Source organism: Nicotiana sylvestris, chromosome 10, assembly GCF_000393655.2.
Source record: "Nicotiana sylvestris chromosome 10, ASM39365v2, whole genome shotgun sequence".
NCBI classification, from domain to species: Eukaryota; Viridiplantae; Streptophyta; class Magnoliopsida; order Solanales; family Solanaceae; genus Nicotiana; species Nicotiana sylvestris.
In genome coordinates, this window is record NC_091066.1 from 157,861,665 (window position 1) to 158,005,843 (window position 144,179).

The window sequence follows — 144,179 nt, forward strand, 5'->3', positions numbered from 1 at the left end:
TTACAGGAAAACAAAAATTACAAAATAGGTTCATTAATGTTTTGTAGTCATTTTTAATCTTAGAAAGTATATATAAAATAGTATCGCATTTTTATTTTAATATGATATTTGAAAATAACAAAAATAGATTTGTTTTAATGGTTAGTTTTATTTTAACAATTATTTTGAATAGTAGGATTAATTAATAAATGGGACCGTATTTTTAATCTCGTTCGCAGGGAAAGAATAGAACTTGGGCTCAAGCAACCCATTTTTGGGCCTAATTTTGGACCTAGCCCATAATTTCCAAGCCCATAAATTCTAGGCCCATACCCCTTACCCTAAAAACCGTACAACTATCTAGACCTAGATTCTACAATATAAAAAGAGGCCTAAGACTAATAAAGAAAGGGAAGGAACACTAAAAAGAACGCAGATACTCCGCAAAAAGCAAAAGCTGCGGCAAAAGGGAAACGACCCCCCACCCCCCGACTCTGTCTTCTCCAAACGACCCCTCCCTCATGAGATTTCATCACCTTCAAAACCAAAAAACCTAAACTCCATCTCAACGTCGGCTGCAGTTCATGCCACCAGACGACCACCCTGTAGCCTAGCGCCGTTATTCGCCTCCAAAACGACCTCATCTCCACTAGCTACTCAACCAAAAATCACCGGAAATCACCACACCCCGCGCTTGACCTCACGCCGATCACCCAGATGAGACCCTCTGCATCCTCCCATCAACCAAGTTTGTCGGAATCAAAAACTCCCGTCGTCGGTGTTTCTTCTTCTTCGCACGGAACAGACATGAACGACGCACCTTAGAATGACCATCTCCACCCTAGAAGAAATTGGTTTCTTCGTTCATGATCCAGTTTCGAGTGAAAATCAGAAAACCAGATTGAAAAGAAAAAGTTTTAGGGTCGTTGTTCTAGTAACGTCCATAGCTTTGACCATCTGTTGATTCGAATTTTGTTCGAAGCTTCGTTGATTGTTTGGTTTCAGTTGATGTTTTCTCAAAGAGATTCAAGATTCAGATTTCCTCTTTCATGCCTGATTTTTCTAAAATGAGTGTTGTTTGAGGTTCAACTTTGATTTCTGGGCAGATTCTAGGTCGCCGGAAGTGTCGAGGTTCTGTCCGTTGGTTTTCCGGTTCGAGGTTCATCATTAGCCCGCTTTGCTTGGTTGCATAGGAGGTTTCTTTCGTTGTATGTGTTTAAGAATACGCAGTAATAAATGTCCATCTATTTTCCCTACCCATTGTTCCTTTTGATCTCCCAAGTTTAACTGAAATTGGTTTGTGTATATCCAGGCTTGCATATTGTTTACATTGTGCTTATAACTGTCAAAGCTCTTAATTTGTATGTTGGAAGAGGATTGTGATGTTAAAGAGAATTCTCTGCAGTACTATATATATGTGATACTAAATTCACTGGTGTTGCTTTGTTTAGAGGTGTTGCTTGCGTTTATGGCTAATTTGTTTGTACCATTGAACATGTATTTCACCTTGGCAGAAAGACCACCAGGAAATCTAGTTTCACAACATTTAATATTCAATATTTGTCTTGGAAAATTTGTGCTTCTAGTCACAGATTTCGATTTTGATCCTTGTGATTTAGCATTCACATAATTGAACTTGTGCACATGTGATTCCTATTGAATCTTCATAAATTCAATGCACATAAATTCATTGTATTTTAGTTTTTGTTGTCCTTATAGTTAGCCTTTCATGTAGCCAGATGTGGTTTAAATCATTACAAAATGCCATTGAATTGTATAGGTGAGCTGTACAAAATAAGATAAATAGTTTATGGCCTTCCAAATGTAATTTGAACTCCCTTTTTAAATTAAAATCGAGGCGTGCCATCCCAAATAAAATCTTTAATCGCATGGCCCTCGTTTAATTGATTTTTTTGTTTTTTCCTTAGAAACCGAGGCGTGCCATTTAGCGAATTTTCCGTGGCCCTCGCAAAGTTGCAAATGTGTAGTTGCCTTAGGCGCGTTATTTAATAATTTACCTTCCTAAACTCGGGTGCGCATTTATGTGACCCAAATCCAAATCTTAACAATGTTAGATAAAATATGTCGAGAGCCGCAGGTGCATTTATGTGACATGGTTCGAAGTGTATTTTAAATGACATTGCAATTTTTTTTAAGAATGAATAGAAGCGGTTAAAACTAAATTTGCACATAGGTTCATAATTATTTAAATTAGATAATAAGCCAATTATAACAGTTGAACGACCGTGCTAGAATCATGGAATCCGGGAATGCCTAACACTTTCTCCCGGGTTAACAGAATTCCTTACCTAGATTTCTATGTTCGCGGACTGTAATACAGAGTCAATCTTTTCCTCGATTCGGGATTTGAACCGATGACTTGAACACCATATAATTATCCCAAGTGGCGACTCTGAATTTTTAATAAAATAATCCCGCATCGATTGTCACTTAAATTGGAAAAAACTCCTTTATACCCTCTCTTCCGGGGGAGCAGGAAAAATGAGGTGTGACAGGAAGTATTATAAGTGCATGCCAAGACAACTCAGAGAATCTTGCCTCATAGTCGGTCACTAACATCTTACCATGCTGGAGTTGTTCGAACTGAAATCTCAACTCTTCCCTCTGAGAGGGTGGAATATACCTATCAATAAAGATACGTGTAAATTGGTCCCAACTCAAGTAAGGAGAACCTACTGGTTCGCCGAGTAGATACGATTGCCACCACCTACGGGCCCTACCCTCCAATTAGAAAGTAGTAAAGTCCACCCCGTAGGACTCAAATATCCTCATATTGGGCAGTCTGTCCCTACACCGATCAATAAAGCCCTGGGTATCTTCATGTCTCTCACCTCCAAAGACAGGAGGGTGTATCCTGTTCCATCTATCCAATAGATTCTGTGGCTCGTCGACCACAACTGGTCTAGGCTCAGGTATGGCTGCTGCCACTGGTTGGGATCTGTAATCGAGGCCAACCCTGTACTTCTACAAAGTAGCAAGAGTGGTTGAATAAACTTTTACCCAAGAAGGTCGGGATCGATTTTCACAGGGAGCTAGAGATTGGAGTTGAGATTCTATCTAAATTGGAGTTGCGTAATTGTTCCTAATTACACTTCTATTCATAACTGGTTTTGATATTACTTCTAATTTTATACTACTAAGATGCTAAATTAGGCTATGTAAAGCTAGGAGTAAACTATTGAAGGTTGTCTAAATTAGTAAAAGGCACTAGGGAAGTGACTTTCTCCTAGGTGGGTGATTGACTGATTCTAGAGTCTAAGGCTAGATTGTCATATTTGGGGAGTATGATATAACCATTGCACGATTCTACTCACTCTATACCTCTCGATAGTTTGAGTGATTTTGCCCTGATTGACTTTTTCAAGACCAATTGGGTATGATAATTTGTGCAAGCAATAGAGGTTCAAGTTGGGTATTACTATCTCTAGGTTTAACCGTTTAATTGGGGCTATCAATCTCTTGAATACACCCCAATTCCTTGTTGGACCAATTTTATGGACTTAAGTTCTCTTTCTTAAGAAGAGCCAAAATCAGCTCATCTCTCAATTATCGGACCATCGAAACGGAGCACCCTTCTGGTCAATCTAGTCAGAGGTGCTACAATAGATGAGAAGCCCTCCACAATTCGGTGATATTAACCTGCTAACCCCAAGAAGCTCCTGATCTCAATCGTCGTGGTAGGACGAGGCCAACTCTGAACTGCCTCGACCTTCTTGGGACCTACCTTAATACCCTCACCTGATACAACATGCCCCAAGAATGTCACAAAATCTAACCAGAACTCACACTTGGAGAACTTAGCTTATAGCTTTTTTTCTACAAGGTCTGATGCACCACTCTCAAATGCTTTTCCCGCTCCTCCATGATGCATGAGTAGATCAAAATATCATCAATAAAGACAACGAAAAACAAATCAATATATGGCCTGAACACTACGTTCATCAAATCCATAAAAACTACCAGGGCATTAGTCAAATCAAAGGACATCACTAGAAACTCATAGTGGCCATATCTAGTTCGAAAAGCCATCTTCGAAACATCTGAATCTCGAATCTTCAACTAATGGTACCCCGATCTCAAGTAAATCTTAGAGAACACCCTGGCACCTTGAAATTGGCCAAACAAATCATCAATGCGCGGCAATGGGCTCTTAATGGTAACTTTGTTCAACTAGTAGTAATCAATGAACATCCGCATAGTCCCATCTTTCTTCTTCACAAAAAACACCGGTGCACCCCAAGGCGATAAGCTCGGTATGACAAACCCCTTTTCTAGAAACTCCTCAAGTTGTTCCTTCAACTATTTCGGAGCCATACGGTACGGTAGAATAGAGATAGGCTGAGTACCTGGATCCAAATCGATACAGAAATCGATATCACGATCTGGTGGCATGCCTGGAAGATTAGAAGGAAACACATCGGAGAACTCCCGGACTATGGGAACTGAAGCAATCTCCAGGGTCTCTATAGTAGTATCCCGAACATAAGCTAGGTAAGACAAGAAACCCTTCTCGACTATGTGTCGAGCCTTCAGAAAATAGATAACCTGAGTAGATGCACTAACAGAACAACCCTTCCACTCCAATCTAGGCAACTCTAGCATCAGCAAGGAAATTACTTGGCATGGTAATAAAGGATGGCGTGATATGGAGACAGCCAATCCATGCCTAGGATGACCTCAAAGCGACCATATCAAGCAATAGAAGATTCTCCCTAGACTTATAACCATAGAAAGTCACGGTATAGGACGGCCCCTGCCCAGCTGCCCTCCGCCTCTGGACGACCAAATGGCTGGTGTGGCAGCTTGCGCTGTAATCATGGATTGAGAACCCTGATGTACTGTATTGCCCCGAAGCTTGGGGCAAAACCTCTTCATATGGCTAAGATCTTTGCACTCATAACAACTACTCGGAACGGAGGATTTTGACTTGAAATTTGACCGTGATGGTCTAAATACCCACTGGAGGAACCCTAAATAGGTGGTGGACGATAGAACTCTATGGCATGGCGCTGAAATAGGCCGCACTGGAGCACTCAAAGAAGGCGGAGGTGCTGGATAGCCGGGCCTGCTAGGCTGACTTCTCCCAAACTGACCTCTTCCCTAGACGGAGCACCACTGAACCCTCCAGAATAACAGAACCGCTTCTCCCGCGGTATCTACTCTCGGATCCACTGACGAATTCGCTCAATCCTCCAAGCTATCTCTACAACTAGCTCGTAAGAAGTCCCCATCTTGACCTCACGGGCCATAGCAGCCTAGATACTCGAGTGCAAACTAGTAACAAACCTCCACACTTCTCTGCATTAGTAGGAAGTATCATAAGTGCATGCCAAGACAACTCAGAGAATCTCGCCTCATAGTCGGTCACTGACATCTTACCCTACTGGAGTTATTCGAACTGAAAGCGCAACTCTTCCCTCTGAGAGGGTGGAATATACCTATCAAGAAAGATACGTGTGAACTGGTCTCAAGTCAAGTAAGGAGAACCTACTAGCCCGCCGAGTAGATACGACTGCCACTACCTACGGGCCCTGACCTCCAATTGGAAAGTAGTAAAATCCACCCCGTGGGACTCAAATATCCTCATGTTGGGCAGTCTGTCCCTGCACCGATCAATAAAGCCCTAGGTATCTTCATGTCGCTCACCTCCAAAGATAGGAGGGTGTATCCTGTTCCATCTGTCCAATATATTTTGTGGCTTGTCGGCCACAACTGGTCTGGGATCACGTATGACTGCTGCCACTGGTTGGGATCCGTGATCGAGGCCAACCCTATACTACTACAAAGTAGTAAGAGTGGTTGAAGCAGCTTTTATCCGAGAAGGTCGAGATCGATTTCCACATGGAGCTAGATATTAGAGTTGAGTTTCTATCTAAATTGGAGTTGCGTAATTGTTCCTAATTACACTTCTATTCATAATTGGTTTTGATATTACTTCTAATTTTATACTACTAAGATGCTAAATTAGGCTAAATGAAGCTAAGAGTAAACTATTGAAGGTTGTCTAAATTGGTAAAAGGCACTAGGGAAGTGACTTTCTCCTAGGTGGTTGACTGACAGATTCTCAAGTCTAAGGCTAGATTGTCATATTGATAAACCACTCCTTGATAGTAAAATTAATACAACTATATTATAATTTAAATCTTTCAAAGCACTTGTCATTACCCAATTTCTCCTATAGGCCATGATGGCGCCCAACGTTATCGCTAGGCAAGCCAACCGTAAACTAACCATATAATTGTCCCTTTTACAAATTTAGAAATAGTTGATTTTTAATTATTAGGCAAGTAAGAAGTGAGAAATTTAATAAAATAAAGAGTAAACAATTATAGGAACAAATGTGACGAGATAGATGCCTAAAAGTTATCAAGTGTCTACTAGTAAGATTCTAAGTCCTGGTATCACAAGTGTATGAGCAACTAGTAGAATATACAAAACTCTAACTACTGTGTGAAATAAAAATAGACAGAAACTAAATGCAAAAGGGAAGCTCTAGGTGCTGCAGAACGGCTTAGCGTGAGTATGTAAACAACATGTACCCAGTAAGTATCCAGTCTAACCTCAAAGAAGTAGTAACGAGGGGTTGACATCGACACTTACTATGGGCCAACAAATAAAATACATAAGTGCTAAATAAGCATGGATCATGTAAACAATAATAATAACTCAATAACAAACAGTGAATAAATAATTCTTCAACTAAAAGTAACTTTCAAATTAATTTCTATAATTAAATAATTATAACTTCTCAAGCCATAACCTAATATCAAGTGGACTTAGCTCTGAATATTATCATGCACGATCTATGCTGAGGTCGTACGGCCCGATTCCAAAAATATATTGTGTGCACTGCCGAGGTTCAAACGGCACGAACCAAATATGTATCTATTAACCTGCCGAGGCGAATGGACCGCTCCCATGAGAATAGAGGAATTTACCTCGCTTGCGAGAATACTTGCGACATGAGTGGACATGGATTTCTCAAAGTCATTATATAATTCTTCAATTCTTTCCAAAAATAAAAAATCTAAACTGGAGACTTTAAGTCTTAATATCCTTAATCTCAGCTCTAGTTATTCTGGTTGGCCAAGTTGAGAGAGAGTATGGCTCGGGATTTGGACCAAGTGAGATGCATCAAGGACGAAGATGGTAGGATACTGATGGAAGATGCCCATAATAAGAGGAGATGGCAGACTTACTTCCATAAACTTCTGAATGAAAAAGGGGATCGTGATATTATGCTAGGAAAATTGGAGCATTCTGAGAGTCTCCGTGACTTTGGGCACTGCAGGCGTATCGAGGTTGAGGAGGTTGTGGGGGCTATGCGTAAGATGAGTATGGGCAGAGCAACCGGGCCAGATGAGATTCTGGTGGAATTTTGGAAGTGTGTAGGGAGAGCAGGTTTGGAGTGGTTGACTGGGTTGTTTAATGTTATTTTTAAGGCGAAGAGGATGCCAGATGAGTGGAGGTGGAGTACTGTGGTTCCATTGTATAAGAACAAAGGTGATATCTAAAGTTGTAACAATTATAGGGGTATTTAATTACTGAGTCATACCAAGAAAGTATGGGAGAGGGTCATTGAAGTGAGGGTGGGGATGACAGTGTCTGTATCCGACAACTAGTTCGGGTTCATACCGGGTCGTTCTACCACACAAGCTATACACCTTGTTAGGAGGTTGGTGGAATAGTACATAGAGAGAAAGAAGGATCTGCACATGGTGTTTATTGACCTAGAGAAAGCGTATGACAAGGTCCCTAGAGAAGTTCTCTAAAGATGCTTGGAGACAAAAGGTGTATCGATTCCCTATATTATGGCGATTAGAGACATGTACTATAAGGCTAAGACTCGGGTTAGGATAGTAGGAGGCGACTCTGAGCATTTTTCGGTTGAAATGGGGTTACACCAAGGCTCTGTGCTTAGTCCGTTCTTATTTGCCCTAGTTATGGATGCATTAACAAACCATATTCAAGGGGAGGTGCCATGGTGCATGCTATTTGCCGATGACATAGTTCTGATTGATGAGTCACGAGCTGGTGTTAACGAGAGACTAGAAGTTTGTAGATAGACTTTTGAGTCTAAAGGTTTCAAGTTGAGTAGAACAAAGACAGAATACCTGGAGTGTAAGCTCAGCACTGAGCCGGGGGAAGTGGGCATGGATGTGAGGCTTGAATTACATGTTATCCCAAGTATAGGCAACTTCAAGTACCTTGGTTCGGTTATCCACGGGGAGGGAGATCGATGAGGATGTCGCACACCGTATTGGGGTAGGATGGATGAAGTGGAGGTTAGCATCCGGAGTTTTGTGTGACAAGATATTACCAACGATAATCAAAGGTAAGTTCTATAAAGCGGTGGTTAGACCGGCCATGATGTATGGGGCTGAGTGTTGGCATGTTAAGAACTCACATATCCAAAAGATGAAAGTAGTAGAAATGAAGAAGTTCAGGTAGATATGGGGGCACACTAAGATAGACAAGATTAGAAATGATGATATTCAGGAGAAGGTGCATGATCATAGGCTAAAACTTGTGTTTTAGTTGTTGTAATAACACTTTAATTATTGCATTTTACAAAGGTTTGAGCTTAAATAATAATGAATTGTACTAAATTCATGCTTTATACCTTGCAGGAAGCTAATCCGACTTAAGAATTAAATTTGGGATGAATTTGATTAATTTGGGGCTTTGAAGTCTGAATAAAAGCTAAATAAATCAAATCGGCATCGTGTTCGGGGGTCGCAAAGCAAGCCCGGATAGCAAAACAAATGGAAAAAAACAAAGCAACGCAAAAAATTGCACTGCCGCGCCGCGTGGGGCACCACGTGGGGTGCCGCGACAATGCAAAATTTAGCGATGCATTGATCTTCTCCGTTAAAATGTATTCTGCCTCTGTCCAATCCATGTACGCGGCGCACGGGGTGTCGCAGACGTGTAAAAATCGCAAAACTACTCTATTTCGGTCTAAAAAGGGTATAATTGTCAAAACTCCTTCCTACACGATTAAAAGGGGTAAATCATCCATTATTGATGGGGCAGACCTGTTTTGAGAGATAAAAGGAGGAGGAGATCCATCTTGGAGGATCAAAATCAAGAGAAGACGACACTTTGGAGCAAGGATTAAAAAAGTTTTTCTAAACCTTCTTCTAGTGTCTGTTTATTTGATGTTTAAGACTTATATTGTTGATGTTTGTATAATTATGAGTATCTAAAAACCCAAATATTCTGGGGTTATGGGTGTTAGATGATTATGTTGTTTGAAGCTTAAATTGATGATCTTGAATTTATCGTTAAGGGTTGTTTATTTGATTTTGGTGTTAATTATTTTACTTCGTAGCTAACAGTGAAATACTATTTACGAATCTTGAGTTAAACTTAAAAAAGGAAATTCTTGATTGCATATAGAATCAAATAGAACAAGATCTGGATCTTGGGCATCGGGTGAAAGATTCGCGATTAAGATAGAACTATACTTAATTGCCTTGTTTTGTTGAAAAATAGGAATTGTAAATGCATTTGAGTTAATATTAATGCCATAGAAATATAGGTATTAATTTAACTTGAATAGGTGCATAAGAATTCGACAAATTCTTATGGATATTATCAACCCTATAATCAATAACCCAGATAATTCAATAAATTATTTTAAACTAAAAGCGTAGCACGATCTCTAGCAAGCCCATAACCCTGGAATATTTCTCTTATTAATTGTTAAAAGAAAATTTTATAAGTGGCGTAGTACATTTGCGTTGTATTATTGTTTGTCTACTAGTTAAATTGTAAATTGGTTATTTATGTATTCTGTGATGAATTAGCTTGAATCGATAATTGTTTGAGTTTGCATCAGTTGATAAGTTTATCATAAGTCCTCATGGGAACGATACTTTACTTATTACTATATTACTTGAAGATCGCGTATAGTTGCGTGAGTGTTTTGGTCACAACAAGTTTTTGGCGCCGTTGCCGAGGACTTAGAAATTAGCTACTTGACTGAGTTAAGATTTTATCAGCTATTGGTTTAAGCATTAATTTTCAGTTCACTTTGTTTGTGTCACACAGGCTCTTCTCTTGAATGCGGAGGAGTAAAAGCACAAGCAATCTCTTCCCTCTTGATCCTGAAATTGAAAGAATATTTCATAGGGCAAGGAAGGAGTTGGAAGCTAGATACAAAACAGAAAGAGAGTTGGACATTTTAGTTCAACCACAACCAACAGTGATGCCAGGTAATGGAGGGCGTCCGGTAATAGAAGCTGCAAGGCCAAATCTTGCTAATATGACTTAGGCTATTGTGAAGCCTGATATTACTAGTCACTTTGAGCTTAAACAGTACATGGTACAGCTGATTCAGTCCACTGGGCAATATGTAGGTCTATCTCATGAAGACCCACAGAGGCACATTCAGAATTTTTTGGAAATCACGGATACTTACAACTATCCAAATGTTTCCAAAGACTATGTCAGGCTGACCTTGTTTCCGTTTTCATTGTTGGGGGAAGCTAAAGAATGGTTGCAGAAGGAGCCTGCTAATTCAATCCATACTTGGGATGATTTAGCAAAGAAATTCTTAATCAAGTTTTTCCCCACTAAAAAGACAAAGTCTTTGTGGAGCCATATTCTTGGGTTTCAACAACGGGATGGTGAGACTCTTCGACAAGCTTGGGAAAGATACAAGAAACTACTCCGAGACTGTCCACATCATTGTCAAACTGATGAGGTATTGGGCCATACTTTTGTTGATGGATTAGATGAGACTTCAAAGATGAATCTTGATTCAGCTTGTGGAGGTGGTTGCATGGCAAGACCATATAGTGAAATACAACTCTTGCTAAACAACTTCACTGCTAATGATCATAATTGGCAAGATGAGAGAGAACCAAGAAGAGCAATGAAACAGAAAGCATCAGGGGTACTTGAACTTGATGACTTTTTCGCTATGAGAGCAGATATAGCAAAATTAGCAAATCAAATGAATAGAATGACAATGAACCAGACACAACAAATGCAACATGTTCAACAAATGTCGATTTGTTGTGAAATGTGTGGTGACAATCACACGAGTGACATGTGTCCAACGAATCGTGAATCTATTTATTATGTGAGACAATAAAGCAGAGGTCCGATGAACCAACATGCACAATATGGGAACATTTACAATGCAAATTGGAGGAATCATCCTAATTTCTCTTGGGGTGGAATCAATCAAATCAGAATCAATATAGACCCCAAGGAAATTTTAATCAACCTCAAAGGCCATCCCAGCAGGTAGAAGAAAGTACAAATGATTTGTTGAAGAAATTATTGCATGACAATCAACAACTCAGAACTGACTTCAGAAATCTTGAAAGGAAAATGGGACAGCTAGCTGCAAATCAAAATACTAGGCATGCAGGTGTTCTTCCAAGTGATACAGAGAAAAATCCACAAGTTAGTGAAATTACACTTAGAACGGGAAGGGAATTAGAAGAAGTTCCAAAGAAGAGAATAGACAAGCTTATACCCGAGAGTGAATTGATTCCCAAAGCAACACAGGAAGCAAAGAAAGATGATACAGTTTCAGTGCCCGTGAATGTTCCAAGGCCACCACCACCTTTTCCACAAAGATTGCAGAAAAAGAATGATGATCGCATGTTCAACAAATTTCTCTCTATGCTGAGTCAGATTCAATTGAATATTCCGTTGGTAGATGTGATTCGTGAAATTCCAAAGTATGCCAAGTACATAAAAGATATTGTGGCTAACAAGAAGAGATTAACGGAATTTGAAACAGTTGCGCTTACTGAGGAGTGCACTTCAAGGGTCCAAAATAAGCTTCCTCAAAAGCTTAAGGATCCTGGCAGCTTCACTATCCCTGTGAGAATAGGTAATATTGATGTAGGCCATGCACTTTGTGATTTGTGAGCAAGCATAAATTTTATTCCATTGTCCTTGTACAAAAATTTGAGTTTGGGGGCTCCAAAACCCACCACGGTGATGTTGCAACTAGCATACAGGTCCATAGCTTAGCCGGAAGGGGTGATTGAAGATGTGCTGCTGAAAATTGGGAAATTTATTTTCCCGGCTGATTTCATTATCTTGGATTTTGAAGTAGATGAAAAAGTTCCTATTATAATGGGATGACTTCTCTTGGCTACAGGTGATGCTATAATTTAAGTAAGAGAAGGAAAAATGATCATGAGAGTTGACAATGAGGAAGCTGTTTTTAATGTATACAAAGCAATTCAACTTCCTCGCCATTATGAAGAATTGTCTATGATATCTGTTATCGAGATGGATGAGCAACTTATTGCCCCAAATGTATATTTGAAGGATTCTTTAGAGAAAGCAATCATGTTGTTTGAGAGTTTGGAGATTAATGATGAGGTTGAAGAGATGAAGCATATTTTGAATGCATCATGTGAATATATGAAAGGTTTAAATCCCTTTGAACCTTTGAACATGCCAAATGGTCCTCCTCCGAAGCCATCAATTGAAGAAGCTCCAAAATTGGAACTAAAGCCTTTACCTTCTCACCTTCATTATGCTTATTTGGGTAGTTCTGATACATTGCCTGTTATTATTTCTTCTGAATTGTCTAAATTGCAGGAGGAAAAATTGTCGAGAGTTCTACGTGAGAATAAAAGAGCAATTGGGTGGACAATGTCTGACATAAGAGGTATTAGTCCATCTTTTTGCATGCATAAAATTCTCATGGAGGAAGGACACAAGCCGAGCATAGAACAACAATGCCGCCTAAATCCCAACATGAAAGAGGTGGTACGAAAAGAAGTGATTAAATGGCTTGATACAGGTATTGTATTTCTAATCTCTGATAGCAAATGGGTATGTCCAGTCCAATGTGTTCCAAAGAAAGGGGGAATGACTGTAGTGACAAATGAAAACAATGATCTGATTCCCATTCGAACTGTTACTGGGCGGAGGATTTGCATAGATTATAGAAAATTGAATAATGCTACCCGAAAAGACCATTTTCCTCTCCCCTTTATTGACCAAATGCTTGATAGATTAGCTGGACAGGAATACTACTGTTTTTGGATGGCTACTCGGGATATAATCAGATTGTTATAGCCCCAGATGACCAAGAGAAGATCACATTTACATGTTCCTATGGGACATATGCATTTAAAAGAATGTCATTTGGTCTCTGTAATGCACTTGGACTTTTCAAAGGTGTATGATGGCTATTTTTACTGATATGGTTGAAAGATTTGTGGAAGTATTTATGGATGATTTTTCTGTATTTGGATGTTCTTTTGATGAATGTTTAATGAATCTTGACAAGGTACTTGCTAGGTGTGAAGAAACAAATTTGGTACTGAATTGGGAAAGATGCCATTTGATGGTAAGAGAAGGTATAGTCCTAGGACACAAAGTGTCCAAGAATGGATTGTAGGTAGATAAAGCAAAGGTGAAGCAATTGAAAAATTACCTCCACCGACATCAGTTAGAGGCATTCGGAGTTTTTTGGGCCATGCAAGTTTTTATCGTCGTTTCATTTAAGATTTTTCAAAAATTTCATCTTCTTTGTACAGGCTTCTTGAGAAAGATACATCCTTCAAGTATGATGATGCGTTTCTAAAACCATCTGATGAGATGAAAAGAAGATTAGTTACTGCACCAATTATCATTGCTCCAGATTGGAAACTTTTGTTTGAGTTGATGTGTGATGCAAGTGATATAGCTATTGGAGTTGTTTTGGGGCAGCGAAAGGAGAAAATCTTTTACTCCATTCATTATGCGAGCAGAACTCTTAATCCAGCACAAATGAATTACACTATTACTGAAAAAGAGTTGCTTGCAGTAGTATGGGCATTTGATAAGTTCAGGTCCTATCTAGTGGGAACCAAAGTCATAGTTTACACAAATCACTCAGCTATCAGGTATTTATTTGCAAAGAAAGATGCCAAACCAAGGTTAATCCGATGGGTTCTTCTTTTGCAGGAATCTGATTTAGAGATTTGAGATCAAAAAGGAGCAGAGAATCAAGTTGCAGATCACTTGTCCAGGTTGGAAAATCGAGGCCATGTCACTGAAGGAGAATCAATCAAAGAAACATTTCCTGATGAACATTTACTAGCCATCACTTCGGATGAAACCCCGTGGTATGTTGATTATGTGAATTTTATTGCAAGTGGGGTGACTCCACTAGAATTCACAACTAATCATAGAAGAAGATTTTTACATGACATGAGATTCTACATGTGGGACGAGCCTTTTCTATACAAGCAATGCGCAGATCAATTGGTAAGAAGGTGTATCCCTGAGGAGGAGATGAATGCAATATTGCATGGCTGTCATGCTTCTCTTTATGGAGGTCATCATGGTGGAGACAGAACTGCACAAAAGGTTTTGAAATCAGGTTTTTACTGGCCAAATTGTTTAAAGATGCACATGCTTTTGTTAAAAATTGTGACAGGTGTCAAAGAACAGGTATAATCACAAAGAGGAACGAGATGCCTTTGCAAAATACTTTGGCAGTAGAGCTCTTTGATGTCTGGGGAATTGATTTCATGGGACCATTTCCATACTCTAATGGGCACAGATACATTTTGGTTGCAGTCGATTATGTGTCTAAGTGGGTTGAGGCCATTGCTCTACCTACTAATGATGCAAAGGTATTGGTAAGTTTCGTAAAGAAGCACATTTTCACATGCTTTGGAACTCCAAGGGTGTTGATAAGTGATGGAGGAACACACTTTTGTAACAAATTGTTGAAAAATATTCTAGCAAAATATGGGGTAAGATACAAGGTTGCTACTGCATACCACCCTCAAACGAGTGGTCTAGTTGAAGTGTCAAATAGAGAGGTAAAACAGATTTTGGAGAAAACAGTGAGTGCAAATAGAAAAGATTGGTCCGGTAAGTTAGAAGATGCATTGTTTACTTACCGAACTGCATACAAGACTCCAATAGGTACTTCTCCATATAGGTTGGTTTATGGAAAGTCATGTCATTTACCCGTCGAGCTAGAACACAAAGCTTATTGGTCAATCAAAAAGCTAAATATGGATATGGACATAGCCGGTGAAAAAAGACTGCTACAACTCAATAAACTTGATGAGTTTCGGTTGCATGATTATGAAAATGCCAAGTTGTATAAAGAAAAGACCAAAAGGTGGCATGAGAAGCACATCCAACATCGCGAGTTTGAGCCGGGTCAAGAAGTTCTCTTGTTTAATTCAAGGCTAAAGTTTTTCCTGGAAAGCTTAAGTCCCGTTGGGCAGGCCCTTTTGTTGTGGTAAGTATGACTCCTCATGGAACAGTTGAATTGCGGGACATAAATTCAAGTGGTACATTCTTGGTGAATGGGCAGCGAGTAAAACACTATTGGGGTGGTGATATTAAACGTCACAAGACCTCGGTAGATTTGGTTGATGTGTGATGAAGTGTTGAGTCATGCCGCAACGTTAAATTAGGCACTTGTTGGGAGGCAACCCAATGACTAACATCACTAACTTTTAATTGTAGTTTAGAAATATAAGATTTTAGATGTTATAATGTTTTTAGTCAGGTGCAGACATTTTGAATTTGGGCATAAAATCAGTGTAAAAAGATGTAGGGATGTAAATTGTGAGCTAAAAATTAAAAATTAGGCTAACTCTGTGAAAAATTGGCTTACCGCATCGCATGGGGCATCGTGCCACACATCGCGCCAGGCAAAATTGCACAGACGAGGCAGAATGCAAAATTTTTGAAGCAGCAGGGATTTTTGGCCTACCGCGTCGCGGGGAGGGACGTGGTAGGCATAAATTTTTTAAAAAAAAAGATTTTTTTTTTAAAATCCCTTAAATCTGAACCCCGTTCCCCTTATTTCTTTTGCCCTCTCCCAAACTCTCTTCTCTCTAAGACTAAACCCAAAAAGGTAAAGTAATAAATTCACTCAACAAATCTTTCCCAAAATCCTTTCTTCTTCTTACAAGGTAAGTATTCTCTTCTCTCTTTTCTTTCAATCTAGTAGTATTTTATTTTGTATTTCTTTCTTATTTTCAATTATATTTGTATAACCCCTAGCAAGAATTGTGTTCTTAATTTTTTTTAGTTTCTTTTGTTAATATTGTTAAAAATAGTATTAGAAGCTTAGAATGTATATTCTTTTTGTGATTATGGAGGATTTTAGGGTGTGTTGAGGTAAAATGGGTTGAGTTTCTTGTTGAAGATTGTGACGACCCAAGGGGTCATCACCGTAATTCTTCCTTGTTCCGTGCTCCCGAGGCCTTGAAAACCTCGCTTTTAGTTGCCTCGATTGGCGTGCGCAGTTCGGGCGCATAGCCGGAAAGTTTTTATGTTAGAATATGTGAATTATGTGAAACATTTGATGAATTTTGGTATTAATATGCATAATGTTGACTTCGGTCAACATTTTGGGTAAACGGACCCGGACCTGTGATTCGACGGTCCCGGAGGGTTCGTAGAAAAATATGGGACTTGGGCGTGTGCCCGGAATCAAATTCTGAGGTCCCAAGCCCGAGAAATAAATTTTTGAAAGAAATTGTTTTTTTGAAATTTGATAAGAAAATTTGAATTGAAAAGGAGTTAGAAAATATAGGTATCGGGCTCGTATTTTGGTTACGATGCCCGGTACAAGCCTTAAATATGTGTTAAGCACTATCTGTAAAGTTTGGCTAAAAACGGACATCATATGACGTGTTTCAGACTAAAAATGGAGAGTTTAAGTTATGAAAGTTGAAGAAAGAAAATCATGTGTTTGAGGCTTGATCCTATGTATATGATGTTATTTTGGCAATTTGATCGCACGACTAAGTCCGTAAGATGTTTTTTAGGATGTGTGCATGTTTGGTTTGGAGCCCCGAGGGCTCGGGTGAGTTTTGAATGGGGCCCGGGAGGTCTTGGACTTAAGAAAATACAGGTTCAGGTGTTGCAGACACCAGCGCGGCCGCGGTCATTTCCGCGTGGTCCGCGCTGGAGCCGCACGGCCGCGATGCATTTTTGTGCGATCCGTGTGGCTGAGTCTGAGGGCTAGGGTTTCAGGTTAGCCAGCGCGGCCGCGCACCAAAACAGTGCGGTCCGCGCTGGAAGGGTTTAGAGAAGCCCCACTTTTCTCCCACTCGGCGCGGCCGCAACACATTTTTGTGCGGTCCGCGCCAGGTCCTCAGAAAGGTATACAAGTTCGGAAAATCTCAGTCATTTTTCACTTTTCAAAAACCCAAAACCTAAGAGGCGATTTTCCAAACAACTTTTTTTCTCCAAAACGATTGGTAAGTGATTTCTAACTTAATTTCTTTATTCCTTAACATCTTTTAACATAATTTCAACTTCAAATCAAAGATTTTCATGGGGAAAATTGGGTGTTTTGGGTAGAACCTAGGTTTTCTACAAATTGAGAAGTTGGACCTCAATTTGGGGTCCGATTTAAAAACAAATCATCTATTGGGATTCATGGGGGAATGGGTAACCGGGTTTTGGTCCGAACCTCGAGTTTCGACCACGTGGGTCCGGGGGTATTTTTGACCTTTTTGGGAAAAACCTTGAAAAATCTATTTTCATGCATTGGGGATGATTCATTTAGTAATTATTAATGTGATTAAGTAACTTATGACTAGATCCGAGCGGATTGGTGGTGGAATCAAGAGGTAAAGCTATACTAGAAGCGTGAGTTGAGTTTGGAGCATTCGAGGTAAGTGTTTGTTCTAACTTTGGCTTGAGGGAATAGGATTAGGATGATATTTGCTACTTGCTAATGTGGAGTACGGTGTATAGGCATGGTGACGGTTATCTATGCACCGGAGTCTAGCATGACCGTGAGTCTTGATTGCTTTTAATTCGAATAATGTGACACAAGCTCCTTGTTTATTTGATAAGTTTCATATAATGTGAACGGTTGAGGAAGAATGATTTAAAAGGAGAATGTGTTGTGAATACTCCTTTGCCGGGATGTGTAGACTGATATATATATTCTCCCTTGTCCGGATATTTTGGGCTGTTAGCTGTACCGTTGTCGGGTTAAAGGTATTGAGTTGTTAATCTCCCCTGAAGGGGTCTACTATATGAAGTCAGATATTATGAACTATAATATGGGATCGTGTGGCACGCCGTCCACTTATATATGATATTATGGGATCGTGTGGCACGCCGTCCACTTATATATGATATTATGGGATCGTGTGGCACGCCGTCCACTTATATATGATATTATGGGATCGTGTGGCATGCCGTCCACTTATATATGATATTATGGGATCGTGTGGCACGCCGTCCACTTATATATGATATTATGGGATCGTGTGGCACGCCGTCCACTTATATATGATATTATGGGATCGTGTGGCATGCCGTCCACTTATATATGTTATTATGGGATCGTGTGGCACGCCGTCCACTTATATATGATATTATGGGATCGTGTGGCGCGCCGTCCACTTGGTTATTGGCCTCCGTTGCCGGTGACATATTGTGCACTGTGATAAAGATGAAATGGGAACGGGTGGTACGCCTACCACGTGGTATATGGAAATAGGGATCGTGTGGCACGCCGTCCACCTATATATTGTTAAAAGGGATTGTGTGGCACGCCGTCCACCTATATATTGTTAAAAAGGGATCGTGTGGCACGCCATCCACTTATATACTATACTATGGGATCGTGTGGCACGCCGTCCACTTATATATATATATATATATATATATATATCATGGAAACTAGAGTTTCTTCTGTTTATTTCCGATATTTCATTTTTATCTGTTACTCCCCGATAGCATGTCCCCTCCCAGTTTTACTTTGTATTATCTTGTTATTGTTTTCTTGCACTTGTTGTATATATATCTGTACAGGTTAATTGTGGTAGCTACTGTCTAGCCTTGTCACTACTTCGCCGGGGTTAGGCCAGGCACTTACCAGCACATGGGGTCGGTTGTGCTGATGCTACACTCTGTTCATTTTTGGTGCACATATCAGGGAGCAGCTTACGGACCGCAGCAGTAGGACTTCTGAGAGCTATCTTCAGTCCAGGGACTCTCGAGGTAGCCTAGCTGGCGTTCGCAGGCCGAAGTCCCTTTCCATGTTTTTTTTCCGTTTGTTCATCTTGTATCAGACAAACATGATGTATTTCCTTTTCAGACATTGTTTGTAGTATTCTATAGTAGTCCGCGAGCTAGTGACACCAGACCTTGGGTAGTGATGTGTATTAAACTTCCGCACTTTTGGTTTTCAGTTGCTTTAGATTTGAAGTCTTCCGCTTAGATTTTGTCTCGTTTATTATATTGTTTGAAAGAAAGCAGGAAAGGTGTTTTAAATATTTGGCTTCCCTAGCTCCGATAGTAGGCGCCATCACGACACCCGATGGTGGGAAATCCGGGTCGTGACAAGTTGGTATCAGAGCTCTAGGTTACTTAGGTCTCACAACTCACGGACAAGCTCAGTAGAGTCTGAGGGATCGGTACGGAGACGTCTGTATTTATCCCGTAGAGGCTACCGAGATAGGAAAACTTCACCTTGTTCATTCTTGTCGTGCGATTCTATTTCTCAAGTACTGATTGTCTTTCCACTCTGTTCTTTCGCAGATGGCGAGGAACGTGCTTCCTCTTCTACCGCGCAACAGCCTGATCCCCCAGCAGCAGCCCCTATTAGGGGCAGAGGGCGAGGCCGAGGCCATGCCATAGGCCGAGGCCGGGGCAGGGCTCAACCCCGAGCAGCATTCCCAGAGACGGAGCCTCAGGTCGATTTTGAGGAGGAGGTTCCGGCCCCAGCTGTTCCAGTGGGCCCAGCTCAGGTCCCAGAGGGTTTCATAGCCACTCCAGTGCTTCAGGGACGCTTTGGTCCGACTGGTAGGCTTTATGGAGGGCATTTCTAGAGCGGGTTTGCTTCCCGCAGCTCCAGCCACATCTCAGGCTGGGGGAGGAGTTCAGACTCCCGATACTCGTACTCCAGAGCCGGTAGCTCTTCAGGCTCAGGTTCCAGCAGTTCAGCCAGCTGTGGCAGCCCAGCCAGGTATTGCGGCTCAGTCCAGTGATGGTGCGGCTATGTCCGCGGATGCTTTGTGGAGGCTTGATCGTTTCACCAAGCTCTTCACTAGTACATATAGTGGCACCCCCTCAGAGGATGCTCAGGATTTCATATTCAGCTGTCATGAGGTTCTACGGACTATGGGCATTGTAGAGACCAATGGGGTCGACTTCGCCACTTTTCGCCTGGCAGGATCCGCCAAGACTTGGTGGAGGGATTTCTGTTTAGCCAGGCCAGCAGGCCGCCATCATTGACCTGGGATCAGTTTTTAGAGTTATTTCTGGGGAAGTTTCTCCCAGTTACTCAGCGAGATGCTCTTCGCAGGCAGTTTGAGCGTCTCCAGCAGGGTCCTATGACGGTCACCCAGTATGAGACCCAGTTCATTGATCTTGCTCGTCATGCCATTGTGATACTCCCCACCGATAGGGAGAGGGTGCGGAGGTTTATTGATGGGTTGGCCCAGCCGATCCGTGTTCAGATGGCCATGAGTGCCGGTAGTGAGATTTCATTTCAGGAGGTGGCAGATGGTGCCCACCGGATAGAGATGGCACTTGCTTAGGGAGGTGATCATGGGTCTGATAAGAGGCCCCGTCATTCTGGTAGATTCAGTGGTACCTTGTCTGGAGGTAGGGACTCTTATGGTAGAGGCCATCCTTCGAGGCCCTTTCAGTCAGCTCTCCAGGCTTCTCATGGTACACCAGGTGGTCGTGGTTCTCAGACGCAGTATTCTGACCAGCAGCTCTTCAGTTCACCATCAGCACCTATCAGTGCACTACCACTTCGTTATTCTCAGTAGCTGAGGGCTTGTTATACTTGCGGCGATGTGAGTCACATTGCCAGATATCGCCCTCGAGTTTCCAGCAGCTCACAGCAGCAGGGTTCTCGCCCGATGATCCAGGCACCAGTTGCCCCACAGCCTGCCCAGCCAGCTAGAGGCAGGGGTAGAGGACATAGAGGTGGAGGTAGAGGTTTTAGAGGTGAAGCTCAGACCGCTAGAGGTAGGGGTCACCAGCAGCAGATCGTCCCAGGGATATGATTCAGGGAGGTGGGGCCCAGCCCCGTTGTTATGCTTTGCCAGCCAGGCCAGAGGCTGAGTCATCAGATGCTGTGATTACAGGTACTATTCTGGTCTGTGATAGGAATGCTTCTGTTCTATTTGATCCCGGATCTACGTATTCATATGTGTCTTCCTATTTTGCACCCTATTTGGTTATGCCTAGTGACTCGTTGAGTATTCCTGTTTATGTGTCAACACCGGTGGGTGATTCTATTATGGTCGACCAAGTTCATCGTTCTTGTATCGTAGTGTTTGGGGGTCTTGAGACCCGTGTTGATTTGTTGCTTTTGGACATGGTCGACTTTGATGTTATATTGGGGATGGATTGGTTATCCCCATACCATGCTATCTTGGATTGCCATGCCAAGATCGTGTCCTTAGCCTTACCGGATTTACCTCGTTTAGAGTGGAGAGGGACTTCTGGTCATTGTACCCGCAGTGTTATCTCGTATGTGAAAGCTCGGCGTATGGTCGAGAAGGGATGTTTGGCCTACTTGGCGTATGCTCGCGATTCTAGCGCGGAGGCCCCTTCTATTGATTCTGTACCCATTGTTCGGGAGTTTCCTGAGGTTTTCCCTTCAGACTTGCTAGGTATGCCTCCCGATAGGGATATCGACTTTTGTATGATTTGGCCCCGGGCACTCAGCCCATTTCTATCCCGCCATATCGTATGGCCCTGCCGGAGTTGAAATAGTTAAAGGAACAACTGCAGGACTTGCTTAAGAAAGGTTTCATTAGACCTAGTGTTTCGCCTTGGGTGCACCGGTGTTGTTTGTTAAGAAAAAGGATGGTTCGATGAGAATGTGCATCGATTACCAGCAATTGAAGAAGGTTACAATTAAGAATAAGTATCCACTGCCGAGGATCGACGATTTATTCGACCAGCTTCAGGGTGCGAGGGTGTTTTCAAAGATAGACTTGAGATCTGGCTACCACCAACTGAGGATTAGGGCGTCTGATGTCCCTAAGACAGCATTTCGCACTCGGTATGGGCACTATGAGTTTTTGGTCATGTCATTTGGATTGACTAATGCCCCAGCAGCGTTCATGGAGTTGATGAACCGAGTGTTCAGACCTTATTTGGACTTGTTCGTGATAGTCTTCATTGACGATATTCTTATATACTCCCGCAGTCAGGAGGAGCATGAGCAGCACCTCAGAGTGGTCCTTCAGACCCTAAAGGATAGTCAGTTGTATGCTAAGTTCTCAAAGTGCGAGTTTTGGTTGAGTTCGGTCGCATTCCTGGGTCATGTCGTATCAGCAGCAGGTATTCAGGTAGACCCGAAGAAGATAGAGGCAGTCAAGAACTGGCCTCGACCAGCTTCAGCTACGAATATTCGGAGTTTCCTGGGGTTAGCAGGTTACTACCGTCGGTTCGTGGAGGGGTTTCATCCATTGCAGCCCCTATGACCAGATTGACCCAGAAGGGTATCCAGTTCAGGTGGTCGGACGAGTGTGAGGCGAGCTTTCAGAAGCTCAAGATGGCTCTGACTACGGCACCAGTATTGGTTTTGCCCACAAGTTCAGGGCCATATACGGTCTATTGTGATGCGTCTCGTATTGGGCTTGGTGCATTGTTGATGCAGGAAGGCAACGTCATTGCTTATGCTTCGAGGCAGTTGAAGATCAATGAGAAGAATTATCCGGTTCATGATCTCGAGTTGGCAGCCATTGTTCATGCCTTGAAGATCTGGAGGCATTACTTATATGGCGTGACGTGTGAGATTTACACTGATCACAAGAGTCTTCAGTATCTGTTCAAGCAGAAAGAGTTGAATTTGAGGCAGAGGAGGTGGTTAGAGTTGCTAAAGGATTATGATGTTACTATCTTATACCACCCGGGGAAGGCCAATGTGGTGGCCGATGCATTGAGCAGGAAGTCCGCCAGCATGGGTAGTCTTGCTTATATTCCAGTCAGCCAGAGATCGCTTGCTTTGGATGTTCAGGCCTTGGCCAATCGTCTTGTGAGGTTGGATATTTCTGAGCCTAGCAGAGTGTTAGCTTGCACGGTTGCTCGTTCCTCACTATTAGAGCGTATCCGCGAGCGGCAGTTTGGAGGTGCCAAGAAAGTAACCTTAGATGATGATGGTGTATTTAGATTGCAGGGGCGAGTTTGTGTGCCCAATGTTGATGGGATTCAAGAGTTGATCTTAGCGGAGGCCCACAGTTCTCGGTATTCTATTCACCCAGGCACCGCGAAGATGTATCAGGATCTGAGGCAGCACTATTGGTGGCGTAAGATGAAGAAAGACATCGTTGCGCACGTGGCTCGATGTTTGAATTGTCAGCAGGTTAAGTACGAGCATCAAAGACCTGGTGGTCTATCTCAGAGGATTGCACTTCCCGAGTGGAAGTGGGAGAGGATTACGATGGATTTCGTTACTGGACTTCCGATAACTCGAAAAAAGTTTGATGCAGTTTGGGTCATTGTTGATCGGCTGACCAAGTCAGTACATTTTGTTCCTGTTGCAGCCACCTATTCATCCGAAAGGTTAGCCGAGATTTATATGAGGGAGATTGTTCGCCTTCATGGGGTGCCGATATCTATCATTTCGGATCGGGGTACGCAGTTTACCTCGCATTTCTGGAGAGCAGTTCAGCGAGAGTTGGGCACCCAGGTTGAGTTGAGTACAACATTCCATCCCCAGACGGACGGTCAGTCCGAGAGGACTATTCAGGTTCTTGAGGACATGCTCCGAGCCTGTGTCATTGATTTTGGAGGCTCGTGGGACCAGTTTTTGCCTTTAGCAGAGTTTGCCTACAACAACAGCTACCAGTCCAGCATTCAGATGGCTCCGTACGAGGCGTTGTATGGTAGGCGATGTCGGTCTCCAGTTGGATGGTTTGAGCCGGGAGAGGCTCGATTATTGGGTACGGATCTGGTTCAGGAAGCCTTGGACAAGGTCAGGATTATTCAGGATAAACTTCGTACAGCTCAGTCCAGACAGAAGAGTTACGCAGACCGCAAGGTCAGAGATGTTGCCTTCATGGTTGGTGAGCGGGTATTGCTCCGTGTATCGCCTATGAAGGGCGTGATGAGATTTGGGAAGAAGGGCAAGCTCAGCCCTAGGTTCATCGGTCCATTTGAGATTCTTGATCGTGTGGGAGAGGTGGCTTATAGACTTGCCTTGCCACCTAGCTTGTCAGTTGTGCATCCCGTGTTTCATGTGTCTATGCTCCGGAAGTATCGCGGAGATCCATCGCACGTGTTAGATTTCAGCACTGTCCAATTGGACAAGGATCTGTCATATGAGGAGGAGCCGGTGGCTATTCTAGACCGGCAGGTTCGACAGTTGAGGTCGAAGAGTTTTCCTTCGGTGCGTGTTCAGTGGAGAGGTCATCCTCCTGAGGCATCGACCTGGGAGTCCGATTCCCATATGCGGAGCCGTTATCCTTATTTATTTCCCGACACAGGTACTTCTTTCTTTTGTCCGTTCGAGGACGAACGGTTGTTTTAGAGGTGGAGAATGTGACGACCCAAGGGGTCATCACCTTCTTCCTTGTTTTGTGCTCCCGAGGCCTTGAAAACCTTGCTTTTAGTTGCCTCGATTGGCGTGTGCAGTTCGGGCGCGTAGCCGGAAAGTTTTTATGTTAGAATATGTGAATTATGTGAAACATTTGATGAATTTTGGTATTAATATGCATGATGTTGACTTCAGTCAACATTTTGGGTAAACGGACCCGGACCTGTGATTCGACGGTCCCGAAGGGTTGGTAGAAAAATATGGGACTTGGGCGTGTGCCCGGAATCAAATTCTGAGGTCCCAAGCCCGAGAAATGAATTTTTGAAAGAAATTGTTTTTCTGAAATTTGATAAGAAAATTTGAATTGAAAAGGAGTTAGAAAATATAGGTATCGGGCTCGTATTTTGGTTACGACGCCCGGTACAAGTCTTAAATATGTGTTAAGCACTATCTGTAAAGTTTGGCTAAAAACGGACGTCATATGACGTGTTTCAGACTAAAAATGGAGAGTTTGAGTTATGAAAGTTGAAGAAAGAAAATCATGTGTTTGAGGCTTGATCCTATGTATATGATGTTATTTTGGCGATTTGATCGCACGAGTAAGTCCGTAAGATATTTTTTAGGATGTGTGCATGTTTGGTTTGGAGCCCCGAGGGCTCGGGTGAGTTTTGAATAGGGCCCGGAAGGTCTTGGACTTAAGAAAATGCAGGTTCAGGTGTTGCAGACACCAGCGCGGCCGCGGTCATTTCCGCGCAGTCCGCGCTGGAGCCGCGCGGCCGCGATGCATTTTTGTGCGGTCCGCGTGGCTGAGTCTGAGGGCTAGGGTTTCAGGTTAGCCAGCGCGGCTGCGCACCAAAACAGTGCGGTCCACGCTGGAAGGGTTCAGAGAAGCCCCACTTTTCTCCCACTCGGCGCGGCCGCAACACATTTTTGTGCGGTCCGCGCCAGGTCCTCAGAAAGGTATACAAGTTCGGAAAATCTCAGTCATTTTTCACTTTTCAAAAACCCGCGATTTTCCAAACAACCTTTTTTCTCCAAAACGATTGGTAAGTGATTTCTAACTTAATTTCTTTATTCCTTAACATCTTTTAACATAATTTCAACTTCAAATCAAAGATTTTCATGGGGAAAATTGGGTGTTTTGGGTAGAACCTAGGTTTTCTACAAATTGAGAAGTTGGACCTCAATTTGGGGTCCGATTTAAAAACAAATCATCTATTGGGATTCATGGGGGAATGGGTAACCGGGTTTTGGTCCGAACCTCGAGTTTCGACCACGTGGGTCCGGGGGTATTTTTGACCTTTTTGGGAAAAACCTTGAAAAATCTATTTTCATGCATTGGGGATGATTCATTTAGTAATTATTAATGTGATTAAGTAACTTATGACTAGATCCGAGCGGATTGGTGGTGGAATCAAGAGGTAAAGCTATACTAGAAGCGTGAGTTGAGTTTGGAGCATTCGAGGTAAGTGTTTGTTCTAACTTTGGCTTGAGGGAATAGGATTAGGATGATATTTGCTACTTGCTAATGTGGAGTACGGTGTATAGGCATGGTGACGGTTATCTATGCACCGGAGTCTAGCATGACCGTGAGTCTTGATTGCTTTTAATTCGAATAATGTGACACAAGCTCCTTGTTTATTTGATAAGTTTCATATAATGTGAACGGTTGAGGAAGAATGATTTAAAAGGAGAATGTGTTGTGAATACTCCCTTGCCGGGATGTGTAGACTGATATATATATTCTCCCTTGTCGGGATATTTTGGGCTGTTAGCTGTACCCTTGCCGGGTTAAAGGTATTGAGTTGTTATTCTCCCCTGAAGGGGTCTACTATATGAAGTCAGATATTATGAACTATATTATGGGATCGTGTGGCACGCCGTCCACTTATACACTATACTATGGGATCGTGTGGCACGCTGTCCACTTATATATATATATATATATATATAATGGAAACTGGAGTTTCTTCTGTTTATTTCCGATGTTTCAATTTTATCTGTTACTCCCCGATAGCATGTCCCCTCCCAGTTTTACTTTGTATTATTTTGTTATTGTTTTCTTGCACTTGTTGTATATATATCTGTACAGGTTAATTGTGGTAGGTACTGTCTAGCCTCGTCACTACTTCGCCGGGGTTAGGCCAGGCACTTACCAGCACATGGGGTCGGTTGTGCTGATGCTACACTCTGTGCATTTTTGGTGCACAGATCAGGGAGCAGCTTACGGACCGCAGCAGTAGGACTTCTGGGAGCTATCTTCAGTCCAGGGACTCTCGAGGTAGCCTAGCTGGCGTTCGCATGCCGAAGTCCCTTTCCATGTTTTTTTTCCGTTTGTTCATCTTGTATCAGACAAACATGATGTATTTCCTTTTCAGACATTGATTGTAGTATTCTGTAGTAGTCCGTGAGCTAGTGACACCAGACTCTGGGTAGCATTTTGGTTCAAACTTCCGCACTTTTGGTTTTCAGTTGCTTTAGATTTAAAGTCTTCCGCTTAGATTTTGTCTCGTTTATTATATTGTTTGAAAGAAAGCAGGAAAGGTGTTTTAAATATTTGGCTTGCCTAGCTCCGATAGTAGGCGCCATCACGACACCCTATGGTGGGAAATCCGGGTCGTGACAAAGATTGTTAAGGGGTATACTGTTTCGAAAATACATATAAGAAAGTGAAAAATTGTGCATTGAATATTATTGTGAAGATGTGGTTATGTTATAGTTGTGGTGAGGCATATTTGTGTTGTTGATATGGTGATTATGCCTCATTTCAAGTTGAAATTTTAAGAATACAAGACATGCTTACAATGTGTTTGTTAAATGTCCAAGTGACATGAAATTGAGTAATGTTGCAAAATAAGAAAAAAATTTCATTGTGAGATGCTATTATTGGTAACAACTATAACATTAGGCTAAACCATGATTTTTCGCTTGCTTTATGTAAAAATGAGATGTAAGATTCATGCTAATGTGCCTATGTAGTATATTTTGTATAATAATTTTGAATTTTGTAAAATAGACTAATTTCTTTTTATGTTTATATCTAATATTTTCTAGCCTAGTTTTTTATTTTTATTTTATTTTTAATTGTTATAATTCTCTCTAATGATTCGATAGGCCGATAAGCATTATATCATTTTAATTGAAGAACAGGGTAGTCTGAATCCCTGTTATACATGCTAAGTGTCACCATGATAATAACATAAGTATGGGGTATTTCCTCCACTTGCTCTTAAAATGATTTGTGTTTTTTTTAGCTAATATATCATGTTGTGTAGGTATAATGTCTCGGCGCCCAAGCAAAAGATCAAACGATGGCCTATCTGAGGCTGCATCTACTAGCTGACGTGGAAGTAGAAGGACACCACCTCTGGCACCAGTTGAGGAGGAAGAGGAATACTTTGACCCTAATGCAGATAAGGTGCCAGAGTGCAAATATGGCATCAGGGCTATTCCATCACATACAATACAATGGTTCTAATCCTTCGTTCCTGTTGTGCCACCAACACCTGAAGTTGCCATAGATGAAACAAAGCTCTCTCGTAAGTATAATGCAATATATACTAACATTCGAGCATTGGGTTTTGAAGGGTTGTTTCGCCAAGGTGATAGTGTGAATATCAACTTGGTAAAAGAATTTTATGCCAATTGGCAACCAGGAGGCGATTTAGATGCAAGTTATCAAGTCAGGGTCAGAAACAGAGTGATTTCATTTTCTTCAAAGGTCATAAATCAAATAATGGGTTTCACTGAGCATTCACATAAGCTATTTCACGGGTTCCTTCGTAGACCAGATTACCTAGGCATTCGCAGGCAGCTATGTGGTGCAGATTCCTTTGCTTTGTGGACTAGAGATTCAAATGAGTTTCACAAGGAGATGAAAAAAGGAACATTCTAGCGTCCTGCACGAGTTATTTTAAGGATAATAAATGCCAAAATCATGCCGACACAAAGTGATACAGGCGTATCAAAACTAAAGATTTGTTTGATTTATGCATTTTTAACAGGAATACAGGTTGATCTTGGGAAAATTATGCTGGAACACATGTAAAAGGTGAGACCTTTCGGGGGACGCCGCCTACACTATCCGAGTATGATCACTCGGCTATTGCGGACGCACTACATTGAAGAAGAGTATCACTATGATCGGAAGATAGAAGTAACATATCCTATCAGGGCGCTTGATGTCACGACTGTGATAGATCCGTCTGCAGCTGCACTTAATGCCGAAGGTTTGTCCGGGTGGAAGAAACTTTGCAGATATTATTTGCTGACCTGCGCTTTCGCGCTTCTAGAGGGAAAGTGAACTTGGAAGAGTTATAACAAAATTACCCTTTATCTCCTTTCACTCAACAGTGGTTAGGAATGGCTCAGCAAGGACAATTTCCACCAGATGAAGATATGAACTCTATTCCCTCAGATGACGAGGAATATTTGCGCACCTTTGAGGATGAAGATGCTTAGGCCAATGGCCTTAAGGAGTCTCTTTTCTGATATATTTTTGATCTTTTGCATTAGGGACAATGCAAGTTTTTAAGTGTGGGGTGACTTGCCCCTATTGTAATGTACTTACTTTTGTATTTTTCGTATTTTTAGTTGTTTGATTTTGTTTAGACTATTAAACTTTTTGGTTTGGTAGATTATAGTGTTTGTAGGTAGTAAGTGGTACTAATTTCGATTTTGTTTCCCCGACGATGGAGTTTCTTGAGGGAATGAAGTCGAAATTCAAAAAAAAATATTTGCCTTTTATTTCAGTTTAGTGTATGCTAGTTTTGGTTTAATTTAAAAAAATTTCCTTGGTTTTTCTTTATGCCACGGTTCTTTTCCAAGGGTGTATTTGAACCGGGTATAGTGTAATTGTTTTTAGTTCAATTGATAAAAAGTTCCTAACTTACAGAGTTAATCTCCTCAAATGCACATCTTTAGAAGTGGTATGTACCTTATTTGTGATGCTCAACCTCAGTTCTTAATTCTAAAGTAAGTGCCTTAAATTGTGTATTTATGACTATGCTTAACTGCTTTGACTAGAGAGTCGAGAAAGATCCAAGCTTGAGTGAGTTGTGTGCCAATGTGTGAGTGAGGTTGTTGAAATATTCTGTGCATAACAGTTGATATCTAGAACTTGCCCTCAAGTGTTTTGCAAAGAGAAATAGTAGCATTATTTAGTTTAGGAGATGATATAGGCATTTCTTTGTCAAACCAGTTTTATAATTGTTCCCACCAAGTTGTATATATCTTAGTCAAACCTTTTGAGCTATTAATCCTATTTCTTTGACATCCATATTACAAACCTTACCAATTTATGCAAATATATCAGTTGTTTGAACCTCTATTTCTCATGAGCACTTAGTGTTGTTTAAATGTTGTTAAAGTTGAGAAGAGATTTGCTGGTTTATATAAAAAAAATTGAAAAACAAATACATATATATGTATATATACATACATATATATACATATATATATATATACATACATATATATACATACATACATACATACATATACATACATACATACATACATACATACATACATACATACATACATATATATATATACATACATACATACATACATACATACATACATACATACATACATACATACATACATACATATATATACATACATAGGGGATGAATTTTCATTAGTAACATTCCCTAACTTATGGTGATTAAAGATAAAAAAAATAAATATATGTGTGTGTGTGTGTGTGTGTGTGTGTATAGGATATGAATTTTTATTGGTAACATTCCCTAACTTATGGTGATTGAAGAGAATGGGATTTGTTGTTAGTATGTAAAACCTCAAAAAGGTTGGAGATGGTTTAACAATAAGAGTGATGCTGAAATTGTAAAATGAAATGGTGTGTGTATGGAAGTGCTCAAAGAGGTGTAGCTACTATATTCTATATTTATCACACCCTCCTCAGCCTGCATTACAACCAATTAAAGTCCTATTTGATCCTTGAGTGAATAAGCTCAATTAGTAGAGTATTACACTATGGGCAAGTATATGGTATGTCATCTATTGCACATGAATTTCAATTCTAAGTATGAGCTAATTCTTCCTATTTTGAGTTCCTAAATATTCTTGAATATTATTTTGAGAGGAACTAGTCTATATTAATTGTGGGAGGGCACATGATTTGTAAAATCAAGAAAACGTTTTGACCTTTGTGTTAGAGTAAGTAAGCAAGTTATGAAAATGTGTGGCACTTGTGAGTCATGTCTTGAGGTTGAAATATTATGAATTGGTACTTAAGTGTCGGCATGTGTTGTTAAAGAAATTGTTTGATAAAAAGGTCGTCCTTATGTGAAGTGTATGTTAATTGCTCGAGGACGAGCAATGGTTTAAGTGTGGGGTGTTGATCATAGTCTAAAAATTTGTGTTTTAGTTGTTGTAACAACACTTTAATTATTGCATTTTACAAAGGTTTGAGCTTAAATAATAATTAATTGTACTAAATTCATGCTTTATGCCTTGCAGGAAGCTAATCCGACTTAAGAATTAAATTTGGGATGAATTTGATTAATTTGGGGCTTTAAAGTCTGAGTAAAAGCTAAATAAATCAAGTCGGGATCGTGTTCGGGGGTCGCAAAGCAAGCCCAGATAGCAAAACAAATGAAAAAATGAAACAGCGCAAAAAATTGCACTGCCGCGCCGCGTGGGGCGCCGCGGCTGTGCAAAATTTTGTGCTGCATTGTTCTGCTCTATTAAAATGTATTCTGCCTCTGTCCAATCCATGTACGCGGTGCACGGGGCGTCGTGGATGTGTAAAAATCACAGAACTACTCTATTTCGGTCAAAAAAGGGTATAATTGTCAAAACCCCTTCCTACACGATTAAAAAGGGTAAAGGATCCATTATTGACGGGGTAGACATGTTTTGAGAGAGAAAAGGAGGAGGAGATCCATCTTGGAGGATCAAAATCAAGAGGAGACAACACTTTGGAGCAAGGATTAAAAGAGTTTTCCTAAACCTTCTTCTAGTGTCTGTTTATTTGATGTTTAAGACTTATATTGTTGACATTTGTATAACTATGAGTAGCTAAAAACCTAAATATTCTGGGGTTATGGGTGTTAGATGATTATTTTGTTTGAATCTTAAATTGATGATCTTGAATTTATCGTTAAGGGTTGTTTATTTGATTCTGATGTTAATTATTTTACTGCGTAGCTAACAGTGAAATACTATTTACGAATCTTGAGTTAAACTTGAAAAAGGAAATTCTTGATTGCATATAGAATCAAATAGAACAAGATTTGGATCCTGGGCATCGGGTGAAAGATTCGCGATTAAGATAGAACTATACTTAATTGCCTTGTTTGGTTGAAAAATAGGAATTGTAAATGCATTTGAGTTAATATTAATGCCATAGAAATATAGGTATTAATTTAACTTGAATAGGTGCATAAGAATTCGATAAATTCTTATGGATATTATCAACCCTATAATCAATAACCCACATAATTTAATAAATTATTTTTAAACTAAAAGCGTAGCACGATCTCTAGCAAGCCCATAACCCTGGAATATTTCTCTTATTAATTGTTAAAAGAAAATTTCATAAGTAGTGTAGTACATTTGCGTTGTATTATTGTTTGTCTACTAGTTAAATTGTAAATTGGTTATTTATGTATTCTCTGATGAATTAGCTTGAATTGATAATTGTTTGAGTTTGCATCAGTTGATAAGTTGATCATAAGTCCTCGTGGGAACGATACTTTACTTATTACTATATTACTTGAAGATCGCATACACTTGCGTGAGTGTTTTGGTCGCAACAATGCACGTGGCTCCCATTGATGACAAGATGCGGGAAGCGAGGTTCAGATGGTTCGGACATGTACAGAGGAGAAGCCTAGATACTCCAGTAAGGAGGTTTGAGTGATTGGTTGTGGAGGGCACAAGAAGAGGTAGAGGGTGGCCTAAGAAGTATTGTGGAGAAGTGACCAGGCAGGATATGGCGAGGCTTCAGATTTTTTAGGAAATGACACTTGATAGGAAGTTATGGAGGTCGAGTATTACGGTTGTAGGCTAGGAGGTAGTTGAGTCTTGCATTACCTTGTACTGTTGTGATCCTAGTCTGGTAGGATTTTTGTCTGAAATAGCTAGGGGCATTGTCGTGACTTACTATTTTCTCTTTTTGGTGCATGACCTAATTACTAGCCATCATTTTTGTTTTGCATTTTTCCTTCTGCATTTTATGTTCCTATTTTTCCTATGATCTTTGTGGTGAAACTAATATTCTCTCCTTTTTGTTTTTCTAATTATCTTGAGCTGGGGGTCTTTCGGAAATAGCCTCTCTACTCCTTCGGGGTAGGGGTAAGGTCTGCGTACATACTACCTTCTCCAGGCCCCACTTGTGGGATTTTATTGGGCTGTTGTTGTTGTATTTAAGACAATTAATGTGTATAATCAACATAACAGTACAAACAAAGCATGATGTAAATCTAAAACTACCCGGACGCCACATGAAATATAGCTATGTACGGACTCTCATCACCTAGTACGTACGTAGCTCCCCCCCCCTCCCCTTAAGTAATTCACAACAAAATACACCTAAGGGGATGAGTTCCCACTTATAAGGTTAGACAAGATACTTACCTCGTTCTCAAGCTCACTTTCGGTCCACAAATACGCTTTAAATCCTCAACTCGGTGCCAAACCACCCGAAACTAACCAAATATTGTATAATTAAGTCATTATATATTCAAAAGTTCATAATTTAACTATTAGATTTATTACACAACCCAAATTAGAAGATTCCTAAAATTCACCTCGGGCCCACGTGCCTAGATTCCGAAAATATTTGAAGATAAATGTACCTCATAATGTCACAAACTCAAATATATAATTTTCACTCAATTTCATAATCAATTTTGTGGTTAAAATCCCATTTTTATCAAAACCTAGTTTTTTCAACTAAACCCATAATTTCCACAATTCTACATGTTAAAATCTACCCATAATCTACGTATTAAACTTATATAGGGTAGGAATTTCTTACCTTCAATAGCTAGGTAAAAATCCCTCTCCAAGAAACTCCTAAATTAGCCAAGGGAATGAAAAATGAGAGGAAATAGCCCAAGTCCCGTTTTTAAAACAAATCACTACCCAGCTATGCCTTCTTCGCGATCGCGAAGGCAAACAGCCCAGGCCCAGAAAATTTGGCCATCGCGAACGCAACCAGGGCCTCGCGAATGCGGAGACTTACCTAGTCTACCCTACACGAACGTGAGGCCTCCTTCGTGAACACAAAGACCAACAATTCCACCCCCACCCGGCTCGCCTTACCCTTCGTGAATGCGGGCCCTATCACGCGAATGCAAAGGTCAATGAACTAGAGATTTACGATCACGAGTTCTTTTATGTGAACGCGTAGCACAAATATTCCCCATCCCTATTCCTTTATCACGAATGCGAGGCCTTCTCCGCGTTCGCGAAGAAAGAAACCAGAGCAGCAGATATCAGACTTTTGAAATAAACTCTGGGTGGTCCGAAACTCACCTAAGCCACCCGGGATCCCATCCAACTACACCAACAAGTCCATAAATAAAATATGGACCTTCTTGAACTATCGAATCGTGTAAATCAACATCAAAACTAAGAATCGCACCCCAAAATCAAATTGAATCAAGTTATGAACTTCAAATTTCCAATTTGCTCTGAACGCGCCGAATCATACTTAGACTACCCGGAACTATACCAAATTTTGCGTGCAGGTCTTAAATTACCATACGGAACTATTCCTAGTCTTGAAATCCCAAACGGACCTCAATAAGTCCAAAACCTACTCCAAATCAAATTTAAAGAACTTTAAAACCGTCAATGCGCCAACTTTCAACTTTATGCGCCGAAATGCTCTTGGGTCATCCAAAACATGATCTGAACATACATCCAAGTCCAAAATCATCATACAAACCTATTGGAATTGTTAAATCCCGATTCTGAGGTCGTTTACTAGAAACGTTGACCCAATTCAAACTTAGCCCTTTAATGCCAGTACTAAGGAACTAAGTATTTCGATTTCAACCCGAACCCTTTCAAACCCGAGCTAACCATCCCCACAAGTCATAAAACTATAAAAGAACATGTGGGGAGTCTTATTTAGGGGAACGGGGATCTAAAATGCAAAATGACTGATCGGGTCATTACATTCTCCACCTCTTAAATAAATGTTCGTCCTCGAACGGGTCTAGAATCATACCTGGAGTGCCGAATAAGTGTGGGTATATTCTCCGCATGTCCTCCTTGGTCTCCCAAGTAACCTCTTCGACTAGTTGACCCCTCCACTATACAGAACTCTTCTTAGACCAAAACATGCGAACCTGTCTGTCAACAATGGAAACTGGCTCCTCTTCATTGCCCAAGCTCTCATCTAACTGAACCGTGATGTATTCTAACATATACTACCTGTCGGCATGTTTACTCCTGAGCATTGACATGTGGAAAACCGAATGAACTCCCAATAGACTGGGAGGCAAATCAAGCTCATAAGCAACTTCCCCAACTCACCTCAACGCCTAAAATTGACCTAACCTTGGGCTCAACTTGACCTTCCTCTCGAACCTCATGATTCCCTTCATTAGTGAGACTTTTAAGAGAACTTTCTCACACACCATAAATGATAAATCACGCACCATATGATCCGCATAACTCTTCTGTATGGACTGTACTGTGCGAAGTCGCTCCTGAATCAACTTTACCTTTTTCAAGGCATCCTTCACCAAATCATTACCATATAACTTAGCCTCGCAGGGTTCAAACCATTTGATGGGCGAATGACATCACCGACTATATAAAGCCTCAAATGGAGCCATCTCAATGCTGGACCAATAACTGTTGTTGTAAGAAAACTCGGCTAAAGGCAAGAATAGATCCCACTGCCCTCCGAAATCAATCACACATGCTCGGAGCATATCCTCCAAAATTTGAATTGTCTGCTCCGACAGCCATCGGTTTGCGGATGAAAAGTTATTATAAGCTCTACCTAGGTCCCCAACTCACTCTGTACTGCTCTTCATAAATGCGAAGTAAACAGAGGGCATCTATCTGATATGATGGAAACAGGACCACCATGCAATCGAACAATCTCCTGAATGTTAATCTGGGCCAATTCTCTGAAGAATACGTGGTCACAACCGGAATGAAGTGTGCCGACTTGGTCAACTTGTTGATAATGACCCAAACTGCATCAAACTTCCACAAGGTCCACGGCAACCTAACTACGAAGTCCATAGTAATGCGCTACCAATTCCACTCAGGTATAGTCATCTGTTGGAGTAGACCACCTGGCCTCTAGTGCTCATACTTAACCTGCTAGAAATTTAGACCTCTCGCCACATACTCGACTATGCCCTTCTTCATCCGCTGCCACTAATAATGCTGCCTTAGGTCGCGATACATCTTCGTAGCACCCATATGAATAGAATACCGAGAACTGTGTGCCTTCTCTAGAATCTTTTCCCTTAATCTGTCAATATTAAGGACACATAGACGACCGTAGAGTCGTAGAACTCCATCCTCACCAATAGTAACCTCCTTGGTACTACCCTATAGTACTGTCTCTCTAAGAACCAACAAGTGCGGATAATTAAATTGACGAGCCTCGATCTGCTCAAGTAGTAAAGACTGGGTGATGACGTATGCAAGAACTCGGCTGGGCTCTGAAATATCCAACCTCACAAGTCTGTTAGCTAAGGACTGAATGTCCAAATCTAGGGGCATATCCTCTACTAAAATGAATTTCAAACAACCCATGCCCTTCACCTTTATGCTCAAGGCATCCGCAACTACATTCGCCTTGCTCGGATGATAAAGGATTGTAATATCATAATCTTTTAGTAACTCAAGCCACCTGCGCTGCCTCAAATTGAAATCCCTCTGGTTGAAAAAATGCTGCAAGCTGTGATGATCGATGTAAACCTCATAGATCACCCCCATAAAGATAATGCCTCTAGAAATGCGATGATCGATGAAAAGTTGTGCTAAGCTCTATCGGGGTCCCCGACTCATTTTGTACTCCTTTCCAGAAATGCGAAGTAAACTGAGGGCATCTATTTGATATGATGGAAACAGACATACCATGCAACCGAACAATCTCCTGAATGTTAATCTAGGCCAATTCTGTGAAAAATATGTGGTCACAACTGGAATGAAGTGTGCCGATTTGGTCAACTTGTTGATAATGACACAAACTACATCAAACTTCTGCAAGGTCCGCGGCAACCCAACTACAAAGTCCATAGTAATGTGCTCCCACTTTCACTCAGGTATAATCATCAGCTGGAGTAGGCCACCTATCCTTTGGTAGTCATACTTAACCTACTAGCAATTTAGACATCTCGCCACATACTCGACTATGTCTTTCTTCATCTGCCGCCACCAATAATGTTGCCTCAGGTGGCGATACATCTTCGTAGAACCTGGATGAATAGAATACCAAAAACTGTGTGCCTCTGATAGAATCCTTTCCCTTAATCCGTCAACATTAGGGACACATAGACGACCTTGGAGTCGCAGAACTCCATCCTCACCGATAGTCGCGGATCATCAAACTAACGAGCCTTGATCTACTCAAGTAGTAAACGCTAGGTAACGATGCATGCAAGAACTCGGCTGGGCTCCTAAATATCCAACCTCACAAATCTGTTAGCCAAGGACTGAATCGCCAAAGCAAGCGGCCTCTCCTCTACTTAAATGAATGCCAAACAAAACATACTCTACGCCTTTATGCTCAAGGCATATGCAACTACATTTGCCTTGCCCGGATGATAAAGGATGATATATCATAATCTTTTATTAAGTAAAGCCACTTGCGCTGCCTCAAATTGAGATCCCTCTAGTTGAACAAATGCTACAAGATGCGATGATCGGTGTAAACCTCATAGGACACCCCAAAACGATAATGCCTCCAGATCTTTAGAGCATGAACAATCGCGGCCAACTCCAAATCATGTATAGGGTAATTCTCTCGTGGAGCTTCAGTCTACGTGAAGCATATGCAATAACTCGCCCCTCCTGCATTAACACACAACCCAAACCAATGTGTGAAGCATCGCAATACACATTATACATCCTTGAACCAGAGGAAATACTAATACCAGTGTTGAAGTCAAGCAGGTCTTGAGCTTTTGAAAGCTCACCTCACAATCATTGGACCATCGAAATGGAGCACCCTTCTGGTCAATCTAGTCAGAGGTGCTACAATAGATGAGAAGACCTCCACAAATCGGCGATAATAACATGTGAACCCCATGAAGCTCCTGATCTTAGTCATCGTTGTAGGACGAGGCCAACTATGAACTACCTCGACCTTCTTGGGATCTACCTTAATATTCTCGCTTGATACAAAATTCCCCAAGAATTCCACAGAATATAACCAGAACTCACACTTGAAGAACTTAGCTTATAGCTTCTATTTCCGCAAGGTTTGATGCACCACTCTCAAATGCTACTCGTGCTCCTCCATGCTGCGCGAGTTGATCAAAATGTCATCAATGAAGACAATGAAAAAAGAATCAATATATGGATTGAACACCATGTTCATCAAATCCATAAACACCGCCAGGGCATTAGTCAAATCGAAGAGCATCACTAGAAACTCATAGTGGCCATATCTAGTCCGAAAAGCCGTTTTGAAATATCTGAATCCCGGATTTTAACTGATGGTACCCCGATCTCAAGTCAATCTTAGAGAACACCCTAGGACCCTACATTGGCCAAACAAATCATCAATGCATGGCAATGGGTACTTGTTCATAATGGTACCTTTGTTCAGCTGGCAGTAATCAATGCACATCTGCATAGTCCCATCTTTCTTCTTCATGAACAATACCAGTGTACCCCAAGGTGATACACTCGTTCTGATGAACCCCTTTTCTAGCAACTCCTCAATCGCTAGGGTCCCTGTAGTAGTATCCCGAACATAAGCTAGATAAGCCAAGAAACCCTTCTCGACTATGTGTCGAACCTTTAGAAAAGAGATAATCTGAGTAGATGCACTGACAGACGAACCCTTCCACTCCAATCTAGGAAACTCTGGCATCACCAAGGTAATAGTCTTGGCATGGTAATTAAGGATGATGTGATATGGAGACAACCAGTCCATGCCCAGGATGACCTCAAAGTCAGTCATATCAAGTAACAGAAGATCCGCTCTAGTCTCATAACCATAGATAGTCACCATATAGGACCGATAGATCCAATCCACAACAATAGAATCACCCACTGGTGTGGACACATATATAGGAGTACCCAAGGACTCGCAAGGAACACCTAGGAAATGAGAAAACAAAGATGGCACAATGAATAAATAGACCCTGGATCAAATAGTACTGAAGCATCCCTACCGTAGACATCAATAATACTTGTGATCATGACATCTGAGGCCACTACATCTGGCCTGGCTGGAAAGTATAGAACATAGTTGGAGTGTCGACTGGCTGGCCTCCACCTGACTGGCATGTACCTGGCTGGCCTCCGCCTGTTTGGCCTCCACCTCTAGGATGGCCCCTACCCTCCTACACTATGCCTTTAGGCGGCCGAACAGCTAGTGCAGCAGTTGGCACTGTAATTATGGGTTGAGAACCCTGCTGTATGGCCTTACCCCGAAGCCTGGGGCAAACCTCTTCATGTGGCCAAGAACTGTGTGTCTCCTCTAGAATTCTTTCCCTCAATCCGTCAACATTAGGGACACATAGAAAACCCTGGAGTCGCAGAACTCAATCCTGACTGATAGTGACCTCCTTGGCACTACCCTGCAGTAACATCTCTCTGAGAACCAATAAGGGTGCATCATCAAACTAACGACCTCGATCTGCTCAAGTAGTAAAGACTGGGCGACGAGGCATGCAAGAACGCTACTGGCCTTTGAAATATCCAACCTCACAAGTCTATTAGCCAAGGATTGAATGTGCAAAGTTAGGGACCTCGCCTCTGCTGAAATGAATGCCAAACAACCCATACTCTCCACCTTTATGCTCAAGGCATTCACAACTACATTCTCCTTGCCCGGATGATAAAGGATGGCAATATCATAATCTTTTAGTAACTCAAGCCACCTGTGTTGCCTCAAATTGAGATCCCTCTATCTGAACAAATGCTACAAGCTGCGATGATCGGTGTAAACCTCACAGGACACCCCATTAAGATAATGCCTCATGATCTTTAGAGCATGAACAATCGCGGACAACACCAAATCATGTACAGGATAATTCTCTCGTGGGGCTTCAGCCTATGTGAAGCATATGTAATAATTTTCCCCTCCTGCATCAATACACAACCCAAACCAATGCGTGAAGTGTCGCAATACACATTATACATCCTTGAACTAGAGGTAACACTAACACCGGTGTTGAAGTCGAGCAGGTCTTGTGCTTCTGAAAACTCACCTCACAATCATCGGACCATCAGAACGGAGCACCCTTATGGTCAATCTAGTGAGAGGTGATACAATATATGAGAAGCCCTCCATAAATTGGCTATAATAACCTGTTAACCCCAATAAGCTCCTGATCTCAATCGTCGTGGTAGGACGAGGCCAACTCTGAACTGTCTCGACCTTCTTGGGATCTACCTTAATACCCTTGCCCGATATAACATGCCCCATGAATTCCACAGAATCTAAACAGAACTCACACTTGGAGAACTTAGCTTATAGCTTTTTTTTCCGCAAGGTCTGATGCACCACTCTCAAATGTTGCACGTGCTCCTCCGTGCTGCGCGAGTAGATCAAAATGTCATCAATGAAGACAATGAAAAACGAATCAATATATGGACTGAACACCATGTTCATCAAATACATAAACACTGTCAGGGCATTAGTCAAATCAGAGGACATCACTAAAAACTCATAGTGTCCATATCTAGTCCGAAAAGCTGTCTTCAAAACATCTGAATCCCGAATCTTCAACTGATGGTACCCCGATCTCAAGTAAATCTTAGAGAACACCCTGGCACCCTGAAACTAGCCAAACAAATCATCAATGCGTGGCAATGGGTTCTTAATGGTAACTTTGTTCAACTAGCAGTAATCAATGCACATCTGCATAGTCCCATCTTTCTTCTTCGCGAAAAACACCGGTGCACCCCAAGGCAATATACTCGGTCTGACAAACCCCTTTTCTAGCAACTCCTCAAGTTGTTCCTTCAACTATTTCAGAGTCATGTGGTAGGGTGGAATAGATATAGGCTAAGTACCTAAAGCCAAATCGATACATAAATCGATATCACAATCTGGTGGAATGCCTAGAAGATTAGAAGGAAACACATCGAAGAACTCCCGGACTACGGGCACTAAATCAATCGCCGGGGTCTCTATAGTAGTATCCCGAACATAAGCTAGATAAGACAAGCAAACCTTCTCGACTATGTGTCGAGCCTTTAAAAAAGAGATAACTCGAGTAGATGCACTAACAGACAAACCATTCCACTCCAATCTAGGCAACTCTAGCATCGCCAAGGTAATAGTCTTGTTATGGTAATAAAGGATGGTATGATATGAAGACAACCAATCCATGCCCAGGATGACCTCAAAGCGGTCATATCAAGCAATAGAAGATTTGCTCTAGTCTCATAACCACAGAAAGTCACGGTATATGACCGATAGATTCGATCCAGAACAACAAAATCGCCCACTGGTGTGGACACATATACAAGAGTACCCAAGGATGCGCGAGGAATACCCAGGAAATGTGCAAATAGAGATGACACATATGAATACATAGATCGTGGATCAAATAGTACCGAAGCATCCCTATCGTAGATAGAAATAATACATGTGATCTCGGCATTTGAGGCCACTACATCTAGCCTAGCTGGAAAGCATGGAACCGAGCTAGAGCGCCGACTGACTGGCCTGTACCTGGATGGCCTCCGCCTGTCTGGCCTCCACCTCTAGGACGGCCCCTGCCCACCTGTTCTCCGCCTCTGGGTGGCCAGACGGCTGGTGTGGCAGCTTGCGCTGTAATCATGGGTTGAGAACCCTGTTGTATTGCCTTGCCCCGAAGCCTGGGGCAAAACTTCTTCTTGTGGCTAAGATCCCCGCACTTGTAACAACCCCTCAGAATGGAGGACTGCTGAATTTAAATTTGACCGTGATGGTCTGAATACCCACTGCAGGAACCCTGAATAGCTGGTGGGCGGTAGAACTCTCTAGCATGGTGCTGAAATAGGGCCGCACTGGAGCACTCACAGAAGGCGGCGGTCTGGGCATGCTAGGCTGACTTCTCCCAAACTGACTTTTGCCCCCAGACGGAGCACCATTGAACCCTACAGAATAATAGAACCACTTATCCCGTGGTATCTGCTCTCTGATCCACTGACGAACACCCTTGATCCTCTAAGTTATCTCTACAACTTGCTCGTAAGATGTCCCCATGTCGACCTCTTGGGCGATAGTAGCCTATATACCCGAGTGTAAACCAACAACAAACCTCCACACTTCTCTACATTAGTAGGAAGTATCATAAGTGCATGCCAAGACAACTTAGAGAATCTCGCCTCATAGTCGGTCACTGACATCTTACCCTGCTGGAGTTGTTCGAACTGAAAACACAACTCTTCCTTGTGAGAGGGTGGAATATACCTATCAAGAAAGATACATGTGAACTGGTCCCAAGTCAAGTGAGGAGAACCTGTTGATCAGCCGAGTAGATACGACTGCTACCACCTACGGTCCCTACCCTCCAGTTGAAAAGTAGTAAAGTCCACCCCGTGGGACTCAAATATCCTCATATTGTGTAGTTTGTCCCTGCACTGATCAATAAAGCCCTGGGTATCTTCATGTCGCTCACCTCCAAATATAGGAGGGTGTATCTTGTTCCATCTGTCAAATAGATTCTGTGGCTCGTCGCCGCAACTGGTCTAGGCTCAGGTATGGCTGCTGCCACTGGTTGGGATCCGTCCATGGTTCTGATCTACACCAGCTGCATGCCTAGGGGCCTAAGCTATAAGGGTCTGTGCTCCCCCTCTCGCCTAAGATATGGCTGGGACCGCTGGAAATAAACCAGCCTGAGTCATAGTATCCATGAACCGTAGCATACGGCCCATAACCTTCTGATATCCCGGTGTGGACATGAAATCCACCGAGGCTGGCTTTGCTGCAAACACCTCTCCCTGCTCCTCAATAATAGGATCCTCTATTGGATCTACTGGTGGTGTAACCGGAAAACCTCTAGGACGTCCTCGTCCTCTACCACAAGTTGGAGCCCTCCCCCGGCCTCTACCTCGGCCTCTAGCAACAGGAGGAGTAGTTCCTCCATGGTCTAGAACATCTGCTGCGCGCATTCTCTCAATCTGTGAGAGAATAAGAGAAGATACCTAGTAAATCATCAACTGCTCGATAGTAGATGAAGAATGAGTAGTTTCCTAACACCCTATAGCCTCTCGAAGATGAGTACGAACGTCTTTGCACCGATCCACAAAACTCTATTAGGCATGCTCATAACTTGTGAGACCTACATGAACCTAGTGCTCTAATACCATGTTATCACGACCCAATTTCTCTTATAGGCCATGACGGCGCCCAATATTACCGCTAGGCAAGCCAGTAGTAAACTAACCATATGATTGTCCCTTTTAAAAATTTAGAAATAGTTGGTTTTTAATTAGGCAGAATAGCCTAAATGACACCTATACTTGTTCCACTTTGTCATGTCGGTCCACAAAGTTAATAATTTGCCAATTGAACACGTACACTCCTTCAAACCGTATATAATAAATGCTTATGACCATTAACCAACCTTATGTGGCATTGAATCAGCTGAGTTGGACAAAATATGTGAAATACACGCATGTAAAGCGAGTGTAAACAATGAATTTGATTTAACACTGATCTGGGATTTAAATAAAATTCCTTAATCCTAAGTGCAAATCATTGATGTAATTCCCACAACTAACATCCAACAGGACCAACATATCATTTTGGTCACTAAAAATAACTTACAAGAAACCACTTAGGAAGCCCAGTTCTTGCCTCGACCCATTTGATCTTTTTTATTGTTTTTTTTTCTTAGAGCAATTATGAGCATAAAATTAGAAAAAGGAATGAAGAATTTTGTATGCAAAGAAACAAATAAAGAGGAAAAGGGAAGAAGAAGAGGAGGAGATGTGGCAGAAGATGAAGAAAAGAGGGGAAGGTGAGAGAAAGGCTAAGGTATGGAATGGTATAGCTCCCTTCTCTCTGTAATATTAGATCAAAATTCGATTTTATTTCTCTTTGTATATATATAACACAGATTTGGATAATCACTCATTAAATTTCACTACTCGAATTCCCCAAACCCCAATTTCTAGTTTTTGTTCCCTATGTAATTGTAATCAAAATTCTATTTTGTTACTCTCTTTGTAATCAATTTCTAGATTGGGGCATACACAGGTGAGATAAGGCATAGGGTAATAGGAGATGAGAAAGAACTCACCGGCGAGAATTCCCAGTGGTCGGAGGAAACGGGAAAAGCATGATGATTTTTATGTTTGAATTTTATTTTTATTTTTTATTTTAATTATTTTTAATCTATCATGTGACATGGCATCTACACATTATTATTTTCTGACGTGGCAGCCAACGTGGAGGAGATTATATTACACGCACTGACAGTCTCCTGTCATAAGCGTTTATTATATACGGTTTGAAGGAGTGTAAGTGTTCAATTGGAAAATTGTTAAGTTTGGGGACTGGCATGACAAAATGGCACACGTATAGGTGCCATTTAGGCCATTCTACCTTTTAATTATTAGGTAAGTAAGATGTAAGAAATTTAATAAAATAAAGATTAAAAAATTATAAGAACAAATGGGACGAGATAGATGCCCAAAAGTCATCAAGTGTCTACTAGTAAGACTCCAAGACCTGGTGTCACTAGTGTATGAGCAACTAGTAGAATATACAAAACTCTAACTAATGTCTGAAATAAAAATAGATAGAAACTAAATGCAAAAGAGAAGCTTTAGGTGTTGCAGAACGGCTTAGGATAGCAGCTCACCAGTAGGCCTCGGAATATTGGTGGTACGCGTTGGAGTGGCTACCAAATGCACCTGCCTCAGATCCTGCACGATTAGTGCAGAAGTGTAGCGTGAGTACGTAAACAATATGTACCCAGTATGTATCCAGTCTAACCTCGAAGAAGTAGTGACGTGGGGTCGACATCGACACTTACTATGAACAACCAAATAAAATACAGAAATGCTAAATAAGCATGGATCATGTAAACAATAATAATAACTCAATAACAAGCAGTGAATAAATAATTCTTCAACTAAAAGTAACTTCCAAATTAATTTCTGCAATTAAATAATTATAACTTCTCAAGCCATAACATAATATCAAGTGGACTTAAGCTCCGAATATTATCACGCACGATTTATGTTGAGGTCGTACGGCCCGATCCCAATAATATACTGTGTGCACTATCGAGGTTCGAATGGCATGAACCATAGATGCATCTATTAACCTGCCGAGGCGAACGGCCCGCTCCCATGAGAGTAGAGGAATTTACCTCACTCACGAGAATACTTGCGACATGAGTGGACATGGATTTCTCAAAGTCATTATATAATTCTTCAATTCTTTCCAAAAATAAGAAATCGAAACTAGAGACTTCAAATCTTAATATCCTTAATCTCAGCTCTATTTAAGACAATTAATGTGTATAATCAACATAACAGTGCAAACAAAGCATAATGTAAATCTAAAACTACCCGGACGTCACATGAAATATAGCTACGCACGGACTCTCGTGACCTAGCACGTACATAGCTCCCCCCACCCCACCCCACCACCACCCACAAGTAATTCACAACAAAATACACCTTAGGGGATGAGTTCCCTCTTACAAGGTTATATAAGAGACTTACCTTGTTCTGAAGCTCACTTCCGGTCCACAAACACGCTTTAAATCCTCAACTTGGTGCTAAACCACCCAAAACTAACCAAATATTGTATAATTAAGTCATTATATATTCAAAAGTTCATAATTTAACTATTAGAGTAATTACCCAACCCAAATTGAAAGATTCCTACAATTCACCCCGGGCCCACATGCTTGGATTCTAGAAATATTTGAAGATAAATGTTACCCATAACCTCACGAACTCAAATATATAGTTTTCACTCAATTCCATAATCAATTTCATGCTTAAAATCTCATTTTTATCAAAACCAAGGTTTTTCAACTAAACTCATAATTTCCATAATTTTACATGTTAAAATCTATCTATAATCTATGTATTAAACTTACATAGGGTAGGAATTACTTACCTTCAATAGCTAGGTAAAAATCCCTCTCCAAGAAGCTCCAAAACCGGCCCAGTGAATGAAAATTAGAGGAAATAGCTTAAGTACCGTTTTTTAAAACAAGTAACTGCCCAGGTACGCCTTCTTCACAATCGCGAAGGCAAGCGGCCTAGGCCCAAAAACTTTTGCCATCATTAACACAACTAGGGCCTCGAAAACGCCGAGACTTACCTGGCGTGCCCCACGCGAATGCGAGGGCTCCTTCACGAATGCGAAGACCAACAATTCCACCCCCACCCAGCTCGCCTTACCCTTCGTGAACGTGGGCCCCATCGCGCGAACACGAAGGTTAGTGACCTAGAGCTTCGCGCTCGTGAGCTCTTTTCTGCGAACGCATAGCAAAAAAAATTCCCCAGCCCAATTCCTTCATCACTAATGCGAGGCCTTCTCCGCGTTCGCAAAGAAGGAAACCAAAGCAGCAAATATCAGATTTTTTAACTCAACTCCGGGTGGTTTGAAACTCACCCGAGCCACCCGGGACCCCGTCTAATTGCACCAATAAGTCCATAAATATAATATGGGCCTACTCGAACTCTCGAATCGCGTAAATCAACATCAAAACTAAGAATCGCACCCCAATGTCAAATTGAATCAAGTTATGAACTTCAAGTTTCCAATTCACTGCAAACGCGCCGAATCATACTTAGACTACTCAGATTGACACCAAATTTTGCATGCAGGTCTTAAATCACCAAACAAAACTATTCCTGATCTCGAAATCCCAAACGGACCTCGATAACTTAAAAACATACTCCAAACCAAATTTAAAGAACTTAAAAACCTTCAATGAGCCAACTTTCAACTTTATGCGCTGAAATGCTCTTGGGTCATCCAAAACCCGATCCGAACATATGCCCAAGTACAAAATCATCATACGAACCTAATGGAACCGTCAATCCTGGTTCCAAGGCCATTTACTAGAAATGTTGACCCAAGTCAAACTTAGTCGTTTAAAGCCAATACTAAGGAACTAAGTATTCCGATTTCAACCCGGACACTTCCAAACCCGAACTAACCATCCCCGAAAGTCATAAAATAGTAAAAGCACATACAGGGAGTCTTATTTAGGGGAACGGGGATCTAGAAAGCAAAATGACCAATCGGGTCATTATATTCTCTACCTCTTAAACAAATGTTCGTCCTCGAACGGGTCTAGAATCATTCCTGGAGTGTCGAATAAGTGTGGGTATCTGCTCCGCATGTCCTCCTTGGTCTCCCAAGTGGCCTCCTTGACTGGTTGACCCCTCCACTGATTCTTTACTGTAGAAATCTTCTTGGACCTCAACATGTGAACCTCTCTGTCAACAATGGCAACCGGCTCCTCTTCAGTGCCCAAGCTCTCATCTAACTGAACAGTGATGTATTCTAACATATGCGACCTGTCGGCATGGTACCTCCGGAGCATGGACACGTGGAAAATCGGATAAACTCCCAATATACTGGGAAGCAAAGCAAGCTCATAAAGCAACCTCCCCAACTTACCTCAACACCTCAAATGGACCTATAAACCTTGGGATCAACTTAACCTTCCTCTCGAACCTCATGATTCCCTTTATTGGTGAGACTTTCAAGAGAACCTTCTCACCAACCATAAATGATAAATCACGCGCCTTCTGATCTGTGTAACTCTTCTATTTAGATTGTGCTATGCGAAGTCTCTCCTGAATCAACTTTACCTTTTCCAAGGCATCCTTCACCAAATCATTACCATATAATTTAGCCTCGCCAGGCTCAAACCATCTGATGGTGGAACGGCATCGCCGACCATATAAAGCCTCAAATGGAACCATCTCGATGTTGGACTGCTAACTGTTGTTGTAAGCAAACTCGTCCAAAGGCAAGAATTGATCCCACTGCCCTCCGAAATCAATCACACATACTCTGAGCATATCCTCCAAAATCTGAATTGTCCGCTCCGACAGCTGTCGGTTTGCGGATGAAAAGTTATGCTAAGCTCTACCCGGGTCCCCAACGCACTCTGTACTGCTCTCCAGAAATGCGAAGCAAACTGCGGGCATCTATCTGATATGAAGGAAACAGGACCACCATGCAACCGAACAATCTCCTCAATGTTAATCTAGGCCAATTCTCTGAAGAATACGTGGTCACAACCGGAATGAAGTGTGTCGACTTGGTCAACTTGTTGATAATGATCTAAACTGCATCAAACTTCCGCAAGGTCTGTGGCAACCCAACTACGAAGTCCATAGTAATGCGCTCCCAATTCCACTCAGGTATAGTCATTTACTGGAGTAGACCACCTGGCCTCTAGTGCTCATACTTAACCTGCTAGAAATTTAAACATCTCGCCACATACTCGACTATGACCTTCTTCATCTGCTGCCATTAATAATGCTGCCTTAGGTCACAATACATCTTTGTAGCACCTAGATGAATAGAATACCGAGAACTGTGTGCCTCCTCTAGAATCCTTTCCCTTAATCCGTCAATATTAAGGACACATAGATGACCCTAGAGTCGCAGAACTCTATCCTTCCCAATAGTAACCTCCTTGGCACTACCCTATGGTACCTTCTCTCTGAGAACCAACAAGTGCGGATAATCAAATTGACGAGCCTCGATCTACTAAAGTAGTAAAGACTGGGCGATGACGCATGCAAGAACTCGGCTGGGCTCTAAAATATCCAACCTCACAAGTCTGTTAGCCAAGGACTGAATATCTAAATCTAGAGGCATATCCTCTGCTGAAATAAATGCCAAACAATCCATACTATCCACCTTTATGCTCAAGGCATCCGCAACTACATTCGCCTTGTCCGGATGATAAAGGATGGTAATATCATAATCTTTTAGTAACTCAAGACACCTGCGCTACCTCAAATTGAGATCCCTCTAGTTGAACAAATGCTGCAAGCTGCGATGCTCGGTGTAAACCTCATAGGGCACCCCATAAAGATAATGCCTCCAGATCATTAGAGCATGAACAATCGCGGCCAAATCCAAATCATGTATAGGGTAATTCTTCTCGTAAGGCTTCAGTCTACTTGAAACATATGCAATAACTCGCCTCTCCTGCATCAATACACAACCCAAACCAATTCGTGAAGCATCGCAATACACAGTATACATCCCTGAACCAGAAGGAAACACTAACACCGGTGCTGAAGTCAAGGCGGTCATGAGCTTCTGAAAGCTCACCTCATAATTATCGGACCATCGGAACGGAGCACCCTTCTAGGTCAATCTAGTCAGAGGTGCTACAATTGATGAGAATCCCTCCACAAATTGGTGATAATAAACTACTAACGCAAAGAAGCTCGTCATCTCAGTTGTCGTGGTAGGACGAGGCCAATTCTAAACTGCCTCGACCTTCTTGTGATCTACCTTAATACCCTCGCCTGATACAACATGCCCCAATAATGCCATAGAATCTAACCAAAACTCATAGTTGGAGAACTTAGCATATAGATTCTGTTTCTGCAAGGTCTGAAGCACCAACTCTCAAATGTTGCTCGTGCTCCTCCATGCAGCGCCAGTAGATCAAAATGTCATCAATGAAGACAATGACAAATGAATCAATAAATGGCCTGAACACCCTATTCATCTAATCCATAAACGTCGCCAAGGCTTTAATCAAACCAAAGGACATCACTAGAAACTCATAGTGGCCATATCTAGTCCAGAAAGTCATCTTCAGAACATCCAAATCCCGAATCTTCAACTGATGGTACCCCGATATCAAGTCCTTAGAGAACACCCTATCACCCTGCAACTGGTCAAATAAATCATCAATGCGCAACAACAAGTGCTTGTTCTTAATTGTAACTTATTCTTAATTGTAACTTTGTTCAGCTGGTGGTAATCAATGCATATTCGCATAGTCCCATCTTTCTTCTTCACGAACAATACCTGTGCACCCCAAGGCGATACACTTGGTCTGACGAAGCCCTTTCTTAGAAAATCCTCAAGTTGTTCCTTCAACTATTTTAGAGCCATATGGTACAGTGGAATAGAGATAGGCTGAGTACTTGGAGCCAAATCGATACAGAAATTGATATCACGGGCACTGAATCAATCGACAGGGTCTCTTTAGTAGTATCCCAAACATAAGATAGATAAGCCAAGAAACCCTTCTCGACTATGTGTCGAGCCTTCAGAAAAGAGATAACCCGAGTAGATGCATTGACAGACGAACCCTTCCACTCTTATCTAGGAAATTCTGGCATCGCCAAGGTAACAGTCTTGGCATGATAATCAAGAATGGAGTGATATGGAGACAACCAATACATGCCGAGGATGAACTCAAAGTCGGTCATATCAAGCAATAGAAGATCCGCTCTAGACTCATAACCACAGAAAGTCACGATATACGATCGATAGATCCAATCCACAACAACATAATTGCCCACTAGTATGGACACATATACAGGAGTACCCAAGGACTCGCGAGGAACACCCAAGAAATGAGCAAACAGAGATGACACATATAAATACATAGACCCTAGATCAAATAGTACCGAAGCATCCCTACCACAGACAGAAATAATACTTGTGATTATGGTATCTGAGGCCACTACATCTGGCCTGGCTGGGAAAGCATAGAACTTAGCTGAAGCGTCGACTGGCTGGCCTGCACCTGACTGGCCTATACCTGGATGGCCTCCACCTTTCTGTCCTCCACCTCTAGGACGGCCCCTACCTACTTGCCCTCTGCCTCTGGGTAGACAGACTGCTGGTGCAGTAGCTGGCGCTGTAATCATGGGTTGAGAACCCTAATGTACTACCTTGCCCCGAAACCTGGGGGAAAACCTCTTCATGTGGCCAAGATCCCTGCAGTTGTAACAACCCCTCAAAATGGAGGATTGCTGACTTGAAGTCTAACCTTGATGGCCTGATTACCCACTTGAGGAACCCTGAATAGCTGGTGGGAGGTAGAACCCTCTGGCATGGCACTTAAATAGGGCCGCACTAGAGTACCCAGAGAAGGCGGTAGTGGTGGATACGTGGGCCTTCTAGGCTAGCCTCTCCCAAAATGACCTCTTTCCCTAGACGGAGCACTACTAAACCCTCCAGAATAACGGAACCGCTTATCTCGCGGTATCTGCTCTCGGTTCCACTGACGAACACCCTCGATCCTCTGAGCTATCTCTACAACTAGCTCGTAAGAAGTCCTCATCTCGGCCTCTCGGGCCATATGGCCTGGATACCCGAGTGCAAATGGACAACAAACGTCTATACTTCTCTGCATCAGTAAGAAGTATCATAAGTGCATGGCGAGACAACTCAGAGAATCTCGCCTCATAGTCGGTCGTTGACATATGACCCTGCTGGAGCTGCTCGAACTGAAACCGCAACTCTTTCCTCTGAGAGGGTGGAATATAACTATCCAGAAAGATATATGTGAACTGATCCCAAGTCAAGGGAAGATAACCTGCTGGTCTGCCGAGTAGATATGACTGCCACCACCTACGGGCCCTGCCCTCCAATTGGAAAGTAGTAAAGTTCACCCCATAGGACTCCAATATCCTCATGTTGTGCAGTTTGTCCCTGCACCGATCAATAAAGTCCAGGGATCCTCATGTCGCTCACCTTCAAAGACAGGAGGGTGTAGCCTGGTCCATCTGTCCAATAGCTTCTGTGGCTCACCGACAGCAACTTGTCTGTGCTCAGGTATGGTTGTTGCCACTGGCTGGGATCTGCCCATGGGTAGTGCGTCCAGAGTCTGATATACGGCAGTTGCATGCCTAGGGGCCTGAGCTATAGGGGTCTTTGCTCCCCCTCCTACCTGAGATATGGCTGGGTCTACTGGAAATAAACCAACCTTAGCCATAGTATCCATGAGTTGTAGCATACGGTCCATAACCTCCTTGAATCCCGATGCGGACACGAAATCCACCGGGACTGGCTCTGCTGCAGGCGCCTCACCTTACTCCTCAATAATAGGATCCTCTACTAGATCCACTAGTGGTGTAACTGGAACAACTCTAGGATGTCCTCGTCCTCTACCACAAGCTGGAGCACTCCCCCGGCCTCTGCCTCGGCCTCTAACAACAGGGAGAGCAGCTCCTCCATGGTCTGGAACATCCGATGCGTGTGTTCTCACCATCTGGGAGAGAATAAGAGAAGATACTTAGTACAACATCAATTGCACGATAGGACATAAAGAAAGAGTATTTTCCTAACACCCTATAACCTCTTGAAGATAAGTACGGACGTCTGCGCACCGATCCTCAAGACTCTATTAGGCCTGCTCATAAATTGTGAGACCTACGTGAACCTAGTGCTCTAATACCATGTTGTCACGGCCTAATTTCTCCTATATGCCGTGATGGCCCCCAACGTTACCGCTAGGCAAGCCAACAGTGAATTAACCATATAATTGTCCCTATTAAAAATTTAAAAATAGTTGGTTTTTAATTATTAGATAATTAAGAAGTGAGAAATTTAATAAAATAAAGAGTAAAAAATTATAAGAACAAATGTGACGAGATAGATGCCCAAAAGTCATCAAGTGTCTACTAGTAAGATTCCAAGACCTGGTGTCACAAGTGTATAAGTAACTAGTAGAATATACAAAACTCTAACAACTATTTGAAATAAAAATAGACAGAAACTAAATGCAAAAGAGAAGCTCTGGGTGCTGTAGAACGGCTCAGGATAGTAGCTCGCCACTAGGCCTCGGGATATCGGTGGTACGCGTCGGGGTGACTATAAGATGCACCTACCTTAGATCCTGCACGATTAGTACAGAAGTGTAGCATGAGTACATAAACAATATCTACCCAGTAAGTATCCTGTATAACCATGAAGAAGTAGTGACAAGTGGTCTACATCGACACTTACTATGGGCCAACAAATAAAATACAGAAGTGCTAAATAAGCAGGGATCATGTAAACAATAATAATAACTCAATAACAAGGAGTGAATAAATAATTATTCAGCTAAAAGTAACTTCCAAATTAATTTCTACAATTAAATAATTATAACTTCTCAAGCCATAACATAATATCAAGTGGACTTAAGCTCCGAATATTATCACACACGATTTATGTCGAGGTTGTACGGTTCGATCCTAATAATATATTGTGCGTACTACCGAGGGTCAAACGGCACGAACCATAGATGCATATATTAACCTACTGAGGCGAATGGCCCGCTCCCATGAGAGTAGAGGAATTTACCTCGCTCGTGAGAATACTTGCGATGCGAGTGGACATGGACTTCTCAAATTCATTATATAATTCTTCAATTCTTTCAAAAAATAAGAAATCTAAACTGGAGACTTTAAATCTTAATATCCTTAATCTTAGCTCTACTTAAGACAATTAATGTGCATAATCAATATAACAGTGAAAACAAAGAATGATGTAAATCTAAAACTATCTGGACGTCACATGAAATATAGCTACGCATGGACTCTTGTCCCCTAGTGCGTACATAACTCCCCACACAAGTAATTCACAATAAAATATACCTAAGGGGATGAGTTGCTTCTTACAAGGTTAGGCAAGAGATTTACCCCATTCTTAAGCTCACTTCCGGTCCACAAATATGCTTTAAATCCTTAACTCGGTGCCAAACCACCCGAAACTAACCAAACATTGTAATAATTGAGTCAATATATATTCAACAGTTCATAATTTAACTATTAATATAATTACCCAACCCAAATTGGAAGATTTCTAAAATTCACTCCGGGCCCACGTGCCCGGATTCCAGAAATTTTTGAAGATAAATGTTACCCATAATCTCACGAACTTAATTATATAATTTTCACCCAATGTCATAATCAATTTCGTGGTTAATATCTCATTTTTATCAGAACCTAGGTTTTTCAACTAAACCCATAATTTTCATAATTTTGCATGTTAAAATCTACCCATAATCTATGTATTAAACTTACATAGGGTAGGAATTACTTACCCTCAATAGCTAGGTGAAAATCCCTCTCCAAGAAGCTCCAAAATCGGCCAAGGGAATGAAAAATGAGAGGAAATGGCCTAAGTCTCGTTCTTAAAACAAGTCACTGCCCAGGTATGCCTTCTTGTGATCGCGGAAAAGGCCTTGCGATCGCGATCGCGATCGCAAACAGCCCAGGCCCAAAAAATTTGGCCATCACCAAATGCGACTAGGGCCTCACGAACGCGGATACTTACCTGGCCTGCCCTACGTGAATGCGAGGGCTCCTTCGCGAACGTGAAGACCAACAGTTCCACCCCCACCCAGCTCGCCTTACCCTTCGCGAATGCAGGCCCCATCACTCGAATGCAAAGGTCAGTGACCCAGAGCTTTGCGATCGCGAGCTCTTTTCTGTGAACGCGTAGCACAAAAATTTCCAACGCAATTCCTTCATCGCGAACGCAAGGCCTTCTCCGTGTTCGCGAAGAAGGAAACCAGAATAGCAGATATCAAATTTTTGAACTCAACTCCGAGTGGTCTGAAACTCACCCTAGCCACGTGGGACCCCGTCCAACTGTACCAACAAGTTCATAAACATAATATGAACCTGCTCGAACTCTTTAATCGTGTAAACCAACATCAAAACTAAGAATCGCACGCCAAAATCAAATTGAATCAAGTTATGAACTTCAAGTTTCCAATTCGCTCCGTACGTGCTGAATCATACTTAGACTACTCGGAATGGCACCAAATTGTGCGTGCAGGTCTTAACACACAGAATTTTTTCGGATCTTGAAATCCCAAACGGACCTCGATAACTCCAAACCAAATTTAAAGAACTTTAAAACCTTTAATGTGCCAACCTTTAACTTTATGCGCTGAAATGCTCACGGTTCATCCAAAATCCGATCCGAACATACGTCCAAGTCCAAAATTATCATACGAACCTATTGGAACCGTCAAATCCCAATTTCGAGGTCATTTACTAGGAATGTTGACTCAAGTCAAACTTAGCCCTTTAAAGCTAATACTAAGGAACTAAGTATTTCGATTTCAACTCGAACTAACCATCTCTGCAAGTTATATAACAGTAAAAGCATATGCGGAGAATCTTATTTAGGGGAACGAAGATACAAAAAGTAAAATGGTTGGTCGGATCGTTATAGCACTAGGGCCAGATGGTTTACATCCATTTTTCTTTCAAAAATACTGCCATATTATAGGTAAGTCAGTACGTACCCTTTGTCACAGTGTCTTCAAAAATCACTATATCCCCCCGGACATTAATGTCACTTATTTGTGTCTAATCCCCAAGATTCCTAATGCTAACTTTCTAAGAAACTTCAGACCTATAGGTCTATGTAATACAATATACAAGATCATCACCAAAATTATCGCAAATAGAATCAAGCCTTTTCTGGACAAATTAATTATTCCATACCAATCGAGCTTTATGAAAAATAGAAGAGCTAGTGATAATGTTATTGTTATTCAGGAAATTATCTCAAGTTTCAAAAAAGATAAGTGGTAAAATTGTAAGTATGTTACTCAAAATTGACCTGAAAAAAGCCTTTGATAAGCTTGAATGGTCCTTGATCTATAGAATGCTTCTTTTTTTTAAGTTCCTGCCAAATATCTCCAAACGTATCATGTCATATGTTACTACTACCATTGTTGTACTAGTTAATGGCTCAAAAATAAACTTTTTTAACCCCAGTAAAAATATTAGATAAGGAGATCTCATGTACCCATATATATGAAAATGATTTCCAAATATATTAATCACTAAGTTGATAACAAGCAATTGATCCCTATTAGAATATGCTCCAAGGGTCCTGCCCTATCCCATCTATTCTTCATTGATGGCCTTATGTTAATGGGAAAAATAAATAACACAACGTGCTCCACAATCCATAATGGTCTTAATTTATTTTGTGACCTGTCTGGTCAGAATATCAACTATGCAAAATCAAAAATTATTCGAAAGATTGCATCAGTAACACCTCCACCTAATTTGGCATTACGAGTAGCAATTCCTTTGGTAATTACTTAGGATTTCCCATCCTACAGGGTCATCCCGAACCAAAAGATTTCCAGTACATTATTGATAACATGCGCAACAAACTCTCTGGTTGGAAAACAAATTGCATGAACATAGCGGAAAGAGCCACCCTAGCCTCATCCACCCTTGCTAGTTTACCTGCCCATTGCATGCAAAATACCCTACTCCCCACCAAAACCCTTAAAGACTATTGATAAAATTCATAGAGATTTTCTATGGGGAACAACTGAGTCTAAGAAGAAAATGCATGTACTTAGTTGGAATATTGTTACAAACAATAAAGAAAATGGAGACTAGGCTTAAAGAAAGCTAAATCAAAAAATTTAATAGTCCTCGCAAGCCTAGCTTGGCGACTCATAAATAATCCTCATGCCCTTTGGGCGGACCTACTCATCAAGAAGTATTTAAACAGCTCAATCTCTAATCTCTCTTTTTGCTGGAAAAGCATTCTCAAATGTTGGGCTATTTGTGATAAGGGTATTGCATAGTCCATACACCAAAGTCCTCTTTAAATATTTGGGACTGTAAATGGATCCCAAATTGCAAAAAACTTAGGGATTATGTCACCGGCCCTCTCAACAAATTTGAATCTTTCTTAACCATTAGGGATATAAGATATAACAATGCTTGGGACCTAGATACTATCTCCTTTAGACTCCCTGGAGATCTAACTGAAAAATCCGCTCTATTATTTTTCCCATTGACACTTTCTCAGACGTCCCAATGTGGACTATTAACAATAATGGTACTTTCACTACTAAGTCTTGCTATAAATTAATTGATAAAGAATAGACTTCTAGGATTAATTGCACGTGGATTTGGAAACTACATTGCCCTAACAAAATTAAGTTCTTTCTTTGGTTATGCTACCATGATAGGATACCATGTAGGCACTACCTCCATCATATTTATATGAATATTGATGAGTTGTTCACAGTTTGTAGGAAAGAACCTGAAAACATAACACATATCTTTTCAAACTGCACTATAGCAAGGGAGTTATGGATTATCATTGGTATTAATGCAAGCTCGAGATTCAATATTGATCGGGCACTGGCTTGATAATATTAGATACCTAAACCCCAGCATACCTTCTAAACTTATCCACTGGAGTACTATTTTTCTTTTCCCGTTCATCATTTGGAACCTCTGGATTACGAGGAATAACTATAATATAGTAACACAACTAACGTTGTGTCTCTAAATTTTGTATTAAATCAAGCTATAGAATACAAATTAGTGACAGAGCGAGAGAGCAACCTTACTAAACACATCCCCATCCAAATTTACTGGATAAAGCCACCAAGGCGATGCTATAAACTCAACATAGATGAAGCATTCAAAGATGGTGATACACATGGTGGAATTGGGGGCATATTCAGAAATAACAATGCCGGCTGGGTAATGGGATTTCAGATGAAGGCCCATTCAAAATCATCCATCCACACAGAATTACAGTCCCTCTTCCATGGATCAACTTGCGTGAGAACAAAAGCTTTATCCACTAGAAGAGGAAATAGATGAAACTCAGGTAATTAACTACATCAACCATGGCTACGCCACTTATAACTCTCTTATAAAAAATTGTGGGTGGCTGGTATCCAGAATGGATATGCTAGTGATCAGACATAACTTCCGTCAAGGGAACGAAGTAGCACATCTTTTGGCCAAAGAAGCATCAAGGCATCCAAATATCAATAAACTTAGTCGCCTAGCTATCACACCACCTTATGTCACGACCGGAATGCTGGCGGACAAAGCTGGTAAAGTTTGTGCTAAGTTTGTGTTTGTTAATGTGTGTAGACAATTAGCTAAGATTGGTAACCTTAATGCCATGCATGGCCGATTGTCAGTATGTAATGATCCAATGGATCAAATGACTGTTGTTACTTAGTATCTAATGAATAAATATTTCCAGTTCCTCAAAAAAAAATCATATAGCCTGTAAAGATTAAAGAATTTTATTTATTCTTTTTATTTAAAAAAAGCTATTTTCAAATTCATTATTTTTCTCCCGTTGTTTTAAGATCTCTAACTGACACAAACATGATCTATTAAGAAGATAATTTTTTCTTTCTAGCAAAATATAAATTATTCTATATCTTTAATCAATAGAAAATACTATATAAATTTCTCCGATAAATTAAAAAAGAATAAATTACTTTTGCAAGAGTAGAATCCAATAACTACATGTTGAACCATACAAAAATTTTAGTTGATTTCAAAATATTAAATATTAAAAAATAATAAAATGACAACTTTATTTAATGTGCAATCAATTAAAATTTTAATTATTAAATATTTTCTTATTTTAAACCATGTAGGAAGTCTTAGTATTAAAAACTTTAAAATCGATAAATATTTCACCTTATGTAACCTCTTCCTTAGAAATACCTTTCAAATCCTGACTCTACGTAATGATATATGGAATATTAAAAATTTGTCTTAAATTTAGGAGTTATAAATCAATTAAGATGTTGTCTATATTATTCCATGTTGGATAAACAAATTACCTAATATAACACTTTATTCTTTCCTTATTGCATTGAACTCCTTTCCAGATTTCCATACCATATTTGATCATAAAACTTTTGTAGTGTATATTTAAAGCTATTTGTTTGACGGCGAGGATTTCTCTATAAAAAATTTTGCCTAAATATCAAATGTTAATCCCAACTTTGTACCATAAAATTTTGAATATTGAGAATTTTGCCTTAAATTTAGGAGTTACAAATTAAGAATTTATATTAACAATATAATTAAATATTAAATAAATAATAAAACAAATATTCCTAAATATTAGAGAAGTAACTACCGTCAAACCTCTCTATAACAGTCTCGTTTGTTCCGAATATTTTTAGATGTTATAGCGAAGTGCTAGCTATTATAGAGAACATATATTATAACATAACATGAAAATTAGTTCCGGAAAAACTTGGCTTTTATAGTAAAGTGTTTTTATATAGGGAAGAGGTCTGACTGTTAATGACTATTTTTAAATATTCAAAAATTAATTAAATGACCGCCAAAAAATTAATTAAATGACTTAAGAAATGGTTAATGACTGTCTCTAATAATTAATATTTAGGGAATTTGCATCTTAACCATTTTGGCTCTTATTATAAGTACTAGTCTTATGGTACGCGCGTTGCGCGTGTACCTTGTGGTGCTGAGTAAAAGATTTTAAAAACCAATAAAAATATTATTAGGAAATGTGTTTTGAGTTACAAAATAGAATTTAAAGAAAATAGTGTAAATTCCTAAAAATGATGAATGTTAATTCTATTTTGCTAACTCAATAACGGAAGAAACATGTTTCAAACAAGTCCTCATAGACTTAACTCAAATTATTTATTCATTTATTATTTGAAGGAACATTTTATTTATTCCAAGAGAACCACTTGGAATTAAAATTGGAATTCTATTCCAATCATTCATCTATGAAGTATTATTATTCAGGGATTTGTATTTAAAATTTCTATTTGTATTAATTAACTTTAAAAAAATCCATACAAGTTTGGACTTTAATGCTTGCCTTTTCAGTTTATTAATCATTCTTAATAGTAGTAAACTCTACTTCAAATGTATTATCACACTTAATTTACTAATGATGTTGATATATGGTCTTTCTTATCATTTTGATGGCTTTGTCACAAGAACAATCTTATTATTACGACTCATACTTGTCACTAATTTTATATTTATATCATAATCAAAGAAAATAATTAAATAAGGTAAAATGTAAGGTAATTTAAAGTTTTAAATAGTAGGATTTGTACATAGTTCAAGTAAGGAAAGCTTCTAATAAATAAAATATTGTTCATTTAAAAGTCCTACTATTTAAAATTTTAAAATAAAAAAACTATTCCATTTATATAAATATGTTTCTTATTTAGACCATATAACATAACTATAATTCCTTTCATGTTCCTTTCTAATATTGATGAAAAAGTTTAAAATAATTAAGAATTTGATTATTTTCAGTTAAATAATCCAAGAGAAATTAGTCATTTGATGAAGAAAATGTAACCGATTTGAGAAGTATTGATTGATGAAAATGTCTACTTTAGCAATTCTATTCACTAGTGTACATACAGTGATACTATTATCTAGAGACGAAGAATTTAACCACGTGCTCATTCAAGTTGATTCAAATCTTCTTGTGTCATTGGAAATGTTTTCCAATGTATTTACCTACATTTGTAATTTTGATTTGTTACGTACCCAAAAAATTTTAAAATATTTTATGTTGCGGAAGAAAATTCATAAACGCCTACAAAGAAGATCTAAAATATAAAGACGGAAGTATTATATTCGTCTGATATTTAATTTGAGTATGATTCAACAAAGTATTGTCAACATAATGGAAAGAAATATTATATTTATGCGACATAGTTCAAATAAGAACATATTTTCTATTAATTAATTTTAAAATTCTATATATTATTATTTGATACATAATTCTAATAAGGAAAAAATTATTAATTAAAATCCAGTTGATTTCAAAGTCTTAATTATTAGAAAATTATTTTACTTGATTTCATTCCAAATCGTTAGTAAGTATTCAAATGAAGAGATTATCTAACATTGTTCAGTAATAATCTCAAATAGTACTTTTTAAGACTTTAAAATCAATTAAAATTTGATTGCTTGAAATACTCAATAGCTATGTTTTAAAAGGCAGAATTGGGACTCGTCTGGGGCTCGCCCTGGGGCGGAGCACTCTTAAAACGCCCCTTAACTTATTTGTGGGGCTTAGTTCCGTGAGACTTACGCCTCGTCTGTCGGGGCTTACGCCCCGGACACGCCCAACGCCCAGCATACTGGGTTCGCCTAATAGAATATTATGCAATTGTGTGTAACTAACCTTGTAAATCCTCAAATTTTCTTAATAAATTACTGACTATTCAAAATTACTTTTTTCTTAGTTATAAATCATTAAGTTGAGAGTATTTTATGTCATAATTAAAATAAAAATTATTGCACGTTATCCACTAAGACCACTATGATAGTGAATTTTAAATAAATCTTTCATTTAAAAGTATTTATTTATTAACTTTTGTTATGTCTTTATTATATTAGTCCATAATTTTTTTAATAATTATTTTCCTAAATATTATTTTTTCACGTGTACGAGATACAATACCTATTAATTTAATAGCTCAGTATTAGCTAGTAACAGATAACCAAACCCCACTTGTGGGATTATACTGGGTATGTTGTTGTTGTTGTTGTTGTAGTAGTATTAGCTAGTAACTATTTACATATAATTAGTTATCATGATATAGTATGATGAATTTTGTGTCACTTTATTAACTTATTGAAACTTAAAAATAAATGATGTTATAGAGATTCATATTTAAATTGTAAATTATATTTTTATATAAATTCTCTTTCAAATAGAAAGCATATTAAATAAAAGGAGTATTTTAAAAAAGAATATACCAAATTATAATATCAAAATTCTTTCAGGATTCATTACTCCGTAAGAGATACATATAAGATTTCGCATCGAATACATTACTTTTGATGTTTGAGTTGTAACGAGTTGCAGCTAATTTGCATATTATGATATATGTCATACTTTTTGTATTATTCATAGTTGAATTATAATTTATAAATATTTGTAAACTGATTATTTGTTATAATTTTGTGATTTTAATGTAATTTTTATAATATTTTATTTTATACTTTCTTAAAATTCTTGAAATTAGTTAAATTTAAAGATCTGTGGGACTTACGCCCCATGTCTCAAGGCTTACGTCTCACCTCATCAGAGGTAAAACGCCTCGCCTCAGGCCCCTGCCTTTTAAAACATTGCTCAATAGAGCTCTTGATGCTTGCCACGTACATAAATAAAATTTAAAGACTAGAGCATTTCACTAAAGCTTTCATTTAATTTTTTTCTCAATTTTTTCTTGGATTTTTCTACATCACGATATCGATTATAAATATTTTAATAATTAGATTTGCTTGTTCAAAATACATAATATATATACAAATTCAAAAATCATAATTTAAAGGCATAAGGAGTAAAATCGATTTATACGATATGCAAGTTTCTATAATATTCTATTGTAAAATAATTTTCTAAAAGACTTGTGTGATTTTATTAAATTAAAAAAAAAACACAGAAAAATTAAATTTGCTCCATAATCAAGAAGCGGAGGATTTCCATACTTCTTTTCTTAAAGTTATGTTACTTAATTATGGAAAGGATTTATAGATTTTAAATTCCTAATCGATTTTAAAGTCCTAAATATAAGACTTTAGTTTAAATAAGGAAATACCAAATTTTGATTTATTTTAAAGTCTTAACTATTAGGAAAATAACAAATGACTATTTTGTCCAGAATAAACTCTACTTTTAAAGGGTGAAAAAGGCGAACGATATTTCGCTTAGGGCCTTCGTGCTTTATATATAGACTAGTTTTAGTGTACGCGCGTTGCGCGTGTTCCCTATCTTAGTAAGTAATTTTTAGTAAGAAAATTAAATATATATTTTTAAATTATAAAATAAAGTGTAAGCTTCCATAGTTAATTAAATACTAATCCTATATAACTAACTCAATAAAGAAAATATTTTGTTCATAGAAGTTCTCAATCATTATTAATATATTCACTTTAAATTATGTTCTATTTTTTTTAGTTTTATCAGTTCAATTTTACCAGTTATTATACTTCCTTTTTAGTTTCAGTAAAAACACATAGCCTTGAAGATTTAAAACTTTTTCTACAAATATTATTCAAAAGCTATTCTTAAGTTCATGCGAGAAGATATAAATATGTTTAATTAGCACTTTTATTACGATTCTTTAAAAAAAATCATATAACATAAATTTAAAAATTAAATCTTATGTCTCAATTTATCTCCTTTCAAAGGTTTCAATATTACCTAAGTAGTAAGGTTTTAGTTGCTGAGATGAAAAAAATATCATAATTTACATAACTTTGTCGAAACGTGCGTAGCAAAGAAAGCATTACTAAAACATAAAAATCTAATAGGATGCACAAATACTATAAAACATTATTGAAATTTAATGCGTGTGCATGTACATATTAATTTAAACATTTTATTTTTAATATATAATCTATTTTAAAGTTCTAAATATTTATACTTCCTATATAGTTTAAATAAAAAAAGATTCAATAAGTAAAAATTTAATTGATTTAAAGTCGGAAATATTAGAAAAATATTTAAATTATATTAGTATTCAATGTGAAATTTATTTTTAAAGAATAAAAAGTCAATCATCATTTTCTGTAGAGGTTTCGTGCTTTTATAATATAGATTAGCTTTTACGGTTTAGTATGATTAAAATATGCATCAAATAATTATTTTGGTTGCTTAATTGAATATGGATTAATTATATTATATGACTAAAATAAGAATATTTAAAGTGCACATTTAATTGTTCCATGTTAAAACAATTTTAATGTGGATGCTATTGTATTAAAAAACATTAACTTAATATGCGATTTCATGTCCTCATATTTCAATTAAATTAGAATTCAATTCAAAGCACCGTATAAATGTTCTCATCTATTTTCAATTAGTATAATATATATATAAGGTAAAATATATATGTATTTTCTTCTTACCTAATTTAATAAGGAAAGATAAGTTTTAATTGATTTTAATATCCTAAATATTAGGAAAGCACTTGAGTTACAATTTTATCCATTATGAAAGGTATTTTAGAAGGATAAAAAAGCGAACGATATTTCGCTAAGGGTCTTCGTGCTTTTAATATAGTTTAGATAAGTGACTACCGTATTTTATCATTCTTGCATCTTTGTTTTGTGCAATTGTCCTTTTGGGGATTTGATGTTGCCATTACGCCATAGATTTAAATTTTTTCATTCTCGATAAATGTTTAATACTTCAAGTTAATTCCCACAAGATTTATATCCTTCATAATAATTAAATTAAATTAGAGTAATTTTAAGTGTTAGTAACTACTAAAACCTGAATAGAACAAAACAACTTAGGGAATATTATCGAATAATACAAGTTAGGCAATATGGGCCAGCATACTAGAATCGTAAGGTAAAACTCAAAAATAGCTAGATTTACAAGTGGTAGTTAAAAAATAACTACAGATTCAAAGGTAATTGAAATTTAGCTATTTTTCATTTAAAGATAAATTTGAATAAAAACATTGGTCAAAATTCGGAAAATATTCCAGCATAATATGTTGGAGTGAGAATTTTTTACATGTGAACTTCGAGCATAACATACTGAAATTTCATAATGTGCTGGAGTTTCAACATAATATGCTGGAAGTTCATACACAGGTGCTCCAATCTCCGGTATATTAAGCTGGACCTTTCCATGTGCTGGATTTCTAGCATAATATGCTGGAAGTTCATACACAGATGCTCCAATCTCCAGTATATTATGGTGGAACTTTCAGTGTTGCAGCAAAATAGTGGCTATTTTCAATTACCAGTCTGAAAATTGAGTAACCCGTGCTATTTTAAAAGAATCGTATTGTTATCTCATCTTTGTCTAGATTATTAAGATAGTTGAGGTTTCTGGTTATTTTAGTATCTATTTGTACCACTTTGTTTCTAATTAACTGATAATAGGCTTGTAATGTTTTATTACTAATTTGCTTAATGCCGAGAGTTCGAGAACCTCTGTAGTATTTTTCCTTCTTTTTTTTCAGCTTAACGTCTTTCTTTCTTTTCTTACTTCTATTATGTTATTCCCTTTTGCCTGAGTTCGAGGGCAGTGGCGGTAAAATTATTATATATTTATGTATAAATTTTTTTAAACTAGGTTAAATATTTGATTCCGCCACCCCCCAGTTGCAGACTAAACAAAGGTGTCATGACAGGTGGACCTTTTGGAAAGTTTTTCTCGTGTGTAAAATTCGAGTTCAAATTTATCTTGAACCTTATCTGACTTTCCCTTTTCGTGTGCTTTTTATTTCCTTTGTCCCAATCATTTTTCTTGTTGGCTGCCTCTTAATTTCCTATTTTTCGTTCTTTTTTTTTTCTCCCTATATTTTATTATTTTATCTGTGATCTTTAACAAGAACACTCAAAAAAGAGCCTCCAAAAATTAAAATTTCATAAAATAAGCATTTCTCTTAATCTCAAATCATTTAATCTTTTCTTTTCAAAATAAAAAAAAACTTGGGTCTTGATTGGAATTTTGGATTGAGATCAAATTTAATTTTTATAAATTTTTTAATTATAACATAAAATTTTGTGTTATTCTATAATTGTTAAATACAACTTAAATCTCTTTACTATTAAATTATGATGAATATTTTGCAAGTATTGCCTAGAAAAATATGAGATTTATCATTTTAATTTTTGGTATCTTGTAGTTTATCTAATTCTGCATCTATTGGAGAGATATTTTTTTTTATTTTTCTTATTCTGATTGGTGAAATTCCCTTTTGAAGATGTTATTTTACTTGTTCAAATTTATTTTTGGCATACAAAAAGATATAGTTCCCTAGTAAAAATATTTAATTTTACTTGTATTGTTAATAATAAATGTGTGATTTCTTTTTTAAAATGCTAATCACATTTGCTTCTTGATGTCCGATGTAATTTCATATAACAACAAAATATCATGTGAAATCTCACAAGTAGCGTAGGAGATAGAGATATAATTTTCATATTTAAAAAGTTCCTATTAAATTGCCCGAATAAAATAAAAAAAATGAACCGAACAAGTGTTCCGAACAAGCTCTATATTAATTATTACAAAGCCTACATTAAAGAAAATTATGATGGCACCCGCCACCTTCAAATCCTAGATCCGCCTCTGTCTGAAGGTCTATTGAAAACGGCCACTCTACCTCCACAAAGATAAGGGTAAGGTCTGCGTACACACTACCCTTCCCAGACTTCTCTTCACTATGTGGGATTATACTGGGTATGTCATTGTATTATGTTATTCCCTTTTCAAGGAGTCAAAAATATATACCCGATAGTGTAAATTACTTTGTCAGATCACCCAAAACATATCTACAAGTAAAAGTGAAATTTATAATCTTGAAATTAAGTAACGATACTCGTTACAAGTAGAGGTGACCTGATTGTGTAAAAAAATTACACTATTAAGTATTAGTTTAACTCTTTGAAAATATGTGTATTGTATTCAACATCAGATATCAAGGTGCAATTTTTATATGCACATACAGGAAGTACAATAAGGCCCAAAAAAATGCCTCCCCAGGAGCATTAGCAAAATGGCATGTTGATCTTATACCATAGTTTCAACTTCTATCAAACTTCTAGAATATCTATTGGAAAGAATATTTAATCAAAGCAACCCCATAAGTATAACAAAACTTGCCAACAGTCATCCCCCTTCTTTAAACAAAACTCAATGGGAAATAGAAAGAATTAATCTGCCTTTCTTGCCCCAAAACACAGATCAGTCTGATCCATGAACACTAGTCCATTCCGATCGAAGGGTACCATAAGCAAAATACTAGCATGGGGCTTATGAACTAAAAATTGTCTATAGGAGCAATGATGCATAGTTTTACATTGGGAAGAAGAATCAGTTTCTGTTTTGTAGGCTCTTAAACAAAAAGAATCCCAATCCACCAACTGCTAAGGTCACAATCAGAGGTACTCTAATCGAATCAATATCGGTAATATCTCTTCTCTTGCTTTTTCTTGCTTGCCGTGATTGTTCTCCTAGCCTGTCGCGAAGAAGATTGCTAAGATTGTCCAACTGATGAATAATTTGACGTTGTCCACGTGCAACATTAGATAGCTATGCATCACAAAGAGAATGTAAGAAATCCTCGCATACTTCAGGAACAATAATTTAGTTATCTAATAAAAGACTATCCGCATAACAGGACCTAAGTGCACCGACCCTGCCTTTTAAGTAACAAAAGACAGAGCAAATTGACCACTTTGACAAGTCAAATTGCAACATTCACATGTTCATTAGAGTAAAAGAAGATGATTAACCATAGTTTGCATGGAAAAAGCCTAGTGAAAAATGTACCTCTTCCATCAGTGTGGACTCCTTTGGAATTAGCAAAGAAGATGATGAGGAATTTGGCATAATGGATCCTGTCAAGGAACCATTTTCTAAACCAGAAATGAAGTAAGAAGTTGGGCCGGATCCATTACAAGCTTCAGTTTGCAAAGCCAGATTTTGAGTGCTCGGAGAAGCTCTTTTGCTGCTTAACTTGGAATTAAGTTCTTCCATTCTAGATGTAAAGTCATCCATCCGATCATTCAAGGTAGAAATTTGTTCCGATAAATGTGTAACAGCTCCCTTATGAAACAAGGACAATACAGGAAGGGTAAATCTCTAGAAGTGTCACGAAAGAAGTGATGCACGCCAAGAAAGCAATAGTAGTATAGTGAAAAGAACGTGAAAATATTTCATTGTTGCTAAATGCAAAACCTGGTTTGCTAATGTTGTTGCTGAATCAGTGTTTCTGTCATCAAACCTTCGACTATCAGTATCTATCTTCAATAGATTTTTCTCCCTGTGATTTGCGTATGAATGTGACAATCCACTGCAAAATAAATAAGTAAATAACCAGATCAATGACAAATGAACTTGACATCAAAACTTTTCGTCATCGACGGGTTTCATTCCAATAAGGATGGAGATCCATGCAAGTTTCTGAAACGCTTCACATTTAAGACTAATGCTCTTAAATTCCTATCTTGGACATACACACCCAACCATGCCAAGGTCTAAAACAGTTCAGGATTGAACAGACACCAACAAGCAAACGAGAACAACACTTTAATATTTCCATGTTTCACAACTCAACCATTCATAGCATTCAGCAGTATGCCCTTGCATCGTTTACCTCAACTTTAACATATTTCACAATGCAAATAGCTTTTGTGGATATCATACAGCTTATATTTTGAAGTTGTTAACTGTGCTCTAACAGGGAAATTATCTGAGTCACAAAAATGCATAAATGCGTAGAAGCAAACTTGAACGTGCAAGGGCAGGATAAGGCGCCTAGATCAGCAACAGCAGAATATAGCCACTTTCATATAACCAACCATTGAGGATTTTGTAGGATGTCATAAGAGATACAGGGTGCATGAGAAGTCCTGGCGACAAATCATTAAAACACGCAGAACAATGATACCGCTATGGTGGCATGCAAATTGCTAATGACTAAGAAAACACTGAATCTGCTCAGCTGTTCACTAGAAGGATTTCGTTTCTCGGCAGGACACCTAGCCAAGTCACAGCATTTCCTAGAATATAGAATGCATAGAATGACTTGCTTATGTACAAACCGATAAGGAGTTGAAGACCTAATCAAGCGAATTAATATCTGCGAGCGATCTATTCAACCTACACATCAAACAGAATGACACATAGGCACATAACACGTAAGCTCATGACTATCAGAACATGCATGAATATGAATATGGTGAGACTTTATCTTCTTTCTTTAGCTCTCTCATCCAGTAACTCCTGCAGCCACATTAGTAGGTCCAAACCACAGGTTGCAAATCTTCCAGATGATTGGTAAAGTGTGCAAATTAGAGCTGAAGAAGCTCCTCTCAGTATTTACCTACAAAACTCTCTCTTCCACCAATCGCGCTGCCACACCCTCCCTCTCCTTTTCCCTCTTTTATTAGGAGAGGACAGTTGTCATCTATTTGCTGGAAGAAGTTAAAAGGGTTGCTTAACCAAAGCAGCCTTCTATTAACGGTATTGAGCCACAAGCAATTACTGGGATGGTGAGACATTATTCAGCTTATTGATGAAATCCGCTGTTTTTCACACTTTTTTTATTCTTTTGTAATAAGCGATTAGCCATTATCTAATGCAATGTAGTCGATAAGGAAATATGGGATAGATGTGTACCCTCTGAAATTCTTATTTCTCCATGCTACTCTCTCTGCTGAGGCTCGAGAGAGAGCTTCTTTAGGGCTGGAGACAAGATCTTCATCTAAGCTAAGCTTTGTTTTCAAATCATCTGGTAGTGCCTGCGATATTATATCTGTGCTAATAAAGTGACAGAAAGCCGTAAAAGCACATTAAGAAAAGATATAGGAAGCTAAGCATACCATAACTTCATTCACAAGCTTCTCTAGCTGTATTTGCTCAATATATGTTCGTGGAGTGTATGAACCCTCCAGTCCCAGTTGATCAGCAACAGATTTTACAATAACACGATCTCTTCCTTGCACCTTTGCAAAGTTGAGAAAATATCTAGCATATTAGAAGATTTTAGCATTGTATATTAGCAAGGAGGAGAGAATAGAACAAGTCTACTACCTGAACATAATGGCGGTTCAGTTGTTCTAGCCAATCAATTTTCACGCAGACCTTTTCATCAGAAAATACGTGACTGCTTCTTTTGAGTATTGCCGCAATTGTGTATCCCAAAGCCATCAATCCACCAAGAAGCTTCACACTGACCTCAAAACTGATTCTTGGGGATATAACAAATGGAGAATCGGTGACCCACTCCTACAATTCAAAATCAGTTAAAGTTGCAACCATCAAATCGCCAGTAGACCAGCTTTTCACAAGTATAAATAATTCTTGGCAAATTTAGTTGGTCAAGAAAAGCTGATATACCCAAGCACCACCAAGTAATCATAAAGTAAATATAACCATGGAGTAGAAATTACTACAATTAACCAATACATCCTCGAGTCTCTCAATAAAGGATATAATCCAAAGAATGAATAAGGAAGGCTATAGCATAAAATGTATTGTTGGACAATTGTGCCAATCAATCCCATGGTATTGCATTCTATATTGGCATACAACAGTTGCAACATAAAATGAGCAAGGAAGTCTTTGACACTATTTTTCTTCTTAAGTTATTTGACGAAATAACTCTAAAGCGCTAGGTCATTGACATCAGCTACAGGAAACAGAGGGTTAAGAATGCAAAAAGTAACTTGGAATTTTCTTAGCCCCTGATACTATCTCAAAATAGAGAATGCAGGTAAAAGGACAGGAAAATGTTGTTTCCCAAAAGCTTGTACATTATTCAAGTGTTTCAGGAAAGTGAATAGTACTACACACACGACTATCGAAAATTAATTAGGAGAATAACAGATTGTCATCAGTAGCCTACATAGTAAAGCCAAAAGGGCCTAGCAAACAAAAGTACTTTGTAGCAATTGGTCAGTATTTTGTCAAAAGCACTGATCACTATAACAAAAGAGACAAACCTCAAACATGAGACTGTATTTTCCATCTTTATTTCGCATCCTCAGATATGATTGGCAAGTCTCTGGATCTTCACCAGGTGGCAGAAGGTATATGTCGTAAGTTTCCTCCGTACTTTCAGTGTGTTCTTCAGATAGGGCAGACTTGATTTGATCTACATTCACATTCCTAGAAGACTAAAGGTACAAGAGATTAGATAAGCCCTTTTATGTCTTTATAATTTTAATTACGTCATGCGTTTCTTTTTGTTGAGAAAGGTAACAAATAGCCATTTATTTCTGATCGCTATAGTTTTCCATGTCAGGAAATCAGAAGTGCTTTTTACTTTTAATATCCTTACCTTTAGAATGTACGTAGGACTCTGAAATCCAGTAAACGGATTAAATTTGTTGATAATTTTTATATGTGCAGTCTTGAGATCAGGTTCAATAAAAGCCTTGTACATTGGATAAACCTGCACCAGACATTATGGCCCAGAGGGTGAGGACAGAAAGTTTCAAGCCCTTTTTTGACCAAAAATCATAGATGAAACAGACCGTTTCAGATATTTGATGGATTATCTCTGACGGCTCCTGCCCGGCACGTTGTATATCACGTAAAACCCTTTTTACAAGATCAAAGTGAACTCCACCTGTCACAGATACGCGAAGGTCCAACAAAGGACGCAACTTTTCACTCAAGGCATAGATACCCTCAATAATCAAAATGCGGGAGCTAGGTACTTCAAGAGTCCTGCAGTACAGCTAATGGCATAAGTTCCAATCATACTATATGTAACAGATAAACCTTGGATACTTAAAAGAAAACAAAAAAGGTGTGTTCCCAACTTTGAACAAGAAAGGCTTATTATTCAATAGACATATGACAAGAAAAACCAACCACAGTAAAGAACTTGTCAGAGAGGATAAATCAGCCAAGAGAAGGGGGTCAAAGACAAACGTAAACTAAAGCCTTGACCAAGAAAAGAAGAGTAATGTGGGGCCTCATTTCAAAGAATAAAGATAACTATGTAATGACTGAACTCCAACTATGTTATGAAAAATCAGCAACCCTGATGCCAATTAAGTAGCATTCACGAGTCAAGGAACAAGCACCTTCTGAGTAGACCACAGAGACAAAAAACAAGCAAAACTAAACTAGTTGATAGCATAAAACACCACAAAGATGAACAATGGACTTAGTTGTATAAAATTTGGGTTGTCAATCTATAGTTAATTTTCTGTTTGAATCAGGTCAATGAAGAGTCTAGGTACCATAGTTCCAAAGATGTCATTATTGTTTTAGCCATGTAATATAACCCACCCAAAAAAATCATATATGGATCTGCAAACAGCCGAAAGCTTGGAGGTACACTTCCCTTTTAAGCATTCAAACATAATATTTTCGCAGACTAAGAACAGGTAAACACAATTTTAATAGTCGCTTGAATGCATAATGACATCATGCAGATAAAAAGCATAGCATACTACATGAATTAGAAGTAAGGAGCTGAACCTGTAGCCTACACGAGAGCTAGATTTGAAATCATATATTGGAACCTCAGCCGGCTTCCCAGCCTTTAGATCATTGATGTTTTTAAGCAGCGTATCGTAGTCCGTTAGTCGTGGATCTGTTTCAGAAACATATTTAGACCTGGTAAAGTACAAATGATCTAGTCTTAAGTTAATCTAGAAGTCTAGTGACACCGATATCAGGGAAAAACAATAGAGAGAAATCAGCTGAAGAGGAGATTAGATCTAAAGCCCAGACTCTTTCACTGAATGTTATCGTCTATTAAACATATATGTTTCCCTACTAGAATTTTTTTTTTTTTTAAAAAAAAAAAGAGAATACATTCTTACCATCAAAGTTGCCATCAACTATTCGACTAGCGTCATTGTAGTTATCCATAGAGATAACTGCAACACTTGGCATGAAGCTGAGTATTTTCTCAGTAAATACAGTCTTTCCAGCTCCGGAGGGACCAGCTACTCCAATTATTATCAATCCTTCATTCTTTTGAACCAACAATTGGCATGCACGGATTACAACAAAGAATCCTTTCTCAAATGACAAATTATCAGGTATCGAGACAATCTCATATCGATCACAATTCTTTCTCTTAACTAGTCGAACCTGGTCCTTTAAGAGACCAGCTCTTCGATGATTTGATTCAGCATTGCCATTATCTTTAGCCATTTTAACTCAAAACAACACAGAATTATCCTCTGAAATTACAAAACAACCCATATAAAGATCAGAATGAAAATTTAAAGATCAAGTATAAAAATATAAGCCAAAATGATGCAGTTAGTAATCATAGACCTGTTAAAATTTCTTATCTAATAGTAATTAACGTGCTGAAGATAAAGCACTGGAAGCATTATGCTGTAGCACATAATCACTGTTAACCCTATTACCCTACAGAATCTCTTGCAATAAAAGCTGACCTGATTTTTCAAATTCTTATGGTTTGCTTAAATGATAAGTCAAGCATAATTCTCTCATTAACTACATATTGGAATCACAAAAAAATAGTCATCACGTTCTTATAACCACAGCAACTTCAGTCATGACTTGTATAAATTTATCTGGTAGGATCTCCGACAACTTAGTTGCATCACAGAGACTGCATAGGCAGAGAAGAGAAACTATAGTGTATGTGTATAGCTGCGATAGCAGAAATCAACCTCGCCTTTGCAGTAGAGTATCGGGAAAAATGATTAAAGGACCATCATTGCGAACGAACATTTAAGTACAAAGATTGTTATCAATTATCATCCATGATTGAAAATACAGCCCATTATCCTATGACCCAAAAACATATCCCTGGGACTGAGGTCAACTGTTACTAAAATCGGGAGGCTTCGCAGAACATTCACTTCCTAACTAACAGATATCTATTATGAATACATCAATTGTTGGCTTTAATGCAGACAGCATCAGCTTTTTGCATGTATATGAACAGGGGCGGAGCTAGTTCTTTGGCTACGGGTTCTGTAGAACAAAATAGCTTTGGTCCAAACCCTGTATTTGTCTTAAAAAATCTATTGAATAGTACAAATTATTAATTTAGAACCCAGTAACTAAAAAAAACTAGAATCCCAAAACCATAAGCATCAAATCATAGCTCTACCTCTGTATATGATGGCATATACCATAAAGGTTAAATTTCCATCTGCATATGCTACTAAAAGTGTTTACAAGGATAAGGGGCAAAGTCAAGGGTAAGGTTCTCATCAATTTGGACTCAAATTATGATGATGTCTTGCTCCATTACTACTAAGGCAACCACGTTACTGATTTGCTCGAATGCAATTAACAGGAAACATGTACATGCATTTCCTGTAAACATTGGTACCAACCAAGCTAGGTGTTTTTCAATAAAGACAAACCTTTTAAACAAACACTACTGAAACACGGACATCACAAAATCCAAAAGAGGATCAGTTTGATTTTTCAAAAGATTTCACTTTCTTGGAAGTTATCTGAATGTCCTATAACCTTTAGCCATAACCTAATAAACATAGCAACAAGCGTGTCGTCACGAACAAATGTGGCGGCCATAAAAGCTCATTAAAATATTCATAAAAGAGGCATCTTTTTTTCTACTTTTTTGGGTATAACCATCTTGTATCGGAAACCCAATTTGCCCGACTAATCCAGATTCGTGAGGCACGTACCGGAGCTCAAACCCGAGACCTATAGTTAAGAATGACGAGATTCCATCCATCCCACCACACCCTTCGTGGTAAAAGAGGTATGTTTAAACTAAACAAAATTCACAAACAACTGATAATTCAGAGGCGACTGCTTATATTCAAAGAGAAAAAGTGCAGCAGCAAACTATAACAGTCATCAAATTACACACCCCCTTTCTTTTTCTCTTTGCAATTAACACATTGCAACTAAGAAAACACAATAAATACCCAAAAAAGGGTAAGTTCAAGAACCTTTGGGATTTAATACCAAAAAATGGAAGAAAACGAGAAGAACCCACTTCAACACTAAAGCATTCAAGCAAACACAAGTAACAACCCAGAAAAAACAATGGAGGCAAAAAAAAATGAAATAAAAAAATATTTAATCACGAATATCAGATTAAGTTCAATGTAGAAGTTGTAAGAGCAAAAAAAACACTGACCTATGAATATATGCTACAGTGGTGTTACTGCAAGAAAAGCGTAGAAGCTTTTTTTGGCCCTTATTTCTACTTAAGGGCTCAATTTATATATGTTTGTTTCCTCTCTTTTTTTATTGTTTTTGCTTTTTCCTTTTTTTTTTTTTTTTTGGTTTATAATTATCGAGGTATGTGAGATATTTTTGCTGGAATGAAGGAAGGTGATTATTTTTCCAGAATATTTGGGGAAGTGGGAATTCAGGAGATTTTGCCACGAAATTGAATTGCAAAGAAATCTTTAAGGCTGCAAATAGGGCAGAGTCAAGAGCATTTATTATTGGCATCCTAAAAGAGAGTAGTATTATTACTCCCTCCATCGAATTTATATGTGGTATTTTTAGCTTTTAAAAGTTAAATTATAGAAATTTTAATTAATATTTTAAATATATATTCATTTAATTAATATGAGAAGAATTATAACATATAATATTTTGTATTTTTTAAATATGTAACTTGAATTAAACTAATATAATTTAGCTACAAAGAAAGTTAAATTAACACTCGAAAAAGTATCACATAAATTAGGATGAAAAGAGCATTATTATTATTATTATTATTTCATTGTAAGTGAAGAATGTAACAATGATTAGGATTTAGGGTTACTAAATTAGGAAGAAAAGAGTAATATTATTACTATAATAATGATAATAATAATAATAATAATATTTAAAAAATATATACATCGTTATAAGTGCCCGGAAGAAAGTAACAATGATTAGAGTTAATTTAAGAGTTTTGAGCTTCTTTTGTGATGACATTGTTCGGACAGATTTTGACTATTTTATCAAATACGTGCTATCTCTTATTCTCCAAATCACCAATTATTATTATTATTATTATTATAGTAATAAAGTAGTGGCGATAGTAATAATAGTAATAATAATAATAATAATAATAATAATAATAATAATAATAGTAATAATAATAATAAACTATAATTATTAGTAAAATAATATGATTTTTTTGGTTGGATTTACTCATCCTGTTTCGGTACCTGCATTGCAGCTGATTATATCCGTATTCGCCCCCGTATAAGGTTCATTTAAGAGGGGAGCGTTCCCTAACACGATTTTTTCCATACATAAGGTTCGAAGTTGAGACTTTTAGTTAAGGGTGAAAAGATTATATCTATCACATCATAAACTATGTTGGGTATGAGTTATTGTTACGGAAAAGGAACTAAAGTATCAAAATAAGAAGAAAAAAAGGGTTGTTGTAACAAATAAGGAATTAATGTATCAAAATAAAAATAAAATAAAATAATCACTACTATTATCATTAGTTATTCTTACTAATCATTTAGTCGGTATTCTAAGCAAAACTTAGGCATTAGTAGAAAAAATGACTGAAATTAAAAATATTGGTAACAGCAATCATTAATGGGAGGCGGAATTCCGTAATGTACACGTAGTAGTATCATGACATACTGACATAATGAGTGGTGTGAATTTCTTCTTGAAATAAAATAAAAGTATAGGACAATTCGGTGTATAAAGTATTCTGTAAATGTACGAAGGATCTGGCGAAGGACCGCACTTTTAAAGGTGTGATATAAATATAAATAACTATCTAATACAAGTATTAGTGACTGCTTCTACGACTCGTGATATATTGGTTGCACAAAGATAACTTCACCTGTCAAAAAAGTATTTTCTAATAGAGAAAAATAATATTAAGAAGAGAATGACATTATGGTTAATCATGGAAAGTGGATTGTTTTTCTTATTTCAAATTGTAAATTCTACTTTCTAAGTGGTTGTGATATATGTTGACTTTGACACAATTACCTTATTTGTACATGGATCATTTCCATTAAAAAAAACAACTTAGAATGAGGGGAAAAAATAAGAACAATGATCTGCTAGTTTATGTTTGTTTTTTTACTTGTACTTTCTCGTGTATATTTTATTATTCAATGTGAAATGCATTTGAACAGGTGACAAATTGTTTTACACTAAGGGGTCGTTTGGTAGGGTGCATAAGAATAATGCTGAATAGGGTGTATTAGCAATGTTAGTATTAGTTATGCTTGCATTAGTTATGCTGGTATTAGTTATGTTGATATATTTCTTATCTATTGTTTGGTTTGATGTATTAAAGCATTGTACAATTTCTAAAAGAATTGTTTGTTTACAAAAATGCCCTCAAAACTAGTCCACACTCTAACTTTTTAAAAGAAACATATGTTGAGAAATGTTTTTATATGAAAAAGTTTTTTAAAAAATTATTTTATTTGTCTACCTATATTGTAAAATAAAATTAATTTATTTATAAAAAAGAAAATATGCTAAGTATTTATTTATTTAGTAGGGATATAAATTTATTTCTCACTATTTGGATTATTTTGAACTTGCATTAATATACTAACTAGCATATTTTAATCAAGCATAAATTTTGAAGGATAATTTTGTCTTTAACTAAGCTAATGCATGCATTAAAACTCATTGCATTGCTAATACCATTGTTTTCTATGCATTAGTTATGCATAGGATAATACCAAATAGGATATATAACTAATGCTTGCATAACTAATGCATAGGTTCAAAATGTCTACCAAACAATGTATTATTAATACACAAAGTTAATGCATGCATTAGATTATCTAATGCATCCTACCAAATGATCCTTAACAGTATAAAATATTTATACACAGCATTCATATATCACAATCATTTAGTGTAAACTAAGTTTTTCTCAGAACCAATTTTTTAAGTTATAATTTACCTCGCTATAACAATTTTTTACCTAATGCTCTTTGTAAAATTACGCCTCTATAACAGCCATATTAAGATTACTAACAATAATTCTGTTTACCGTAAAAATGGTAATAACAAGTAAATTTGATTTTGTGGCTCTAAAAATACGTGATCTATTTTTATGCTAGTTGTTAAGCAATGAATTCTAAGTAAAAGATTAGAAAGCAAGATTAAAGCTTAGAGACAATGTGATAATCGAACCGAACGGGCCTCGAGCTACCGTATATGAGGCCTTGAGATCGAGTCTGGAGGACGGCTTAAGGCAATCGAGGGAGGACTAACAGTTATGATAGCTAAAATAATGGCTCTTTATGATCAATGATAAGCAATAAAGGATGAACAATAAATAGAAACAATAAATGTGAGCAATAAATGGGAGTAATGAGATCAAGAGAATATGTTAGAGAGCAGAGAGAATGTTCTTGTGTATTGAATATTGAGCATGAGATGTCTATAAAATGACAAGGATCCCCTTTATATACGAGGGAGAGTCCCAACATGGTACAAATACATCTATTACAAAGATATAGAGATGGTACAACTAGTTAATGTCATGATGCAGGCTTAGAATAGCCTGACAGACTTTGTCGGCTCTAGTCATATGCCTTGGGAACCTCACACTGATCCACCATCGTCACTGATTTACCCCTCCTCGAGGCCGACCGTTGCTTGCGCTACCTCGAAGTAGATTGCCGAGAACCCTCGAGGCCAGGGCCCGAGCTAAGCTTCGATCCTTCAGGGGAGGTAGTTCTTTCGAGGCGCCTTGGTGACCGTAAAATCGTACCGCCGATTTTCGTCGTATACAGATAGTCCCCGCGTTTCCTAGAATAAAATAATAGGAAATGGTTTTGAACTCCTACTCCTTAGGCACTATCATTATGACGTTAGCCTATCAGAGCATTAAATGTCATAACCCAAAAGCCGCGCAAGGGTCACCGTCAGCATGACTATCGAGAAGCCCACGAACCATTTTTTGGTTTGATTTCTCCGCTGCCCATACGACTCCTATAAAGACCCCAATTGTTTAATGAACTACACTTTTGTGATTCCTTCAAACTTCCAGAGCCAAATCCATCTTCCTCTACGCCCCCCTTTCTTCTGTTCTTGGTTTCCAACTTTACTTCTCAAAAAAGTAAATTTTCGGTTGCCATGGCCAGGACCTCCAAAACAGTTCCTCGAAAAGATGAGGTCGCCTCTTCATCCCGGACATCCAAGAATAAATCCAAGGGTAAGCCCAAAGTGGCTCCTACCGTCGAACAATGTACACCCACCAGGTTAAATAACATAAAGGATTTTTCTATCGAGAGACCTTCATCTACGCCGGGTCGATGCGAACACGTATCACGGTTTATCAGCGTTGTGAAAGATATAGGCAAAGTGCGGGCGGACTGCCAATGGGATAAAAAGGCACTGGTCGAGATTCCTAGCCCTAAAGAGAGCATAACGGACTATAAGGCCGGCTTTCTTCATGTGTACACATACCCGTTTACCTTGGGGCTTGTCGACTCCTCGGACTCTTCTTCTCCGGCTATAGACCCGATCATTCTCGACTTCTGTTGTAAGTACCGGGTGACACTTGGCCAGATTTATGCCTCTTTCTGGAGGATAGTTTACATGCTTCACTACATTTCCATCAAAGCCAAGAGTACGACTTTTACTCTTTATCATCTGATAAGGCTATACAGCCCCGTCTTTTTCGGGGCTTGATTATGCTTCACCCTCGATCTTTGAAATCTTTTTTCTTAAGTATCGACGAACATAAGGATTGGGGGTGGATGAGCCATTTTGTCCGAGTAAGGACCTCGGACATTATTCCGGCCAAGTGGATGTCGTTCCCTGAGGAATAGAACATGAAGAGTAAGTGTATCTTCTTTGAGTATACTTTATTGTCTTCTTACTTTTTTCTCAAAAGCCAACTTTCCCTTTGCTCACGCAGCCACCCTTTGGTATCCCGAATCTGTTCTGGACCTGTTAGGGTGGATTAAGGGATTAAATTCCCCGTTCCCCTATCCCGAGCATTCTTGGCCTGAGTTGGCTAAAACGCGGTGGGTGGCCAAGAATCATGGTAAACTCCTTCTCGCCGCCTCTATCATGTTTTATATTTCTCCCTCATATCCTCCGTGCTGAAAAACTTTGGTTACTATATTTGCGCAGGCCTTGGCGATGGAGTGCAGATGAGACCGCCTCCTGCCGACGAGGGAAGGTCCTTTGAGCCCGATGAGGATAAGAAGAGGAAAAAGGCATCGGCTGCCGATTCCCCCGTATCAAAGAAACCCAAGTCTCGTAGGCCTCGAGTTGAGGCCGAGGTCTCGTCTTCAGCTTTTGGAGCGGGTTCCGATGACGAGAATGAGGATGACGATGACGACGATAACCCTTTGGTGCAAAGGAAGAGGTCGGGCATGGATGCCCCCAAGTGTCTGTGCCAAGGGCCACTGAGTCGGTAACGGCTAATTTAGCTCGAGCCCACACTTCGGAGGACCTCGGAGAGGGCGCGAACACGGTCCTTGACCCCCTGGCTAAACGTGGTGCAGCCCCTGCCGAGGAGACCGTTGCTGCTAGTTCTAAAGGGCCCAGGACCGGAGCTTTTCCTAGACAGAATTTACCTCTTGGCAATATCGATGCCCTGGGTATCCTTAATTTGGGTCCTCGGTTCTCGCCCGGGGAAATTAGGGATGCTCGGGACCCAAAGGTTATGAACGTGGAAGGCCCTCTCGAAGGGGGAGATGAGCTTGACAAATTCCTTGATGGTGTTGATAATGTTAGTGAGGACATTGATCTCGACGCTCCCAGTGCTATCGAGGAAGCGGAAAAGTTCCAGCAGAAGGTGACAGCTTCTTATGTATACTTTTCTAGTCTCCAGTACCTTTCCGCATTTTTCTGACTCTTCTATTTTGTTGTAGGCCAAGAAGATGTATGATCAAACCTTCTCTAGGCTCCAAAATGAGCTTTCATGCCATGGAAAGGAGCTCGAGAATCTTACCTCAGGACTGCAGGAGTCGGAGGCCTCCTCTGCCTGAAAGGAAGAGGAGTTAAGCGAGCTTCGGGCGAGTTTGAAGGGAGCGCTCCAAGAAAAGGCTGGCCTTGCTGAGGAGGTAACTTGTTATTCATAAATTTGCTCGCCATTCCCATAATTCGATGTTTACTGACTCATCTATTCCTTTGTAGATCAGGTAGAAGGATGTGGAGATCCTCGAGCAGAGGAGGAGAAACGAGGTTGTGACCTCGGAGTTGGCATCGACCCAGGGTCTTCTCAAAAATGCTCGAGAAGAGGTTGTTGCGCTATCTTCGGCCAAGTCCGAGGTTAAAGAAAATGTTGCTACATATCTGAGGGTCGAAGAAAATGCTGCCCGAGAGATATCAGAGGAGGCCAAGCAAAAGCTGACTTGGACTATTTGCTTACGCCTGTGCAAAGGCAATGAGGCAAGCCATATAGGAAGCCAGTGCTAAAGGTGCCGCTCTCTCGGCTGAGATCGAGGAAGCCCGAGATTCGGAGGAAGAATTGGCGCTCTTGGTCACTTTGTATGAGCGTCAGGGAGATTGTTCAGAGGGTAGTGGAGATGAAGAGTAGTCTTATGTCGCCTTTCCTTCTCTTTTTTCTTTTTGTGTATGCATTTTCGGGGAAACAGGTCTTGTAAGGGTGCCCTTTATGAACATATTTTTGGCAATGTAAAGAATTTTTGTTTCCAGCCTTGCATTCTTTATTTTCCAGCGATCATGTGGATTTTAATTTTTGAATTTTGATGTCGACTCTTAGGAGTCCATGCTTGGGGGAATTTGGGACCCTTGAGATCGGGCATCATCCCGAGATTAGGTCGATAGCCTCTTTGGAGTCGACGCTTATAATAGTAGTAATCTTCGAGGTCTCAATATTTCCCGAGCACCGTGTGATAGCATTGTTTATGCGATATGGTTGCGGGGCGACTGGGGTGGTCCCACCAGTACATTTCCCAAAAGGGTGGTACTGACATGGTCAGACTCAATTGGTCTTCAGGATAGGCGAACAGTCGCCGCTCACCTCTATATATGCATTCACTCATTTCTTAACTGGGGTTTCCGTTACTCTGGGTAACTATCCCCCTCATAGAACTTCCGTTCCTTGTGCTAGTTCTCTCATCATTTAAACCCAAAGCCTTCGCCCAAATTTTCATCCTCCTCTTCCGATTTTGTTGTAACCATGGCTGCTACATCAAAATCCGTTCATCAAGGAGAGGAGAGTTCAGCCTCTGTTCCGCGTTCGGTCGGTGGTACATCGCTGGTATCCGATGAGATGACCTCGAGGTGCTTTGTCTCAAGGCGAGACTTTATGTTGGAGAGACCTCCCAATGTTCAAGGGCATCGGGAGCATGCATCGAGGTTCATCTCCTCGATAGGGGAGGAACATCTCGAGATGATTAGAAAAGATTGCGGATGGGGAGACGAAGTGGTGTTGCAGATACCTTCCCCGGAGGAGAGCATCAAGACCCATGTAAAGGGGTTTTTGAACATGTATACACATCCCTTTACGTTGGGTTCCCCTGACAAGGTCGTGCTTGAATTCTGTAGGAAGTATCAGGTGACCCTGGCGCAGGCTCACCTATCCCTTTGGAAGATAGTGTTGATGATAAGGTACTTTGCGGATAAAGCCAGGCTCGAATTCACCCTTACCCACCTCATTAGGTTATATCGGCCCCTGCATTACCGAGGCTTGATTACTCTAAGACGTCGATCCACCCGGTCCCCTGCCATTAATGACAAAGAGGACGAGGACCGAGGATAGATGAGCCAATTTGTTCGAGCAAGGACAATTGATATTATCCCTGGAGAGTTTTTGCCATTTCCTGATAAATGGAATTTCACACGTAAGTGGTACACTTGTATTTTTATCACTTTCTCCATATTGGAGGCGGGCTCCATAAAGATATATATTTTTTATTTCATTCTCTTTAGCGATTCCATGGCTGCCGGACGAGGTTCCTGACCTGGCTGAATGGTCTCGTAAGTTGGCAGCTTGCTCGACCTATGGTAAGCGCAAATGATGAGACCTGTCCAAGGGGATATGGGAGGTAAAGCATCATGGTAGGTGTTTAGTGGCGTGTTTCCTCAGAAAGGTACTTTATTTTTAGCGCACTAACTCTGCCACCGCAAATGTTGGAGGTTTTTTTGAGATGAGGTTGTGTCCCTTGGGGGAGGAGGAGAGATTGTCGACCTTGAGGTTGAGGATCAACAATAAAAGGAAAGAGTCTTCGAGGTGTGAGGATGCTCGCGGAGGGGTGAGTCCTTCTCTGCGGTTCAAAAGAGACAAATCGGCCGATCTTCCGGCTTCGGAGGCCTCTGTTTTTGAAAAAACATTTCACGTTCCTGTCGAAGGTACTTCGAGGGACAAGGGTCATCCGGCGCCTTCCTCTTCTTCTCCTACCGAAGGCACTTCGAGGAGAACTAAGCCATCGAATGTATGCTCGACCTTTGGTGAGGCTCAGCGGCTTAGCTCCATGGTAAGTTTTGGTAGCTAGTATAGGTTTTTTTTTTTCAGTTTTGTGTCTTTCTTATTTGACCTTTCTTTTGCAGGCCTTTAATAAGCTTAAGTCCGAGCTGCTTCACCGTGAGGCCAGGCTGTGGAAAGCTTTGGATGGGGAAAAATCCCTTAGGCTTCTTTGCACGAAAAAGGAAAACGAGTTGTACACCTGCGGTTTGAGGCGAATTGAAGTCGGAACTACGAAAGCCATCTCGAAAGACAAGTAACCTACACTCTGTGTCGATGTATTCTCCCCTTCTGCTTTTGGAGATTAATATTCCGATATTTCAGTTGAAGAACAAAATGAAGGAGCTGGAATAACTCTGAGGCAAAGTTGGCCGAGTTAAACGTGAGTGTAACGAGCTGAAGGCTCAGGCAGATGCCCAAGTTGTGACCAAGTAGGATGTTTTGGCTAAGGCTTCCGCCCTCGAGGTGAAACTCTGGAATGCTCGCGCAAACAATTATGTCTGAGTGAATATGATTACAAGGCTCGAGTCTGAGCTTTTGAAGGTGAAGACCGAAGTTGTGGATGCCCGAGCCGAAGTCGTAATGAGCCGCACAAATGCTGACAAGAAAGTGGCGATTTATTTGAAGGGCGTTGCCGATGCTCGAGTTGAGATGAGGAGGTATCTTGACCGTGAGAGTAGAGGCAAGGAATATGCTTGGTGCAAATCTTGATGGGAAACCCTCGAAGAGATCCATGCTAGAGGGTTTGATCTCTCGGAAGAGGTGAAGCAGGCAAAGGCGGATGAACACAATGCGAGGTCTTCTATCTGATGCCGAAGGTAGAGAGAAAGAGGCTGATGGGCCATAGTCCCCGAGCGGGACGTAGATTAGGCCTTCCTTTTCTGTGTATAGTGCTTTCAGAGAACATTTGTAAATGGAGCTTGTATTTTTTCACATACATGTATAAAAGGAAGCCTTGCGGTTTTATTTTTCATGCATTTCTCTTTGCTTTGATTTTAGCCAGATGAACTGGTCTTTCAGTTAAAAGGAATCCTCAGATCCATGGTATGGCCTGGGGCTTATTGGGCTTACCCGTAGGCTCTTATGTGCTTGGTTGGTACGACCTTTTAGTGTAATCCAGCGTTTGAGCTCTTATGCTTTTACTCTTAGGCGTATTTAGTTAACTGTTTTGGGTTCAGTCTCTGAGTCGGGTATCTCGAGCTCATTCGACCCTTAAGTTTTTGAATTTAAGACTGGACCTTAGGCTCTTACGTGTTGGGTCGATACGACCTTTTATATGGGCTGGCGATAGTGGCTCTTATGCATTGGGTCGGTACGACCTTTTGTATGGGCTGGCGACAGTGGCACTTATGCATTGGATCGGTACGACCTTTTATATAGGCTTTATTTTTCCCTCGTTAAGGACCTTTTGGAATTGTGTTTGCCTTGCTCTTCGACGGTTAGATAAAAACCCCAATTGTGAGTCGTTATATGGCGATGATCGAGCACCTCGGGAGGTTTGGCTCGGCAGCTGAGTATCTCGAAGCCTTATAGTTTGGAGCTGAAATGGTCGAAGCTCTTTTATCTATGTCGAGGGTAGCCTATTTAACCGGTTCTTTTTGAAGTATTTTTGAAGTAATTGAAGGCCTGTGATTTTATAGTGACGGTTGGGCGTCACTGAGTTGCGTTAGTTTGGCTGGTACAGCCTTGTGACCGCAGTCATTTGTGTTTGGCCGGAGCCTTTCAGTCACCGAGTGAAGTAGTTTCGGCATCTATATCGAGGGTATGCCTTTTTAGGGGTCTTACAAGTTTGATATATAGCCTTAACTTTAAGATTGGGTTTATGCCTTTAGTAAGGTCTTACAAGTTTTACATGCATTTGAGATCTTACAGTTTTGGCTACTTGGTACAAGTAGGGTTCATGCCTTGCTTGAGGTCTTACAGATGGGGGTGGCGATTGGCGACAATCCCCGAGTCATCGAGGGTTTCTTGGATCGGGAGCCATTACTTGTAAACTTGGTATTGCCTCATTGAGGCCTTACGATTTTGGAGTTTCCAACCCAGAGGTCATGTGACCTTAAGTTTTCGATGCCAGTCCCCGAGTGTTAGGGACGTTTTTGGCTCTGGAGTTGTTTTGTGATCTTGTTGTCGCCTCATTGAGGGCTTACGCGTTCGAAGCTCCAACCCGGGGGTCGCATTGTTTTGAGTTGTTGATGCCAGTCCTCGAATGTTCGGGACATTTTTTATAGAGAAGCCGTTTTTGCAAAAATACCGAGCTTTTTTGAAACTCAAAATGCTTTTGGAAAGTATTCTTTGATTACTTGGTACAAGTATACATGCCTTTTGCTGTTAAGGGCTCAGTTATTCTATACAGACATGGTTCATTCGACTGTTTGGCCCGGTACATTATTTTCCTATCGAGACCCCATTTAGCGCATCTTGGCTTCTCTGAGTATGTGACCTTCCGGGGGGATGCCCCTCAGTATTCGAGGTTGATTGAAGAAGGAGCCTCGAATACTTATTGAATTTTCCTTAGGTAGAATATAGATGTTGCCTCGTTAAAAACCTTGCCGGTAAAACCCTTTTCGGGATAAAACCCGGTCGAAGGAAAAAAGTGCAACGTATGCTTTGAAACTTTAAGGTCTTAGAGCTGGATAGCGCTTCGGCTGTCTCAGTCGGACACCTGCATAAAGATTAGTGTGAAGTGTAAATTAAAAGGGAGATGTATATACCTTAGTGGTGATGGCGCTTTGAGCCTCGTTAGGCATTCAGTATTTGCTCTAAGGACATGGTACGGTCCTTTATTTGTTCATTCGGGTATAGCTGAGAATGTGTCTCGTGGTTGCTATTTCACTATTTGTTTATCCTTCAGCTCCTTTGATGGTGGAGATATTAGTGTTTTGGGTTGTGCCGGCCAAATTGATTGGTAGGGTAGTTTCCCCTTTTGCTGTTTTGCTCGCCGTATTAAACCCGTTGAGGACTCGTGAGGCGGGCATAATTTGGCCGAGCTACCTGGATCCACAAACACATATTTAATTTGAATTGTATTTACGAGAAAAGAGGTTGCCAATGCGTTGTTATAGGGCTGAGATAGAGCCCCGAGTTCGTTTTCCCTGGTGAGGGATGTTTTTATTCTCCTGACCGCGGGTTCCTACAGGTCACGACATCTCAAAAGATCGTATGGATAATATGTTGCGGCTCATCTGCTTTATTTTTTTTGGTCACCTCTTTTTTCCGGAACTGATTTTTGGCTCGGTCCTTGGGGAATTCCCGGAGGTGACCTTTGCCGATTAATCGGGCCACTTCTTCCCGGAGTTATCGGCAATCCTCGGTCTCGTGACCGTGTGTGTCGTGAAATTCACATGTTAAGTTATGGTTCCTTTGCGAAGGATTTGACTGTACAGGCCTCGGCCACCTGGCGTCTCTAATCTTACTGATGGCGAACACAATATCTGAAATATCGACGTTGAAGTTGTATTCTGACAAGCGGGGTGCCTCCGCCGGCCCTGCGTGACTATTGAACCCAGTTCTATTGACGAGTCCCCGAGGGTTCTGCCCTCTGTCCGTTCTTCGATCATTCTGGGGTATGTTACGCCTCAGGGCGTTTCTCTTGTCTTCGGTGTATGGCTGGTACCTTTCTTTGTTTGGCTTGAGCTCCTTTGCCAGAAGCCTGCTTGGGTATGCCGAGCCCGATGGGGCTCCTAATTGGTCGTCCTCGCCCTGATTTTCGATTGATATCGGTTGTGAACGTCCGACCAGGTCACGACGGGGTATTTAATCAGATTCTGTTTTAGCTATTTCGAAGCTATCGAGCTTTGTTCATTCAAACCTTGAGTGAACGTATGTACTTCCCAGTCGTCGGAGACTAGTGGTAGTTCCATTCATTCCATTTGAAATCTAGACATGAACTCTCGCATCATCTTATTCTCCCTCTGTTTGATCTTGAAGACGTCCGATTTCCTTATTGCTACTTTGATGGCACCAACATGTGCCTTTATGAAAGAATCTGCCAGCATGGCAAATGAATCTATCGAGTTAGGAACTAGGTTGTGGTACGACATCATGGCCCTTTTCGAGAGTGTTTCCCCGAACTTCTTTAGCAGGACGAACTCGATCTCATCGTCCCTTACGTCGTTGCCCTTCACTGCACAAGTGTAGGAAGTGATGTGCTCGTTGGGGTCCGAGGTTCCGTTGTACTTTGGAAGCTCGGGCATTCTGAACTTCTTTGGAATGGGTTTTGGGGCGGCTTTCTGTGGGAACGGATTTTGCACGAACTTCTTCTAATCTACACCTTTCAGAATCGGGGGTGCGCCCGAAATTTGATCAACCCTGGAATTGTAGGTCTCTACCTTCTTGTCGTTGGCTTCTATCTTCTTCTCGCCTGACTCGACCCTCTTTGTGAGGTCCTAGAGCATCTTTACGATGGCGGGGTCGGCTGTTGACCTGTTGTTGCTTGATCTCTCTAGTACCTGCTCGGCTGGGGGAGCCGTCCTCGGTGCTACCGTGTTGGGAGTTTTCTAATGACTTTGCAGCTGAGCAATAGCCAGTTGTTGTGCCTGTAACATTTCAAAAATAACGTGAAGACTAACCTCCCATTCTTTCCTAATCGGGATTTTCTAAGCTTCTTGTTGGTCTCCTTGGTGCACGCTCCTATTAGTATGGGAGCCTATTTCGACGTGTTGGGCATCGCGTGAGACCGCATCCACGGGAATTGGTTCTGGTGCGTTCTTTGGGTTTGGTGGTACACCAACACCTGGAACATCTATATCATTCTCTCCATGGTCCTCAAGATTGTTGTTTACTGAGTTAGACATTTTAACCTGAAATCAAAGATCTTGGACAAGAAAAAGTATGAAAGGTAACTTGCATTATGTGGTAAAACCAACAAGAAAATAATCACTATTATTTTTAGCTCCACGTTGGGCGCCAAACTGTTTACTGTGAAAATGATAATAATAATTAAATTTGATTTTTTGGCTCTAAAAATACGTGATCTATTTTTATGCTAGTTGTTAAGCAATGAATGCTACGTAAAAGATTATAAAGCGAGATTAAAGCTTAGAGACAATGTGATAATCGAACCGAACGGCTGGAGGTCGGGGCCTCGAGCTACCATATATGAGGCCTCGAGATTGAGTCTGGAGGCCGACTTAAGGCAATCGAGAGGGGACTAACAGTTATGAGAAAATGATGCCTCTTTATGATCAATGATAAGCAATAAAGGATGAACAATAAATAGAAACAATAAGTGTGAGCAATAAATGGGAGTAATGAGATCAAGAGAGTATGTTAGAGAGCAGTGAGAATGTTCTTGTGTATTGAATATTGAGCATCAAATGTCTATAAAATGACAAGGGTCCTCTTTATATATGAGGGGGAATCCCAACATGGTACAAATACATTTATTACAAAGATATGGAGATGGTACAGCTAGTTAATGCCATGATGCGGGCTTAGACTAGCCTGACAGACTTTGTCGGCTCTGGTCATATGCCTTGGGAACCTCACACCGATCCACCGTCGTCACTGATTTACCCTGCCTCGAGGCCGACCGCTGCTTGCTCTACATCGAAGTAGATTGCCGAGAACCTTCGAGGCCAGGGTCCGAGCTAAGCTTCGATCCTTCAGGGGAGGTAGTTCCTTCGAGGCGGCTTCGTGACCGTAAAATCGAACTACCGATTTTTGCCGTATACAAATTCTAGAAATACGCACAAAATCTTTTAATTTAACAAAGTTTCTATCTTGCACAAGATATAAGATTTGAAGATTAGCACATGATGTATTTTATATTGGATATTTTTTTGCTGAAAATTTGGACACAAATCTTCGCAAATTCAAGTGTTATATTGGTAAGAGAATGAAAACTACGAAACAACTATAATTAAAATATTCTTCCATCAATCTTGAAAGATTTTATTTTCCTAGTAGCTTTAAAATGTGTGCTTTAAAGTTTAAATCTTTGTACGTTTAGTTATGAATTTATTAACAACATATTAGTTTTCTTCAATATTTACCTAGTGAAATATGCATATTTTTTGAGATTTTAAATTTTAATAATTTTCTTATCTTTTATATATAATACAAAAAAAAATTGATTGATTTTTAGATATGTTTTTATTTATAACAGTCAAAAAATATTTAAACGTTAAATATTGTTATAAGTATATAACAGTCATTCACTATAAAAACCAAAATATCGAAACAAACAAGACTATTATGGAGAGGTTTGACCGTACATAATTTGTTATAGCAAGTCAAGTTACATTGAACATGTAAAAGGTGGTGAATTAGCTGTTAGATCAAGTCAAATTACAAGTCTTTAATTTCTCTTCTCATTGAAGTTTCCTTTCCTTTTTTTCTTACGTTATAGTCTTATTGATTTTAAAATGAGAAAAAAAAAATGTTTAAGTCAAATCAAATGCATGTGAAGAGTGGAAATATACATGGTATTTGGAACTTTTTCTCCAAACGCTTAATTAGTATGTACTTATTTCCCTATCCTTAGCCAATGTGAAGTCTTTAGTCTTCCTCTCTGACAATGGCTACGTGGAGTGTACCGTGTGAAAAATATGATAATCATCTTAGTATTCAAATTTGGGTCTCGAGTTCAAGAAATATGAAAATTTCTAGAAGGAAGTTCTCAGGGGCGTTGGGCGAACTTGGTAATCTAAAGTCAAAATATATTAAAAGGCCCTAAAATTTTTATGAAATCCATATTATATCATATAAAAAATGAGTGAACTCGATACTTAAATACGAGATATATATGCTTCTCATTTCAAATATATGCTTCTCACAAATCAAGTTATTTGCTTCTCATAAAGTTGGAAAGTCAAAATGAACTTATTATGTGAAACGATTTAAATATTTTGTCTTAACACGTGTAATTATCGGTCTTTCACGTAAACAAAAAGAGTGAGAAAATTGATTACTAATAATATAACACGTGTAGTTGTCAGTTCTCCACATAAATATAAAGAGGAACGGAATTGATAAACTGTTACTGATTTTATAATAACACGTGTAATTGTCGATTTTTCCCAGAGAAAAAAAGAGCGAAAACACAAACACTTGTTGATCATAATAACATGTGTAATTGTCGATCCTCCCAATAATTTTATGAAAAGACACGTTTGGAAAAGCTTTCAAAGTTTTTCACGAAACTCTTTAGATCTCTTCAAAGAGAGAAAGAGTTGGTAGTCTACAAAATTGCAACTATCTTCTTTCTTATGATGCTAAAGATTAACATTTAAAATGCGGGAGTGATAGTCTACAAAATTATAACTCTCTTTTTTCTTAGGCAGAATACGTAAAATTTCTCTAAATTTGGCACGGATTATTGGTTACAGCCTAAATAATTTGTGGTGTTAATTACCTCCCTCAACTTGGCCTTTTGAGAGTCATTACCCCCTGGATGCCGATGTGGCAAAAAGTGTGGATGTACTCTCTTTTAAGCGTATGAAAGTGAAGAAAAATTTAAAAATCAGCTTCCAAATAGATTATTTTTTAACTTTTAATTGCCATATAATCATATATAATGATTTATTTGTTACAACTATATATTTCTTCTTGCTTCATCTTAACATACAATGTGGACTTTAGTCTAACTTTTATTATATTTAATTTCTTCTAAGATATGATGTCTATTTGTTCTAATTGCATATTTCTTTTTGGCGAAATGGCCTAGTGGCCACTTAGACTTGTACCGAATTTTAAAGCAAATATACAAACTTAAATTATTCTCATTTGAACACTCAAACTCACATATCCGGTAACTAATAAACCTATTTAACCGTTAACCATGCACATGTGATAGTGACATAGATGATGTGGACAAAGTATATGCAAGTCACGAATATTACGCGCGTGACTACAATAATTTTGGTTTAAAAAAATCTGGAACCAAAAAAAAATACAAATTAAAAAGAAAGAAAATAAACCTGGCCCACTTTCCCAGCAAAATTCCCTTCACCCCCTGTGTTCTTTTCCCCATTATCGTCCTCACCCACCTCCCCTTCTTTTCTTTCTCCCCCTCTAATCTACCCTTCCTCCTCTTTTTGTTCCAAATTCAGGCAGAAATAGTGAAAAACAAAGAATAGAAATAGATTTTCTCAAAAACTTTATGTCAATCATTTCTCTTACATTAATCCCTCTCCCCTTTTTATATCCAATCTCAGACCAGAAAACAGAATATTAGCGAAAAATTATCGAGTTTTGGGTAGAAAGAGGCCGACTTCTTCCCTCTTTCCGATTTCACCATTTATGTCCTTCTTTGACATAGTCTAGCTGGTTCACCATAGTATTGGGCGGCCTCCATTGTTTCAGAATCATGGATTCCTATTGATTTTTTCTGATATTCTAAAATTAATTTTTTTTTCTAGTCTAACCAGGAGCATAGTGGTGTTGTGAATTTGATTTAGAAATAAGAGAGAGAAAGAACACTGAAGAAAAGGGAAAAAAGAAGAAAAAATAAGAGGAAAGAAATGGAGGTGGGTGAACGGAGAAGAAGGGAGAGGTGGGTGAAAAGAGAGAAGTGTTAGGTCCTTTTCTCTCTTTCTTTTTTCTTTTTTTAATTTTTAACTTCTTTTCTGCTTATTTAGTATTTAAGAATAGGACCCACAAATAACACATGTCAAGTAATAAATAGTCTAGTATATGACGTGTTGTACATGTCAGCGCAATTGATATACACGCACTATTGAATGTATTTATTTGTACTCATTCTGTCAAGTTCGAGTGCTTAAATAGGAAAATTGAAAGTTCATGTATCGGCTTTAAAATCCAGTACAAGTCTAAGTGACCAGGAAGCCATTACGCCTTTCTTTTTTTGTTTTTGGTGGAATTTGCTAAATGTTTGGTAGGAACTCCATAATTTTAACCAAATAAAAAACTTTTAGCAAAAATAATGGAGTACCAGTTGTGTATATTTTCTTTATTTTTCTTTATATATAATATTTATTTATTTTAATTGTGTATTTTTATTTTCGAGTCAAATCAATAAAAAAAATTGGCCATAGCTCCATTACTTTTTACCAAATAAAAAAAGTATAGCCAAAATAATGAACTTGCAATTGCACACTCATTTTATTTCTTCTTTTGATGCAATGACTATTTATTTTAACTGTGTATTTTTATTTTTTTAGGTAAAATCTATAAATACACACACACACACACACACACACACACACACACACACACATATATATATATATAATAAATTTCAAACTATGTATTTTTTATAACTTTTTAGATGTCTTGACATTTCAATTGTATAAATCTTTGTTTTCAGGTCAAATTAAAAAAAACGAATAACTAAAACTTTGTTATTTTTAGCCAAATAAGAAAATTAGCCTAAATAATGTAAATCTATCCGAGTTTTATTATAGATTTTATTTGAAAAAAATTATTTAAAAAAGTAACAGACTTAAAAAGGTAAAAGTATATTTTATTTTTCAAAAAACAAAATGCCACATAGACAAAAAAATTCACGTGACAGGCGAGTGCACGTCACTTTCGTGGGATGAGATCGTCTAAGGGGTAATAGCTATCGAATAACCAAGTATAGGGGTGTAATTAAGATCATAGATAGTTCAAGGATGTAACCAATAATGCGTGCTAAGTTTGGGGGGTTTTAAGGTGTTTTGCCTTTTTTCTTATACAGTAAAGATTAACATTAAAATTATGTAGGGGTAATTTTGTATGTTTTTTTTTTGGCTGAATACATATGGATACACTTAAAGTTGGTACCAAATTTCACTTAGACACCTCAACCCAGGCTTGTTCCTATTGATTACTGGAACTCCATATAAAATATGCCTATTAAACACAATTTTGATAATTCCAAACTAACACTAATACGTGAAATCTCACTCTTTTTTAAAATGGGCTGAATACATACTAAGACACTTAAAGTTGATACGATTTTTCATTTAGACACCCAAACTTAGGGGTGTTCCTCGCAAGCACGTACATTAGATGAACTTTGTTCCAATTAAGCACTTCTTGCTGAGTTGGCATATAAAGTATATTTTACCCGATATAGGCGCGTGAAAAGCTAATCTTGTATATTGGTCACCGACAAATGCATAGTTTTTGGCCAAAAGTAATCTCTGGCAGTTACCTTTTTCTAAACAATTTTCAACCTATTTTCTTCTTCTCTGGCCATCTCCACCACTTACTTTCTTTCTTCAGATCTGGCTGGCGACCAACTTAATCACCGGCTCTTCTTGCTCCTTTAGATTCGACCATTGCCACCACCATCATCACCTCCTTCTCCTTCAAATCCGACCACCAACATCACAACTATCTTTTTCGTCTTCAGATTCGACGTTGCTACTACATCATCACCACCACCGCCTCCTCCTTCTTCAAGTCGGATAACTACCATCACTGCCTTTTTCTTTATCAAACCTGACCATTATCACTGCTATTTCCTCCCCTTTATCAGATCTAGGCGCCCACCACCACAACCACATTTTAATCTACGTAAAAGTTTTTTTTTGGAAGAGGAATCAAAGAAAATGAAGGATTAATAGACAAGTTAATGACAACCTGCCATGGGTTGTCATTCATCAAGATTTGAATGCAAAAAAGCTTTCAATTTAGATGTGTTGAAGCTAAAGTTGGTTGATAGCTGATTCTGCCGGTGACGGTATTCTCGGCCATCAGCTCTATTTTTCTCTTTCTATTTTGGGTCAGATTATTTTTAATATTGCCTAGTTTAATTTTGCTGACATGTAATTTTTTTATTGCTTTGGTTTTCCATTTTAAAAGAGAGTGAGACTAACGTATTATTGTTGGTTTGGAATTATCAAAATTGTGTTTAATATGCATATTTTATATAGAGTTCCAGTGGTCAATAGGAAAAAGCCCGGGTTGAGGTGTCTAAGTGAAATTTGGTGCCAACTTTAAGTGTCTCCATATGTATTCAGCCTTTAAAATGGAAGACCAAACCAATAAAAAAATTACATGTCAGCAAAATTAAAATAGGCAATAATAAAAATAATCTGACCCAAAATAGAAAGAGAAAAACATAGCTGATGGCCGAGAATACCGTCACCGGCAGAATCAACTATCAACCAACTTTAGCTTCAACTAATGTTGTATTCTGGGCCAGAGTCGGGCCTAAATGGGCCAAACGGGCCGTGCTTAACGGGTCTGGTCTTAGCGGGTCTGGGCTCTGGCGGTCCCGGGCCTCACGGTCCCGGGCTTCGTGGGCTCAACGGGTGGAACCAGACTGTGACGGGCCTAAGCCCATATGGTCCTGGGCTAAACGGGTCGGGCTCGTGGGTTTAGCGGGCCTAACGGGCTTTTTTATTTCCGTGCTTTTTTTTTAATTTTTTTTGTTTAAGGCAATTTCTTTTAAACCATATCATGGCTATATAAAAAATATATATGTAATATATATTTAGAAATCTAATTATTAAAGTGCTTGACGAAAAAGTAAAATAACAAAACAATAGTAAAACTAAATTGCCATGCATAATAAATTAATAAGAAAGTACAACATGAAGCATAAATACGTCTAATAATTTTAAAATAACACAAATTGTTGAAAAATCTTAAAGACGAATTTGCGGATAAATACCATCAACACAATACGTTATATGCCTCCTTAAAATGCCTGTGGTACACCCTGAACGAAAATTTAAGACTCTTCCACAGTTCTTGCATTTTAATATTTGGCCTTCTTCATTTTCTTCAAGCACTTCATAGTAGTGCGAAACAAATAAGCGCACTCTTTCCGAACGAGGCATGATGTAACTTGAAAATTAAGATTGAGACTTGAAGTCTTGAAAATTGGAGATTGAGAGAAATTTAGATTGAGGAATGAGTATTGAGTATTGAAATGAAGAAGAGGGAGGGGGGGATGTATAGTGTTAGAGAAGGTTAGTTTTGTAAATTGAAAAAAAAACGGCTATTTGTGCAATATGGCCGTTGGTGGTCATTGGGGGTGGGGCCCTCATTTTGAATTTTGAAAAATCTTGTTTTGTAGTATATATAGTATACTAGTATAGTATATATATAGTATGTTATGTATATATATTTCCAAATATAATTTCTTATAATGTTTTGTAGTATATTATAATGTTTTGTAGTATATATATATAGATTTTCTTGTAGTATATATTGTATGTTATGTATATATATTACCTTATATATTTTCTTGTAGTATATATTGTATGTTATGTATATATATTCCCTTATATATTTTCTTGTAGTATATATTGTATGTTATGTATATATATTACCTTATATATTTTCTTGTAGCATATATTGTATGTTATGTATATATATTTCCTTATATATTTTCTTGTAATATATATTGTATGTTATGTATATATATTATAGCTTATAAATAATTGCAAGTTAAAGACAAAAAAAATTTGCAAAAAGATATTCAAGGGCATGTCATATAATTTTTATTACCAAAAATGACATATCTTTCTTAGTCTTCCTCCCCTCAATGGAATGAGCACAACAAGGTACTAATACCACCATTAAAAGGGAAAAAAACTAAAAGAAGATATGTCAAAGTACAAGTTACACCATAATCTACATTGTATCTCTAACAAATTTCATAAATCCTTCAAGGTTCGGAGGAGGTTGCGTTAGTGGTGGTGGAAAAGAAGCTTGTTCATCACCACTTCCGGGCGAAGCAGCATCCTCCGCAAGTTCCTCCATCATTTCTTCATAAGCTTCATCTATCGCCGGTTGTGATTCCACAATTCCAAAATTTCTTCTTTCCGAGCGGATCCAATCTCTGAACAATACAGATTTTTCCAAGCTCTCCCTCATTGACGCTCTATTATCACCTATTTGAAGTCTTGTTTGACTGAAAGTGCTCTCTGATGCAACAGTTGAAGCTTGAATAGATAAAATATCCCGAGCCATTCTTGCAAGAACCGGAAAATATTTTTCCCTTGCCTTCCACCGTTCCAAAAGATCAAAAGTGCTGTCTGGATTCTCCTTTTCAAGTCCCTGCGACAAATAAACTTGAAGCTCATTTAGATGTGAAGTTTCATTATAATTATCACCTTGAGAAACCCCTGAACTCCATCCAAGATTTAAGTGTTTTTAAGCCCGCAGCTCTTTTAGACGATTGTGAGCTAGACGAAGTAGGGGTTGGAACATTTGGCCTAGCATGCTCTAAGGCAAGTTGATAATCATTATAAATTGTTTGAGCATTGATTTTAATTGAGACTTTTGCATCTGCAAGTGTAGCAAATTCCTCATTTGAAAGATCTAAAGCCTTATAAATATTTGAGTACCAAAAATGAGGACCTCCTAATTTCATTGTAGGATTTAACATTGCAGCAACACCATAAATATGAGGGATAGGGAAAAAATATTTTTTAAACTTTTCTTTCATTTCATTTATAGCAAGTTGATAAATTTCCCCACCCTCCGAAAATTCAACAAACAAATCACATAGTGCTGCAATATAAACTAAACAGTTTGAAATAGTAGGATAATATTGCCCAGAAAATGCATTTGTAGCAATTTGAAAATGTTCTAAAAAATCTATAAGAATTTTAACATTCGTCCAATCTTGAGTAGTAAGCATTTCATCATCATCCTCACCACCTACCCGAGCATTAAACGTTGCATTAATTGGGTTTCTTATATTCATATGCAACTACTAAACTTTCGTACATACAATTCCATCTAGTCGGGCAAGCTTTAGGAACCTTTCTTTCTCTAAGGCCATATTCATCACATTTTTTAAAATATTCTCTAAGTCTACTTCTACGGTTTGAATAAAAAAGCCAATTAAGAGTCATTCTAACCTTTTCAATTTCTAAATTTAAAATTCGCATACCATCACCGACAATTAAATGATAAATATGACAAATACATCTAACATGGAATATATTCCTAAATGCAGGATTTAGTGTTGTTGTAAGTATGCCTATAGCACTAGTGTTACTAACAGCATTATCCATAGAAATTGCCATTATTTTATCTCTAAAGCAAAAATATCTACAAATTGTGCAACAGTGTTAGCTATAAACTTACCTGTGTGACATGAATTAATTATTCTATACGCAATAATGCGTTTTTGCATTGTCCACTCCTCATCTATCCAATGACTTGTAACAGTTAGATAATCACAATCATTACCACTTCTACCAATATCAGTAGTAATAGAAATTCGATTAGTTATATGAGTAAATAAATACCGCAAATATTGTTCATATTCATGTTTATATTTATAAATATCGCTCTTAACTGTTGCGCGAGGCCAACCTTTATAAGTAGGATTAAAAACTCTTCTAATATAATGCACCCAATTAGGATTAGAAGGAAAAGAATAGGGTAAGCACATAACGGTAACCATCTTTGCTAATTCTTCACGATCTCTATTTGGATCGTAATATAAAATACCTCCGGTCACAGTGTTAATTCCTAGTTGAACTAGATTTGAACCTGTACTAGGGTTAACATCAGAATTTATATGTGTTCCCTCTAGTTGCGCTTTCATTTGTAAATATCTAACTTTATCTCTAGGGTGTATTTTTATGTGCCTAGTCAAACTACCCGTGCCGCTACGGTCTCCAGTATATTTATGCGCCCGTAATTTCCCACATGTTTTACACTTAGCCTTATTTTGTTCTCTTACTTGAGTAAACAAATTCCAAACTAATGATGTTTCTAGGCGTTTAGGAGGTTGTCTATTAAAACTAGAGGTTTCTACAGGTGGGTCGGGCGATACATCAGTTGGGTTATTAACAAGACTAGTAGGTGTATCATCTAAATCCGGTTGGGTTTCATCTTCATCCTCATTTTCCTCATCATTTTCAAAGATAGTTTGATTAGGATAAAGAGCATTCATAGTTTCATCATCTAAATTTTGACCTGGTGCAACATTAAGGCAAAATTGACTATCGGAAAATTGAAAACAGGGGTTATCACTATCAAGAATAATAGGAGCAGCAGGACATCTACCAGGTCTGGGTCGGGGAGCCGGGGGAAGGGTAGTAGGTTGGCCACTACTTTCACCAGTTTTAGCTTTACCCTTACCACCAAAAATATTTTTCAAAAAAAATGTCATATTAATTATAATTATACTAAATAAAACTAATAAAACTATAATATTAAAACTTAAGAGTTGGAACGCGTTTACCGAATTGCCGAACAACTTCTTGCAAATTGAAAATCGTTGAAGACTTGAATAGTTCAATTCACCAACTTCACAAATTTTCACGAAATTTCAACAATAAAATAATCAATTATAGTAGAGAGATTGAGAGAGATTGATGAATTGGTGAGTAAAAATGAAAGAATGAGGGGGTATTTATAGTTGAGAATTGGAAAAAAGTGTAATTATATAAAGTTTGGGGGCCAAATGACTATTAAATAATAGCCGTTAGGCCCGTTAGGACCGGCCCAGGACCGCCAGCCGGTCCCGGGCTTAGCGGTCCCGGGCTCGTGGGCTATTTTATCATACCCCCCCTTTTTGCACCATTAAGGACCGGCCAACCAGGACCGGCCCGCCAGGCCCGTTTAGCCCGTTAGGACCGCTGGCCCGGTCCGGTCCCAGCCCGACCCACCATACAACACTAGCTTCAACACATCTAAAGTGAAAGCTTTTTTGCATTCAAATCTTGATGAATGACATCCCATGGCAGGTTGTCATTAACTTGTCTGTTAATCCTTCATTTGCTTCGATTCCTCTTCCAAAAAAAAAACTTTACCTAGATTAAAATGTGGTTATGGTGGTGGGCGCCTAGATCTGATAAAGGGGAGGAAATAACAGTGATAATGGTCAGGTTTGATAAAGAAAAAGATAGTGATGGTAGTTATCCGACTTGAAGAAGAGGCGGTGGTGGTGATGATGTGGTAGCAACGCCGAATCTGAAGACGAAAAAAGATAGTTGTGATGTTGGTGGTCGGATTTGAAGGAGAAGGAGGTGATGATGATGGTGGCAATGGTCGAATCTAAAGGAGCAAGAAGAGCTGGTGATTAAGGTGGTCGCCGGCCAAATCTGTAAAAAGAAAGTAAGTGATGGAGATGGCTAGAGAAGAAGAAAATAGGTTGAAAATTGTTTAGAAAAAGGTAACGGCCGGAGATTACTTTTCCGGCCAAAAACTATGCATTTGTCGGTGAACAATATACAAGATTAGCTTTTCAGGTGTCTATATTGGTGAAATTTACTTTATGTGTCAACTCAGCAAGAAGTGCTTAATTGGAACAAAGTTCATCTAATGTACATGCTCATGAGGAACACCCCTAAGTTTAGGTGTTTAAATGAAAAATCGTGCCAACTTTAAGTATCTCCGTATGTATTCAGCCTTTTTTTTTTTTTTCTGTTTAATTATTTTGAAGATGGTATCATTATCATCCAAGCAGTGACAAGAAGGTAATTTGGCAAAGGCGTTTGGAGAGGAATATATATATATATATATATATATATATATATATATATATATAGTGGGTGTATAACTACTCAAATTTTGGACTAGCAATAGTAGTCCTCATTGTTTCCACAACAAATAAACATAAAACAATCTGAGATCCATAATAAAGGAAAATCAAAATTACAGAAAATAACCTTTCGCGTCAATTTTATTAAAAGGTCAATGACAATAGTACCCAAATTTCAAAAGTAAAGAACTGATTCACGTTTAGGTACATATTCGTATTATATCTCTTTTTGCTTATGTGCTTCAAATTTGACCTTATATTGTTACCCAAATTCCAATAAAAAAAATTATTCTTCTTATCATATTGTGCACCATCCTTTGTGAAGCACAACGACCGGACATAAATTAATGCTATACGTAGACAATAAAATTGCGTCGAGAAAATAAAATCAAGACCGAAAAATATTACAATAATCGTAGTATTTTATTTCAAATATTTGAGTGTAACAATCTCTATGATTCCTCTGATTCTACTTTCCAATATAAATTCAAGGGCCTTTGAGCTCGATCTTGAATTTTAATTTGATTTATCCGTGGCGAACACTTTGATTGTTGCCACGAATTGTATCGCGAACAAGTAGTCTTGATCTTTAACGCCTTGTATTTAATTTGACTTCGTTCTTGATCTTGAACTTGATTGCTTGAAGCTTGAAACTTGTATAGAAATTTGCGGCGTTTGATCCACGAGCTCTCTCTTGCTTCTTGTTATAACTTTTGGTCTCTTTTCTGAGTTATGAAGACCGCTATTTATAGTTGTGGGAGGGAAGAGTTATGATAAGAACAAAGTCTTTTCGACCAATCAAATTGAAGTGTGACAAGGCCGCATGTCACTTGCATACGTGGCGCAATTTCTTTGGCATTTTAATGTGACCTGGCATGCTTTGCCATTTTGACACGTGGCAAGATCCTATTGGTTCTTCCTCTTGATTTGGCGTGCCACGTCATTTGACACGTGACATCAAACTGGGCCTCTAAAAAGATGACATCTTGGGCTTAATGAAGTGGGCTCATCACTTTAACCCAATTAAATGAGCTAGCCCAATAGATTAAGACTTATTTATTTGATCCATATATATTGGACATATATAATTAATTCAATTATATTATCCCATAGTATTTATTTAGACCAATATATCTTGAATTTAAAATATAATCCAAATTATTTTATGGATTTAATTTTAACAAAATTTATATGCTTACACTATAGTTCACCTATCTTTAATGTCAACCTCACAAATGTGAGGGAATTTTTTATATTATTATTATTATTATTATTATTATTATTATTATTATTATTATTATTATTATTATATTAACTGTATATATATTGATTGGCATATTAAGATTCAAATCTTAGATAGCTGCATACAATTTGATATTTAGCGCGCTACGCTGAAGGGGGACATTGGAGCAACGATAAAGTTGTTTCTGTGTGACCTATAGGTCACGAGTTCGAGCCGTAGAAGCAGCCACTAATGTGTGCAATAGGGTAGGTTGTCTACATCATACCCCTAGGGGTGCGTCCCTTCCCGGACCCTGCGTAAATGCAAGATACTTTATGCACTGAATTGCCCTTTTTCTTAATACGTTGCGCTCTATATGGGTTACTCAAATTTTTATTTGATAATAGCGCCTCCACTATTTTCAAATTCTGACCCAGCCTCTGCCTAGTGTTGTATACAAAGATCAACCGAAAGGAACTCTTGAAGATATATATAGCCATAGGATAAGGTATGCCAAAGGAGGAAATACAAGAAAATATCTTCCTTTTATAATTTACATTTCCCAACCTTATGTACCAAAAGAAACATGTATGTACATCTTCAAATTAAACATCTACAAAAAAGAGCCAATAGAATTTTCTTTTTCTTTTCTTTTTTTTCCCCTCTTGCTCCCTCATATAAAATACGATTGGACTACTATACATATGATTGGACAAGGAAATTTCATGGAAATTTCTTATGACAGATCCACGATTTAATTAACAGTGAAAGAGTTAAAATATTTACAGTTAATTATATTTATCCGTATTTTTTTCCTTAAATGCTTTTCACTATTGATTATTTTCAAACAAAATGCACTATTATAGCTAGTAAAGGTAACATTTCTTGTTTATTACACATTATTTCTTCAGGCCCTTTTAAGACACTAGTAACTCATATTATTATCAATTACCTGAAAAGTAATTTCGCAAAAATCATGCATCAAACAGTATATCACTTTAATTACAAGGATTTAAGGTATCCATTTTGACAGTATAAAGATCTTTTATGTTATTAGTGATATAGCTAAACAAGTAATTATTACATGTTAGCTACTATTTTTACTAAATTATTTATAAATATTTACTTGTATACCTTTAAGTAAATTTACTTGTATACCTTTAAGTAAAAATTTTCTTGTATACCTTTAAGTAAATTTACTTGTATACCTTTAAGTAAAAATTTACTTGTATACCTTTAAGTACTATTTTAAAAATTATTTTAAAATCATGCACGAGCATGCCCATCATTTGAGAGTTATGTTGCAGCAGTGGAGGGAGGAGAAACTTTATGCCAAGTTCTCCAAGTGTAAGTTTTGACTCAAGTCAATGGCATTCTTGGGGCACGTGGTGTCTAGTGCGGGTATTCAGGTGGATTCGAAGAAGATAGAGGCGGTTCAGAGTTAGCCAAAACCGTCCTCAACTACTGAGATTCAGAGCTTTCTAGGGTTGGCTGGTTATTACCATCGCTTTGTGCAGGGTTTCTCGTCTATTGCCTCACCTTTGACCAAATTGAACCAAAAGGGTGCTCCTTTCGGGTGGTCGGATGAGTGTGAGGAGAGCTTTCAGAAGCTGAAGACCGCCTTGACCACAACTCCAGTTCTAGTTCTACCATCAGCTTCTAGTTCTTATACAGTGTATTGTGATGCAACTCGGATCTGTATTGGGTGTGTTTTGATGTAGAGGATAGAGAGATTGCTTATGCTTTGCGCCAGTTGAAGCCTCATGAGAAGAACTATCTTGTTCATGATTTGGAGTTGGCTTTCATTGTTCATGCTTTGAAGATTTGGAGGCACTATCTCTATGGTATGGTTTGTGAGGTATTTACTGATCAGCATAGCCTCCAGCACTTGTTCAAACAGAATGATCTAAATTTTAGGCAGCCCAGATGGTTGGAGCTGCTAAAGGACTATGATATTACTATTCTATATCATCTAGGAAAGGGCAATATGGTGGCCAATGCCTTGAGTAGGAAGGCAATGAGTATGGGTAGTCTTGCATTCATTCCTGTTGGTGAGAGACCTCTTGCAGTTGATGTTCAGGCCTTGGCCAACCAGTTCGTGAGATTAGATATTTCGGAGCCCTATCGGGTTCTAGCCTGTGTGGTATCTCGGTCTTTCTTGTTTGATCGTATCAAAGAGCGCTAGTATGATGATACGCACTTGCTTGTCCTCAAGGTCAAGGTTCGGCACGGTGAGGCCAGAGATGTAACTATTGGAGACGATGGGGTGTTGAGGATGTATGGCCGGATATGTGTGCCCAATTTAGATGGATTATGAGAATTGATTCTTGAGGAGGCCCACAACTTATTGTATTCCATCCATACAGGTGCCGTGAAGATGTACCAGAATCTGAGACAACACTATTGGTGAAAGAGAATGAAGAAGGATATAGTTGGGTTTGTAGCTCGGTGTCTCAACTGTAAGCAGGTAAAATATGAGCGTCCGAGACCAGGTTGATTGCTTCAGAGGATAGATATTCCAGAGTGAAAGTTGGATCGGATCACCATGGATTTCGTAGTTGGGCTCCCATGGAATTTGAGGAAGTTCGATGCTATTTGGGTGATAGTGGATCGACCGACCAAGTCCGTGCACTTCATTCCAGTGGGTACTGCTTATTCTTCAGAGCGATTGGCTGATATTTACATCTGGGAGATTGTTCGTCCTCACGGTGTGCCGGTTTCCATCATTTTAGATAGAGGCACGCAATTTACATTACAGTTTTGGAGAGCCGTGCAGCGAGAGTTGGGCACTTAGGTTGAGTTGAGCACACATTTCACCCTCAGACGGATGAACAGTCCGAGCACACTATTTAGATATTGGAGGACATGCTACGCGCTTGTGTCATTGACTTCAGGGGTTCATAGGACTAGTTTCTGCTGCTCGTGGAGTTTGCTTACAACAACATCTATCAGTCGAACATTCAGATGGCTCCATGTGAGGCTATATATGGGAAGCGATATAGATCTCTAGTGGGTTGGTTTGAGCCGGGTGAAGCTAGGCTATTGGGTACTAACTTAGTTCAGGATGTATTGGACAAGGTGAAATTGATTTAGGAGCGGCTTCGCACGGTGCAGTCTAAACAGAAGAGTTATGCCGATAGGAAGGTATGTGGTGTGTCTTACATGGTTGGGGAGAAGTTTCTGTTGAAGGCTTCACCCATGAAGGGTTTTATGATGTCCGGAAAGAAGGGCAAGTTGAGCCCTCGGTTCATTGGGCCTTTTGAGGTACTTTAGAGGATTTGGGAGGTGGCTTACAAGATTTCCTTGCCACCTAGCTTGTCGAGTGTTCATCCAGTATTTCATGTTTCTATGCTCCAGAAGTACACCAGCGATCCGTCTCATATTTTGGATTTTAGCATGGTTCAGTTGGATGGTGCTTTGACTTATGATATGGAGCCGGTGACCAATTTGGATTGGCAGGTTCGAAAGTTTAGGTCAAAGGATATAACTTAAGTGAAGGTGTAACAGAGAGTTCCTCCCGTGGAGGAGGCTACTTGAGATATCGAGCGGGAGATGCAGAGCAGATATCCACGCCTATTCGTGACTCCAGGTATGTTTCTAGATCCGTTTGAGGACGAACGTTTGTTTAAGAGGGGGAGGATGTAATGACCCGGCCGGTTGTTTTGAGGGTTGTAGCCCCGTTACCGTTTTTTTGCTTCTTTTGTATTCTACAACTGTTATGTGACTTACCGAGTTAGTAAGTTCGAGTCCGGAGAAATTTCAGAATGAATTGAGACACTTAGTCTCTTAATTGAAAACTTAAGTTGGAAAAGTTAACCGAATGTTGACTTATGTGTAAACGACATCGAATTTGAATTTTGATGGTTCCGTTAGCTCTGTAAAGTAATTCTAGACTTAGGAGCGCGTCCAGATTTTGATTTGGAGGTTCGTAGTTGAATTAGGCTTGAAATGACGAAAGTTGAAATTTTGAAAAGTTTGACCAGGAGATGACATTTTGATATCGGGGTAGGATTGGTTTTTCGTAGGTTGGAGTAGGTTCGTGGTGTCATAGATGAATTGTGTGCAAAATTTGAGGTCAATCAGACGTGATTTGATAGGTTTCGACATTTTTTTTGTAGAATTTGGAATTTTCAAAGTTTATTAGGCTTGAATCCGTGTGCAATTCATGTTTTTGATGTTGTTTAGGTGATTTGATGGTTTGACTAAGTTTGTGTGATTTTTTGGGACTTGATGGTGTGTTTGGTTGAGGTCCCGGGGGCCTCGAGTGAGTTTGGGGTGGTTAACGGATCATTTTTTGACTTAGCTTGATAGTTGAAGACTTCCTCTTAAGCGTTCGCGAGAGGGTCTCGCGTTTGCGAAGGGTGTCTATGAGCTAAGGAATTTTTTTCTTCGCATGCGTGAAGAAGAGGACACGAATGTGAAGGTTTGGACTTAGAAAGCATCACGAATGCGGGAGTGGTGACACGTTCACGAAGAGATGTTGAGGCAGTTGGGGACGCCCAAGCTCTTGGTCTACGCGTTCGCGAAGAGTGGTGTTGGCAAAGCTTTGCATTTGCGAAGCTGGCGTCACGTTCGCGAAGAGTCAGTCTGAGGAGCAGTCAAAAAGGTCTATGCGAACACGAGACGAAGGTCGCGTTCGCGGTGAATGTATACCTGGGCCGAATTATAAGATTCAAAACGAGGGTTTTGAGTTCATATCATAAAATTGAAGTGGGAGCTTGGTAGATGGCGATTTTGGAGAGATTCTTGCGTGGGTGTTTGGGGTAAGTGTTACGCCTCGCAGTATTACGTCGATGTTATGCTCTGCAGTAATATATAACAATGATGTTACCCCCAACAGTATTACATTACGGTGATTTCACACTTCGCAGTATTACGTTACGACGATGTTGCACCCTAAAGTATTGTACGTTAAATTTGTCGTAAGGTAATTGACATCAGTCCAAGTAAAACATTATTTGAAGATTATAAAGATTATGTTATTTCACAAGCGATTGGTAAATTCATGAAGGTGAAAGGGGGAGAAAGTCAAAGAAAATGAATTTTGTCCAAGTTTGATATTTTGGGGTAAAATACGGTCCGAGCTAAAATCCTCGATATTTATGGACTAGTTTCATACAAGGTACCACATGACCATAATAGTAAGGTGTATAAGGTATGTGAAAAGTGAGTAATATTTTAAGTAAGTGGAAATAATTCTCAAGTTTGCGGGTAATTGATTAATTACCGACTAACAAAATATTACCTAATTAATTGGGGATATAATTGGATAAGATTAAACCCCACGTGGCAGCAGATGAAGGAACACTTAAGTGACTTGTCTTTAGACAAGCCAACTAGTGGGCACATGGACAACAAATCTTAAGGAATTTTACACGTAAGAAGTGATTATCTTAGCCATCTTTATCTCGTCTTTCAAGACTATTCAATTCATTTTATAACAAGGAAATATAATGAATGAAATAACAAGGAACAAAGTGAGGGAATTCATGAAGTTAATCTAAGACTTTTCGTTACATTCTGACGGCAATTCTTGAATTTACAACGAAATTCATACGAGACTTCTCAGCATAGTAGCAAAGTAAAATTTTGCGGTTCTAAAGGAGTACGGTGCAATCTTCTCCAAGAATATAATACGGAGTTTTCCCTACTTCAGGTATGTTAAGGCTATCCCTTCTTTCTTTTGGCATGATCCATACGATACTAACGAAACGTGCAAATGCACAAATTCCATAAATGACTCTATTCATAGAAGTATTAGAGATATCTATGTTCTTGAATTTCCATGTGTCATAATATTTTATCATATGTTCACGGGTCTCAGAAAAATACGAAAGTTGAAAAGAGTTTACTTTATGATATTATTCAAAGGCAAAATGGTCCTATGACATTCCGAAAGATTTTATTAACATACTTTTCATGCATTTCACTCATTTATACATGTGCATTGACCCATGACCAGATGGCGTTATATACGCGTATATATGTAAATATATATATATATATATATATATATGGGATATGGGAAATGGTTACGATGTTATATACGCACCACCACCTGATCAACTATTATACGTTGATGATTTTGCCCACAATGGCCGATATGATATGATGGGATGCCCTCAGAGGCTGATGATTTTATGAAACATTTACCTATGCACGACAAGACGTTCATACGCATACTAAAAATAATTTATGATTTACAGAGTTATCCAGACTTACAGGTTGAGTCAATTACTCTATATTTCTTCCATGTCTGTTATGTACTTATTTATGTGCCTTACATACTTGGTACATTTTTCGTACTGACATCTTTTTTGCCTGGGGACACTGCGTTTCATGCCTGCAGGTCCCGATAGACAGTTCGAGAGCCCTCCAAGTAGGCTATCAGCTCAGCGGAAGATGTTGGTGTACTCCATTTGTTTCGGAGTTGCTTGTTTGTACAACCTTGTCGGCCTATGTTTTAAGTTTATAAATGATTATGTTGGCCTATTAGGCCCGTATTTCACGTGTATATGATGATGTAATAAGAAAGATACATTACGTTAGTACTCGGTTGAGTAAGGTATCGGGTGCCCGTCGCGGCCTATCGGTTTGGATCGTGACAAAAGTGGTATCAGAGCAGTTCTGTCCTAGAGAGTCTACAAGCCGTGTCTAGTAGAGTCTTGTTTATGGGTGTGTCGTGTACCACACTTATAAGAAGGAGGCTACAGGGCATTTATGATTGTCACTCTTTCTTCTTACTCTAGATTGTGTGGTAGAGCTCACTTATAAGAATTCAAGCCCCAAACTTCTATTCGTAATAAGACAATGCCTACATTCAGAAAGACGATCGATAAGAGATATAGCTATGGAATTGTTGATTTAGAGGAACTCGATTTTGCATATTGCTTGTGATAAGTAAAGGTGAGGTCTTTAGCAAATCATGGGTGTACTGAAAGGTGTAAGCCTCTTGATAAGGAACCTTAAGGCAAGAATATTTATCCACCTTTATGGTAAAAGACAGTGCTTTCAAGAAGTTAAATGAAGCAAGGTGAAGAAGGGTACGAACCGCCTAGTTAATGAAGATTATCAGTATTACAGTTCCGATAGAAAAATATAAGTATTAAGAGTTACCCTCAACAGTAACAGAGATATATACAATTGGTCTTACCCATCTCAGTTATGCCCTAAGGGGGCTAACAGGTGTAGTTTAAGAAAAGGATAGAACATCAGGACCTGGCTGGGGTTAGAGTAAACCAAAATGGTGAGTGGATTGTTTGTGTTGTGGAAATTTCTGAAGGATATTGCAAATGCGCTAATAGATCTCCTCGTGAGATACCTAGATGGTGCACCATAAAATATTAACGCTAGATATGAGCACTGGAAGCCTTGAAGGAATAAATATTATCTTAGTGTGGCTCCCGCCCCCAGTAAAGAAAGAATGTTAGGCAATTGGAAGAGCCAAGAGATGGAGCAAGGGGAGCCAAAAGCAAAAGAATGTTTTGTCGAGTTTTCAGAGTAAAGTAGTAGACATAGATAATTAGCGGGAGATAAGAAGAGAGTTAATAAAGTATTATGAGTAAGAGGTGATACACGGATGAAAACGGTAGGTCAAAAAAATGATGACAATATTACAGAGATTACAGTCAAGTGAAGTAAAAGACAAAAGATGACAGGCCTTGAGACAATAAAAGGATATAGGCCATAAAGTCATATCCTCATTTCGAGAAATAAGTTCGCAACTCTAACGTGATTAACAAAAGGAAAAATTAGACACCAGATTAATAAAAATTAATATGCACTGGTGAACAAGATAAACTAAATATGAATTAAGGACTGAGTGATTTGCTAATGGTCCACATCATCAGAATTTCACATTGCGTTCCGGTGATAATAGGACGGACAACAGAAGCAGATCATGAGAAATTCGGAGAATGGTCATTCAGGAAGACGCTTCCCTAAAGCAAGCAATGTTAGCAAAGTTAAGCTTAAGGGACTGCATGTACCAGTTACATTAAGTGTCACCCTCGCGAGTAAGGGAATTTGTCATCCTTGGTACCAAAGGATTGCCACAAGGCGAGTAAGGATCATTCATGTTGTGAAACAACGCCAAAGATGAAGAGGTAAAACATCTATGGGTAGATCCTCGTGCCTTCAACTCTTAGTACACCCCTAAAGGGGGGAATATGGAGTGATGTGGCATTAAGTCAGAATTAAGTGGTTCTAGTGACTATGGAATGGTAAAGGAAGAATGCGATAAATGAAAAAAAAATGAGATGGAACTTATCCAAATATTATAGATATGCTACGATTCTAGAATATTGTGCAAGCATGACATCAAGGAGAGGAAGTAAAGGTTCCTCCCCGAGCTGTTATTAATAAATAAGGAGCCAGTACGAGACGTAAGTTAAGATAAAGGAAATGACCCAAGAAAGATTACGAGGAATATTGATATGAGAATGGGCCAACGTGTAGTTAGTAATTGGTCAAGAAGATTCCAGTTATGGCTAAACAAGAGGTTACAGATGAGTCATCAGATCGTGTAAGATAAACATAGTAGAACCCAAAATGGAGAATTCATCCTCGAAGGATATCATTATAATACTTGAGATATATTCAAACAAGAGTCGGGGTAGTTAGAGGTACTGTATGAGTGTTATGGAGATAAAAGAAAGTGCCACTGGGAAGGCAGTCAAAATATCAGTTCAGAAGCAACTATACAAGCACAAGGGAATGGAGGTAAGCAACTACAGATGATTATAGGCAAGTAAGGACATCAAAAAGGTCCGTAATAAGCTCACAGCTTTACGAGAGTCAAGGGTCTCCCTTAGTACTACAACAAAAGACTAGCTGAGGAGATAAGAAAGAAGGCTTCAACCTAAGCACAACGACCTAAAGAGGAAATGGTCGTGTAACAACAATCTCACAACAAAAATTGTATGCCCTCCAAAAGAAAGTGGAACCTACCGTGGCTAATGAACTGGTAGAAAGATCGAAGGTAATATTCGAGACTATATGAGTTGCACAAAAATTCTGGCATGCGTGGGAACTAGGATGAGTTTAGTATGCACGCAACAAGGGGCAGAAAGACCAGGAAAAGTAATTGCACACATTTAAAGAAAGCTGAGATGGAATGAAAGGAATTATTAGATCAATGATCCAGAGTTAGTACGTTATGGATATACTCAAGATTTTGGAGCATTATCCATGCAACATATTTGTCGACAATCATACAGACATAAAAGACTCTAGTATAAGTTAAAAGAAAGAATTGATCCTAGGGCATAGACAAAGGATTGAATTGTTAGGAGATTGTATCATGGATATTCCATAACGCCCATAAAAGACTAAGGTAATAACTAATACCATGAGCCACAGATCAGAAGATAGCTTAAGACTACATAAAGGCTGATCAGAAGGAAGAGGAAACTAAAGAATTGCATCACCCAAGTAAATTAGGAGTCTGATTATTGGACCTAGAGAAATTATAGAAGTTGTGTTTGAGAATATGATAGAATCACTCTTAATATCAGATGTTTAAAAGAAATAACACAAAAACCATAATCTATAATGGATCTACAAGGCCAGCTAGAAGAAGTACCAACCTCATAAGAAGTCAGTACGAAGCTTCCACCAGATTGTGTATGTACCAGAGATGCGAGATTTTAAGGTAAGTAAGTAAAGGTGAACAACGTACGAGATACTCAAAGTTAGAAGATCATGAATAGTCCATACTTCGGATAGAAGGCTATAAGCACGGGGATCCAATAACCGAGAATGATAGCAGCATCGTCGGTGGCATGTCTTCCAGCCTATGGTTTCTAAGTACTGAGATATCTAGTTAAAGAGAGTAGAGAAAAGTTGGAGACGATGTGATCTCTCACTTGACGTCCCAGAATAACATAATGAAATCTATGGTGCAAGAAATTTTAAGGAAAGTTGCGAGTAGTATAAATGGATATGTATAGGTCGCAAGCTAAAATATGGTAGAGCGACAAAGTTTTAAGGAAACATGAGTAAGGATGATAAAAGGAAAGTGAAAAGGTGACGAGAATGGATTGGTCCTCACGATTAGGCCCATGAAAACAAGGGAGCTGATGGCTTCTCTATGTTATAGTAAGCTCAGTATAGCCTGAATGGACTCAAAGGAGTTACTCTTGATAAGTAGCATTTAGAAGAGATGGAATGCTGCCCTAATAATAGAATAAAGGTATAATTGTGATAGATAAAGGATGACGTTTGGGCCTTCGATTGAGTAATGATTTAAAAGAAAAAAAAAGAAAAAAAAAGAAAGGGATTCATGAATTGTACTGGATTAAAATGCCCACGTAAGAGAATCACCTTGGGATGCTATAGAATACGGTTATTGAAGTACAGTATCGCCGCTTGTGGATCAGGAAAATTACTTCGAATATTCCTTGATGTAACGTAAGCCCTAGTGGCAAAGTATTACGTAAGAAGTTTCAAGTTATCAGTGGTATATTGTAGATCAATATTGAGGTGAATCAACAATGGATGGAAAAAAGTCACAAAGTATGAGATGAGATTAGGCCGTCATTCTAAAGATGAGGAGTAATGAGGAAGCATTAAATGACTTAAATTTATACTTATAGAATAAGCAACGAGAGTAAGCTGAGATTTTGTAGCAGACCTCAGCAACGATAAATTAAAGTAAGAGTTATGGCAGTAAATTCATAGGATGGCTAAATGAACCTATGTGATGAGATAAATATTCGTGAATTCAACAAAGTACCAAGAAAAAAACTTCAGTATGCTCATAGATGCCCAAAGGGATATCTTATCAAGCTCTACATATGAAGCCTAGAGATTGGACACACTTACAAGGTCAAAATTGTACAGGCTGCATGACGAAAGGTAGAAACAGTTACGAGATTGGAAGGATTCAGACTACAAGTTGTGGTGTGAGAAGGAGTCCTAGGGGGGGAGGGGAATGCCCTGGACTTTTGACTCATTCAAAGAATTGTCGTCTAGATGGCAAGGGAAGTTCTAAAGTAGTCGGAAGATATAAGTTATGAAAATAATAAGTGCATTAGTCAACATTCGAGGACGAATGTTCCAAAGGGGGGAATAATGTTACGCCCCGCAGTATTACGTCGATGTTATGCTCTGCAGTAATATATTACGATGATGTTACCCCCACCAGTATTATATTACGGTGATGTCACGCTTCGCAGTATTAAGTTACGACAATATTGCACCCTGAAGTATTGTACATTAAATTTGTCGTAAGGTAATTGACATCAGTCCAAGTAAAAGATTATTTAGAGATTATAAGGATTATGCTATTTCACAAGCGATTGGTAAATTCATGAAGGTGAAAAGGGGACCAAGTCAAAGAAAATAAATTTTGTCCAAGTTTGGCATTTTGGGGTAAAATACGGCCCGAGCTAAAATACCCGATATTCATGGACTAGTGTCATACGAGGTACCACATGACCATAATAGTAAGGTGTATAACGTATGTGAAAAGTGAGTAATATTTTAAGTAAGTGAAAATAAATCTCAAGTTTACGGGTAATTGATTACCGGGTAACGGAACATTACCTAATTAATTGGGAATATATTTGGATAAGATTAAACCCCACGTGGCAGTAGATGAAGGAACACTTAAGTGACTTGTCTTTAGACAAGCCAACTAGTGGGCACATGGACAACAAATCTTAAGGAATTTTACACGTATGAAGTGATTATCTTAGCCATCTTTATCTTGTCTTTCAAGACTATTCAATTCATTTTATAACAAGGAAATATAGTGAAAGGAACAACAAAGAATAAAGTGAGGGAATTCATGAAGTTAATCTAAGACTTTTCGTTACATTTCTGACGAACAATTCTTGAATTTACAATGAAATTCATACGAGACTTCTCAGCATAGTAGCAATGTAAAATTTTGCGGTTCTAAAGGAGTACGGTGCAATCTTCTTCAAGAATATAATACGGAGTTTTCCCTACTCCAGGTATGTTAAGGCTATCCCTTCTTTCTTTTGGCATGATTCAGACGATACGAACGAAACGTGCAAATGCGCAAATTTCATAAATGACTCTATTCATAGAAGTATTAGAGATATCTATGTTCTTGAATTTCCATGTGTCATAATATTTTATCATATGTTCACGGATTTCAGAAAAATACGAAAGTTGAAAAGAGTTTACTTTATGATATTACTCAATGGCAAAATGGTCTTATGATATTCCGAAAGATTTTATTAACGTACTTTTCATGCATTTCACTCATTTATACATGTGCATTGACCCATGACCAGATGACATTATATACGCATATATATATGTAAATATATGTGTATGGGATATGGGAAATGGTTACGACATTATATACACATGACCACCTGATCAACTGGTATACATTGATGATTTTGGCCACAGAGGCCGATATGATATGATGGGATACCCTCAGAGGCTTATGATGTTATGAAACATGTACCTATGCACGACATGACATTCATACGCATATGCATGACTCTAAAAGTAATTTATGATTTACAGAGTTATCCAGACTTACAGGTTGAGTCAATTACTCTATATTTCTTCCATGTCTGTTATGTACTTATTTATGTGCCTTACATACTCGGTACATTTTTCGTATTAACATCCCTTTTGCCTAGGGACACTGCGTTTCATGCCCGCAAGTCTCGATAGACAGGTCGAGAGCCTTCCAAGTAGGCTATCAGCTCAACGGAATATATTGGTGCGCTCCATTTGCTTCGGAGTTATTTGTTTGGTTAGTATGATTTAGACGTGTATTGTTTCTTATAGCGGGACTCTGTCACGACCTTTATGACATTTATGTACTCTTAGAGTCTTCTAGACATACGTCGTGTACGTGAAAGATTGTACGGCCTTGTCAGCCTATGTTTTGAGTTTATAAATGATGATGCTGGCCTATTAGGCCCGTATGTCACGTGTATATGATGATGTAATAAGAAAGATACGTTACGTTGGTACTCGGTTGAGTAAGGTACCGGGTGCCCGTCATGGCCCATCGGTTTGGGCTGTGACAGTAAGTGATTCTATCTAATTTTGGTAAAATTTCATGATTTTGCCTTTAATTCCATCATCTAATTTGTGATTTGGGGTGGAAAATTGGGGGAAATGAGGAAGAGTTCTTGGGTTAGAATTTTGAGGTTTTGAATGGGATTTTTTAACAGATTTGAGTAAATTTGGTATGGTTAGACTCGTGAGTGAATGAGCTTTCGAATATTATGACTATTGTCGGATTTTGAGACATAGGCCTGTGGGCCGGGTTTGAGCCAATTTTGAATTTTGGCTATGATTTCGTATTTTTCTTATGGAATTGATTCTTGTAGCCTATACTGATTGTATTGTACTGCTTGTGGCTAGATTCGGGACGTTTGGATACCGGTTTGAGAGACAAAGGCATTTTGGAGTAGAGTTTTTCCCGGATTGAGGTAAGTAACACTTTCAAACTTGGTTCTCACTGTTCGAAACCCCGAATTGTGTGTTATGTGATTGGTATTGAGGTAACGCACATGCCAAGTGACGGGCGTGCATGTGTGCACTGTGAGAATTGTGACTTGGTCGATTCCATGGCACTGTATTGTGGTTCTATCTTGTTGATATCCATGTTTTCATCACGTGATAAAGTAATTGAGATGTCGATCATGCTAGATATTATGTTTAGGCTTTATGTATGTGCTATTGGGACCAATAGTGGTTGTTTCTTGCTGACATATTACTGATTTTATTTATTTTGTACTCAGTCATATTCATTCATTTCATATTATATCTCAGTCTCAGTTGTTAGTTATTGATACATCATATCATTATTTTTGGGCTAGTTTCATGACATTGTGAGCCCGTGTGTGAGACTGGAGAGATTCATGACTGAGTGAGGCCAAAATCCTGATTGTGAGTGATAGTTATGGGATCGGGCTGCACGCCGCAACGATTATACTAATTTATGATAGCGCTTGGGATGAAGGAGCCCCTCCGGAGTTTGTACACACCCCTAGTGAGCATGGTTGATATTATTGAGGGATGAATCTTCCCGGGACATGGATCTTGTCCGAAGCATTATATACCTGGAGATGGATCTTCTCTAGGGATTGGATTGTCCCTACTCGATACTGGGTGACTGATGGTCAGTGATGTATATATTCCGGGATGGATCTTCCTTGGGCCATATGGGCAATATATAGTACCAAGTGATTGAGCATTTGAGAGTGTGAGTACATGAGGCTGTCAGCATGTGCATAGAAGAGTTATATTCTTCACATCTTTCAGATTTTATCTATTTTACTGCTTTGAGCTTTCTATTTAACTTGAAAGCATGCCTACGTTTCTGCACTATTATTTTTATTTGAACTGTGCCAGTTGAGTTCGTCACTACCTTTTAGTCCAAAGGTTGGACTTGGTACTTACTGAGTTAGTTGTACTCACATTACACCCTGTACCTCGTGTGCAGATCCAGGTGCTTCGGGTCACGGCGACTGCTGATCGAGGAGTCAGGATTCAGAGACTATCGAGGTAGCTGCATGGCGTTCGCAGGCCTTGACTCTCCTTCATTATTTCTAACTATATTTCAGTTCTTAATCCTTGGACATTATAGTAGACTGTATTCTGGTATAGGTGCTCATGTACTCTGTGACACCCCGGTTTTGGGAATAGATTGTATCATATTTCGGATTATTTTTGTTTCAAAAAGGCTTTCTCTTAGATATTAATTGCTTCCGTCTTTACACTCTTGATAGGTTACAAGTACTTTGGGCATAAGTACTTTACTTTATGTTTTGATGATCTAACAAACTTACCACCCAGAACCAGATAAGGAACCTGTTACACATCTACAAGACCTTGAGATCACAAAGTTCCAGGTTGGGATCCAGTGAGGGATATAACTCAACTCTTTAAAGAGGAAGGAACAACTGAGGAAACAAGTCCCTACTAGTTCCTGAGGAGACTGTATGAAGTCAACTCTCCAGCAGGAAAGTTACTGCCTGTACACGCTACTGCACATGAACAGTGCAACAGTCAACTTTCTATGGAAGGCTTTTTACCTACCTTGATTATATCATTTTAAGTGATGTCACACACGTATAAATACCATCAAGTAAGGTAAAATAACTTACTTCATGAGAGAACCAGATAAAGGACCTGAAGCATGGCTGGTACAATCATTCACGTTAATAGACTCAAGATAATCTGGGCAGTGTGTTTTAGATTCACAGGAACCAGATTAGGGACCTGATACCTTGACGTTCCCCAGAAAGAAGTATAAGTCAACAGTATAGCTAGAAAGCAACTGCAGAAAGTGACTGCCTGCAACAGTACATCAGACTGTGCAACAGTCACTTCCCATTGGGAAAAGGCATGTACTAACCAAGATTTGACATCACCATTGGGATGTCTTTTTGCAATATAAACCTGGTGCAAGACACAAGGCATTCTCCTCCAAGATTTGCAAAATCAAAAACAAAAATCCTCTCTCAAGTGCTTGCAACAACCTCTCTCAAGAACAAAGTTGTTGCAACCTCAAGGACCAGATCCAAGATTGAAGATATCTTAAGTCCTTAGGTTTGTTGAGTCTTTGTTATTTGTTCTTCATTGTAACTCCTATATTGCTTTTTAGAAGCTGTTTTTAGGAAACCCAATATCCGTAAACTCTCGAGTTTATGTTGTGCCTAGGTTTAGTCATAAGTTAAAGTCTTTGTAACTAGAGAGTTATAAAGTGGCTTGTAATAGTATGATTACAAATTAGAGTGATTGAAGTCTTTGTAATAAAATTATTACAAAGTGACTTGTGGTGAGAGTATCACAAGTTAGTCAAAGTCTTTGTAACTAGAGAGTCACAAAGTGGCTTGTGGTGAGAGTATCACAAGTTAGTTGAGTTGAATCCTTTGTAATAGAGTCATTACAAAGTGGTTTGTAATAGGGGTTTACAAGTTAGTGAAGTTGAAAGCCTACAAGTGTAGATCGAGGTTTTTGTCCCCTTGAGTTGGGATTTTTCCACGTAAAAATCCTTTGTGTTCTTTACTTTCTGCCGAGCTACTGTGGGAACAATTAGAGAACTTGATTCCCTATACTGGTTGGTTTTACAGTCTGTTGCTTACAGTGAGAACTTATAGAGAATCTGATTCTCTATATAGTGGGAACTTATCCTATGTCTCATTTTACATACTGGTTCCGTAGTAGGTAGCACTGTGGGAACTGATATAGGACCCGATTGCTATACAGTTCGGTTCATTAGAATCTTTAGTGGAAACTCATAGAGAACCCGGTTCTCTATACAGTCTGGTGGACGCATAGTTTCTAACAATTTCAAAGTTTCTACAGTGATTGAGACTTTAAATAGTGGCTTTCCTAGTTCCACGATAGGCGCCGTCACGACGATTGATTTTGGGTCGTGATATAATTATTGTTTTGTTGAAACACCAAAAATTCCAGCATAATATGTGGAGTACTTTCGGATTTTTTAAGGGCGTATTTTTATTCAGATTTTATCTTTACATAAAAAGTGGCTAAATTTCGATTATTTTTGAAATTGTAGCTATTTTTCAATTATCAGTTATAAATCTGATTATTTTTGATTTTTTTGCTTGAGTTTCTCCTTCCGTGGAACCCAAAATGATAAATGATTTGTTAAAGCAAGTCAAGTTAGATTGAATAATGTCTTTAATTTCAAGTTAGATCAAGTGAAATTACATGTCTTTAATTTCTCTTCTCATTGAAGTTTTCTTTCCTTGTTTTTGTACGTTAGTCTTATAGATTTTAAAAGGAAAAAAACGTTTAATTCAATTCAAATGCATGTGAAGAGTGGAAATATACATGGTATTTGGAGCTTTTTCTCCAATCGCTTAATTAGTATGTACTTATTTCCCTTTCCTGAGTCAATGTCAATTCCATATATTTGGTCTTCCTCTTTGATAATGGCTAAGTGGGGCGTACCTTGTGAAACATATGATAATCATCTTCGTATTCAAATTTAGGTCTTGAGTTTGAGATTTGGGGCTAGGTACGAAAACATCTAGAAGGAAGCGCTTCTTCTATTAACGAGCCTTATGCATTGTAAGTTTAAATTAATGAAGTTAATAAATATCGAATATCAGTTGGAAAGTCCAGATGAACTTATTATCTGAAAAATTTAAACAACTAATTTTACCACGCGTCATTGTAAACAAAAAAAGTGAGAAAAGTGACTACTAATAACATAAGTACATAACACGTGTCTGCCACATAAAATATAAAGAGTGACGAAGTTGATAAACTGTTATTGATTTTATTAATACGTGTAATTGTCGATTTTTCCCAGAAAAAAAAAAACGAAAACACAAACACTTGTTGATCACAGTAACACGTATCATTGTCGATCCTTCCAATGATTTAATAAAAATAGATGTTTGGAAAAGCTTTCAAAGTTTTTCACGAAACTCTTTCTCTTGAAAAAGAGAAAGAGTGGCAGTATACAAAATTGCAACTCTCTTCTTTCTTATGATACTAAAGATTAACATTTAAAATGTGGGAGTGAGAGTCTACAAAATTATAACTCTCTTTTTTCTTATACGGTAAAGATTAACATTAAAATTACGTGGAGGTAATTTTGTATCTTTTTAAATACTTTTTCTGTATTATTGAAGATGGTATCATTATCATCCAAGCAGTGACAAGGAAGTAATATGTCAAAGGCGAAACAAAAAGGCATCACCTTTTTTTAGTTTTGTTATGTTATATATATATATATATATAACTATTCGAATTTTGCCCTAGCAATAGTAATCCTCATTGTTTCAACAACAAATAAACATAAAACAATTTGAGATCCTAAAAAGAAAATAAAAAATACAGAATATAATCTTTCGCGTCATATTTATTAAAAGGTCAATGATTATAGTTGATATATATATATATATATATATATATATATATATATATATATATATGTATATCACCTCATATTTTACTCGTGTTTCATGGATTTTGAGTGTAAAATGTGATTTATATTAATTCGTGGTGGTTTTATGTGTAAGAATCGTCTGGAAGTAATTGGGGGCAAAAGGTGTGAGATTAGAGCCAAAACGGAGAAAACATAGAAAACGTGAATTTTAGCGCCGCACGCCACCTGTGGCGCCATTGGTAGAAAATTCAACAAGCCAACTCCAGGGCCAGTGTCCCACGCTGCCCTGGACGCTGGTGATAGGATTTTATCCAAGTTTGCCTGGGATAAAGTTATTTCAGCCCTAGACCTACCCAACATGTATAATGTAACGACCCATCCGATCGTGTCAAGAGTTGTAGTCCCGTTCCCCCATTTTATGCTCCTTTTATGTTCTACAACTATTATATGACTTACCGGGATGGTTGGATTGGGTCTGGAGAGATTTCAGAGTGAATTGAGACACTTAGTCTCTTAATCAAAAGCTTAGTTGACCGGATATTGACTTATGTGTAAATGACATCGGATTTGAACTTTGATGGTTCCGTTAGCTCAATTAGGTGATTTTGAACTGAGAAGCGCGTCCAGATTGTGATTTGGAGGTCCGTAGTAGAATTAGGCTTGAAATGACAAAAGTTGGAATTTTGAAAAGTTTGACCGGGGGTGAACTTTTTGATATCGGGGTAAGATTAGATTTTCAGAAGTTGGAGTAGGTTCGTGGTGTCATTTATGACTTGTGTGCAAAATTTGATGTCAATCAAACGCGACTTGATAGGTTTCTTTGCATTTGTAGAATTTGGAAATTTGAAGTTCATTAAGCTTGAATCCGTATGTAATTCGTATTTTTGTTGTTTGAGGTGGTTTGAGGATTAGACTAAATTTGGGTTATAAGACTTGTTGGTACGTTTGGTTGAGGTTTCGGGGGCCTCAGGTTGATTTCGGGTTATTAACGGACCAAGTTTTAAAGTTTAAAGATTGCTGAAGACAATTCTCTTCAGGTGCGATCCTGCAGAAGCGGGATGGAAGGTCGCAGAAGCGGGCAAGGCCAGGAGGGGCAGGGGTCGCAGGTGTGAAGGATTTCCCGCACCTACGGAGCTGCAGATGCGAACGGGGAATCGCAGAAGCAGAGGCAGAGAGGGCAAGTGACTTCCGCAGAAGCAGGACCGTAGAAGCGGATTTTTAGCCGCATGTGCGGGAGACCTGGACATAACATATAAATACGAGGCTTCAAGATTTTTCTCCATTTTCATCATTTTGAGCTCGGACTTTGGAGGTTTTTGAAGAGATTACTGAGATGAGATCCTTGTGTTCATTTTTCTTCAATAATGATATTTCCCCATTGATTTCCAACATAGTTGGTGTGTTTTTGAGGTGAATTTTGGGGGTTTGAAGCTAGAGATTTGGAGAATGAATTTTGGGGATTTGAATGACCAATTGGTGTCGGATTCTGGTAAATTTAGTATGGTTAGACTCGTAAGTGAATGGGCTTTCAGGTTTTGTGACTTTTGTCAGATTTCGAGAAGTGGGGCCGGGGGCCAGGTTTGAGCCGATTTCAGATTTTGGCTATAATATCGTATTTTTCTTGTTGAATTTATTTCTTAGTCTATATTGATTGTATTATACTACTTGTGTCTAGATTCGGGGCATTTAGAGGCCGACTCACGAGGCAAATGCATTTTGGAGTAGAGTTTTTCTCGGACTAAGGTAAGTAATAGTTCTAAATCTGGTCCCGAGGGTACGAAATCCAGATTTTGTGTTATGTGATTATTTTGGAGGTGACGCATATGCTAGGTGATGGGCGTGTGGGAGTGCATCGTGAGAATTGTGACTTGGTCCATTCCGTGAAACTATAAAGTTGAATTACTTGTTGTTAGCTATATGCTTTCTATGTGTCATAGAAATTTGGCCGTAAATCATGTTAGAAGTTATGTTTAGCCTATGTGTTGGTACTACTGGGACCCATAAAGGTCATGTTACCTATTGAATTATCTGCTGAATGCTCTTTGTACTCGATCTCGGTTTTTTTTCACATATCATATCTCAGTCTCTGTTATTCTTTTTGATACATCATGTTATTGCTGTTTGGGCTGATTTTTCTTGATTTCTGAGAGCCCGAGAGACTGGAGAGATTGATGATTGAGTGAGGCCGAGAGCCTGATTGTGAGGATATTTATGGGATCGGGCTGCACACCGCATCATGTTTCATTGATTTATGCCATGATTGGCTTGATATAGCACTTGGGTTGTAGGAGCCCCTTCGGAGTCTATACACACCCCCAGTAAGCGCAAGTACCTACTGAGTGTGAGTACCGAGTGCTAAGTGATGTCGTCCAAACTCACACCACAAATATATGTTGTGAGGCGGTCAAAGCAATAATAAAAACCCAATGCAAGTCAGGGTTGAATCCACAGGAAGTTAGACTTTGGATTAGGTATACGCCTAGTGTGACTGTATGATGTGCCCCAAATTACATTTCCACATTTTCAATTGTTGTTTCTACTTCTAGCTATTGATTGTAATTGTAGAGCTAAGAGATAATATTTTTGGTTTTGGTTGTTTTTCAAGTTATGAAAGATCTAGGGTTGCGACTTCCGCCTAGTTGGTTATCTAACAGATTTAGAGCTTTAGGACATGTATAGTTGATCGGGATACAATTTAGCAATCACACTCAATTACTCACTCTATACCTCTCGGTAGTTTGAGTTATTTTGCCCGATTTGGCTTTCTCAAGTCCAAATGGGTATTTCACAAAGCAAGTGATAAATGCTCTAGTCGAGTTTTACTATCTCTAGGTTCGACCCTTTAATTGGGGCTATCAATTTCTTAAGTCCACCCCAATTCCTAGTTAGCCAAGTTTTACTAGACTTAGTTTCTCTTTCTCAAGTAGAGGCTAAGTCAAATAGGCATGAATCAATGTTTGTAACCATCAATTCTCAAATTCAAGCAAGAACTAGGCTAATATCTAAAACTCAACCATAAATAATCCCTAAACCAATTACCCATTAAGTACCCATACTAGGGTTGGGTTACAACCCTAGATAAGAGTTTAGCTACTCATGGAAAATAAAGAAATTAACGAAGAAACTAAGATAGAATTCATAATACTTGATTAAGGTAAAAAAATCTAATGTTTAAAAGCTAATCTAGTACAATGTTACCCAATATAATAAATAAAAATGGCTCAGTTGCTCCCAACTTACAAAACTTAACCTAAAAATGAAAAACGGTTCTATTTATATTAAGCTGAAAATATCTACAAAATTGCTCATGCGGAGGTTGTGCGGTCGCACAATTCTGTGTATGGTCCACATGTTGAGATTGACTAGTCAATTAGGCTTTTAGGGTCGCATAAAATTGGAATGCAGCTACAAATTATTTAATTGTGCGGACCGTACATTTCTGAGTGCGGCCACACGCTTGAACTTGGACTGGAGCTAGCCTTCATTATGCAGACCACACATTTATGAGTGAGGCCGTACAATAATAGTGCGGTCTGCACATCTTCAATCTTCCAAAAACTTAGCTCTCTAATTCTCCTCTTCTGCGGACCGCACAATTATGAGTGTGGCCGCCCTTGGCATCCTACTGTCGCACAATAATAGTGCGGTCCACACATCTTCAATCTTCCAACATGCAAGTTCTCCGAAGCTTGTTTTCTACGGCCACACAATAAGTGTGCGATCCGCACTTTGTGAGGAAATTCCATCAGTGCTCCTTCAGTATTTGTGGCCGCACACATTATTGTGCGGTCCGCACTGTGGCCTTTTCTGCCTTGTTTTGGTCCTTGTCTATTTTTTCTCCTTTTTGAGTTGATTTTCACTTTTTGGCTCATTTCCCAATATTCCCACAAGGAAGTACATTTCATTAGTTCTCAGGATTACCTTCAAGTATTTTTGAGCTAAAACGCAAGTAAAAGAGAGAAAATAAGCAGTCAAATTACCTACTTATCACTAACTGATCGTGAGGAATGAGTAAAACTTCTGAAAGATATCTTTACCCAGTTTTACTGGAACTTGGCATAAACAAACTGATTTAACTTAATTTACTAGCTTTGGGAAGCATGCCTATTTTCCTTATTGAGACTACTGAAAATGAATTATAACTGTGTAGCTCGTCACTATCTTTCAATTCCTTGTTTATCATTATTACTTACTGAGTTGGTTGTACTTATGCTACACCCTGCATTTCGTGTGCAGATCCAGGAGTTTTTGGATATGGAGAGTGTTGATATTTCTCATAGCTGACCATTTGAGATAGCGAGGTAGCTTCCTGGCTTTCGCAGACCTTGTTTTCTTCTTCCTTACCTTTTCATTCATTGTATTTGGATTTAGACTGTGATAGTCATTTCAGTTCCAGACTGATTATGTTTAGATGCTCATGGCTTAGTGACACTTAGATGTTGGGGCTATTTTTCGCACTTGTAATTTGGGTTTAACCCCTATTTACGAAAACTCTGTTTATTTAAAAACTTTTAATATATCTTTCTGTAAAATATTGGAGGTATTTTAAAAATGTTGGCTTGCCTAGTACCATCGATAGGCGCCATCACGACATGTTAGGAATTGGGTCGTGGCAAGTTGGTATCAGTACCTAGGTTACATGGGTCTCATGAATGGTGAGCAGGTTTAGTAGATTCTTGCGGATAAGTAAGGAGACATCTGTACTTATCTTTGAGAGGCTTCCGAACCCTTAGGAAACTTCACATTCTTGAATTCTTGTCGTGCGAATATGTTCATTCTGTTAACTAAACTTCTGCTATTCTATTCTCTCACAGATGGTAAGGATACGTACTACTGGTCAGGATAGACAACCACCAGTACCACCAGTTAAGGCCGTGAGAGGCCGAGGTCGCGATAGACGCATCGGTAGGGGCAGAGGTGCAACTCGTACAAAAGCTAGGGCAACACCTGCAGCTCCACCAGTTGCCCTAGTTCAGGAGTAGGTCCCAGTTGTGGATGTGCTAGTGGGGCCAGCTTAGGCACCTCCCGTGCGTATTGTGATTCCAGGCCTTCAAGAAGCCTTAGCTCCGATTATGACTGTGTGAACCAGTCTTGCTCAGGCGGTCTCTATTCTGGCCACAACAACCACTTCTCAGGCCGAGGGAGGTACTCAGACTCCCGCCACCCGCATACCAGAGTAGGTGATGTAGGGACTTCAGATACCGGGGGTACTACCAGCCCAGCCGGTTGTAGCTGCTCAGGCCCATGTGGTTCCTGTTATGTCTGATGATGAGCAACAAAGACTAGAGAGGTTTGGTAGACTCCACCCTCCATCTTTCAATTGGGCTGAGTCGGAGGATGCCCAGGGCTTCTTGGACAGATGTCAGAGGATTCTCCGTACAACAGCTATTCTGGAGACTAGTGGGGTCTCGTTCACTACTTTTCAGTTTACTAGAGCTGCCTTCAGTTGGTGGGAGGCTTATGAGAGGCGTAGGCCGATTGGTGCACCACCACTTGTAGACATGTTATTTTTGACCCTCCCCAAGATTTTTCTTATTTAGCACGTAAATATTTAATTTAATTTAGGCTCAATATAGCTATTTCAACTCATTTTCACTCTTTTACTTTATTTTGTTACAAGAAAAATGAAAATTACAAAAACATAAATAATAATAATAATAATAAATATATTTTAGTTTATGTATTTTTCATATATTTTAAAAAAATATATAAAAATGGTACCTTATTTTTATCTTTATATAATTTCGAAAACACAAAAATAGTTTCATGTTTAGTTTAATTAGGATTAGCCTTGAATTGTGTAGTATTTTTATCTTATTTTAAAAGGAGTCAATTAAGGTATTGGATCACAATTTTAAGAGTTTTAGATCTCAATTCTTGGCCCAATTTGGATTAGTCCATTAAGTCTAGGGACCCTTCTAGACTCTTGTTTGGAATAAAAACAAATAAAAAAGACCCTAAGGACTTAACACAAAAAGACCTAGGGACTAATTGTCAAAATACACAAAAATACACCTAAACCTAGACTCTAACTATAAAGTAAGACTTAAAAAATCTATAAAAAAAAAGAAGAACACTGGGGAAAAAGCAAAACAAAAGCTCCGCAGCTTACGCGAATGACCCTGGTCCCCGACTTCATCTTCTCAAAACGACCCCCTGAACTTATTCTTCACTCCACGAAGCAGAAGCTGGCGACCTCTCAACTACACCCTCTCCACTCACCAGCCTCGCCAGTCGCTACCAAACTTGCCAGAAAATCCGGCAACACCCAACAACAGAAAAGCAAACAAAGCTGACCATGGCTGCCAAAAAATACACCAGACCAGTGTGCAAATCAGTTCGAAATTCCCACCCAAATCCAGTCGAGTTGGGTATGTTTGGTTCCGTTCGAGATTCCGGCGAGGTTCCGGCGCTGCTACATTTTCTGTTCGAGTCTGTGTTTGTTAGTCGAGCGTCGAAACAGTATTGCGAATGAAGCTACGATTCATCGGAAGTTCAGGTTGGTTCCTTTCATTTTTGCGTTCTTGTGGTAGTTATGGAACTGATTATTACCTTCTAAGAGAGTAACTTCTTATTTCTCCTACGTTTTTTTGTTTCTTTTCCCTTCTCATTTTTCCTTGATTTTCAAAGTAATGAATTTTCTATCTGTATAAAACAAAATTTTTTAGCGATGCATAGTTTAAAAGAGAACTCTTTGAATTATTCCTTGCTGTGAATTTTTGTCAATTTGTTGTAGCAAAGAAAAGATTCGGAAACTATACATCTCTGCTATTAAAGGCGATATGGGTTGATTGTTAATAGGTTTGTTACAAGATTCCTTTGAAGAAAATTAATAATCTACTTTATCTTTCGACTAGAAAGCTAGATACCTCGTGATATGTAGTAATAAAAATAAGCAAAATAGAAATGGGTCGGGTGGTGAAATCTTTTAAAATAGATCGGGTAAAACAGATTGTGGACACGTTCACGTGACATAATTACGATTCTTTAGAGATCGAGGTGCGCATTTAGTCGAATTTCCATGGCCCTCGCAGAGTTGCAAACGCGTAGCTGCTTTAGGCGCGTATTTTAATAATATTACCTTCCTAAATTCGGGTGCGCATTTATGTGACCCAAATCCAAATCTCAACGATATTAAAATGTGTCAAAGACCACGTGCGCATTTATGTGACGTGGTTCGAGACGTGTTTTAATAACGTTGCAATTTTCTACAAAAAGGAACAAAAGCGGTTTAAAGTTAAATTGGCACCATAGGCTAAAACATGCACTAAAATCAAGTAAATAGGCCAATTATAATAGTTGAGCAACCATGCTAGAACCACGGAACTCGGGAATGCCTAACACATTCTCCCGGGTTAATAGAACCTTACCCGGATTTCTATGTTCGCGGACTGTAATACTGAGTCAATCTTTTCCTCGATTTGGGATTTGAACCGGTGACCTGGGACACCATAAAATTATCCCAAGTGGCGACTCTGAATTTTAATAAAAATAATCCTATTTCGATTGTCACTTTAAGTTGGAAAAAACTCCCTTATATACCCCCTGCCGGGGGTGTAGGTAAAAAGGAGGTGTGACAGCTCTGGAGACTCTGCTGGTGACTAGAACCCAGAATCTCAAGTTCAGGGTTCAGAATTCGATCTTAGATGAATTGTTATATTTGGCTTTATTCATTATCTGATTTTATTACATGTTTGGGCCTAATGTGCTAAATGTTGCTTTTTACCGCTTTGATATTATCTGAACTTTATATATAAACTGCTTCGAAACCCCTCTCTTCTCTCTCCTGAGGAGTGCACGCTGGTCGTGACTTCTTTCTGTTAGTATCATATCCCAAATAGAACGAGGTTCGGACAAGTTGCAAAGCCGGATGATCTTTTGATTACCAGTACGCAGCCCCCCCTCGGCTCGAGTTGTCCGCTCGGGTAAGCCAGGTCTTGAACAATACACCCAGGTTTTAAACCTAAAATAACTCAGCCTCATGCCGGATCCCTTGTAGGAACGTTTGTTTGCATCATGTACATTTGACCTTGGGGACTCAACACAGGGGTTGGGTCCGTCTAGGACAGGTGTACCCAAATTAAAAGACCATCTTGATGCATCTTACGTGCTACTTGCGTATCTGTCTGTTTCGGCTTGCATGTTGACTGGCTTCTAGAATAGGGAAAGAAAATGAAAAAAAATGAAAATCAAAAATAAAAGAGAAAAGACAAGAGAGTGAGAGGTAGGTATTTGAATTACCCTGAAATTCTGTTGAAAGTTTGAAAAAAAGAAGAGAAAAGTCATTTCAAAATAAGTCATATTTTCTTTTGTTCTGTCAAAACTGGGCGAACTACGCTAGTCTGATTCTCACCGGATGTGAGATACGCAGGCAAACCTCATCGGTTCCGGCCCACTATTTTCAAAAAATCCAAAAATATTTTCTTTTACTTCCTTCTTTAGAAAAGTCTTTCTTTAAGACCCCAAAAATATTTTCTTTTAATTTCTTCTCAAAATCCAAAAGTATTTTCATTCTTCTTTCAAAAATTGAAAAGAAAATTCAAGAATCAAAAATACTTTCTTTAGAAGTCTTTCTTTCATAATTTTAAAATAGAAGTCCAAAAATTCAAAAATATTTTCTTTTTCTTTAGAGGTTTTTCTTCGAAATTCCAAAAAAAAAGGTCAATATTCAAATCTCTTTTCTTTAGAAGTCTTTATTTGCAAAATTTTATAGAAAAATCAAAATACCAAAAATATTCTCTTTCTTCTTTATAAGTCTTTCTTTCGAAAAAATAAAATGAAAAATTCAAAATAAAAAAAATGTTGGTTTATTTACTTTATTCATGATCTTCCCGAACTACACAAGATCTGATTCATGTTCTCACATGATACGTAGGCAACCCACATCAGGTTCGATCAACCATTGAAAAGAAAATGAGAAAAAATGAAAAAAAAAATGAAAAATATTGATAATAATAAAGATTGACTGAGTCCATTCTAACATGTTTTGTTTTGAATTGTGAAGAAAGTTGAGGTGGTCGGTTTGTGGTAAGCTGGAAACACAAGATCCACGGAAAAATAATAACTGACATCGAAGCTGTTAAAAGTGCTCAACAGACTCAGGGTCAGAAGGTTCAACAAGAGTCTACTGTGTTTGAGAAAAATAAAATGTTGAAACATCAAATGACCGAAATGTGTCAAGCATGGGCCAGTGGTCAAGGACAGCCTCGTCATGAGTCACAATTTGCTACACAATAAGAGCAGTACCACTCTCCTGAGTACCACTCGTACTCGTTTGATCTTCCTGCAAACATTGAGAAGCCTGCCCGAAAGATGGTACAGGAAGAAATGACCCAAAGAGTGAAAAACTTAGAACAACGGTTGAAAAACATGCAAGGGTTGGCAGGTCAAAAGAGTATTTCCTTCAAATATCTATGTATGTTCCTCGATGTCCACTTGTCGCCTGGTTTCAAGACTCCCAAATTTGAAAAGTATGATGGACATGGAGATCCCATAGCCCACCTGAAAAGGTATTGCAATCAACTAAGAGGTGCGGGAAGAAATGAAGAATTGTTGGTGGCTTATTTTGGGGAAATCCTTACGGGAGTAGCCTCCGAATGGTTTATGGATCAAGACACGTCTCGCTGGTATATCTGGGATAACATGGCACATGCCTTTGTCAAACAGTTCCAATACAACATCGACATCGCCCAGACCGCATTTTCCTTTCAAACCTGAAGAAGAAACCAACTGAAAGTTTCAGGGAATATGCAATCAAATGGAGAGAACAAGCAGCCAGAGTTAAGCTACCCATGGACGACCACAAGCTAATCATTGTCTTTCTTCAAGCTCAAGAGCCAGATTATTTTCAAAATATGATGTCCGCAGTGGGTAAATCCTTCTCAGAAGCAATCAAAATGGGGGAAATGGTTGAGAATGGTTTTAAGACAGGCAAAATTATAAGTCAAGCAGATCTCAAAGCCGCAACTCAGGCTGTCCAGATCAAATCTGATAATTTTAGTGACACGAATGAGAAGGTTGAAGAAATCATGATGACATCAGGGTCGAGAAGAGGTCCTAGGAGAGCGTCTCGAAGGTATGAACAACCTCGTCTGTTTTTCGATAACTCCCCTGAGCATTACTATCCCCTTCAGAACCCACAACACTCTGTTGTTCCACCTCAGTATGTTGCCCAGCCACCAAAACACCCTAGAAGGCGATCACGAGCATCACAAAATCTCCAACAGCCTCCATAAAATTTTCAGGTGCCCTATAACCCACATCCAAGTCAGAGGTATAAAGGGGAACAAAGGTTGAAAGATAATTTTACACCAATAGGAGAGTCCTATGCAATCTTATTTGAGAAGTTAAAGCATTATGACATGATTGCACCTATTCCTCCAAATCATGTAGACCCACGTGCAAGAAGCTTTGACCCTTCTAAAAGGTGTGAATACCATTCCAATGCCCAGGGGCACAATGTTGAAAGCTGTCGGGATTTGAAAAGAGAAATAGAAAGGATGATCCAGGAAAACCTGATTGTGATCCAAGACAGTGACACCCAGAATATCGCGCAGAATCCTTTACCTGCACATGATGATGCACACTTTGTGGGGATAATGCGTGGTGATAGGGAGTATGAGAATCCTCTCGAGAATTTGCTAACTGAAGTTAATGATTTTGAAATTGGAGAAGGCTCTGCTGATTCTGATGAGCAAATTTGTGGCTAAATATCAAGCCTAGCAATTGAAAAGGCATTCCCTCCTCACTAGGAAGGAATCTTGGTAACTTGTTTTGATGTTTTTTCTATTATCTGGGTTATTTCAGGGTTGTGATCCAGATTTTATTTATTTTATTGAGTCAAATCCTTCTATCCTTCCATTCTGTTTGTGTGAGTCTTGTCTGTCTGTTCTGTTGCTATTTTCATTATTCAGGTTATTTTAGGGTTGTAACTCGTATTTTGGGTTGCTTATTTAGTTGTCAAACCCTTTCATCATTTACTCAATAAAATACAGTTTGCCCTTTTGTGTCATTCTGTTCCTAGTTCTTTTCTCGTTAGTTCTAATGACATGACATGCATGCGAAAATTTTGTCCAGATCTTAGGAACTGATTTAATCTAGAATTCGATAACTAAAAAAAAATACTTTTGAGGATGAATAAAGAGTTGGAATACTTTGGAACTAAGGTCGAGTAAAATTCACCTTCAAATCATTGTGAAGATCGGGCTTGAGGATGTTTAACCAATTGAAGTTTGTTGGAAAGTTCGTCACTAAGGGATGAATCTTGTGACCACGGCACACCAAGAAGACATACATGTTCGTCAATGCTGTGATCGCGAAAAAATACCATGTTTGATGTTCTTGAGGTTGGGAGGCCCTTTTTCTGCTACCCAAACACTTTATATTCTTTGCTACCCCTTTTGAGTCTGTGTTATTTTTCTTTGACTACCCTCTTTTGGAATCAAGTCTAGAGTAAAAAAAAGTCCATGCCCCAAGAGTACAAACTGGGCCAGCTTTTAGAAAGTTCAAGTGAAAAAAAAAGAATTGTGAAAGGTCCATGCCCTAAAAAATAGAAGCAGGGGCAAACAAAAAAAGAAGAAAAAGAAAAGAAAAAAAAACAAAAAAAAGAGAAAAAAACAGAAAGAAAGATGAAAACCAGTTTAGGCCAAATGTTTGAACTACGTTAGACCTGATTCCTTGAAAATAAGGATACGTAGGCAGCCTCACGGTTCCGTCCCAACAAATAAGAATTTAGAAGAAAAAGAAAAAATAGAAAAAAATAGAAAAATCCAAAATCCCCAGCATTTGAAACTGGGGCAAAGATTTTATTTCATTTTTTGAAACAGTTGATTCTAAGAGTTGTAAGTCTACAACCCCTCATTTTGAGTTTATTTTGAGCCTTCATGCAGACCTTTCTTTCCAACCCTATCCAAAAACCTTCCAAATAAAGACCTCCCAATATGCCTTCAAGAATGCCAAGAGACGCATGCAATGAGCAACAGTTGTCACACGACGTAGAACATCGTCGAGTTTCTCGCAAAAGAGGGAAAGAAAAAGAAAAGGAATAAGAAAAATGAGAGAGTCTTATTAGTGAAAACCCTCATGGGCACTGTAAGGCAATGGCAAGCAGAGACGAATAAATGAGAGAGACTTGTTGGTGAAAACTCCTCAGGGCACCAGTAGTCGAAAAGTGAGTCATAAAGCTGGTGCAAAGAATCAGCATAAACAAGCCTGACTTCAAAGGTCATAAGAATAGTAAAAGGGAAGAGTGAATTAGTTTGATAGATCAGTCACTAAGTCCAAAATGCATGTCATGACCATTAAGGCTAGTTATTGAAAAAAAAAGAAAAAAAAAGAAAAAAGAAAGAAAAAAAGCCTCTTCCTTCCGTCCTTCCGACATGGGCATTTTTTGTTAATACTTGTTTCTTTGCGTTATTTGTGTCCTTCACTCTGAGTCAGTCCTTGTCAAAACAAGCAAGAAAAGATTTCAAAATCTGCTACCAGATTTTCAGTTGCATAAAGTAAATTTGGCCTGCACTCAGTTGTTATTGTCAATATACCTTGAGGATTCATATAAAGGCTTCCCCAAAAAGACTCTTGTTAGCCTACTTGGCGCAATGAAGATAACTGGTGATTCTCTCTGACAAACAAATTTCTCAAAAGCAGGAAGTCATTCAAGATATCAGAAAAGATCATCTAAGAAAAGATCTCCAGTTGGGATAATGCTGATTGAGCCAGAAATACAATGGTACCGAGTGTGAAACAATTAGGGTTGATGCAGAGCAAACATCTCTTGAAGCCGACTCAAGTTGATCGAGCAAAAGCCAAGATGCTCAAGACTCAAGGCCACAAACCGACCACCACCTTTTAAGAACTGACAAAGTTTCTTTGTGTGACACAGGAACAAAGCGGTGCAAGAAAACTGATTCAAAAAGAGAAAAAAAAATGAAACAAAAACAACAAAAAAAAGAGAATAAAAAGAAAAGATGAGAAGAGCTGACAAAGGGAAGTTTCTCAAATCTTTTCCTTTATTTGTCTTGCTATTGTGCATAAAATCTTGCCATTGATCTTCACATTTTTCCTTCTAGGATAAAAAGTCCTAGTCTGATAAATTTTCTCCTAGGATCAAAATCTTAGTCTGATGAATTTTTCTCCTAAGATAGAAGACCTAGTCTGATGAATTTTCTCCTAAGATAGAAATCTTAGTATGATGAATCTTTATCCTAAGATACAAAAAAAGACCTAGTCTGATGAACTTTCTCCTAGGATCAAAATCTTAGTCTGATGAATTTTTCTCTTAAGATAGAAGACCTAGTTTGATGAACTTTCTCCTAAGATCATCTTAGTCTGATGAATCTTTCTCCTAAGATACAAAAAAGAGAAAAAAGAGAGACCTAGTCTGATGAATTTTCTCCTAGGATCAAAATCTTAGTCTGATGAATTTTTCTCATAAGATAGAAGACCTAGTCTGATGAATTTTCTCCTAGGATAGAAATCTTAGTCTGATGAATCTTTCTCCTAAGATACAAAAAAAGACCTAGTTTGATGAACTTTCTCCTAGGATCAAAATCTTAGTCTGATGAATTTTTCTCCTAAGATAGAAAACCTAGTCTGATGAACTTTCTCCTAGGATAAACGTCTTAGTCGGATGAATCTTTCTCCTAAGATACCAAAAAAACAAAAAAAAACAGAGAAAAGGACCTAGTCTGATGAATTTTCTCTTAGGATTAACGTCTTAGTCTAATGAATCTTTCTCCTAAGATAGAGAACCTAGTCTGACGAATTTTCTCCTAGGATATTTTGAAAAAAAGAAAGGAAGTCTGAATTTGAAAAAAAAAAGGTAATTTTTAGTTTTCTTAAGATTATCAATGTTTAGTTTTCCTGAAATCAAGGGGCCGCGCCTGGAGAATAGGGTGGTTTTTTACTTTAGTCAAGTTTAGTTTATAGTTTTCCTAATCTATTCTTTAGTTTATTCTCATCATTGCATCAATAGTACAAGTGGTTTACAATTTTGCTAACAACTCACAAATCTTCCTAGTGCAAATTGGGGCAGAAAAAAATTCTTTTGTTTTGTCTGTTTTGTTGTAATCAGGCGCCCACCTGGAGAACAAGAGAAGATAGTTCAAGTTTCAAAGAAAAGTAGTTTCGAAGGAAGACAATTCAAGTTTCGAGGGAAAATGGTTCAAGGTACAAGGGAAAATAGTGTCAAGTAACAGAGAAGACAGTTCAAGTTCAGCAATCAGGCGCCCACCTGGAAAAAAAAGGGGGAATTCAATTCAGAATGCAATTCAGGTCAGCAATAAAAGAAGCTCGCGTCAAGAATGCGAGTCAGCAATCCTAGATGATCAACAAAAGTTAGTCATTATCCAGAATAAAAAAAATAAAAAAAAAAAGACAAAAAAGAAAGACAAGAAGTGAATCCAAATGCAGAAGTTAATGAAAGATGTGAGCTGCTCAAGACATGGCTGAGGTCACAAGCTCTGCATGTCCCGTCTTGATTTGAAAAAGCTGAAGAAGATTGAACCAACACTTGCGGCTGACAAGCATCAAAATTCAGATCAAGATCCGCATGAAGAACCAACCAAGAATCAAGATCAAGCTTCACAAGACTTATAGATAGGAATCTTGTAACTCGTAGTTGATAGGCTTAGCTAGTCTTTTTCATATTTTGATTTTGATGTAACAACGGGACCGCGGACCGGAACCTCAGCGGAACGGCACCTCGACTGGCTGTCCACCTCGGCATACTCCATCATCTCACTCACTTCGGAACTACACGTGGACTGATTCCTTTATAGCCAAGGATATGTAGGCAGCTCAGATACCAGATCTCGGTCACATTCCCCTTTTCTCTTAGTTTTAGTCTCTCCAAATAAGGGTCGGGTCAAAAAACTTGTCTAGTCGTTCTTTGTCCGAAAACTCTTCGCGTTTCCGGTCAAAGAGGGGCAGCTGTAGACATGTGATTTTTGGCTCTCCCCAAGATTTTTCATATTTTAGCACGTAAATATTTAATTTAATTTAGGCCCAATATAGCTATTTCAACTCATTTTTAATCTTTTACTTTATTTTGTTACAAGAAAAATGAAAATTACAAAAAAATAAATAAATAATAATAATAAATATATTTTAGTTTATGTATTTTTCATAAAAAAATTTTAAAAAATATATAAATGGTACCTTATTTTTATCTTTATATAATTTCGAAAACACAAAAATAGTTTCATGTTTAGTTTAATTAGGATTAGCCATGGATTGTGTAGTATTTTTATCTTATTTTAAAAGGAGTCAATTAAGGTGTTGGATCACAATTTTAAGAGTTTTAGATCTCAATTATTGGCCCAATTTGGATTAGTCCATTAAGCCTAGGGACTATTCTAGACTCTTCTTTGGAACAAAAACAAATAAAAAAGACCCTAAGGACTTAACACAAAAAGACCTAGGGACTAATTGGCTAAATACACAAAAATACACCTAAACCTAGACTCTACCTATAAAGTAAGGCTTAAAAAATCTATATAAAAAAAAAGAAGAACGCTGGGAAAAAGCAAAACAAAAGCTGCGTAGCTTACACGAACGACCCTGGTCCCCGACTTCATCTTCTCAAAACGACCCCCTGAACTTATTATTCCCTCCACGAAGCAGAAGCCGATGACCTCTCAACTCAACCCTCTTCACTCACACCCCTCACCAGCCTCGCCAGTCGCTACCAAACTTGTGGGAAAATCCGGCAACACCCAACAGCAGAAATTCAAGCAAAGCTGACCATGGCTGCCTGAAACTACACCAGATCAGTGTGCAAATCAGTTCGAAATCCCCACCCAAATCCAGTCGAGTTGGGTCTGTTCGGTTCCGTTCGAGATTTCGGCGAGGTTCCGGTGCTGCTACGTTTTCTGTTCGAGTCCGTGTCTGTTAGTCTAGCATCAAAACAGTATTGCGAATGAAGCTGCATTTCATCGGAAGTTCAGGTTGGTTCCTTTCATTTTTGCGTTCTTGTGGTAATTATGGAACTGATTATTACCTTCTAAGAGAGTAACTTCTTCTTTCTCCTACGTTTTTTTGTTTCTTTTCCCTTCTCATTTTTCCTTGATTTTCAAAGTAATGAAGTTTCTATCTGTATAAAATAATTGTTTTAGCGATGCATAGTTTAAAAGAGAACTCTTTGAATTATTCCTTGCTGGGAATATTTGTCAATTTGTTGTAGCAAAGAAAAGATTCGGAAACTATACATCTCTGCTATTAAAGGCGATATGGGTTGATTGTTAATAAGTTTGTTACAAGATTCCTTTGAAGAAAATTAATAATCTACTTTATCTTTCGACTAGAAAGCTAGATGCCTGGTGATATGTAGTAATAAAAATAAGCAAAATAGAAATGGGTCGGGTGGTGAATTTTTTTAAAATAGATCGGGTAAAACAGATTGTGGACACGTTCGCGTGACATAATTATGATTACTTAGAGATTGAGGTGCGCATTTAGTCGAATTTCCATGTCCCTCGCAGAGTTGCAAATGCGTAGCTACTTTAGGCGCGTATTTTAATAATATTACCTTCCTAAATTCGGGTGCGCATTTATATAACCCAAATCCAAATCTCAACGATGTTAAAATGTGTCAAAGACCACGGGCGCATTTATATGACGTGGTTTGAGACATGTTTTAATAACGTTGCAATTTTCTACAAAAAGGAACAAAAGCGGTTTAAAGTTAAAATGGCACCATAGGCTAAAACATGCACTAAAATCAAGTAAATAAGCCAATTATAACAGTTGAGCGACCGTGCTAGAACCACGGAACTCGGGAATGCCTAACACCTTCTCCCGGGTTAACAAAATTCCTTACCCGAATTTTTGTGTTCGCGGACTGTAATACAGAGTCAATCTTTTCCTTGATTCGGGATTTGAACAGGTGACTTGGGACACCATAAAATTATCCCAAGTGGCGACTCTGAATTTTAATAAAAATAATCCTGTTTCGATTGTCACTTTAAGTTGGAAAAAACTCCCTTATATACCCCCTTACGGGGGTGTAGGTAAAAAGGAGGTGTGACACCATTTTCTTGGCAGGAGTTCACCGTTCTCTTTTTGGAGAAGTTCGTGACGTAGTCGCGTAGAGAGGAGCTGCACAGACAGTTTGAGTAGTTACGTTAGGATGATATATTTTTGACATAGTACGAATGAGGTTTTCTAAGTTGGCCCGTCATGCAATCTGGTTAGTTATCACTAATAGAGATATGATCAGAAGATTCATTGATATCCTCACATTTTAGCAGCGGGTGATTATGACTAGAGAGAGGGTATCTGGTGCTACTTTCGATGAGGTTGTTGACATTGCTCGATAGAAGAGATGGTACGTAGCCAGGAGCGGGTTGAGGAGGCCAAGAGGTCTTGTAGATCAGGTGGTTTGATTGGGGTTCCTTCTAGAGGTTAGTTATACCACGTTAGGGGTCATCCTTTTAGGCATGCTCAGACGGCTCGTCCAGTTCACAATGGTACATCATCTGGCCATGGTTCACACAGTTCTCATCAGGGTCACTCATCTCTCAGTGCCCTTCCAGATCAAAGTTCGTCCCATGATCCATCGGTTTAGGGCTCATCTATGACATGTCCTTCTACCAGTTATCTTAGTGCTCAGGGTTCCCTTTAGTCCCTATCACCAGCACCAGGGAGTTGTTTTGAGTGCAGGGATTTTAGACATACGTGGAGGCAGTGTCCTCGTCGTCAAGGAGGTCTAGTGCAATAGAGGAGTCAGACTGCATCTTCTGCACCAGTTACTACACCAGCCAATCAACTAGCTCGGGATGTGACCTAGTCAGCTAGAGGTCGCCCTAGAGGGGGAGGCCGATCAGGTAGCAGTCAGGCCCCATTCTATGTTCTTCCTGTCAGACCAAATGTTGTTGCTTCAGATGCAGTAATCACTAGTATAGTCTCAATTTTCCACATAAATGCCTCTATATTATTTGATCCTGGTTCCACATATTTATATATGTTATCGTATTTTTCTCATTATTTGGATATGCCCCGTGAGTCTCTAGTTTCATATATTTATATATCTATACCAGTGGGCGATACAATTATTGTAGATCGTGTATATCGGTCATGTGCAGTGACTGTTGGGGGATTAGAGACTAGAGTTGATCTATTGTTGCTTAGTATGGTTGATTTTGACGTGAACGGGTATGGACTGGTTGTCTCCATGTCATATTGTTTTGGATTATCACGCTAAGATAGTGATGTTGGTGATGCCGGGAATGCCACGGGTTGAGTGGCGAGGTTCTCTAGACTATGTTCCCAGTAGAGTGATTACATATTTGAAGGCCCAATGGATAGTTGGGAAGGGTTGTCTATCTTATTTTGCGTTTGTGGGGGATGTTAGTACAAAGACCCTTACTATTGATTCTGTTCTGGTAGTGCGAGAATTTTTGGATGTGTTTCCTGTAGACCTGTCGGGCATGCCGCCCGATAGGGACATTAATTTTGGTATTGACTTGGTGCCGGGCACCCAACCTATTTTATTCCTCCGCGCCGTATGACACCGACTGAGTTGAGGGAGTTGAAGGAGAAACTTCAGGAACTCCTTGATAAAGGATTTATTAGGCCTAGTGTGTCACCTTGGGGTGCACCGGTCCTGTTAGTAAAGAAGAAGGATGACACTATGAGAATGTGCATTGATTATAGGTAGTTGAACAAAGTCATAATCAAGAACAACTATCCTTTGCTGCGTATTGATAATCTATTTGACCAACTCAGGGAGTGAGGGTGTTCTCCAAGATATATTTGAGGTCTGGGTATCACCAGTTGAAGATTCGGGACTCTGATATTCTAAAGACAACTTTCAGGATCCGTTATGGTCATTAAGAGTTCCTTGTGATGTATTTTGGGATGACCAACGCCCTAGCAGCGTTCATGCATCTGATGAATAGTGCATGTCAGCCTTATCTCGACTCGTTTGTTATTGTGTTCATTGATGATATCCTGTTGTACTCTCGTATCCAGGAGGAGCATATTGAGCATTTGAGGATTGTGTTACAACAGTTGAGGGAAGAGAAGCTTTATGCCAAGTTCTCCAAGTGTGAGTTTTGGCTCGGTTCAGTCGCGTTCTTGGGTCACGTGGTGTCTAGTGAGGCTATTCAGGTGGATCCAAAGAAGATAGAGGCAGTTCAGAGTTCGCCCAAACCATCCTTAGCTATGAAGATTCAGAGCTTTCTTGGTTTGGCTAGTTATTACCATCGGTTCGTGCAGGGTTTCTTGTCTATCGCATTGCCCTTGACCAAATTGACCAAAAAGGGTGCTCCTTTCAGGTGGTCAAACAAGTGTGAGGAGATCTTTAAGAAACTCAAGACTACCTTGACCACAACTCCAGTTCTAGTTCTACCATCAACTTCAGGTTCTTATACACTGTATTGTGATGCTTCTCGGTATTAGGTATGTTTTGATGCAGGAGGGTAGAGTGATTGTTTATGCTTCACGCCAGTTGAAACCTCATGAGAAGAACTACCTTGTTCATGATTTGGAGTAGGCCGCCATTGTCCATGCGTTAAAGATTTGGAGGCACTATCTCTATGGTGTATCTTGTGAGGTATTTACTGATCATCATAGCCTTTAGCACTTGTTCAAAAAGAAGGATCTAAATTTGAGGTAGCAGAGGTGTTTGGAGCTGCTAAAGGACTATGATATTACAATTCTAAATCATCCGGGGAAGGCCAGTGTGGTGGCCGATGCTTTGAGTAGGAAGGCAGTGAGTATGTGTAGTTTTGCATTCATTCGTGTTGGTGAGAGACCTCTTGTAGTTGATGTTTAGGCCTTGGCCAACCAATTCATGAGGTTAGATGTTTTGGAGCCCATTCGGGTTCTAGCCTGTGTGGTATCTAGGTCTTCCTTATTTTATCGCATCAGAGAGCGCCAGTATAATGATCCATATTTAGTTGTCCTCAAGGACAAGGTTCATCACGATGATGCCAGAGATTTTACTATTGGAGATGATGGGGTGTTGAGGATGCAAGGATAGATATGTATGCCCAATGTAGATGGGCTGCAGGAGTTGATTCTTGAGGAGGTCCACAGCTCGCGGTATTCCATTCATCCGGGTGCCGCGAAGATGTACCAATATTTGAGACAACACTATTGGTGGAAAAGGATGAAAAGGGATATGGTTGGGTTTGTAGCTCGGTGTCTCAACTGTCAGCAGGTAAAATATGAGCATCAAAGACCGGGTGGCTTGCTTAAGAGGATGGAGATTCCGGAGTGGAAGTAGGAGCAGATCACCATGGATTTCGTAGTTGGGCTCCCACTGACTTCGAGGAAGTTTGATGCTATTTGGGTGATTTGGACCGGCTGACCAAGTCTGTGCACTTCATTCTAGTAAGTACTACTTATTCTTCAGATCGGTTGGCTGCTATTTACATCCGAGAGATTGTTCGCCTTCACGGTATGCCGGTTTCTATCATTTCAGATAGAGGCACGTAGTTTACATCACAGTTTTGGAGAGGCGTGCAGTGAGAGTTGGGCACTCAGGTTGAGTTGAGCACAACATTTCACCCTCAGACAAATAGACAGTTCAAACGTACTATTCAGATATTGGAGGACATTCTAGGTGTTTGTGGCATTGATTTCGGGGGTTCAAGGGACCAATTTCTGCCACTCGCGGAGTTTTCATACAAAAACATCTGTCAGTCGAGCATTCAGATGGCTCAGTATGAGGCTTTATATGGGAGGCAGTGTAGATCTCTCGAGGGTTGGTTTGAGCCAGGGGAGGCGAGGCTATTGGGTACTGACTTGGTTTAGGATACTTTAGACAAGGTTAAATTAATTCAGGATCGGCTTCACACTGTGTAGTCTAGACAGAAGAATTATGCCGACAGGAAGGTACGTGATGTGTCATACATGGTTGGGGAGAAGGTTCTACTGAAGGTTTCACCCTTGAAGGGTGTTATGAGGTTCAGGAAGAAGGGCAAGTTGAGCCCTTTATTCATTGGGCCTTTTGAGGTACTTCAGAGGATTGGGGAAGTGGCTTACAAGCTTGCCTTACCACCTAGCTTGCCGAGTGTGCATCCAGTATTCCATGTTTCTATGCTCCAGAAGTATATCGGCGATCCATCTCATGTTTTGGATTTCAGCACGGTTCAGTTGGATGGTGATTTGACTTATAATGTGAAACCAGTGACCATTTTGGATTGGCAGGTTCTAAAGTTGAGGTCAAAGGATATAACTTCAATGAAGGTGTAATAGAGAGGTCAGCCCGTGGAGGAGGCCACTTGGGAGACCGAGCAGGAGATGCGGAGCAGATATCCGACCATATACATGACTCCAAGTATGTTTCTAGACTCGTTCAAGGAGGAATACTTGTTTAAGAGGGGGAGGATGTAGCGGCCCGGCCGATCGTTTCGAGAGTTGTAGCCTCGTTCCTCCATTTTCTACTCCTTTTGTGTTCTACAACTTTTATATGACTTACTGTGTTGGTTGGTTTGAGTCCGGAGTGATTTCATAATGAATTGAGACACTTAGTCTCTTCATTGAAAGCTTAAGTTGGAAAAGTTGACCGGATGTTGACTTATGTATAAACAACTTCGGATTTGAAAATTTGATGGTTCTGTTAGCTCTGTTAAGTGATTTTGGACTTAGGAGCGTGTGCGGATTGTGATTTGGAGGTCCGTAGTAGAATTAGGCTTGAAATGGCGAAAGTTGGAATTTTGGAAAGTTTGACCAGGTATGGAATTTTTTATATCGGGGTCAGATTGAATTTTCGAAAGTTGGAGTAGGTTCGTGGTGTCATTTACGACTTGTGTGCAAAATTTGAGGTCAAAACATGATTTGATAGGTTTCGACGTCGTTTGTAGAATTTGAAAATTTCAAAATTCATTAGGCTTGAATCCATGTGTAATTCGTGTTTTTGATTTTGTTTGAGGTGGTTTGAGGATTCGACTAAGTTCGTATTATGTTATAAGACTTGTTGGTATGTTTGGTTGAGGTCCCCAGAGCCTCGGGTTGATTTCAGGTGATTAACGAACCAAGTTTTAAAGTTTAAAGATAGCTGAAAATTGTTCTCTTCAGGTGAGATCCTGCAGAAGCGGGACGGAAGGCCGCGGAAGCGAGCAAGGCTAGGAGGGGCAGGAGTCGCAGATGCGAAGAATTTCCCGCACCTGCGGAGCTGCAGATGCGGATAGGGAATCACAGAAGCAGAGGTAGTGAGGGAAAGTGACTTGCACGGTAGTGGAACTTTCACCGCAGTAGCGGGAGCGCAAAAGAGGAATTTTACTAGCAGGTGCGGGAGACTTGGGAAGAATATATAAATACGAGGCTTCGAGATTTTTCACGATTTTCATCATTTTGAGCTCAGACTTTGGATGTTTTTGAGAGGGTTTTTGAATAGATTACTGAGGTAAGCTCCTTATGTTCATTTTTCTTCAATAATGATGTTTCCCCACTGATTTCCCGCCTAATTGGTGTGTGTTTTTAGGTAAATTTTGGGGGTTTGAGGCTAGGAATTTTGAGAATGAATTTTGGGGATTTGAATGACCAATTAGTATCATATTTTGGTTAATTTCATATGGTTAGACTCGTAAGTGAATAGGCTTTTGGGTTTTGTCACTTTTGTCAGATTTTGAGACGTGGGCCCAGGTTTGAGCCGATTTCGGATTTTGGCTATAATTTCGTATTTTTCTTGTGGAATTGATTCCTTTAGCCTATATTGATTGTATTGTACTGCTTGTGGCTAGATTCGGGGCATTTGCAGGCCGACTCGCGAGTCAAAGACATTTTGGAGTGGAGTTTTGCTCGGACTGAGGTGAGTAAATGTTTTAAATCTGGTCATGAGGGTACGAAACCCCGGATTTTGTGTTATGTGATTATTTTGGAGGTGACGTGTATGTGGGAGTGAACCGTGGGAATTGTGAATTAGTCCATTCCGTGAAACTGTAAAGTTGAATAACTTGTTGTTAGCTATATGCTCTCTATGTGTCATAGAAATTTGATCGTAATTCATGCTAGAAAGCATGTTTAGGCTATGTGTTGGTACTGTTGGGACCCACAAAGGCCGTTTTTACTCGCATATCATATCTCAGTCTCTGTTATTCTTATTGATACATCATGTTATTACTGTTTGGTCTGATTTTTCCTAATTTTTGAGAACCCGAGAGATTGGAGAGATTGATGACTGAGTGAGGACGAGGGCCTGATTGTGAGAATATTTATGGTATCGGGATACAAGCCACAACAAGTTTTATTGATTTATGTCATGATTGTCTTGATATAGCGCTTGGACTGTAGGAGCCCCTCCAGAGTCTGTACATACCCCCTAGTGAGAGTAGGTACCATTGAGTGTGAGTGTTGAGTGTCGAGTGCTTAGTGATCGTGAGGAATGAGTGACTGTGCGGAATTAGTGATTGTGAGGTTGGAGTGAACGGGAGGACTGTGTGATTGTTGCCCTAAGAGGCTATATATGATTTCATTATTGCTACACATAGTTGCCTTAAATCACTATTTTGAAAACTTGTGAAAGATATCTTTACCCGATTTTACTTGAACTTGGCATAAACAAACTGATTTGACTTGATTTATTGGCTTTGGGAAACATGTCTATTTTTTTAGTTGAGACTACTAAAAATGAATTATAACTATATAGCTCATCACTATCTTTCAGTTCCTTATTTATCATTGTTACTTACTGAGTTGGTTGTACTCACGCTATACCCTGCACTTCGTATGCAGATCCAAGAATTTCTGGACGCGGAGGGTGTTGATAGTTCTCATAGTTGACCGTTGGAGATAGCGAGGTAGCTTCCTGGCATTCGCAGACCTTGTTTTCTTCTTCCTCACCTTTTCTTTCGTTTTATTTGGATTCAGACTGTGATAGTGGTTTTAGTTCCAGACTGATTATGTTTATATGCTCATGGTTTAGTGACACCCCGATATTGGGGCTATTTTCCTCACTTGTATTTGGGTTTAACCCCTGTTTGTGAAAATTCTGTTTATTTAAAAAAATTGATTTATCTTTCTGTGAAATATTGGAGGTATTTTGAAAATGTTGGCTTGCCTAGTACCATCGATAGGTGCCATAACGACAGGTTATGATTTGGGCCGTGACATATAAAAGCAAGATTAAGCCTATTTTGAGAGGGGAGACACCACTTTGAAGAAAGAATATACACGGGAAACATTTAGGAGCAAGGATATCTCAGATTTCTTCATCTTTTCTTAGTATTTTCAATTATACAACACTTATGAAATTGTTTGATAGTATCATGAGTGGATAAAACCCATAGTTCTAGATTTGTGATTTAACCGTGAATGTTGTTATTTAACGTTGATAACCTTATGTATAATTCACCAATATATAGTTGTTTCTTCAATTTTGTGATTAATTGCTTAATTGTCTGACCAGCAGTTAAGTTCTATTTACTATCTATGCTATGCTTGGGAAAGCCATGTTTAGATTAGAAAAGAATTGAAGAGAGCACGATCTTAACATTGGTGCAGGGGGCGGATTTGTGGTTAGGATAGGAATATACCTAGTCACCATGCTTAATTAAATATCGTAATCTTAATGCGTTCGTAATATATTGAATTCATAGGAATATATGCATTAATGTTTTTTGAATAGGCAAGTAGTATTTCGTGAGAATGCTACGAGAGCAATTGTTCGATTAATTAGAAACCATAAGTGAATTGTATTAAAGGGAGAGTTAACTAGAACACAATATGATTGATGAATCGATCATAACCCTGGAATATTTGTCTCTACTGAATACACAACAACCATTCGATCACATCCTTGTTGGAGACTACGTCTAGGCTCACTCAGGCAACACATAACGAAAGAGACGAGAATTTCAACAGGTACCTCTATAACTCTTTAAATGTATTCATGAGAAGGATGGGAGTGACAAACAAGGAGTGTATGTATTTACGCGTTAATTTGTCGAATTTTTCCAACGATATGTTGGTGATTGCACCTTATAGCCCCGTTCATTCGTTGGAGGACGCAAACACTATCAAAGGCTCCGACACGGAGAATGAGATTAGTGATGATGTCACGGGGCCATGGCTTTGGTGCCTCTAGGACCTGATGATGATGTGCTTGGAGCTGCAGATGGCGAGCATGCTGAGGAGGAGGACTCCGAATGACAGAGAGTTTTCTTTTCACCCTACCCTATTTTACATTTTTACATGCATCAGAGACTATGCATATGCTAAATGTGGGGTGGGAGAACTACTACTTGTGATGTATTTTGTATAACTTGTATCAATTTGTTTCTTTTATTAGTTTTTTATTACTTAGTCTAGTTTTTAGTTTAGTTTGTTTTAGAGAAAAAAAGAAAAAGAAAAAAATGTAAAAATACAAAAAGAAAAAATTAGAAAAATCTCAGACTTTTTCCAATGATGGATCTATTGGACAATTTTCTTGAGGGATAAAGTCCGATTAAAAAATACCAAAATAATTTTTTATAGTTAGGTAGTATCCCTTAGTTTTTCTTTGGACGCAGGTTCTTTTTCAAGGGTGTAGCTCAAACCGAGTACTTTATATTTTTTGTTTCGGAGTAGGTTAGGAAGAAACTGAGTTGCTCTGAGATACCTAGTGACATGTTTGGTGTTGGCACATTAGGCTATGACATGCATTCTATCTTCCCGTACATTTGATTTGAATTATGATGCCTGAGTAAAGTAAATAGCCTATTTTCTAAGGCCTTTTCTCAAATTTTTGACTTGTATGCGATATAGTGGAATATAGCTTAAAATTACTCGATTATGTGTGCTTTCTTAACTTGAGAGTTGAACAGAACTGTCTTGATTGTGTCATGTGTAATGTGTATGTGAGGAATTGTGATTCTCTGTGCTATTCTCTGTAGTCTAGAACTTGCCCTATGTGTTAATGGAAGCAAAATTGTTAAGTTATGCTAATCTAGGAGATGATGTAGGCACTTCTTGCTTTATCATAGATATGCTTGGCACTTGAAGATAAAAATTTTCGTTGCTATCCCCTTTGAGCCTATAAACCTTTTCTTTGGCAACCACATTACAAGCCGTACCCCTATTTTGTTCTTAATTTGACATTGTTGGACCTTTACCTCCTAAGACACTTAGTCGCTAAAAGAAGTAAGGTGAGATATTAGGGAGTATCTTTCGAGTGGAACCATGGAAGGGCCCTTTGGTGCACTAAAGGTGAAAAAAAAGGTCACTAGCTGATGAACTTTAATGTATGAAGTGTGTGTAGAAAAAAAAAGAGAAAGAAAAAAGTTGCAAGAAAAAAAAATAATAGTAAAATAATGTAGAAAAACACACACCTCCTAATCTTACTAATTTATGCTAGTGGGAGTAAAGAAGTGCTTAATGGAAAAAAGGGCTATGTTGTATATGGTTTGTGGCGAGTGAATTGGCTGAGAAGAATATCTGCTCGATTTGTGAGTGTAGTATATTAAAGTGCTTAGGAGGGTTAATCACTATTCTTAAACGTATCCTACCCGTTCCTTAGCCTA

The 144,179-nt window shown here is 38.8% G+C and overlaps 3 protein-coding genes across 3 annotated transcripts; 2 read left to right on the forward strand and 1 right to left on the reverse strand.

The window, feature by feature from the left end:
• Nucleotides 1–11,346: 11,346 nt before the first annotated feature.
• LOC138880164 (uncharacterized) lies at nucleotides 11,347–11,895 on the forward strand. Its single transcript, XM_070159836.1, has 2 exons — nucleotides 11,347–11,620; nucleotides 11,681–11,895. The coding sequence occupies exons 1-2, from the start codon at nucleotides 11,347–11,349 to the stop codon at nucleotides 11,893–11,895; spliced, it is 489 nt and encodes a 162-aa protein (XP_070015937.1).
• Nucleotides 11,896–12,162: 267 nt separating this feature from the next.
• On the forward strand, nucleotides 12,163–28,936 carry LOC138880165 (uncharacterized). Its single transcript, XM_070159837.1, has 8 exons — nucleotides 12,163–12,784; nucleotides 12,827–12,900; nucleotides 12,999–13,166; nucleotides 13,277–13,383; nucleotides 13,527–13,874; nucleotides 14,001–14,096; nucleotides 14,411–14,615; nucleotides 28,829–28,936. Exons 1-8 carry the CDS (start codon nucleotides 12,163–12,165, stop codon nucleotides 28,934–28,936), a joined length of 1,728 nt encoding a protein of 575 aa, XP_070015938.1.
• A 36,894-nt stretch (nucleotides 28,937–65,830) lies between these two features.
• Nucleotides 65,831–74,264, reverse strand: LOC104223928 (inorganic pyrophosphatase TTM2-like). The gene is made up of 12 exons (XM_009775463.2): nucleotides 73,984–74,264; nucleotides 71,702–72,067; nucleotides 71,355–71,469; nucleotides 70,397–70,592; nucleotides 70,201–70,314; nucleotides 69,863–70,036; nucleotides 68,952–69,146; nucleotides 68,741–68,863; nucleotides 68,538–68,659; nucleotides 67,095–67,209; nucleotides 66,687–66,962; nucleotides 65,831–66,446 (listed from the first exon to the last, which is right to left on the reverse strand). Exons 2-12 carry the CDS (start codon nucleotides 72,036–72,038, stop codon nucleotides 66,228–66,230), a joined length of 1,986 nt encoding a protein of 661 aa, XP_009773765.1. The 5' UTR covers nucleotides 72,039–72,067; nucleotides 73,984–74,264; the 3' UTR covers nucleotides 65,831–66,227.
• Nucleotides 74,265–144,179: the final 69,915 nt, after the last annotated feature.

Excerpts from the sequence above, each read along its gene's own strand:
- LOC138880165 (XM_070159837.1), top strand. The coding sequence starts at position 12,163 with ATGATCATGAGAGTTGACAATGAGGAAGCTGTTTTTAATGTATACAAA. Across the intron at positions 12,901-12,998 it reads ATCTGATTCCCATTCGAACT|ATTAGCTGGACAGGAATACT; the intron begins GTTACTGGGCGG and ends AATGCTTGATAG. Across the intron at positions 13,167-13,276 it reads CACTTGGACTTTTCAAAGGT|GTACTTGCTAGGTGTGAAGA; the intron begins GTATGATGGCTA and ends AATCTTGACAAG.
- LOC104223928 (XM_009775463.2), bottom strand. The coding sequence starts at position 72,038 with ATGGCTAAAGATAATGGCAATGCTGAATCAAATCATCGAAGAGCTGGT. Across the intron at positions 71,470-71,701 it reads AGTTGATGGCAACTTTGATG|ATCCACGACTAACGGACTAC; the intron begins GTAAGAATGTAT and ends TTTCTGAAACAG. Across the intron at positions 70,037-70,200 it reads GTCCTACGTACATTCTAAAG|TCTTCTAGGAATGTGAATGT; the intron begins GTAAGGATATTA and ends TTGTACCTTTAG.
- LOC138880164 (XM_070159836.1), top strand. The coding sequence starts at position 11,347 with ATGGGACAGCTAGCTGCAAATCAAAATACTAGGCATGCAGGTGTTCTT. Across the intron at positions 11,621-11,680 it reads GCAGAAAAAGAATGATGATC|ATGTGATTCGTGAAATTCCA; the intron begins GCATGTTCAACA and ends TTCCGTTGGTAG.